This window comes from Artemia franciscana, chromosome 1 (assembly GCF_032884065.1).
Source record: "Artemia franciscana chromosome 1, ASM3288406v1, whole genome shotgun sequence".
NCBI classification, from domain to species: domain Eukaryota; kingdom Metazoa; phylum Arthropoda; class Branchiopoda; order Anostraca; family Artemiidae; genus Artemia; species Artemia franciscana.
The window spans coordinates 8,179,451-8,283,406 of NC_088863.1; the positions used below are offsets into that span (position 1 = coordinate 8,179,451).

The 103,956-nt window shown below is 35.4% G+C and overlaps 1 protein-coding gene and 1 long non-coding RNA gene across 5 annotated transcripts; one reads left to right on the forward strand and one right to left on the reverse strand.

Annotated features, from left to right (window-relative positions):
• Positions 1-16,870: 16,870 nt before the first annotated feature.
• LOC136025051 (uncharacterized) lies at positions 16,871-87,423 on the reverse strand. 3 transcript variants are annotated; one of them, XR_010617009.1, is made up of 4 exons: positions 87,342-87,420; positions 36,450-36,536; positions 31,636-31,882; positions 16,871-17,051 (listed from the first exon to the last, which is right to left on the reverse strand). It is a non-coding gene; the product is annotated as an uncharacterized LOC136025051 (long non-coding RNA). The 3 variants fall into 3 exon arrangements; XR_010617005.1 differs by lacking the exon at positions 87,342-87,420 and adding an exon at positions 85,357-85,499; XR_010617007.1 differs by lacking the exon at positions 36,450-36,536 and having other exon boundaries at positions 87,342-87,423.
• Positions 21,172-95,493, forward strand: LOC136025043 (forkhead box protein I3-like). Of its 2 annotated transcripts, none has more exons than XM_065700717.1 (7): positions 21,172-21,292; positions 51,049-51,228; positions 73,789-74,190; positions 79,511-79,661; positions 81,468-81,639; positions 89,293-89,380; positions 95,274-95,493. In XM_065700717.1, the coding sequence occupies exons 2-7, from the start codon at positions 51,144-51,146 to the stop codon at positions 95,372-95,374; spliced, it is 999 nt and encodes a 332-aa protein (XP_065556789.1). In that variant the 5' UTR covers positions 21,172-21,292; positions 51,049-51,143; the 3' UTR covers positions 95,375-95,493. The 2 variants fall into 2 exon arrangements, with proteins under 2 accessions (XP_065556789.1, XP_065556798.1); XM_065700726.1 differs by having other exon boundaries at positions 21,176-21,329.
• The last annotated feature ends 8,463 nt before the right edge of the window (positions 95,494-103,956 follow it).

A 103,956-nucleotide genomic window follows, 5' to 3' on the forward strand; every position in this document is an offset into this window, starting at 1 on the left:
ATGCTAAAGTATTTTTAGAACCATTACTAACCATTACCTAACCATTACTGTATGTAAACACTGGTCAAAGTTTATAACTTGCACCCCCTCCCCCAGGGACTGTGGGGGAGTAATTCATCCCCAAAGACATAGTTATTATTGTTTCCGACTATGTGGAACAAAATGGCGATCTCAAAATTTTGATCCGTTGACTTTGGGAAAAAATGAGCGTGGAAGGGGGCCTAGGTGCCCTTAAATTTTTTGGCCACTTAAAAAGGGCACTCTAAATTTTCATTTCCGTTAGAATAAGCCCTCTTGCGACATTCTAGGACCACTTGGTCGATACGATGACCCCTGGAAAAACAACAACAAAAAAACAAACAAACAAATAAACACGCACCCGTGATCTGTCTTCTGGCAAAAAATACGAAATTCCACATTTTTGTAGATATGAGCTTTAAATTTTTTCTACAGGGTTCTCTGATACGCTGAATGCGATGGTGTGATTTTTGTTAAGATTATATGACATTTAGGGGGTGTTTCCCTCTATTTTCCAAAATAAGGCAAATTTTCTCAGGCTCGTAACTCTTAGTGACAAAGACTAAATTTGATAAAACTTATATATTTAAAATCAGCTTGAAAATTCGATTCTTTTGATGTATCTTTTAGCATCAAAATTCCATTTTTTAGAGTTTCGTTTTCTATTGAGCCGGGTCGCTCCTCACTACAGTTCGTTACCACGAACTGTTTGATAATGATTTGTGGTTGTTTTACGCTTAGAAAATAAGAAAGACAAACTTGTAGAATTTGGCAACGCCTTCGTTCGTAAAAAGTTTAACAAAAAGAGTTTTTTGGTTTCATATGCCAACTATCCTTTCAAAGGAAAGCTAAATCTTCTTAAAATTTTTGGTACCCATATGCTCCTAACCTAGTTTTGATGATTTTTTGCCTATAATTGTTTTTTTTTTTTTATTATTATTTGGCATCCACCACTGCCAAAAATTGCTGCAGTTCCTATGGAAGTCTTTCCAACAAAAAACAGATTTGTGTTATTTTTTAAGTTTTTAAGATAGTTATGATGTGTAAGCTCCTTTTTTTCCTTTTCCTTAGCACTTCTCGACAAAACTAAAAATAAACTCACATAAAATTATCAAATTTGAAATGTCCCTATTTCCTGCGGGGGTATTTACTGGGGGGTATTTTTTCCAAGAGAATTTTCTAGGCGGTATTTTCAGCAGTAAATTTGGGGAGGGGGCTATATCCCGAAGGAGGGGGGATACGTCAAGAATCGTAGTAAAATTAGCAGTAACACTATTACTGCTACATTTGATGACAACCCCCTGCCTTTTCAAAAACCAGATCATAATTTGTACTTTACTGAAAAAATTCATTTTAAGTGTTTTCACTTACTAACTTTAATAAATATAAATTATTAGGACTGTAAGGAACAAATATCAGTACATCTATATTTAAATGACAGTGCAAGTTCATTTGTATTTTTTTGATTAAAATTCAAATTATATTCTGGTCCTGAGAAGGCACAGGGGTTGTCAGCCCTATTCATGTTAGTTCCTGCTTGTTTTGAGCTTGACTCGGCTATTTTCATTTATTGATTGTAATCTATTGGTGTTTTATGCGCTTCCATTTCTATGCGCTTCCATTTTCTTAGTTCTTTTGTGTTTTTATTTTTTTAGTTTCTTTAATTTAATATTTTTGGCTTAATGAAGTTATTTACTTTTCTTTGAAAAATTAATTTTGTGGAAACACTTTTTAGGCAAATATATTAGAAGTAACCAAGCCAAGCAAAGTCAAACTGTATCTAAAAACAGCTTACAGTTTTAAGAGTCATATTTAAATTGTTTTTTGACTTCAGACTATCACCAAAGTGTAAAATATCTAAGTGATGATTTCTCAACATTAAAGTTTTGAAATTTAACATTACTCTCAATATTCCTTGATAATAGTCACAAATAGATGTAGCAGAAGTCGAAAAGATTCGCAGTCGCAGCTTTAAGCAGTGACAAATACAGTAATAGTATCAAACAGTTCGTGGTAAGGAACTGTAGTAAGGAGCGACCTGGCTCAATAGTAACCAAAACTAAAGAAAAAAATAGAATTTCGATACCAATAGCTACATCAAAAGAACCGAATTTTTATGCTGATTTTAAATATATAAGTTTCATCAAGTTTAGTCTTACCCATCAAAAGTTACGAGCCTGAGAAAATTTGCGTTATTTTAGAAAATAGGGGGAAACACCCCCTAAAAGTCATAGAATCTGAACGAAATTCACACCATCAGATTCAGCGTATTAGAGTAGAAGCGTAACCTACTGTAGAAGTTTAAAGCTCCTATCTACAAAAATGTGGAATTTTGTATTTTTGCCAGAAGGCAGATCACGGATGCGTGTTTATTTGTTTGTTTTTTTTTTTTCCCAGGGGTGATCGTATCGACCCAGTTGTCATAGAATGTTGCAAGAGGGCTCATTCGAGCGGAAATGAAAAGTTCTAGTGCCCTTTTTAAATGACCAAAATAGTTGGAGGTCACCTCCCCCGCTAATTATTTTCCTAAAGTCAACGGATCAAAATTCTGAGATAGCCATTTTATTCAGCGTAGTCGAAAAACCTTATAACTATGTCTTTGGGGACGACTTACTCCCCCACAGTCCCATTGGGAGGGGCTACAAGTTACAAACTTTGACCAGTGCTTATATATATATATATATATATATATATATATATATATATATATATATATATATATATATATATATATATATATATATGCATATATATATATAAATATATATATATATATGTATATATATATATATATATATATATATATATATATATATATATATATATATATATATATATATATATATATATATATATATATATATATATATATATATATATATATATATATATATATATATAGTAATGGTTATTGGGAAGTGTACAGGCGTTTTCAGGATGATTTTTTGGTTGGGGGAGGGGTTGAGAAGAGGGGGATAGGCTGGGGGAATTTTCCATCGAGGAATTTGTCATGGTGGAAGAAAATCTCAATGAAGGGAGCGCAGGATTTACTAGCATTATTAAAAAAAAACAATGAAAAAATAAATATGATTTTTTTTTCAGCTGGAAGTAAGGAGCAGCATTAAAACTTAAAACGAACTTAAATTGTTGCCCATATGAGGGACTCGACTCCTCCTAATACCCTGCTCTTTACGCTAAAGTATTTTTAGTAACTTCAACTATTTATTCTACGGCTTTTGTGATTCAGGAGTCATTCTTAATGAATTGGGACAAAATTTAAGCTTTAGTGTAAAGAGCGAGGTACTGACGGGGGGGGGCGAATCTCCTCATATATGTAATAAAAACATGAGAATACAAAACTTCTTTACGTAAGCTAATTTATGAGTTGCGTAATCTTTTACTAATAAAAAGACTCGTAGAAAATTAAAAGTTCTATTGCCTTTTTAATTAACCAAAAAAAGGAGGGCAACTAGGCTTCCTCCCCCGCTCTTTTTTTCTCAAAATCATTCGATCAAAATTATGAGAAAGCCATTTAGCCAAAAAAAAAGAATAAATATGCAAATTCCGTTTTAATTATTCCTCTGCGGAGAGCCAAAATCAAAACATGCATTGATTCAAAAACGTTCAGAAATTAAATAAAAAAAACAGGTTTTTTAACTGAAAGTAAGGAGCGACATTAAAACTTAAAATGAACAGAAATTACTTCGTATATGAAAGGGGCTGCTTCCTCACCAGCGCCCCGCTCTTTACGCTAAAGTGTTTTACTGTTTTAAAAAGAAGAGTTGAGAGAAAGATTAAAACTTTAGCGTAAAGAGCGGGGCGTTGATGAGGAAGTAGCCCCTTTCATATACGAAGTAATTTCTGTTCGTTTAAGTTTTAATGTCGCTCCTTACTTTCAGTTAAAGAAACTTGTTTTTTTTTATTTAATTGTCTTACTAAATCCGACTGTCCTGACTATTTACCAAGTTTTTAGCACTACTACTGCTATCTATTGTTCTATAGTCTTAATGTTTGGCATGACCACCCCATACCTCAACAGATCGCACTAGACACATAGGCAAATTAGAAGCATCTCGAAACCGTCCTATGCTCATTTAAAATTCTTTCTCGTAGTCTTAAAAGCCTTTCAAATTCTCAATTAATACTACAAGGTACAATCCTATTATAAAAATTCTTTTTAATACTCTTAGAAGCCCCTCAAAGTCTCAATACGTCTGACAACCAACAAAGCTATTTCTCGTTCCTTTTTTACTAGTTTAATGGTGGGAGAATTTCCGTCAGATGTTCTAGTAGGCCATCAAAGTTCCCCTATTACTACCAGAGGAAAGATGGGAAGGATACACTCGAATTAGTTAATCTCGAATTATCTGCCAATGCCCTATTCATTCTACGTGCGATTTCACTATCTATTACTACATTATTTTTAAATTATTAGTTGGTAACGTCTTACTAGCAGCATTAGCAAGAAATTTGTCCTAGTCTTCGAGTATTAGTCTTAGGCTTGCACTATGGAATTTCACTACTAGCTTCTCTGGAAATTTTACACTTGAATTTCCACCATAGCGATGGTTCAATTTTGTCAGAACCCCGAAAGCATATAATCTCTCGCTTTTATGAAAACGCACGCATACCTTTCGTCACCATTAGTGCTTGTTTCTTATTTCTGGTATTCATCTTTATGAGGATCCTGTGCTACGATAACTCTGTCTTGTATACATTTTTTGTAACCTGGCCAATTAAGCAGAAACTGATTTAAAATAAAATAACAAATTTATAACGTCAAGTAAAACCATGGGTTTTGAAAATACCACTTCATTAACATAAGAGTTGAAATTTAACCATTAAAAGTACTGACGATCCTAAAAAACTATCCTTGAATGTTGATATTCAAGGACATTGAGAAATAGCCACTTTCTTACTTGTGTACCTATGTTGCCTGGAAAGGTGCTGTGGACCTAAGGTATAAAAGATACATTTCATGGTATCTCGCAACTTTTAATATTATTATTCTCGAGTGAACTCTGGTCCCTTTTTACTCAGGAGTACTTAGAAATCGTAAGTGTCCTTACCTATCCTATAGTTTTAGTAATATCTTTGTGTTCTTCATATTCTGGGGGACGAATATTCCCAGTAGCCTATATCGAGCTAGGAGAATGTATCGTTGTTGTTGTGTCAAATAAAATCTATCATATTTATATTCAGCCGCTATAATCAATACCCAGTAGGTATGTCTCGTGTAATTAGTCAGGTCAACCCTAATTAAACATTACCTGAGTTTTGATCACCCTTAGGACCGTACCCCGTAACCCCCTCAAAGATATAACATAACAACCAAATATCAACAGCTAGTCGCAAACCGTGAAACTCACTAGAGACGACTAAATAAAGTTTTAGATTAAAAAAAATGACTTTACCAGAAAGCAAAATGGAAATATTTGACGATAAGGTCAAAGAACAATGCGTTGTAGCCAGCCAGCTTAAGGTGAAGCGAGCTATAATAACTGATTCAGTTAGAGAAAAAGGGGCGAATAATAATAAAACTCTAATTAAATCTTTCAAAACCAGGTGCATAGAAATGAGTCTTCCCGAGGGGCTAACGCCTGAAGTTGTTATGATTAACCGCTCAATCAGCATCCAGGAATATGCCGACAAAATTGTTCCGTCTGTATGCTTACAATCAGATAAAAGCAGAAGCGATGAGACAATACAAAAAGTACAACTGTATACCTTTACACAACGGTTACCAAAAACTTCTATGGCTATTATTATCGCACAAGACTGAAAACCTTGAGCAGGCAGTAAAAACTGATGAAACTATGGAAAAATTGATCAAATATCAATGAATGGCATAGAAAGTCAAGGAAACGCAAACTATGGATGGGGGTGAAGACTTCTGAAATTTGAAGAGACAGATCCTGAGCCAAAAGGCCCAAAGAATTATCTTCTGTGGAATTAGTTGACTGGTTCCATGACCTTGAATTCTTTGCAGCCTGGAACTACGAGACTATGGGCATTCACCACCATCTAATATAAATAGTAGTAGAATCAACAACAATATGACAAAGAAATATTCTTGTGACCCCTGGAGGCCAGCAAACTGCAGAATAATATATACTTACTTACTTAAGTCCCGTCCATCCTCGCGGGACGTTTTGGGGCCACTTCTTTTGACAGGGCAGAAACTAGGGCCGGTACGTTGTTCTATCGTGTGCAGTTCGAGTCAACTCTACGATGCGCTTTCGGTCAAAGTTTTAAATCCACCTCTTGCGAAATCTTCCTCGTGGTCGAGATCCGTCTATGGTTCCTTCGAGGGAGATTTTTGGTAGACGGTCGTGATCCATTCTCTTGACATGCCCGAACCATCGCAGTTGTTGTCGTTTGATTTTATTTAGGATTGTGTCGGGGGACTTCAGCCGTCTTCGCACCTCCTCATTGGTCACATGTTCAGTGTAGGTGATTCTTGCGATGCGACGGAGACATCTCATCTCGAATGCAAGTAGGTTGCGATCATTTTCGATCTTCAGGGTCCAGGTCTCACACCCATATATAGCAATTGGCACAATCAGGCTGTTGAAAAGTTGAACTGGAGCTAGCAAGAGCTAGGTGGCGTTTGATGTCGGAGGTATGACAATTGTCCGCTATGAGGAGACTGCCCAGGTAGACGAATTGGTCGACCATTTCAACTGGCTGGCCGTCAATCATTATGGAAGGAGTAGCTGCTTGATTTTGGCGTGACGTGACCATAACTTTCGTTTTTATGGCGTTAATTTGCATGCCAAAAGGTTTTGTGGCTTCGTTGAGACAGTCTGCTTATCTTTGGAGATCAGCGGCCGTCGTAGAGAGCTGGTCAATGTCGTCAGCATAGGCGAGCTTGTTTACTAGGACTCCACCTATTTTGGCTCCATGTTCGTCTGGTATCAGTGACAGTATGGCGTGAAGAAACAGGTTGAACAGGTGGGGCGACAGAATAAATCCTTGTAAAACTCCCGAGGATGTTGAGAATTCATCAGAGAGTCCATCAATGGTGAGTATCCGGCTTCTGAATTGGCTGTATATATTCTCAATAATCGTGACGATTTGGTCGGGGATACCGTAATGTCTTAGGATGTGCCACAGACCTTTCCTCCAGATTAAATCGAAGGCTTGCCGAAAGTCAATAAAGAAATGATATACGTCTCTGTTGAACTCGACAAAGCGTTCCATGAGCAGACGAACGGTGAAGATTTGGTCAATGGTCGATCGTCCAGGTCGGAAGCCAGCTTGGTATTCACCCAGAACGGAGGCTATAATTGCTTGGATTCTACGTAGGAGAATTTTGGTCAGTATTCTAGTTTGATGACTGGTCAAGCTGATCGGGCGGTAGTTCTCACACTCTCTTCTTGAGCCTTCTTTGTGGATTGGGACCTTTGCTGCCTTACACCATAGCTGTGGGACGTGGCCCGTTGACCATGCGGCTGACACAACTTTGTTGTGCAATTCGACGACGTCCTCTGAGTCAATGTTAATTAGTTCAGCAGTGATACCGTCCGGTCCTGGGGCCTTCCCTCGTTTCAGGGATTTTATCGCTGCCTCAGTTTCTGATTTTAAGAGTGGTGGTGGAGGTTCTCGATCATTAATGGGGAAGGAGTTTAGGGTGCTGGGATCGGCAATGATTTGCGGATTTAATTTATCTTCAAAATATTCCTTCCATCGTTCGAGTTTCATTTTTGCGTCTTTGATGGGATTGTTTTGTTTATATGTTTATATTGTTTATATATAACAATATATGGAAAGATTTAATTGCTATTACTGTGGCAAACCGAATCACAATGTGGCAGATTGTTGGCGTAGAATACAAAAAAGAAAGGGCACCATACAAGACAAGAAAGCAGTTCCGACCACAAGGTGGCAAGGAATTTAGGAAGGCAAAGAACAAATAATGCTTTGCAAGTACCGAATAACACACCTGAATATATACCTAGAAATAAGACAGTAAACCATGCCCTAGGTCAAACCAATAGCACTGAAGAAACCTGGGAAAAGCTCCAAAACTTTTGACCAAATAATAGTGGGCATCTAAACGGAAACGGAGACACCAGCCTGTAAAAGTCACCAGTGCTATACCTTTTTCAAGACCCATATATATTTCAAAATGTTGCATATATAGTTTAAGATAAATAATGATTTGTCATTTATACCTTGCATTAAAATCGAGTGATTTCAAAATTTACAGTTTTTACTTGATACAGAGCGCTTCAAAATCCTTAATTTGAGACGAAGTTCCTTGGAAGTTTCCTCATGGTGTAAAAAATAATCTTAGCAGATATCAGAATGCCTTTTTCCTTTTAGAATGTCCTTGAAAATTTAGTACAGGAAATACAGAAAGAACGGTAATAGTGATAATACGTAAACTGATGCTATTTCCTTACATTATAGAAGTAGACACAATAAGAAAATGTGGGATCCTATGAGATTCAATAACAAATAATGATGTCATAACAAGACAAAAAACAACTAAAAATATGTGCAACGAAAGATAATAGCAGTGAAAACCCCAAATACAATTTAAAATCAGACAGAAAAATAACCATTGAGAGAAGAACCACGGCTCAAGTTTTAGCAACGTCAGATACAAATGAGGGTAAAAAAATCAACAGAAAAATAGGAAGATATGCCGTAAAAGATCATCCCTCAATTTTCGTGGAAAGTCAAACTGTAGCAATTGAGAAGGGTATCACATATTTAATATTATCCAATCTGAGAAAAGACAAGGTATAACTAAATTTCGACTCGTGCCTTTACGCTTTCCCTATTAAAGATAATTCAAAACGATAGGGAAGCTCTTAGTAAACAAACCATTTCTGGAACATGGAATTTTCCCCAAGATCCTCCTCAGTGACAATGGACTAAGTTTTGATCAAGATTGTTATACGAAATATCTGAGCACCAGGGAATAAAACAGCGGTTTACCTCTCCTTAAATGGCTTCTGCCAACGGGAAAATCGAACACAAACACACAGAACTAGCGTACATACTAAGTATACACCCGAAATAAGAACCAAAAACTGGGGTAACAATTTAACTTATATCTTTTTGGCCATAAACCCGGTATATTCACGAATTTTAAACAAAACGAGAGCACTATAAAAAGTAAATTCTTGTACGCTTCAATAAGTCTTGGATCACGTAAAGGAAAGTGCAAAGACAACTCAGAAAGACAAATACGACGAAAAAGTAGGTATACAATACAACACATTTTTGGAGACCTTGTATACATTCCAAAAAAATCTTGAGGGAACGAAAATGTTAAAACTGAAATGGGATGGTCCTTTTAGGATAATTACATAACAAAAGAAACTAGTTTTTTTTTAACTGAAAGTAAGGAGCGACATTAAAACTTAAAACGAACAGAAATTACTCCGTATATGAAATGGGTTGTCCCCTCCGCAATCCTTTGCTCTTTACGCTAAAGCTTTTAATTGTTTTAAAAAGCAGAATTGTGGCAAAGAGTCAAATTTTAGCGTAAAGAGCGAAGGATTGCTGAGGGGACAAGATTCTATGACTTTTAGGGGGTGTTTTTCCCTAGTTTCCAAAATAAGACAAATTTTCTCAGGCTCGTAACTTTTGATGACAAAGACTAAATTTGATGAAACTTATATATTTAAAATTGGCATGAAAATCCGATTCTTTTGATGTATATTTTAGCATCAAAATTCCGTTTTTTAGAGTTTCGTTTACTATTGAGCCGGGTCGCTCCTTACTTCAGTTCGTTACCACGAACTGTTTGATCAAGCATCTATCAAATAATCTAACATACGTATTAAAGCAAAAAGAAAAGCAGTCTGAAGAAATAGTAGAGGATAACCGAATGAAGAAAGAATTTTTCTTTAATCTGAGCCTCTTTCCTCAGAAGAAGAAGAAATAGAGGTGGTTGCCCCGATACACATAAGAAAATCATGTCAATCTATTGACATTATTATGATCAAAATACTAGGGACCCGTGGAAGGACTATTTGACCATTTCTTGGCTAAAATCTTTCTAGCCGTGACAAGAGGAAATAAATAAGGTCAAATCTCCATCTGGCACTGGCGATGAAAGTGACAGAGAAGAAACCTCCAAAAACAACCTAGCTATCCAAGAAAAGGATCTAAAAGTAACAAAGATGTTCATTTGTCCAAAATGTGGGAAAGAGAAACTACTTAATTGGGACAAGCATAGAAATAGATAAGAGGATAAACCAAAAGAAGCAAGGGACTTTTCAAAACTTCACACGTTAGAGTCACCAGTGGCTTTACCACAAAATTGTTAGCTAAACAAATGTCAAAAACAAGAAAATAGCCAGTTGCCAGCAAAACAGAGAGCTATTCTACAGAAACAGGCGTGTCTCATAACTCCATAAAAGTGAGTTTAAGAGACAAGATATGGAGAAAGGATAAAATCGAGAAACTCAAACACAAGTACCGAATTCGGCTGCTCAAGTAAATAAAGGGCTAAGGCAGAAAATAAAACGTCAAGAACTACAAAGAAACTACAAAGAACTACAAAGAGAATGCTACAGGAAAGAAAAAAAAATGAGAGTTCGTAGCCCTGAAGAGCTGCAAAGGACTGATATAGGAAGAGCAAGCAGTGTTCAAAGCCGTTTAATAATTGATTAGGTTAATCCAGAAAAATAAAAAATAAATCGAATAAATATACTTTGAAATTGGCCAACGTTTCTGCGCTAATGTCTTGAGAATTTTACGGTTTTCTTAATATTACGTGTTAATAAAATCAAAACTTTCTTCATATACAAGTAATGCATATACATTTCCTTATTAAAATTATATAGCGTAAATTTAATAGCCCTTCAAAAAGGCAGATAGCCTATTCATTTACAAACTTGTTTCCGAACCAAAACGAGTCTGGTATAATTGATGTCACAGTTTCAATTCAGTAATTAATATTTGTTTTGTAACTTTTGACATAAACTAAATAAATTTTTATACATCTCTAATAAGCATTAGAAGAACACGTTTTTGATGTGTATTGATAAAGAAAAAAGACACACCATCCCTAAAAAACATTACACAGATTGTGAAAATAGATATATAGTTCACAGTAAAAATTTGCGACGAAATAAGGAGGCAAGACACATACGTATGATTGGACAAATTTTTCGAAATAGTCAAACAAATCTTCAAGAAAAAACTGTTGGAAAGAAATGAAGAGAAAAAATTCTGGAAAAACACGAAGGAGGGTAGATTGCAAAAATAAGATCATTGGAAGCTAGCAAATTTGGAGTGAGCATAATCACTGCTGTTTTCTCTATATTAATTATATGCTATACACCCATTGACCTTTGACCTTACGGGTAGCACATCCATTATAATTATGAAAAAAATTGTACTGGAATTGAAATTAATATTAATAATAAATTCGGCGTGGGTTTACGTTACTAGCAATATTTTACAAAACTGCCTGAAATTTCATTATAACTAGTAGAAGCGAAAAATTAATTACAGGAGGTAAAATAAAGAAAAAAAATGCTACAATAAGCACTTTCCAAATAAGAAAAGTTGACATAGATAAATTCTTTAAGTAAAAATTGTTAGAAATTCACTGATACCATTTTACCTTGGACAATTTTCGACAATTTTCAGGTTTAGGAAACCAGGTCATCACAGGGGACATCTAGTTAAACATCTAGAGGTCACCTGTGCGATCCAAAGCTGAACCTCTCAACAGAAATTTTTTTTAACCCCCCTTAAAAATGCTCCATATTGTTAATATAATACTGTTTTACCATATCTGTTTACGAAACTATAGTCTAGTTATCAAGCCGTATTTGGGACTGGGCAAGCGTGACGGTGTTGGAGATGGATAAGGTAAATAAGAAGACATCTCTGATGCCATTTTGAACACTCAGTCCCTAAGCTATCTAGTTGTGAAGTAATAGTCAATATATCAAAACAGATGCCTTGGGTTGGGTCAGTGGTTTGGAAAAAACCCTTGTCCAGCGCGATGACATTAGTGGTGAAAATAATATTGGGATTAGCAAATAAATAGGATCTATGTAACTGCTCGTTTCGTTTACCCACTCGTCAGTACCTCGCTCTTTACACTAAAGCTTAAATTTTAACCCCTGAATCCCAAAACCCGTAGAATAAATAGTTGAAATTACTAAAAATACTTTAGCGTAAAGAGCGAAGTATTAGGAGGAGATGAGCCCCTCATATGCGTAATAATTTCTGTTCGTTTTAAGTTTTAATGCGGCTCCTTACTTCCAGTTGAAAACGAAATAATGCTAGAAAGTCCTGCGCTCCCTTTATGGAAATTTTCTTCCCATGTGAGGAATTCCTCGATGGAAAGTTCCCCAAGCATATCCCCCAACATATCCCCCTCTTCTCAACCCCTCCCCAACCAAAAATCCCCCTGAAAACGTGTGTACACTTCCCAATAACCATTGCTATATGTAAGCACTGGTCAAAGCTTGTAACTTGTAACCCCTCCCACGGGGACTTTGGAGGAGTAAGTGGTCCTCAAAGACATAATTATAAGGTTTTTCGACTAAGCTGAATAAAATGGCTATCTCAGAGTTTTGATCTGTTGACTTTGGGAAAACTAATTAGCGTGGGAGGGGGCCTAGGTGCCCTCCAATTTTTTGGTCACTTAAAAAGGGCACTAGAACTTTTCATTTCAGTTAGAATGAGCCCTCTCGCAACATTCTAGGACCACTGGATCGATACGACCACCCTTGGGAAAAAAAACAAATAAACACACATCCGTGATCTGCCTTCTGGCGAAAAATACAAAATTCCATATTTTTGGAGATAGAAGCTTGAAAGTTCTACAACAGGTTTCTCTGATACGCTGAATCTGATGGTGTGAATTTCGTTAAGATTCCATGACTTTTAGGTGGTGTTTCCCCCTATTTTCTAAAATAAGGCAAATTTTCTTAGGCTCATAACTTTTGACGAGTAAACTAAACTTGATGAAACTTGTATATTTAAAATCAGCATTAAAATGCGATTCTTTTGATGTAGCTATTGGTATCAAAATTCCATTTTTGAGAGTTTTGGTTACTATTGAGCCGGGTCGCTCCTTACTACAGTTCATTACCACGAACTGTTCGATAAAAATACCACTTTTCTCTCCAATATCATCATTTTGTGATCATCTCCATGTCAAATTCGAGATAGAACAGGGCCCAGATTGGCTGGATAAACTATTAGAGGACTTTTTGGAGAGGCAAGTGGTGAAACACTCCCAAATATTTCACCAGGGGTTTTTATCCCTTCTTTCAACAGGGCATTGTACAACAGGCTGAGTATCCTTGAAAACCAAAGTGTATTAGAAGGTGGTTTTGGTTTGGCTGACCACCTCATTCCTGATACTCTTGAGGATTTGTTAAGTGAGCTTGGGGATTTCACCCCACGAAACATCCGTATCATAAATAATGAAGGTGAAGCAGGAAAAAGTAGCTCAGGACATGAAAATCCTGGAATGCCCTCCGTATTGCCAGAATTTTTCCTTTCAAACTCTACCTTGCATAATAGATATGATAATAGGACTGAGTTTGGGGATCCATTCAATCTACTTATGGCGGCTAGCTTCATGACAGATCCAGTGGACATTGTGCACTCCTATGTGGGCAATGAAAGACAGAATGGGGGTGGGAGCGTAGGTATTAAGGCACACATCTTGCAAATTGTCACTTATTAAAAAGAAAAGTATAATGAATTTTAGTCGCACTATGAGCAAACTGACATGCAAACGCTTTGTAAGAACTTACACAATTTAAGGGTGTGTTTATGGATTGGGTGGACAGTATTGTAAAAAAAAAACTGTATAAGTATTAGGAGGGGTAGTGGGTTGGCAGTTAAAAATTTAGACGCTAATTAGGGTAAATTTAAAAAGGATTTTATTTTCAAAATTGGGAGGGGAAGGCAAACTTTTAAATATAATCCAGATTAAAAGGGGTGTCAAGGTATGCAACGATTTTGTTTCGACACAGGGTTTCAGTGCTTCAAGTATTGCTTCAAGTAGATTCAAGTGATTCAGTGAAGTGATTCAGTAGATTCAGTGATTCAAGTAGTGCTTCAAGTATTCAAGTATTGCACGGGAATGTACACTCAACGATTTTCGTATTAGGCGTTTATGGAGAAAAGAGCCAAGTAGCATATGCCACAAACATTTGCATTTCAAAAATGTACTTTGACGCATTCCATTCAAGAAGACCAGTGATATAGTAATTTCACATTTTGCCTCAGACAATGCTGTAAAAGGCCTTGAAGTAAGCCGACGTGATAATCTAGAATCTTTTATTTATGCTCTAATTTATTTCATCAAAGGCTCCTTACCATGACAAAGCTTGCAGACAAAAACTTAAAAAAAAGAGTAGGCCGACTTAAGAATATAGAAAAAAAAAACTGACAGCACAGAGCGACATCCCAAGTTAAGTTAAGCACTTCCTGAAGAACTTGCAAAAATATAAAAAAAAAAAAAATCTGCGATCTATAATTTGACGAAAATCCTAATTACAACTTTATTCGAGATCTTTTCAAAACATTATTCCAAAGAGAATGCAAAAATTCGGATAAAGTTTTCGATTGGAGCGAGCTGAGACCCATGCCAATTGTTTACTTGCCTACTTAACAATCCTCTATCTCTCATATAAAATATTATCAATCATTTGAAGTATCCATGTTTGAAAAGTTTAAAGACAATAGCAAAGACTGCTGTTGCCATGTATCCCTGCAGCAGCACATACTCCTTTCGAAAGATACTAATTGTTACCACAGAGTACCATTGAACTCGAATCCATCAGCGTCAAGGGACAATCCTTTCTTCACTGTACTCTGGCAACTTTAAATATGAATATACCATTCAGTTTGTGGTATTTATGATATTGACATGTAAAAAATTATCCCATACAATTGTGGAGCAATTAACGTTTTCACCTCCTTTATTATTTAAAAAAAAAATCATATTTTGGTATGTAAAAATTTATACACAAGACAGAACAATGGTACATTTAGAGATAGGACTGACCGCTGGTACATCAAACAGATCCTGGTGGTGAACTGTAAGTAAGCAGCGACCCGGCTCAAGTGTTACCAACACTCTAAAGAACCAAACTTAGATATGTTTAAAAAAGTGGCTTATTATACTAATTTCAAATGTATAAGTTATTTTTAAGCTTAGCCTTGTCCATCAAAGGCTACGAGCCTGAGAAAATTTGTCTCATTTTTGAAAAAGGGGGAAACACTCCCTAAAAGTCAAAGAATCTTAATGAAAATCCCATCTTCAGATTCAGCGTATCAGAGAATCCTACTATAGAGGTTTCAATTTCCTCTCTGCAAAAATGGTGGAATTTTGTGTTTTTTTGCCAGAAGAAAGATCATAGATGTATGTTTATTTGTTGTTTTTTTTTCCAGGGGTAATTGAATCGGCCCAGTAGTCCTAGAATATTGTAAGAGGGTTTTTTCAAATAGAAATTAAAATTTTAGCACCCAATTTAATCGACCAAAAAGATTGGAGGACATATAGGCCCCCTCTCACGTCTCTTTTTTCTCAAAATCATCAGATCAAAATTTTGATATAGCTACTATGTTCAGCATAGTCGAAAGGCTAAATAAATATACCTTTGGAGATATAATTACCCCCACAGCCCGGGGGAAAGATCTTTGAGTTACAAAATTTGCCCTTTTTACGCATAGTATTTGTTATTGGGAAGTATGCATACATTTTCCGGGTACAATATTCTGCATACTATGAAGTAAGAATTGTTTTTTGCCTTCAAACTGTTCACATACTTTACTCCCCTTATTCTGTGCAAATATATAGGCCAAACTATATATTTCCCATCTATTCTGTCACTTGTCTTTGTCTTGTTTCACGCTAAGCTGAAAGAAACTAACGAAGAAACCAGTTTGTTCTCGAGTTTTACACAGTAAGAACTTGAGTGAGTGGTATATAATACACAAGTACCAAATTTCCTTTCCCCTACAGAAAAAAACTCTAATAAAATTCTCGAATTTGGAAAGCCTTATTTTCCACGGGGGGAATTTTCCAGGGGTGAGAGGGGTATTTTTTGGAAGGAGTTATCTTAAAACGGGACGTATTTTCCAGGGGAAGGGAGGATGTTTTCCATTTTATTTCTGTGGGAGTATTTCCTATAGGGGGTATTTCCTGGGGGTATTCCGGGGAGGGCATTTTCTGCAGGAGCGTTTGTATTTTCTGGAGGCGAAAACGCTGGAAGGGAGGGGGTAAATGTCAGTCACCCTATAGAACTGAACTCTGGTACATATACACATGGAATTGAACACTGGTACACTGACATAAGGAAGGGAATGTACACGTATATTTACATATATAACTGAACACCGGTATTGGTTACTTGGCTATTGGTTAACTGGTTACTATGGGATATGGTTTGCCTTTTACTAGGTTACAGCCACCTGCAACCAATAGCTACTGCAATCAGGATACCTGTCATCCTTCGTGAGGTAGGGAAGTGCTATGGACTAGAGTTCGTTCTTTATTATAATGTCTGCTCAAAAAGATGACTTTATAACCCATAATGCTTCGCATTTAACCTAAATAAAAAAAAAACAACTATGTAGCTGATTTCAAGGCCGTGTCCCGGCAAAGCTAAACGGCAGACTTGTATATTTTGATTCTCATTGTCGTTCGCCTTCTAACATCAGGCAATATGAGCCTCATCTTGATATAGCAAGCCGGGCCCATGTGCGGCTAGACGGCAGCCTTGCGTGTATTGATTCTCATTGTTACTTGTCTTCTAGTCACAGACAATGGAAGCTGTATGATTTACTAGGTTTATAATCTTATTTCGTTTTAGAAATTCGATCTTCCTTTCTAGTCTTTGAACAATGAACACCAGATAAAATCATTTATTTGAAAAAAATCAAATAAATTTCACAAAAATGCTGACAAAATATATGCAACTTTCAGCTTCTTCGGCTCATGGCTGAAACCTTTACAATTTATTATTTAGTTTAAATAAATTTATTTACGTCAGGAAAGGCGTTTGAGTTCCATCCGGGAGGTGAACCTGAAAGAAGTTAAAATCAAATTAAGGCCGAAATAATATGGAAGACATTCGCTCTAAATCCATTTTCCTGCTGCATTATAAGACATTTTTCAACAATTATGATACAAATCCTGTCCTCCCTGGACACCTTTGACCTACTGATCTGATAGATAACTAAATAAAAAAAAACAACAACATATTTTCTGACTGAAAGTAAGGAGCAATATTAAAACTCGAACCAAACAGATATTATTCCGTATATGAATGGTTTCTCCCTCCTCAATACCTTGCTAAAGCTGTAAGCACTTTTAAAAAAGCTTCGTATTCTAATAAAATGACCCCTGTGCTTCAGTAGCCGTTCTTAAAAATAGGGACAAACATTCAAACTCTAGCGTAAAGACAAAGGAATTGAGCAGGGGGCAACCCTTCATATACGGATTAATTTCTGCCCGTTTTGAGGTTTCATGTAGCTCGTTACTTTCAGTTGGAAAAACATGTTTTTTAAATTTAATTTTTGTTCGTTTTTCAAATAATACAGGTAAATCTGGCTCAGCCTCCATGAAATATCCCCCACTTACTGAAAACTCCTCCGTGATAATTTCATCCAAAGTAAGGAACACCCTGACCGCTTCTGTTAATTCCCCTCCTGACAGTTCCATCCTCACTGAAAATCCCCCTCCCTGTAGAATATCTTGCAGACGATTCAGCCTGAAAAATTGTCCTTGCATATTTCCATTTGAAAAAGACTTGAATCTCTAATCGGTTCCTCAGTCACTCCAGAAATGCCCCCTTCCGTAGAAATTATTCCAGAAATCCCCCATAATTTCCCAATGAACGTCTGTACATCAAAAATCGAGTTGACAAAGATAATGTAAGACAATAATTTCGTATAAAAATTCTGCCTAATCCCCCCAGGGAAAATTTTCTCTGGAAATTTCACCTCATTCCTGGGAATTTCCCTCTTTGAGGAATATTATCCCAATAGAAATCCACCCCAATCATAAAATACCCCCAAAAGATGTCTGTATACTTCCCTACAACAGATACTTTACGTAAACGATAGGTAAATTTCATAACCAACAGGCCTCTCCCCACGAACTGTGGGGTGTCATTTTAACCCTTAAGACACAGTTATTAGGTCTTTCAACTATAATGAATCAAATGGCTATCTCAAAGTTTTGATCAGATAATCTTAGGAAATGAATGGGTGTGGCAGGAGGGCCATATGCCCTCCAATCTTTATTATAACTTAAAAAGAGTACTAGAACTTCCTATTTGCGTAAGAGCGCGCCCCACCCGATCTTCTAGGACCATTATTTCAATATGATTGACCTCGGGGAAAAAAAACAAACAAATAAACACGCATCCGTGATCTATCTTTTGGCATGACTTAACTTGACTTAAGTCTCCTGCCGGGCACTGCTCGGCGTAGAGAGTGACGTCTGCCTCCTCCACCCACTTCGGTCCATGGAGAGTATTTGCTCTTCGCCCTCTCTGATGTTTGCCATCGCCAAGAACTCGGACAGGCTGTCGGACCAACGTTTCTTCGGTCGGCCGCGAGGTCGCTTCCAACCAACTTTGATAGGGTCGAAGTCATAGATAACCTTTGCAGGTAGATGTGGTGGCATTCGAAGCAGATGCCCGAACCATCGTAAGGTTCGCTCGGCTGCTTGAGTCGAAAACCAAGACTGCTTTGTGAGCTGCAGAAGCTTTTCATTGCTGATGAAGTCGGACCATCGTAGGCCCTCAATCCTCCTCCTGGCATAAACAGCAAAATTCTAAATTTTTGATTATAGGAAACTGGAACTTATACAGTAAGGTTTTTCGGTACGCTGAATCTGACAGTGTGATTTTCATTGAGATTCTTGAATTTTAAGGGTTTTCCCCCTATTTTAAAAATCAGGTAAATTTTCTCAGGCTCGAAACTTTTGATGGGTAACACTAAACTTGGTGAATTCTACATCTTTGGAATCAGCATAATAAGCTGATTCTTTTGATGCATCTATTGATCGAAATTTCATTTTCTAGAGTTTTGAAAACTAATAAGTCGAGTCAAATAATGACGAAGACCACACTGCCTTTCCATATTACAACTACAGAAGAGAGAATAATGAGGACTTTTTATTCCCAAGACAGTGAACCAACAAAACCTATTTGAATATTTCGGCCCTATATCTAAGAGCCGTCTTCAGCAAAGAAAACAATAAAATACTTACAATAAAAGTTTTCGGTTAAAAATTCATTCTTTTTTTCAAATAGCCTTGGCATCAGTACTTCTTAACGAAAAGTTCAGCTAAGACCAGTGTGATAAAAGCCAACATTTTACAAGCTAAAAAAGTTCATTCATTGAACTAACCGTATCAAACACTTCTTGGTAACGAACTGTAGTAAGGAGCGACCCAGCTCAATAGTAAACGAAACTCTAAAAAACAGAATTTTGATGCTAAAAGATACATCAAAAGAATCAGGTTTTCATGCTAATTTTAAATATATAAGTTTTATCAAATTTAGTCTTTGTCATCAAAAGTTACGAGCCTTATATCGGAAAATAGGGGGAAACACCCCCTAAAGGTCATAGAATCTTAACGAAAATCACACCATCGCATTCAGCTTATCAGAGAACCTTATAGCACAAACTTCAAGCTCCTATCTACAAAAATGTGGAATTTCATATTTGTGCCAGAAGACAGATCACGGGTTGAACTATCTCCAAGGACATAGTTATAAGGTTTTCCGACTACATTGAATAAAATGGCTATCTCAGAATTTTGATCCGTTGACTTTGGGAAAATAATTAGCGTGGGAGGGGGCCTAGGTGCCCTCAAATTTTTTTGGTCACTTAAAAAGGGCACTAGAACTTTTCATTTCTGTTAGAATGAGCCCTCTCGCAACATTTAGGACAACTGGGTCAATACGATCACCCCTGGGGGAAAAAAAAAAATAAAAAATAAAAAATAAAAATAAAGACGCATCCGTGATCTGCCTTCTGGCAAAAAATACAAAATTCCACATTTTTGTAGATAGGAGCTTGAAACTTCTACAGTAGGGTTCTCTGATACGCTGAATCTGATGGTGTAATTTTCTTTAAGATTCTATGACTTTTAGAGGGTGTTTCCCCCTATTTTCTAAAATGACGCAAATTTTCTCAGGCTCGTAACTTTTGAAATTTATATATTTAAAATCAGCATTAAAATGCGATTCTTTTGATGTAGCTATTGGTATCAAAATTTCATTTTTTAGAGTTTTGGTTTCTATTGAGCCGGGTCGCTCCTTACTACAGTTCGTTACCACGAACTGTTTGAAAATGGATGATTCGTAGCACAAACTGGCTAGAAAGTGTCACTTCGCTGTGGCAATACGTTTGTTGATGGTTGGCCCCTTAGGGGTAGGCTAGGAAAGAAAGAACCCATTCCCTTATTCATATAAAATATACCATAATACATCATATTTCCTTTATATTTGGAAGAGGTGCCACAGTAGCTGGGACAAATTAGATATCTGAATAGTTGAATTTCGGCTTTTATTCAATTTGTATTAACTTTTTGGTTTTTATTCCGAAAAGCATGGATATATCCAAGTAAGATGGCAAAACATGTCACTTAATTAAATGTGTTGGGTTTTGATCAAGGCCCGATTAACATCAAAATGAATAAATTAAGTGACTCTAAGCGTACATGTAACTTTTCAGGGTAAATTTGATATTAATGGATTTTCGTATTTTAAATAAAAAAAAACATACAGATTCTTTAGATGTAGGCTAGGTTATGGTGAAAATAATTTTTTGTTTCTTATGGATCCCATCTACCAAATCTTTTTATACTTTTTTTTTAAGAAAACAAGAAAAAGAACCCCAAATAAAAATAAGTGTTTACTATTTGGTATTCAAATCTATTGCCGTTGCTTCTACTGTTTACAATTGCTCTTAGAAATGCCTTTTTCTTTTCCCTTTTCCATTCTACCATTGTTAATAAATTCACCGTTTTTTCCTATTTTGAATCTTTAGAGGGTTATAAAGCACAGATAAATATTGTAAGTTATCAACTCTCTTTTCCAGCAATTACCAATTTCTCCAGGAGCGAGCTCCGCCTCTTCCAGAAGATCAGCCAATAGGAGGCCAAGATTATGTTTTTAGAACTGTACAACTAATAGCTGTGTTAGTTTAGAATTCTTGGTGTTTCAAATGGAAATGTTTACCAAACAGTTGGTCTGGTTTACACCAAGTGATTAGCTTGTTTTGAGTTCTTTGAAATCACTGCTAAGGAGTAAGTTTTGGCAAGAATTTAGTAACAACATTTTTAAGTAATGCTGCTTTTATTTTGAAATTGATTCCCAATATGGGACTAAGTTATTTGTAATTCAGAAAAGTAATTACTGACCAATTAAAATCGAAGACAATACCCTATTTACATTCATCTTAAATTAAAATTAAGGTTCTTCATGAGTTGAATTCTTCTCAATCAATGAAATTCTCAATGAATTGAATTTAATTTGAATTTAGTAAAGAAAAATAAATTAAAACAGGCTCTCAATCAAATTGTCCATGTTAAGGATCAGATGATGATTGAAGCATAGTAAGAGGTATAACAAGATCAAGATTTTATTCAAACGTCTCATGGAAGAGAATTATAGGTATATAGCGACCTTTGTCAACAATAACTGAGCCTCCAAGATCCGACATTTTGAAACCAATACATCCCAAAATAACATAATTTCTTTCCTAATTCAAAACACATAAAATTTATTAAGTGTACAGCTGTCTATCAAAGTTTATTATTGTCAAATTCATATAATCTTTGAAAAAAATAAAACCATAAAATCCAAATGTCGGAAAGCCCTAGAAATAAACTTCCTGCAAAATATTCAATTTTACTATTTTTCCTGCAAAATATAAAATTTTACTATTTTTCCTGCAAAATATAAAATTTTACCATTTTTTTTAAATTGACGGTCATGAATGCTTGTTTTTGTTATTCGGGTTAACTACATCAAACCATGCTGCTTTACTTTGAATAAAAGTAAGTCATTATATCAATCCGTCTGGGGAAAATTATTGGGGGGGTACTTGCTCAAAAGAAGTTAGTATTTGTGTCCCTTTTTATCAGAAAAAGAGAGACTTTGTTTACAAGCCATTTTGACCCGAAACATATAAATTTGTGGTCAGTCCTAAATTTGAAAGTCCAAAAGCAAAGACATAATAAGATTTCCGCATTCTCCTAGCGTATACTTCTATGTGACGGTGCTGTTTGCTCAAAAGCTTCTCTACAATCTATACTATACTATATTTCCAATCTATACTATCACCAATCTATACAATCTATACTATATTTCCGCATTGTCCTAGCGTATACTTCTATGCGACGGTGCTGTTTTCTCAAAAGCTTCTCTACAATCTATACTATAGATAGTGTGTAGTTTTATTTTAGATAAACTAGAAATAGACAGCAATTATTCTGCTGGTATCAATCGCCACTGTTTAATGTTAGATAGACACCTGCTCTACGAATCCCATGCCAATCACCTTTTTATATATGTTATAATTCTATACCCTTGCCATACTTGAGGTACTTACTGGAGTTAAAAACCTGAGAAAATTTCTATTAATAGCATACACGCCAAAACGCAAATATTTTGGACCAAGTTTGCATGCCGTGTAAAATTTATTCCAACCGAAGAAAAAAAAAATAACTAAAGAACGATGTTCAAAATTTAGCTCCTTCTATCTGTTGTCCGTGTTCAATACCCTTGTCATATTTTGACGTCATTCACGCGTCTGAGACACAAGTCGAATTACACATTGTACGGCTTACGTATGTATTTATAAAAGAAGGGTTTTCTTTTTTTTCCATTGAAATAATCATATTCCTCAGCCAAAGTCGTATTCAGTGGAGGGGGATCTAGGGGTTTCGACACCCCTACCCCCAAAATGGTTGTTTGATTCGTAGAAAACGTAACAAAAATAAATATAAACAAATTTTTCATGTCTTTTTTAAGTTTTTTGTAGGACCCCCAATTCTTTTGTAACCCCCCCAAAAAATACTTTATCTTCAGTGATTGAATTAATATTTTATGTTGATCCTTTTAAGTTTCCAAGTTATTTTTGTCGCAAAAAAACACCTTGTAATTCGACGATTTTTAATTTTGCTCATTGGGATCAAACAGTTCGTGGTAACGAACTGTAAGTAAGGAGCGACCCGGCTCAATAGTAACCAATAGTCAAAAAAATGGAATTTTGGTACCAATAGCTACATCAAATGAATTACATGTTAATGCTGATTTTAAATATATAAGTTTCATCAAGTTTAGTCTTACCCATCAAAAGTTACGAGCCTGAGAAAATTTGCGTTATTTTAGAAAATAGGGGGAAACGCCCCCTAAAAGTCATAGAATCTTAACAAAAATCACACCATCAGATTCAGCGTATCAGAGAGCCCTACTGTAGAAATTTCAAGCTCCTATCTACAAAAATGTGGAATTATATATTTTTTGCCAGAAGGCAGATCACGGATGCGTGTTTATTTGTTTGTTTTTTGTTTTTTTTTCCAGGGGCGATCGTATCAACCCAGTTGTCCTAGAATGTTGCGAGAGGGCTCATTCTAACGGAAATGAAAAGTTCTAGTGCCCTTTTTAAGTGACCAAAAAAATTGGAGGGCACCTAGGCCCCCTCCCACGCTAATTATTTTCCTAAGGTCAACGGATCAAAATTCTGAGATAGCCATGTTATTCAGCATAGTCAAAAAACCTCATAACTATGTCTTTGGGGACGACGTACTCCCCCACAGTCCCTGTGGGAGGGGTTACAAGTTCAAAACTTTGACCAGTGCTTACATATAGTAATGGTTATTGGGAAGTGCACAGGCGTTTTCAGGAGGATTTTTTGGTTGGAGGCAGGGGTTGAGAAGAGGGGGATATGCTGGGGGAACTTTACATCGAGGAATTTGTCATGGGGGAAGAAATTTTCCATGAAGAGAGCGCAGGATTTAGTAGCATTACTTAAAAAAAAACAATGAAAAAGTTTTTTTCATCTGGAAGTAAGCAGCATTAAAACTTAAAACGAACAGAAATTATAACCCATATGAGGGGCTCACCTCCTCCTAATACCTCGCTCTTTACGCTAAAGTATTTTTAGTAATGTCAACTATTTATTCTGCGGCTTTTGTTATTCAGGGGTCATTCTTAATGAATTGGGACAAAATTTAAGCTTTAGTGTAAAGAGCGCAGTACTGACTAGGGGGTGAACACCCTCATATATGTAATAAAATCATAAGAATACAAAAATTCTTTACGTAAGCTAATCTATAAGTTACGTATGTCTTTTACTTATAAGAAGATTCGTAAAAAATTAAAAGTTCTAGTTGCCTTTTTAATTAACCGAAAATCGGAGGGCAACTATTCTTCCTCCCCCGCTCTTTTTTCTCAAAATCATTCGATCCAAATTATGAGAAAGCCATTTAGCCAAAAAAAATAAATATAAAAATTTCGTTTTAATTATTCCTCTGCGGAGAGCCAAAATCAAAACATGCATTGATTCAAAAACGTTCGGAAATTAAATAAAAAAAAAACAAGTTTTTTAAATGAAAGTAAGGATCGACATTAAAACTTAAAACGAACAGAAATTACTCCGTATATGAAAGGGGCTTTTCCTTCTCAACGCCCCGCTCTTTACGCTAAAGTTTTTTTACTGTTTTAAAATGTAGAGTTAAGAGAAAGAGTCAAACTTTAGCGTAAAGAGCGGGGCGTTGAGAAGGAAAAGCCCCTTTCATATACGGAGTAATTTCTGCTCGTTTTAAGTTTTAATGTCGCTCCTTACTTTCATTTAAAAAACTTGTTTTTTTATTTAATTATAAAAAAAAAATGCGTTTGTAAAACTGTGCTGAACCTTTTGATGACTAAATACATGGATGCTCTTTTTTTTAATGTGAGCGAACTTTGAGTTTCAAAAATTATCTGTTTTAGCAGAGGGTTTGTATTTTGTGCGGTGTTTTCTCCTTTCATTTTATCACAGCATCTCCTTTTATTTTATTTTGTCACAGCATTAACAATAACACAATCCATAAATAATATTACTAGGCAAATCAACGTTTAAAAGTAAGAATAAATAGATTTATTGTCTGTAAATATTAGGAATAATTGCTTGTCCTTTACCCTAAAAAGTGAAATTGTACTTTAAAAATTGGACATGATTAGAATATACAATCAGTCAAAGTTTCTGATGAGCACTTAGTATTAGTTTTACAAATAGAATTTCTGAATTTTAGCGGGGGGGGGCATTTTTGTTCATACGAATTGAAAATCTCTTCTGGGGCTGGGGTGGCATTTACTCATCTTGGGATCCACAATCATATAAAGTCGGGATGGAGGATTTTTTTTTTTTTTAAGTAAGCAAGTCCGTTGATTTTGAATTAAAAACGAATAGTTGTGGGCATCAAGTCATGGCTAATTGTAGAAACAACTAAGACAGATAGTCTGATTGAGTGAGAGGCAAATGTGGCATTAACCCCCCTTATTAAGATTGTATAAAAATGATAATAATTCCGATATATCCCTCTTTACGAGCCATTCATTGCCATGATTGATTTTAAGGGTATATCTTAAATATAAGAAGTTTTTTTATTACCTTTTTATTGTATCAGTCTTGGTTTTTCTAAAAATAGCCATGGCTTGATGCTCACAACTATTAGAATTTAATTCAAAATTTTCAAGTTAACATTATTAATTACGGTGGGTCTCTTTTAATTTTCAGGACAGAACCGGTCCCAAACACAGTGGAATTGGGGTTGTGTTTACTCATCTCGGGACCCACAACCATACAAAATATCAAATCGTATCAAATATAAAAAAAAATCGGGATAAAAGCTTGCTTGTGACGGTATCTTACGGAACCCAAGAAATTGGATACAGTTCTGACAATTCTCTTAACTGGGCTTCTTAGAGTAGGGTAAAATATTTTCTTAGACTTTTCCTCGGTTAGTCCAATTACAGACACTTTGTAGCACACAGGTTTTTTTCTTATAAACGAATATACATCCCTTTTTTTCTTTGACATAAATTATTGACTTGTGTTTTCCTATCAAAACTGTTTCTGCAGGCATCCATTTAAGGTACCCTTATCTGTATCTGGCACTGAAATTAGCGATCAGTACACTTGATAGTAGATACCTTTGAATTTTTTGGGCATTCAAATTTGCAAGTTGTCGCTCTGACTTAAAATACTTAGAGGCCTAGCCAAGGCTCCAAAGTACCGAAAGATAATCAAAATTTTCTTCCAAAATGTATTACTCTCGTTAAGGTTCCCTTGATCCAGTCCATTTATCCTGAAAGATTAACACGCGGAAAAATAATGTTCGGTATAATTTGGGATCTTATGAATAGGTTACCGTGAATGTCCGAAATCTAGTTAATGTCGACGTTCACCGGTGATTGTTAGAAATTACTTTTTCTCTGCTTCGATTCAATTAGCTTCGCAAGTCAGCTTTTTCAGTCTTATGCAACTTATGATGGTAAAAGTTGATTTTAAGGTAGATTATCAAACAGTTCGTGGTAACGAAATGAAGTAAGGAGCGACCCGGCTCAATAGAAACTAAAACTCTAAAAAATGGAATTTTGATGCCAATAGTTACATCAAAAGAATCGTGTTTTAATGCTGACTAATCATCAAGATTAGTCTTACCCGTCAAAAGTTACGAGCCTGAGAAAATTTGCCTCATTTTAGTAAATAGGGGGAAATACCCCCTAAAAGTCATACGATCTTAACGAAAATCAAACCATCAGATTCAGCGTATCAGAGAACCTTATTGTAGAAGTTTCAAGCCCTTATCAACAAAAATGTGGAATTTTGCATTTTTTGCCAGAAGACAAATCACGGATGCGTGTTTATTTGTTTGTTTTTTCCCCAGGGGTGATCGTATCGACTCAGTGGTCCTAGAATTTCGCGAAAGGGCTCATTCTAACGGAAATTGAAAGTTATAGTGCCCTTTTTAAGTGACCAAAAAATTGAAGGGCACCTAGGCCCCCTCCCACGCCCATTTTTTCCCAAAAGTCACCGGATCAGAATTCTGAGATAGCCATTTTATTCACCATAGTCGAAAAACCTAATAACTATGTCTTTGGGGACGACATACTCCCCCGCAGTCCCCGTGGGAGGGGCTGCAAGTTACAAACTGTGACCAGTGTTTACATATAGTAATGATTACTGGGAAGTGTACAGACGTTTTCAGGGGATTTTTTGGTTGGGGTGAGAGTTGAAAGGGGGGTTACGTGGAAGGATCTTTCCATGGAGGAACTTCTCATGGGGGAAGAGACTTTCAATGGAGGGGGCGCAGGATTTTCTAGCATTATTTAAAAAACAATGAAAAAATAAATATGAAAAGTTTTTTTCTACTGAAAGTGAGGAGCAGCATTAATAATTAAAACGAACAGAAATTATTACGCATATGAGGGGTTTACCTCCTCGTAATACCTCGCTCTTTACGCTAAATTACTTTTAGTAATTTCAACTATTTATTCTACGGCCTTTCTGATTCAGGGGTCATTCTTAAGGAATTGGGACAAAATTTAAGCTTTAGTGTAAAGAGCAAGGTATCGACGAGGGGTGAGTCCCTTCATATGCGCAATAAAACATACGAATATAGAAGTTCGCTACGTAAGTTAATTCGTAAGTTACGTATATTTTTTACTTATTGAAACGTTAGTAAAAAATTAAAAGTTATAGTTGCCTTTTTATGTAATCAAAAAATTGGAGGGCAACAAGGCCTCCTCTCTCGCTCCTTTTTTCTCAAAATCTTCCAATTATAACTATGAAAAATCCATTTAGCCCAAAAAAATTAATATGCAAATTTCGTTTTAATTATTTATGCGCGGAGAGCCAAGATAAAGAAATGCAGAAATTAAACAAAAAAAAAAACAAGTTTTTTTAAATTAAAGTAAGAAGCGACATTAAAACTTAAAACGAACAGAAATTACTCCGTATATGAAAGGGGCTTTTCGTTCTCAACGCCTCGCTCTTTACGCTAAAGTTTTTTAAATTTTTAAGAAGTCGAGTTAAGAGAAAGATTCAAACTTTGGCGTAAAGAGCGAGGCGTTGAGGATGAAAAGCCCCTTTCATATACGGAGTAATTTCTGTTCGTTTTAAGTTTTAATGTCGCTCCTTACTTTCATTTAAAAAAACTTATTTTTTTGTTTAATGTTTGTTTAGATTAGATTAGGGTAAGTTAGATCAGGTTAAATTTAGTTCTAAAATATCAGAAATGGGTTAAAACCTAACTTAAGCTAACCTAAACCAACCTAACCTCATCTAACTAAGCCTAATCTAATCTAACCTAATGTGTTATCATCAAATTTGAGTGTTAACGCATTTAATGTGTTATTTTCTAAATAGAAAAAAATGACTGGGAACGGTGACTAAATCCAAGGAAAAAAAAGTGTTTCGGACATTTACTGGTGAATGTTGATATTAACCAATTTGCTGACATTCAGGGTAATGAATAGATGCAATCTACTCTTTCGAAAATATTTGTTTTCTCTTAGATTTGTATTATTCCGTATAGAAGTTTGTACCTATTCTAATGGTCAAAAATCAATAGTACGATATTTTCAAATAGCTTTTGTCTTAAATGTCCTTGAGGAACACTTTTATTGTCTTTGAAGTCATATTCTGTTTCTATACATGTCACCTTAGTTTAAATTTTGAATTGAAAATGGAATAGTTGTGGGAAAAGTCAAGTCATGGCCAATTGTAGAATTGTAGAATTGTCAAATTAAGTGGGCATCAAGTCAAGGTTAATTTTACCCCTTTTCATTGCCGTTGTTACTGTCTCCCATATGATACACCTCTCATGCATGTCACTACACAATGCCGAACTAGAGTCAACCTTGTTGGAGGTCTCCCTGGGGAACACACGCTGGTTGACAGTAGTTTACCTTAATTAATCCTTGAGGAACACTATTATTGTCTTTGAAGTCGTATTCTGTTTCTATACATGTCACCTTAATTTAAATTAAATTTCAAAAAACAAGTTTTTTTTTTAACTGAAAGTAAGAAGCGACACTAAAATTTAAAACGAACAGAAATTATTCCGTATATGAAAGGGGCTGTCCCCTCTTGGACACCCCGCTATTTTTACTAAAATTTTTATCGCTTTAGACAGTAGAGTTGTGACAAAGAGTCAAATCTCAGCGAAAAGAGCGAGGCATTGAGGAGGGGACGGTCCTCCGCTGATGAGATTTCCCTTAAAAAATATATATATATACTTCCCAAAAACCAATAAAATATGTAAGCAATAGATATTGCTCAAAGCTTTTCGCCATTTCCCAGTGGATGTTGAGGGGTTAAAAGTAGCGTTGAGTGAGAGGCTTCAAAAAGTAGTTGCTAAATCTTTTGAAAATTTTGAGCCAAAATTGGTTATCTGAATTGAATTTACAGAAAGACTTTGGTGAAAGAATGGGCGTGGAAGGGAGTAACCACTCAGCAAATTTCCCCCCGGAAAAGTCCCCTTAACATCACCACGTATAAAATTGAGTCAACAAAGAGGGAATAAGACTAATAAAAAGAAATTCGTATGTGAATTCTGGGAAATTCCCTCAGTGTAAATTTCCACTGGAAAGGTTACCCGCCGGAAATTTTGCTTCCCATAGAAAACTAACCCCGTTGAAAATTCTACCAGTAGAAAATACACCCCTCCCCCACCAACAAAATGTATGCATACTTCCCAATAACAAATACTATACGAAAAAAATGGGCAAATTTTGTACTTAAAGACCTTTCCAGAGGGGCTGTGGAGGTCGTGTTATCTCCAAAGGTCATTCTTAAGGAATTGAGACACAATCTAAGCTTTAGTGTAAAGAGCGAGGCATCGACGAGGGTTGAATCCCCTCATATACGCAATAAAAACATGCGAATATAGAAGTTCGTTACGTAAGTTACGTATATTTTCTACCAATGAAAACGTTTTTAAAAAAATAATAAGTTTTAGTTGCTTTTTTAAGTAATCAAAAACTCGGAGGGCAACTAGGCCTCCTCCTTCCACTCTTTTTTCTTAAAATCTTCCGATTAATTGCAATTAATTAATATGCAAATTTCGTTTTAATTATTTATGTGCGAAGAGCCAAGATCAAAACATGCATTAATTAAAAAACGTCCAGAAATTGAACAAAAAAAACAACAAGTTTTTGTAATGGAAAGTAAGGAGCGACAATAAAACTTAAAACGAACAGAAATTTCTCCGTTAATGAAAGGAGCTTTTCCTCCTGAATGCCTCGCTCTTTACGCTAAAGTTTGACCCTTTCTCTTAACTCTACTTTTTAAAACAGTAAGAAACTTTAGCGTAAAGAGCGGGGCGTTGAGGAGGAAAAGCCCCTTTCATATACGGAGTAATTTCTGTTCGTTAAAGTTTTAATGTCGCTCCTTACTTTCCGTTACAAAAACATTGGATGAATTGGCCTCGTTTTTTGCGCATCACAATTTTTTTTTTTTTGCATTTTGGTCTAGAATGACCCAAAGGTCCTAAATCAAGTAACCGGATCGAAAAAAGATGTGACGAGTCTTAGGTAGCCTAAGAAAGAAAAAAAAGGTCTGACGAAACAGTTTTTTTCAAGTTCTTTTTTTGTGTATAAAGGTTCACTTGTCCCAATAGCTTACACACTTAAGACTTAGAACAATTCTATAAGTTCTTCTAGGCTGAATCAATAGGAGACAAAGTGTTTTGACAGCCTAGCCCTTTCCCCGAACATCATCTTTTGGGAATCCTTGTCCTCCTGAAATACGGACTAAATTTTTTAAATCGATCTCCTTAGTCACTTAGAGATATTTACGCTATTTTAATAGCTCGGGTGAATACTGTGTCTTTCAGTTTACTTCATTGCTTCACTGCGAATAAATTCCAAGTTCCACTTCAAATAAAATTTCAAAAATTTATTGGTGAATCAGACACGCATTTTTTATCCCCCATATCTCCCAAAACTCTTAAGAAGTTTGAACTCATTCCTTTCCTGCTATTCCAGTGATGGTATAGATATTTAAAATAACCTCCTGCCTCTTCTTTAGAACTGATTCTGTATTTACATGAAGGTTTAACTGAGAGGTGGGATGTTTTGCCATTCAAATACATCTTTTGAGACACATGCCTCCTCCCTAACAATAAAATAATCAGAGAACCTTACTGCACAGGTTTAAAGCTCTCATTTACAAATGTTTGGAATCACATTATTTTATTTTTTTTACCAACGAAAGATCATGGATAAATGATCACTTTCGAGCTCTATAAAATGACTGATATTAAAAAAGGTTCTGGGACAGGGTCTGGCTGGTCTCCAATACTTTTGATTTTAACAAAAGGGCTTGATCTCTCAATTTACGACTGAATGAACATTCTCTGAAGCTTCTATGACCATGAGGGGGAGGCTGAGGATAAGAAAGGGCCAGTCCCTCTTGTATGGAATAAATTCTACTTATTTTGGGAATGAATGTTAGTCTTTGCTTTCATTAAAATAGGGTAGATCAGAAAAATTCCCAGAAATCAAGATACTAAGCTTTTTGGAGATCCAGGATAAAACATGCCCTTTTTTCTTAATAAAAAAAACCTTATTTGTTAACAATAAGTAGCTTGCATACCTTACAGCCTTTGTGTCGGGACTACAGGACAGGAGATTAATCCTGGAGGCATGGCTGTTTCAACTTTGGACTATTTTGAACAGGATCCCAAAATCTCAAAAGTTTGATCGGATATGTTTTGGAAACGAAGGTAGAAGACGGTTGCCCTCCAATTGATTTTGACTCTCAAAAAGGGCACTGGAACTTGTAATTTTAATTGAATGACGATCTCCGAAGTTGAAACGACGAGCTCTTTCATTTGAATTACCTATTGGAAAAAATTAATAAATAACAGAAAATTGAAGAATTGTGGCTGTTTACTACATTCAACGCTATAGCATTGTCTCTGACTTAAACCTGCGAGTAGATTTTTCAATTAGCCTTCTAATGAGCATCCAAAACTATCCATGGAGAATACGGAGAAATTGTTCGGTTGGGATTCTCTGTTGGGAGTACCCCTTAAATTACCCCTTGCAAAAATCTTCTTCTGAAAATGCCCCCCCCCCCCCTGAAAAAAACACCCCCATGGAAATACCACACGCAGAACATACCCCTGGAAAATACCTACCCACCCCCCTGATGGAAATATCCCTCCTCGTGGAAAATAGATTCCTGCTGAAAGTAAATTATCGCCAAAATTTTATTCCCACTGAAAATTCCCCTAGACAATCCCCTCTCCCCTGGAGAAAACTCCCCCACGAAAATTGTCCGTATATTTCTATACCGGGTGATCTGATCACCCGTTCGTATGTTAAAAATACCCCATTTTTTCTAATTTTTCAGAATTAACCCCCCCCCAACTGCCCCAAAGAGAGTGGATCCGTTCTGGTTATGTCAATCATGTATCTAGGACTTGTGATTATTTTTCCCACCAAGCTTCATCCCGATCCCTCCACTATAAGTGTTTTCCAAGATTTTAGGTTTCCCCCTACCAACGCCCCCCCCCCCAATGTCACCAGATCCGGTTGGGATTTAAAATAACAGCTCTGAGACACGATATCTTTCAAAAAATCAAATTTCATTAAGATCTGATCAACCGTTCGTAAGTTAAAAATACTACAATTTTTCTATTTTTTTCCTATTTAACGGGCCAACTACCACCCCCCCCCCAAATAGTCAAATCGGGTAAATGACTATTTCTAATTTAATTTGGTCTAGTCCCTGATACGCCTGCCAGATTTAATCGTCCTAGCTTGCCTGGAAGTGCGTAAAGTAGCAAAACCGGGACTGACAGACCGACAGAATTTGCGATTGCTATATGGCACTTGGTTAATACCAAGTGCCATAAAAATGTAAAAAAAAAGTAAGAAACTGGACCTCCTCCCGATGAACTAATGAGCTCTATCCAGACCAATATGCCGTCTTTAATCCACACATACGTCTAAATCTGAAGTTATATAATAACCGTGTGGTAGTACCTTCACACCGTCTGCGCATATGTGCACCTTGACTGATATGACCGACATGGTATTTTTTGAATCGAACTGTGTAGTTTTTAAACTTTGAAGAGTGAATGGTGATGCTATTTGCTCTTGGAACTAAACTATTCTCTACACAGTTTCAATAAACACTCACATCGAAATTTTCCTTCATATTGTGCGTAGGCACTCCCTTGTAGACTTTTTGATATCCTGGCTCTGCGATGCACACAGTACACCTTCGGATCTGCATGCACACCTTTGTATATCTAGTCGCTCCCCGTCTCAAATCTTAAGACCACGGCTTATTCGGGTCATGGCGCTTCACTTGCTCCGGGTAAATGGACACGTCCCAGTTGATAAAGTTCATTCGAGTGCTAATTTACATACCATTTCCTAAATCAACTAATAAATTTTCAGTTTCAACTTTTAACAATAGTTAATCAGCATCCCCATAATAAACTTGAACTTTTCACATCTCCGACCATTGGAGCTTACACACATTATAATAAAATATAAACATGAATTTCTTTGAAATTTTTAAGATTTGTTTCTCATTGGATCTCTCATTCTACGTTTCCCATTTCTATGTAAAAGGACCAAATTGGAGTCTATGATTTGGAGCCATATGAAATTCAGATCTGCAATGATTCTGCACATTCTTTTGGGTCGATCACAAAGTCACGGTCGGTCACAATGTATATTCTTTCGCACATTTAAAATTTAAAGCGATTTTAAAGATTTCTTTTTCAACCTTTTGCCTCAGGTGTCTTACTGACAAAGGTGTCAATGAAAACCTCCGTATATGGGTTTTGATCAATTGGAGGGCTCAAAGAATCTTTGTAACATTGGAACATTGGCCAGCATCCATTACAAAAGGACATGATGTAAAACAATATTTTCTTTCGATTGAAGGTCTGCATTAAGCATTTTTTGAAGGTATCCAGTGCATACCACATTCTCTACTAAAGATAATTATAGGGACGCATTGAAGTCCTAGGTACCGACCTTACGCACGGGAAAACAACATCCTTAACCAAATCATGAAGTTCCAAAGGTATTTCACCATTAGGTATGAATGTTTAGGTATTCATGTCCATTCTTCTCAAAAGAGGAAATGTCAGGGACATTTGCAACAGAAGGATTGTCCAGCCATTTGTAGTTAGCCCATGGCAAAGAGAAGTAAGACAATGCCGATGGACAAAGGGAGTTCATATCCAAGAGAACCGCATTCGACTTTTCACTGGTGCGTTGTCCAGTCGGGTGGGCTTCCAAGACACACTCCCCGTGAAAAACCTACCCTCCTCTCATTGACCTCTCTACAAATAAGTGCTGAACAACATCGATGGACAGACCTATTTTTCACTACTTATTTTTATAATTAAATCCATCATCGCGTGAGGAGTTTAAAAATAATGCCCCAAATCTAAACCAAATTCCTTGTAAACTTTGCCATGTTTTTGGAGACAATCTCCAACAACATCAATACATTACTTGACAGGAATATTTTACAATATTTCCCCCATTCGTGCAAACTCCATTAGCTAAAAATTTTTATCAGAATCATAGTGATTTGGGGACAAAACTATATAAATCTAAAAAACAAATTTTATTCAGGTACATATTATCATTTTCAATAATTTTCCATTTGAATTCTAAGAGCAGCAACTTCTCAAATGATTTGAGTATGATATTATACAAAAAAAGAACCATTTACCCATGCGCCACCTATGAATTCCCCTTATGGGAATTATGTAAGTTCTGAAAATTCTTGAACCGCAAGACGACATGGTCACCTGAACCGTTTACAAGGACGTTTACAGTGCCTCAATTGATTTTTTATTTTAATTCTGTATAGAATCTTGAAAGATACGTTAGACAAAAATAGCTTGCCTTCCCTTTATTATAATTTTTGCCTTCATTTAAAACTCCACTAATATTAATAATAGGAAAGAAATATCTAAATGAATCAGGATCACTTGCAGGCTTGTAGAGAAGCCATGCCCAGTGTTACTTGGGTTCAAAGGAAGGAGCCTTTACTGAATATAAGACTCCATTTTTATCTTGTAGTTCATCCTCTTCATACTAATTTGCTCATTTGCCTTTTCAAAAATATCTATCCCCATAAGTGTTACAGAATATTTTCACTTTCAAAAATAAAATCTACCTCGCCCTCTCACCCTAGTGGATTAATGTAAACGAGACTTATGTCCTGCCATATGAACCGCGTGCTTAAAGTACTCTAAGCCCGCATCAAAAGAAAAATCCTCGTACAACTCCACTTGCCCTCAAATCTGCCTTATATGTTATTAGCTTATTTCTCTCACCTCTTAATACAAATTCTTTTTAAAATTTCGTCATATTAACGTCGAAATTTTCTATAAATATTAATAATGACCTGCTCCTATTTTCAAATTAATTTTCCACTCTAGTAAAAATATTACCCACCCAAACCGAAAAATAACCGTTAAAATTGTGTAATTCTGGGTGAGGTGTCCTTATTTCCGTTTGCAGATAACGCGAGTACGCATGACCCATCTTTCCATTTAAAAATATATATTTTGAGCGATAAATAGTTTTAATTCGGTTTCACACTCTCTCTTCCCGAATGTGCTTTTCAAGAAGAGCCCACATCTTACTCACATAGGAGTGTACCATGTCCACTGGATTTGTATGGATACCACCACTTGCAAGAGTGTTGAAAGGGTCTCCAAACTCAGCTCCAAAAATATTAATTGCCCAAAGTGATTTCAATTCAGGCAATATAGGGGGTGAACAGGATCCACTTTGTACTGGTTCCCCCGTATCAATGAGGGGAGGATCTTGTTCGTCTAAGCCCCTCTCGACCTTGCTTGTTGGCACTTAGTTTAACAAATTGTCCAAAAATTCAGCGTCGGGGCCAAGATCCATCACGAAACTATCTAAATCAAAATGGGGTGAAAGTATATTAATAGGGATAACCCCCACACTATAATCCTCGTCATATTCACTTTTCCGATTTTGCGTATATGTATTGTCACGAAATTGTGGTCGCAATTCCGAAATATGAAAATAATAAGGGCTTTTTAGCTCATTGTAGCACGTTTGATTTCGTCTGAAAGAATTTATATTACACTGATAAAAGATTGCATCATACTTAAGAGTCACCCTTCAGTTGTATTAAGACCATACTACTACCTATAGGTGTAATGACTAAAAAGTATTAAATAAGCGGAATCTTTGGATTTATTAAGACAACGCTACGACATATAGGGGTATTGATCAGAAAATATTCCATATATGGATCCTTTGGGTCCATAGCCTCCGCACTACCAGTTATAAATTTAAGACCAGAAATTATCACATAAATGCGGGGTAGAAAGCACCCTCTCTACGTTTCAGCTATTATATTGTTCTAGAGACACTTAAAAAGGTTACGGAGGGGCCGTTGGTGTTCATTGTCCGGGGTCCTAATGAATCCATCAAGGAATCACTGATCAATCCTGACCCTTCATCAATGAATACCTGAAAAAGTATAAAAGTTTTTACTCACAATTATGTTATTACTCTCATTATATTATTACTCTCAATTTATTCTCAATTATAAACAATTATGGTCTTAAGCTGAGAAAAGAATATTAATCTAATCTCCAGCAACATCGGCCTGGGACCCATTATTTACCTGGAAAGAATGCTTTATTTTACTTATCTCTCTTATGACTACCAAGAGCCTAGTAATTTTCCCTTTTATTAGTATTTTCCCTTTTTTTGATTTAAAATCCCCCTTCTTCAGAACGTTATGTTGTCAACACTAGAATGTATTATTTTTAGAACCAGCTAGATCCTAGGTATTCGTTCTTTTATTGAGGAGAAAAGGTGATGTTTTAGCTATTTGTATTAAGATCGAGGGGCTCCTAAAAGCTCCTCAAAACTATTGGTCTGGGGGTCCTTTTAATAATTAAAAGGAATTCGCTACTTTTTAAAGATGAATATTGTAATAGCCCCTAGAAAAATTTAGTTTTTAGCGTTAAAAAGCCATTCAAAGCCTATAATAGGCTCAAAAGAAACCCGTTTTTAGAATAGGGCAGTACCCCCTCCAGGGGTAGCGAACAAGCCCGCTCTGACATCCCATTTTTTTCCCATGTCGTAAAAATAGTTTTTACCGCTAATAAATAAGCTTTATGCGATATTTCACAGAATTTGCACTTACATTAAGATAGAAAGCTCAATCTTGGTTGGGAGTAGAGGACCCAGCAAGTTTACTTCCAAGGGGGAGATCACAAAGCCTCATATATTCATTGCATTGTAGTGAAGGGGCGGTGACTTCACCTTCTTTTAAGGGGAGCGCTGGTCTGGATTGGCCGACATATACAATGACCGAAGGTCTTTAGGGAGCCACAAAGGGATTGCCAATCTCGCCGTGTATAGGGACTGTCACCAGACTTTGCAGTGTGGTGGTTGTTGCAGCTGCTGCTCTTGCCCTTTTTGGAGGAGGGGGACATTTGTCCAAATTAAAAAGAAATTAAAAAGCAATACAAAAATTTAATTTTAGCTTTTAACTAAGTAAAAAAATACATCTTATTTTCAACATGTAACCAACTAGCGTTAACTCACTTCTATTGCACCCCTTCCACCTAACTTGACGGTGGGACCCCCTCAAAGAAATGTCATAATGATATTGGACTATAGATGGTAAATGATGTGTAAACCTCTTTTCTCTGTGAGGAATTTAAACTTTTTAACCTTAGTAAGGGAACAGAAAAATTTGAATTACGAAATATCACAGTCAGCGAACTTGTGTTTTCACTCTCTCTATAATATAGTACATGAAAAATCATTCTTCACATGTATTTCGTTCTTGAGCTTCTAGTGGTGCTCAGACATAGCTGCTCATGTCCTTAAACATATCATTACAATTCTTGTAATAAGAAAATTACTAAGAAAATCAGAAAATGACTTGAGCCTAATTTCAACAAGACCTTATTTAAATATAACAAACTCATATTACACCGCCACATCTACTATATCAATGGTACAAACTATAGTTTTTCGGGACGTGAGGACAAAAGGAGCTTTTTTAAGGAAAATTAAAGAATTAAACTAGTTAAAAATATAATCAAATAATGTACCTAAGTATTGTTTTATTCCTGAAATAAATTTTTTGCTTTTAAACTCTATAATATAGTAAAAGGAAAGCATTTGAGTTATAAAAATTTTATACAACGTCATTTTAATGTAACAGGAAAATATTCTGAAAAAAATGCCCTCGTGCTTACCTACTTTTCCCTCTTCTTTATAATTGCCAGAGACCCTCCCTCTCCAACTTCAATTGTCAACTTTATATGCACGTATTTAAGTTTAGAATAAGTTGTCAGGCGAAACCTTTTCAAAGAGAAACTTTAAAAACTTAAATTCTGAGAATTTAAGTGCTTCAATTCCAGTTTAAGGGGGGAGGGGATCTCTAAAAATAACTCAATATTATTGTCAAAAAGACAAATTGTTTGCTTTTTTGTTATTACTATAATGAATAAATATTATCAACATCTTTCATTAAATGCCTAGATAAGTTACATTTTTCCGAGAATTTTACAATAGAATCAAGGATTGTGTTTCACCATAGCACTCCCATTTGCTACTCGCATGTTATAACATAATGTTCAAACTCACCGACTGATAAGAAATCTTTCATGCAATTATCAGAAGAGCAGTTGTTCGGTAGAAACTAAGTCTTTTACGTGATGTAAGCCATCATTAATGGTTAACATGCTTATACCTTTTTTATAAACCTGCTTTGATTAGCGGAAAATTGAATCGAAATTCCAGAAGGGGAGTAAAAGTGTGAATTTGGCGACAAAATAAGATTATTCTATCACTATGAGAACCATGCAATAACAGAATGGTGGAGAATTTTAGGTACTTGTCCATTATAAGTAATTATATTAGGCTAAATTTGGGTATGCACAACATCTGGCGGGGGAGGAGGGGTATAGAAAGAGAGGATTACCTGTTCATTTCTTAAGGATGAAGTGTGTTATGTTCAAAAGTGGATAACGATTCTGTTTACTTGGACATTTTCGGACACTAGGAAGCCTTTGTTCATAAGTAAAATCAATCCTCTCACTAACGGTTCTCCGAATAGGATATTTGCTGACACGAAATGGCGCAAAAGTATGAAAATATTGCGGTGATGTAAGGAACACGTCGTTACGGGAGGGAGGACCTAGAAGGTTTTTTAGAGGAAATCGTGATTTGGCGGGGTGTCGCGTAGGTTTAAAAAAAAAACTATTAGGTAACTTTTCATCTTGACTAGTTTACTATAATATTCCCTATTAAGTAACACCCCGAGCTCTATGCCGTAACATCCAAATAAAAACATGATATAATAGGGGCCCCTGAAGGCTTTCCCCTACACCTTTAGGCTCTTTTAACGTGGTTTGTTTAGAAAACATTTCCCTATGATGTAACAGACATCCAAGAACATTCCCTATGACGTAAGTGTACTATACAGGTGCGCTTTTGTGTCAGACCCAGGTGTGCGTAATAACGTCTTGAGGGACTAGTAGCTCAAATAGTTTACCCCTTACGTGTCGTGCGGAAAGCAGAGGGGGATACTACTAGAGAGGAAATATCTGGAAGGGCACTTTCTGTGGAAGGGAGATTTTCGTAGGGAGTTTTCTAGAGGGAATTTATGGGGGGGGGCATCAATCATCTTTGATTTAGTTTGCTTTAACCGTTGAAATTAAAATGAAAACCAAAGTTAGACTTGAAACGGACAGAATTTAATATAAACATGATCTTGACTATCGCGATCCTTCCCACCTGAAAACCCCTTAAAGAGTATTGCGCCATTTTTACTTTACTAAAAATCGAGCACATTTTTTCTAAAATTATAAAATAGAAATATATATATAAAAAAAAATAAATCCGTCAAATAAAATTCTTAATCTTAAACTACTGAGATTACAAGCAACTAATACTTCAACATGCAGGGTCGTATCCAGGATTTTGTTGAAGGGGGAGGGGCTAGACAAAACTTTCAAAACTCATAAAAAGTAACTATGCTCATTTTTGTTATGTTTTTACGAGTTTGAAAAACAGTTCGGGGGGGGGGGGGAAGGAGGTTCAAACCCCCTAACCCTTTATGTTCAGTTAATTTTTGATAGCTAGTACCAATTATCTTGATTATTATAGTGATTTTATTCAATTTTTATATCTTCTTCGACGTTTTCAAAAGTTAAATCACTGTTCAAAAAACTTAACATAGTTTTGAATGAAACACAAATGACGCAAAAGGCTTTAAAAGTTATACGACTGGGGGGGGGGGAGTATTCAAACTTCTCTTTGTAATGATTAATAATTAATTATTTAAAAATTCTTTTAGGGTCCATACATTCCAACTGTTGCCTAGAAAATGCGTTTTTCTGCCAATATCGTTTGCAAACAGAGACTTTTAAAAGACCGGAAAATATCTGCCCAGGCCCTTAGAGTGGAAATTAAATGTGGTATGGATGCTTTAAAAATTGGTGTCTTAAAAGTTGGTTGTCTAGTCTCTTAATGCGGAGAATGTGCCACTTAAACAGAGAAACACTTAAACATGACACGCAGTTAATTAGATCACACTTGAGATCATGATCAAAAACTGTCTTATTTTCTTAAGTAATGAAATTAATTAAATGAGGGGTCAATTTTAGGTATAACTTGAATAGCCTTGGCGTCAATTTTCTACAATAGTTATAATTAATTAACAAAAATCAAAATTATTAAAAGTACTTTTTTTCAAAACGAATCATCTTAACCCTACAGTCAGATAGGGGATAAAAGTCAAAAACTTCTTAGTGGGATTCAACTGGAGTGGATCGTAATTCATAGAAACTCCATAAAAATGAATCTTTTGAACATTTCTAATTGAAATTTTTATATGAGGGATAAGAAAAAAAGAGGTCCTCCAGAAATTGCTGGCACAGAGGGTTTCGAATTGACATTTCATTCACCCTTATTGAGGGCTAGAGTTTCTACCTATGGTAATAAAACTAAATATCTATTTTCATTTGCGGAAATTGAAACTAGATGCGAACAAAATTATTGTTTTACATGAGATTATTTCAAGTAACGTAAAACTCATCTAAAAAAAATATCTTAAAAACTGACTCGGGATATTTACCAGTATTCTAATAACTAGCTCCTAACTTACAATAAAAACCGAAAAAAAAAGAAAAAATATATTCTCTGAGGAGTTGAAAATTCAAGAAGTGTTCAACAGAAATTAAAAATTCAAATTATGAAGGCTCTTAATAGAGCTTCGCCAGTTGTGATCTTGATAAATTCTGGTAGATAACTAAATTTCTTTAGAAACTTTCAACTAAGCTCTGTATCAAGTAAAGGGCTACTCTTTGGAATTAAGCAGATATTAATAAATATAACAAGTCAGTTTCTATCAGCCAGCTATGAAGATATATCTTTTGGAATGTAATATATCTTGCGGAATATGTGAAGCAAGAGTCATTGTTCGTTAAGTTTTAATTTTACTCTTTACTTTCGTAAAAAAACTTTGATGTATCAAACAATTTTAGTATACGAGGCCACCGATGTCACCAGCAGTTTATTCATTTTAGTTGATTTAATCATTTTGTATAGCTTTTTGTCTCTTTAAGATAACTTTAACTGGTCGCTTTTTTTTGGAAACACAGAAAACTTTAACACGACATGAAGTCGATGCAATATCATACATTCGAACGAATGTTATGCCCTGTTTAACTATGACGACACCATGCTGTTAAGCCCTCCAGTGCTCATCTCTTCATTTAGTTAATCAGTAGAATGTCTTTCAGGCTGTGAGATGTGGGTTGTGGGATGAAAACAATGGGCAAATTTCATAGCTTGCTGCCCTTCCCCTGGGGGCTGTGGGATGAAGTCGTCCTCTAAGACACAGCTATTAGATCTTTTGACTATGCTGAACAAAAAGGCTATTTCATAATTTTTATCAGATTAGTTTGGAAAAAGGGGCGTGGGAAGGGGCGTGGGATTAGCTTTCGTAAGAAAACTTTGATGTATCAAATAATTTTTGCTCTTTTTTTGTAAGATACACGATAAACCTTATAATTTTTTCCATTTTGATTTAGACGATGAAACTAGAGAAGTCAATAAGATTTATCATTTAAGTACCACAATAAATATAAGGTTTTACGTCCTACCTTTTAAAGCTTTCCCAAAAGATCTGGTGCAATGTTGCCAAATAGCTAAAGAGTCCTAAATATATTTTATCACGTATGTCCTAGAGAATTTCCACATAAAAACAAAAGTGTTTTCATGAAAATGAATGAAAAACATTTTTTTTCATGAGGCATTTGTTTTTTTTAAACTCATTTTTTAGTTTTCACTTACTAAGGAGCTGAAAGGGGGAGTCTTCAAGAGGGATGATTGTGTTCCCTCGACAAATGATACTTGACCCTGCATATTGTATTGGTACACTTGTTGTGCTTCTCAGCTTTTCCATTCTGAGTGGTTACCATCTGGCACTTCTGGCGCTATTAAGACGAGATCATAAGAGACGGAAAGAGAGGGAGCTAGTCATTTTCCTCGGAAAATTCCTCTTCGTATTCCGTCCCTGGAAAATTCCCTCAGAAAATCCCGCGACCCACAAATCTGCCTGGTAAATTCTACTGACGGACCCCCCTGCATAAAATTACTCTCTGAAAAATTGCCCTCGCAGAAAAATTAACCAGGAAAATTCCGTCCCGCTGAAAATCTCCTTCACCCCGGCAATTCTCTTGAAACATTCTCTACTAGTAAAATTGTGCGTCCAAAGAGGAAGAAAGGTAAATTCAATTCGATTCAATTTAATTTATTAACATATTACGTATAACAAATAAAATACACTGGGTCACCACAGAGAGACAGAGCTCGTGATTGTGGTGACATATTCTATTTTTATAGAATGAAAATAATTCTATAATTTGATCCAGCAAAATTCTTCCCAGAATATTTCCTCCCGACTGAAAATTCTCCCTATGGAAATTTCCCCCCTCCTCCCCCGTAACCAATAATTTTTGTAAACAATAGAATACTTAATAATGTGTAAACCCCTAGGGGCTATGAGGGGTCACGTCATCCTCAGAGGCTGGGTCACGTCATCCTCAACCAAATGATTATCTCAAAATTTCAATCAGATGTGTTAGGGTAGAATGGGTATTGGAAGATGGCTAGAGGTCCTCCAATCTGTTTGGTCACTTAGAACGTCCCTAAAACTTTCAATGTTTGTTTGAAGGAGTCCTTTTTTGGGCTTCTGGGACTCTTAGCTTGATCAGAAATGAGGGGGGGGGGAACAACACACATCCGTGATCCTTTTTAGCATGAATTACAAAATTCCAAATTTTTGTAGATAAAGGAGGGGGATTAAGGTAGAAATTGGTATATGATCCCTCTTGGTTTCCGGGAATATGTCTGTATGAATATAGAATATGAATATGTTTTCGCATAGATTGAAAGATTCAAAGTTTTTGCAGATGAAGGGAGATAAAGGTTGAAATTGGTATATGATCCCTCTTGATCTCTGGGAATATGTCTATATGAATGTGTTTTTAGTATGAATTACAAAATTTCAAATTTTTGCAGATGAAGGGGGGATAAAAGTAGAAAGTGGTGTATGATCCCTCTTGATTTATTGGACTATATCTATATGAATATTGAGTATGAATATGTTTCAAGCATGAATTACAAAATCCCAAATTTTGTAGATGAAGAGGTGATGAAGGGTATGTGACTCTTCTTGATTTATGGGAATATGTCTATATGAATGTGGAATATGAATATGTTTTTTAGCATGAATTACAAAATTCCAAATTTTTTTATGAAGGGGGATAAAGGTAGAAATTGGTATATAATCCCTCTTGATTTCAGGGAAAATGCCAAGCGTATCCCGTTATAATGAAAGTAAAGAATAACATTAAGCCCCAAAAAGAGCAGAATATATTTCGCAAAGAAGAGCTGTTCCCTTCGCGTGCCCAGCTCCTTCGTGATAGTAAAAAGCTTGAAATATGGTCATTGAATTGGAAATTTAGAGAAAATTTATACTTCTTATGTTACCCGTTAGGATGACACATCTTGTGTTACCCGTTAGTTGATCTACACTTTGCGTTATTTATTTTGTACTTTCTCTGTCACTGCTCGATTTTGCAAGTGGGGAATTTTCCATGTGGGGGTTATCTGGGGGAGATATATTTTCCTTGGGGAATTTTTGGCAGGGAAATATATCCAGGGGGAACCCTGGCACTCAGTAGAGATAGGTTCTTGGCTTTAAATGAGTCATTGAACATATCTCTTTGATCTTGCGGTAACCAGTAGGCCTAAGCCCAGTAGACTGTATCTTGGTAACCTGACAGTAGGAAGAATCAGAAATAAACAATAGGGTGTTTGATCCCCATACAAAAAGGGATTTACCTCTTCTTCGAGGCGATGGGCTCGAAGCTTTTAGTTAAGGGTTTTAAACAATAAAAAAGTAAATTGATTTTCTTACAACTTATATTCTCGGCAATTTGAACTGCTTTGGAAAAAGTTGATGTTTTATGGCAAACAAAGGCGGAAAAGTCACTATGTTGTGTCACAATCGTTCTTTTCTTACTGATTAAAAAAAACGTGTTTTTTCAACTTAAAGTAAGGAGCAACACTAAAACTCAAAACAAACAAAATTACCATGACTATGAAGGAGTGGTCCCTTCCTAAATACCTTGCTCTTTATTCTGAAGTTTTCTTAGAACTTCTAAAAAATCTTATTATTCTGATTAAACGGTGCTTGTGTTTCAGGAGTTATTCTTAAGCAATTAGAACAAAAGGTCAGATTTTAGCGTGAAGAGCGAGGCATTGAGGAGGGGGCAGCTCCTACCATATTCATAATAATTTTTGTTCCTTTTAAGTTAAGGCTGTTCCTTATTTTCCGCTGAAAAACTTATTTTTTTTAAGTTAAGTTTCTAATAATCTTTAAAATAATGCCGGGAAACCCAGCTCCTCCACCATATCTCTTTCTCCGAGAAAAATCCCTCCTTGGAGATATTTCCCCATGTAATTGCCCCTGCCACCCCCCCCCCCAAAAAAAAAATGTATATACTTCCCCATAGCCAATACTAAATGAAAACAATGGGCAAATTTCATAGCTTGCTGCCCTTCCCTTGGGGGCAGTGGGATGAATTCATCCTTTAAGACATAGATATTAGATCTTTTGACTATGCTGAACAAAAACGCTATTTCATAACTTTTATCAGATTAGTTCGGGAAAAAGGGGTGTAGGATGGGGGCTAGCTACCCTCCAATATTTTTGGTAACTTAAAAGGGGCACTAGAAGTTTTAGTTTCAGATCAAATGAGGCCCCTGCTAACCTTCTAGAATCGCTGGTTTGATACGACCAGCCCTGGGAAAAAAAAAACAAAATAAAAAATAGACATGTATCCCTGATCTTGCTTCTAGCGAAAAAAACAAAATTCCACGTTTTGTATAAAGGAGCTTGAAATCTCTAGAACAGAGTTCGCTAACAATCTGAATCTGAATGGTATGCTGAATCAGAAGCAAGATCCCTGATCTTGCTTCTGGCGAAAAAAACAAAATTCCACGTTTTGTATAAAGGAGCTTGAAATCTCTAGAACAGAGTTCGCTAACAATCTGAATCTGATGGTGTGCTTTTCATTAAGATCGATTAATGTTTTGGGGACAAATCCCCACTTTTTCAAAAATTGCACAAATTCCCTCAGGCTCGTAGCTTTTGACAGGTAACATTATACTTGATGAATTTTATATGCTAAATAAAAAACAAGTTGTTTAACTGCAAGTAAGGAGCGACATAAAAACTTAAAACGAACATAAATTATTCCGTATATGAAAGGGGTTGTCCCCTCCTCATTGCCCCACTCTTTACGGTAAAGTTTGACTTTTTGTCACAACTCTACTTTTTAAAACAATAAAAACCATTGAGCATGAAGAGCGATGTATTGAAGAGTGGACCCCCGCTTTCAATATACGGAATAATTTCTGTTCGTTTTAAGTTTTAGTGTCGCTCCTTACTTGCAGTTAAAAAACTTGTTTTTTTTGTTTAATTTCTGAACGTTTTTGAATTGATGCATGGTTTTGATTTTCGTTCACCACACATGAATAAATAAAACGAAATTTAAATTTCTTCAATGCCTCACTCTTTACACTAAAGCTTGAATTTTGTCCCAAATCTTTAAGAATGACCCGCGAATCACAAAGGCCGTAGAATAAATAGTTGAAATTACTAAAAATACTTTAGCTTAAAGAGCAAGATATTGTGGAGGAGGCGAGCCCCCTTATGTACGTAATATATTTTGTTCGTTTTAAGTTTTAATGCTGCTCATTACTTCCAGTTGAAAAAAATATTTGTTTTCTCATTTTTTTTAATAATGTTAGAAAATCCTGCGCCCCCTTCATGGAAAATCTCTTCCCTAATGACAAATTACTCCATGGAGAGATCCTCCAACGCAACCCCCTCTTCGACCCACCCCACCCCAACGTGAAAAAGTCCCCCTGAAAACGTCTGTACATTTCATAATAACCATTACTATATGTAAACAATAGTCAAAGTTTGTATCTTGCAGCCCCTCCCCTAAAGACTCTGGGGGGTTAAGTCGTCCCCAAAGACATAGGTATTAGGTTTTCGACTAAGCTGAACAGAATGACTATCTCAAATTTTGGGGGAATCCTCCCCTAAAAATGGACAGAACTCATTGTGGCAATTATGCCATTTATGGTATTTAATCTGGACAAGGTGGAGTCTTTTGCAGGATGAGAAGGGGGGCCTGAAAACGACCTGCTTCATTTCTTAGATAATTGAAAATCCATTTGCTCTCTTAGAATTTGCACTTCCTGGTATTTTGACCGTCTTTGGACAAAAATGGATCTTTGGTGGCACAAACTGGCAAAAATCTCGCTATGCTTTGATGTGATCTCTCTTTTCCACTAAACAAGCTTCAGTTCATTATCTAATGACGACGCATCAAAAACCTTAGCTATCACAACGGCATTCATGTCATTTCAGCTGCCAGTTTATGAATGAATAAAGAGCTCTGTGCAGCATTTACATCATACTTTAGAGCTATTTTAGAAGCTCGGGGAGGGTGCTAAAAACTCTTGTTTACGGTTTTAGATGATGAATAGTCTATTGACTCTATTACATTTTGGACTTTTCGTGTGTGTTTGTGTTCAACTTGTTAGAATAGTAAGCCAGGCCAGGAAAAATTTGAAATCCAAAAATAATTATAATAACAATAATTAATAATTGCCTTTCAAACCATCACTTTTTGAGAAAAGAGCAAACGAAAATAAATAAAATTTATTATTGACTTTTTGCAATTTTTGCAAAACAGCATTTTTTGCAATTGTGTGTGTGTGTGTGTGTGTGTGTGTGTGTGTGTGTGTGTGTGTGTGTGTGTGTGTGTGTGTGTGTGTGTGTGTGTGTGTGTGTGTGTGTGTGTGTGTGTGTGTGTGTGTGTGTGTGTGTGTGTGTGTGTGTGTGTGTGTGTGTGTGTGTGTGTGTGTGTGTGTGTGTGTGTGTGTGTGTGTGTGTGTGTGTGTGTGTGTGTGTGTGTGTGTGTGTGTGTGTGTGTGTGTGTGTGTGTGTGTGTGTGTGTGTGTGTGTGTGTGTGTGTGTGTGTGTGTGTGTGTGTGTGTGTGTGTGTGTGTGTGTGTGTGTGTGTGTGTGTGTGTGTGTGTGTGTGTGTGTGTGTGTGTGTGTGTGTGTGTGTGTGTGTGTGTGTGTGTGTGTGTGTGTGTGTGTGTGTGTGTGTGTGTGTGTGTGTGTGTGTGTGTGTGTGTGTGTGTGTGTGTGTGTGTGTGTGTGTGTGTGTGTGTGTGTGTGTGTGTGTGTGTGTGTGTGTGTGTGTGTGTGTGTGTGTGTGTGTGTGTGTGTGTGTGTGTGTGTGTGTGTGTGTGTGTGTGTGTGTGTGTGTGTGTGTGTGTGTGTGTGTGTGTGTGTGTGTGTGTGTGTGTGTGTGTGTGTGTGTGTGTGTGTGTGTGTGTGTGTGTGTGTGTGTGTGTGTGTGTGTGTGTGTGTGTGTGTGTGTGTGTGTGTGTGTGTGTGTGTGTGTGTGTGTGTGTGTGTGTGTGTGTGTGTGTGTGTGTGTGTGTGTGTGTGTGTGTGTGTGTGTGTGTGTGTGTGTGTGTGTGTGTGTGTGTGTGTGTGTGTGTGTGTGTGTGTGTGTGTGTGTGTGTGTGTGTGTGTGTGTGTGTGTGTGTGTGTGTGTGTGTGTGTGTGTGTGTGTGTGTGTGTGTGTGTGTGTGTGTGTGTGTGTGTGTGTGTGTGTGTGTGTGTGTGTGTGTGTGTGTGTGTGTGTGTGTGTGTGTGTGTGTGTGTGTGTGTGTGTGTGTGTGTGTGTGTGTGTGTGTGTGTGTGTGTGTGTGTGTGTGTGTGTGTGTGTGTGTGTGTGTGTGTGTGTGTGTGTGTGTGTGTGTGTGTGTGTGTGTGTGTGTGTGTGTGTGTGTGTGTGTGTGTGTGTGTGTGTGTGTGTGTGTGTGTGTGTGTGTGTGTGTGTGTGTGTGTGTGTGTGTGTGTGTGTGTGTGTGTGTGTGTGTGTGTGTGTGTGTGTGTGTGTGTGTGTGTGTGTGTGTGTGTGTGTGTGTGTGTGTGTGTGTGTGTGTGTGTGTGTGTGTGTGTGTGTGTGTGTGTGTGTGTGTGTGTGTGTGTGTGTGTGTGTGTGTGTGTGTGTGTGTGTGTGTGTGTGTGTGTGTGTGTGTGTGTGTGTGTGTGTGTGTGTGTGTGTGTGTGTGTGTGTGTGTGTGTGTGTGTGTGTGTGTGTGTGTGTGTGTGTGTGTGTGTGTGTGTGTGTGTGTGTGTGTGTGTGTGTGTGTGTGTGTGTGTGTGTGTGTGTGTGTGTGTGTGTGTGTGTGTGTGTGTGTGTGTGTGTGTGTGTGTGTGTGTGTGTGTGTGTGTGTGTGTGTGTGTGTGTGTGTGTGTGTGTGTGTGTGTGTGTGTGTGTGTGTGTGTGTGTGTGTGTGTGTGTGTGTGTGTGTTGTGTGTGTGTGTGTGTGTGTGTGTGTGTGTGTGTGTGTGTGTGTGTGTGTGTGTGTGTGTGTGTGTGTGTGTGTGTGTGTGTGTGTGTGTGTGTGTGTGTGTGTGTGTGTGTGTGTGTGTGTGTGTGTGTGTGTGTGTGTGTGTGTGTGTGTGTGTGTGTGTGTGTGTGTGTGTGTGTGTGTGTGTGTGTGTGTGTGTGTGTGTGTGTGTGTGTGTGTGTGTGTGTGTGTGTGTGTGTGTGTGTGTGTGTGTGTGTGTGTGTGTGTGTGTGTGTGTGTGTGTGTGTGTGTGTGTGTGTGTGTATGTGCGTGTGTGTGTGTGTGTGTGTGTGTGTGTGTGTGTGTGTGTGTATGTGCGTGTTTTTACGTGTGTGTGTGTATGTGCGTGTTTTTACGTGTGTGTGTGTATGTGCGTGTTTTTACGTGTGTGTGTGTATGTGCGTGTTTTTACGTGTGTATGTGTGTATGTGCGTGTTTTTACGTGTGTATGTGTGTGTTTTTACGTGCGTGTGTTTTTTTACATGTGTGTGTGTTTTTTTACATGTGTGTGTGTTTTTACGTGTGTGTGTGTTTTTACGTGTGTGTGTGTTTTTACGTGTGTGTGTGTTTTTACGTGTGTGTGTGTGTTTTCGTGTGTGTGTTTTCGTGTTTGTCTGTGTTTTCGTGTGTGCAGGAAAGTCTGTGTGTTCGTTGGGGGGGGATTGTGTGTGTGTGTGTGTGTATGTGTGTATGTGCGTGTTTTTACGTGTGTATGTGCGTGTTTTTACGTGTGTATGTGTGTGTTTTTACGTGTGTGTGTTTTTACGTGTGTGTGTGTTTTTACGTGTGTGTGTGTTTTTACGTGTGTGTGTGTTTGCGTGTGTGTGTGTGTTTTCGTGTGTGTGTGTGTTCGTGTTCGTCTGTGTTTTCGTGTGTGCAGGAAAGTCTGTGTGTTCGTTGGGGGGGGGAGGTCCATGTGACTCATAATGTATGATTGTGTGTGTGTGTATGGGAGGGGAGTGGGGTCCGCGTGTCTTCATGTGTTTGTCTGTTTTTGTGTCGGTGTGCGTCTTTGCGTGTGTAAATGAACATGCAGTTTTACATTTGTACGAAAAATAAACGTAAAAATTGATTCAGAATGTTTGTGTGGCTAATAGCAGGGGCATATTACCATTATTATTATTATTTTTTTGTAAGCCCTACCGTTTAGCAGAGTATATAAGTCTAATATGCACCATGGAAGGACAACAAATTGTTTGTTTTTTTTTCCTATAGATAGGGTTCAAAAGCTGTAAATCTACAAGAGAAACTTGTAGATAAAACTACACTTGTAGAGAAACTACAAGAGAAACTACAAGTGGAAGCCTTACTCCTTGCCCTAGCCCATAGTCCTACGACTATTTTCTGTTCTTGGCTATAACTAAACTCTAAGACTGAAAACCCAGGATTAAAAAGGATCTGAAATAATGATGACTGTGGATTGTTAGTTTAAAATTTTTATGCTGAAAATTTTTCTTTAAAGTTCGATAATTTTCTATTTGTTGAAGTAAAAATTTAAAAACGTTTTTAAGTATTTGTTTTTAGTAAAGTGCTAATTATGTTCTAGTCTGTGGAAGGCATGGAATTTTTAGCAATATTCCTGTGAATTTTGTCTGTTTGGATTGGAATTGCTTATTTATAGTAATATCTGTTCGTTTTAGGTTTTATTTATTTATTTGTGGTGGTATCTGGTAGTTTTACAATTGGAAGAAAATTTTTCTCTATTTTTCTCATTTTTTGTTTAATGGAGCTCTTCACTTTTCTTTGAAAATATTTTCTTGTGTGAAAAGTTCTTAAAATTCAATTCGTTCAATTAGTTTTTAAATTCATCTACTATACCCTTCAATTATGAAAAAAGCTGCTATCCACATTAATTTGTGTGTCTGTCTGTACTTGCCTTGTTCTGATTTTCAAATGTTCAACATTGAAGTTATTATTAATTGCAAGACGTTATACTGCTTCAATTGACTCACTTGATGACATATTTCAAATTAATCAACTTTTTTCTTAGATTGTACACAAGAACTCGATGCTTTAAATAAATTGACATCGAGTATTTTTGGACAGATTGACACACAAGTAGATTGACACCGGGTGCCTGTATCGATGTCGGCTTTGGAAAATTGGCAGAATTACCCCTCGCAAGCGTTTGGAAGAACAGCTGCTGTAGAATATTCAACTTTTTATAATAGTAAGTAATATAATTTTGAAGGCCGATAAAAATCGTGAAATAAAAAAAATACATTTTTATATAATTTAATGGAATACTTTTTAAAATTATTTATTAATATTTTAAGTAAAAAAGGGACAACTAAAATAAAAGAATGTATTTAACTTGTTAGAATAGTACGCAATATGCTCTTAATGATCAGGGAAAGCCTTTAAGTCCAAAAATAATTAATAATTTCCTCATTTAGTCATCACTTTTTGAGAAAAAATAGGAAAATACAAAAATAATTCACATCTTGGTTATCAATAAGTTGTTTCCTAGCTTTATTGATATTATACGATAAAAAAAGCCAAAAAGATAAAAATCTAAAAAAAGGCAAATAAAACATTGTCTTTATTAAGCCTTTGTTCGATTTTTTTTTATTTCTTTTAAACAGAAAGTTAGTTGGTCGAAAGAAATATTCGATTAAAATGCAATAAGCTGTCCAAGATTGTTAACGATTCCAGAAGCACAAGGAGCATTTAATTGGAATGAGAAGCTTTCTTAAAGCACTGAAAAACTTTCGTACACCGAGCAAGGGATTGAGGAAGGTGCGACCCCCTTAAATACGGAATTATTTTTGTTTGTTTTAAGTTTTAATGTTGCCCTTTACCTTCAATTGAAAAATATTGTTATTTTTGTATTTAATTTCTCATCATCCCGGAAATCATTAATGGTGCAAGACGATGTTTGAAAACTAATGTTCAGAAAGGCGACGAGTAAGAAATAATACTAGGTAAAAAAAAAAGTAAGAGAAAGTATGCAAAGAAAGTAAGGACAGTAAAGTAAAGAAAGAAAGAAAGTAAATAAGAGAAAGAGCTCAGAATAAAATAAAGGGGGGCGTAAGAGCTCATAATAAAAATAAAGGGGGGCGTGGAAAGATGATGTTGGCTAACGTCAAGATCTGCAAAGTGGATAGCTATTAGTTGAGATGGTGGATGCAGTGAAAGTGTAAAAAGTAGGATAGCCAAAGCCCTGGGCGCTTTTTCACAGTTGGTAAATGTTTGGAAAAATAGGAATATAAGTGCATAAAGAAAAGAATAGAATATTGGAAGCTATGGCAATGATCATGATCTGCCATGATCGTGATCGTGGAAGTACTGGTGTGAAACGTTGACGCTTTGAAAGGCAGAAGAAGATTTGCTAAATGTTTTTCAGATGAATTGTCTACGGATAGTATTAATATTCCTATGACTGGCCGTCGAAGCGCAAGCTGTTCAGAGTAAGATATGCATGAAGGGGGTTAAGAGTAAAGCTTTGAATATATTGGGGTGGATGAGGAGCATTTACAACTATGTTCGCATCATGTAGCTTGGTGGTTGCAATTACTAGGCCGGTAGTACCATGGAAAGATAAATTTTGATTCAGATACATACTTGTTACAGCATCGATAAGGAAAGTGATATGAGAAAAAGATGTAAAAGAAAGCTATACGATGTAGAATAGAAAAGACACATGTAGAAAAGAATAAAAGGATAAGTCTACAAGCTATGATTATGATATTGAAATCATTCATGACAGTGGTTAAGGGCAATAATGTAAGAAATGTTAAACTGTCTACATCAGGCTTTACTAAGCTGATGGACAATGGTGGTTCTACCATTCGTCTGGGCTCAAATGAAGGTCACAAGAAAAATTGGGTCGTCCCAAAAGGAATGGGTAGAGGTCACAAGAAAAATTGTAGAGGAATTCACAGGAAATTAAAACTTCACAGTAACGGGCGACGAGTTAAACTTTGGATAGATAGTGTGATTTAGTAAGAACTTTCACAGCTATGTTGGCCTCAGGTGGCTTAGTGCTGAAGTGAGTGGTTAATAGTAGAAGCAGTAATAGTACAGCAAGAAGCCCTTTTCTTCAAAATTCCTACTAAGAACTTGCATATTTTCTTGCTTTTAGTGTGAATTGGGAGCATAATTAGCCAGGGACTAAAGAGGAGACACTTCCACTCATATAGGAAATAATTTCTGTATGTTTCAAGTTCAAATGCTGCTCCTTACTTTCAGCTGAAAAATCTTTTGTTTTTACTTCAAAACTTTTTGTTTTACTAATAAGAACCTTTTTATGAGTAAAACATACAAGCACATAAGTAAAAAGACATTTTCTTGTTATCAGGAAATCTTACCCAATTTATCTCAAGAAGACCAAGATTTCGGGGAAGGGGATAAAAAAAAAATCCGAGAAAACCTTTGAATTACATAAAATGTCAAAAGATATTTTTTTTTTTTACAAATTTTTACCGTCGAGATATAGCTTGTTTATTAGAACAGAAACATTTAAAAGTTTTCCTTGAAAATTTTGCCTCGAGATAATTCCTCGAACATTTTTGTCTTAGCCTTAATTTAGTGTTTTGAAATAGATTATGTTTTGATTTTATGGATTTATTGTCAGCAGAACAGAATAACCTGCTGACAAGAGAGACCACCAACAGACTCGTGGGATTTGATTTGTCTTCGAGCATCTGCAATTACAAACCTACTTCCAGCAAAAAATATGTTTTCACCTATTTCTGCAAACAGTTTTCCATCAGTATTAATTAAAAAATAATTTTTACAAAATAAGTTTTAAAGGAAAAGTAAAAAACTATAGTAAGCCTGACATGAGCAGAAATAAAGACAAATAATAATTCAAGCAAAAAATCGACATAAGAACTTAAAAAGCTCTGAAATTACCACAAAAAGGAGTAGCGCTAACGCCCCTAAGCCTTTTATCTGTAATGATAACAACGGAAAAAGGAAGAAAATCACCAAGAAGAAAAGGAAGAAAAGGAAGATAACCAAGATTACTGAAAAGAACTAAAGAAATGCGGATCGTCAGTTCAATATATATATATATATTGATATTTATTCCTGAAAGTCTCAGAAACTTTCAGTTTCTTACCGTTAAAATACAAAACGTTTAAAATTTATTTTGTATTTCATAAAGGTCAGATGGTTTATAGAATGCATAGGGGAAGTTGGGCCTACTCCTGTCTGCGATAGTTTCTTTTTGTTTTAGTTTTTACATGATTATTTATGTTTTATCTTATTATTGACAGCAGTTTATGTTTCTTTTGCATTGGAAATACCGTTTGACTTTATTTTTGCACGTCTTATGCTTAATTTAGTTCTGTACTTTCCTTTAAAAAACTTAATTTGTGAAGAAAGTATCTTTATTCAATTTTTGTTCTTTTTTAATTGATATTTTTTTGTATTGGTTAATTGTGTATTTTTTTTACTGGCAGTAGAAGTCGTAGTGTTTGTAGTGGTTGTGATATTACTATGATATTTAGTAGTATTAGTAGTAGTACAAGTTTGGAGTCACAGTAAAAGCCCAAGTAACTGGGCTTCATGCTTTTTTTTTTTTTTTTTTTGTGAACAAGTTATTTCTCCAATGAAAAAAAAGTGTTCATGCTAGTTGTAACAATAGACATAGTAGTAGGAGTCACAATAGATTTAGTCATGTTAGTAATAGTCGCAGTCGTTGTTATAATAGTAGTAGCCGAACTAGTCATAGTTGTAATAATCGAGTAGTACTAGTAGTGACAGTAGCAGTATTAATATTAATAATAACAGTTGTAATAGTAGTATTAGTAGTAGTAGCAGTCTTAGTAGTATTAGTTGTAGTAGTAGCAGTAATAAAAGTAGTAGTTGTAGCACTAATAGTCTTAGCAATAACAACCTTAATAATGGCAGTAGTAGCAGTGCTAGTCGTGGCAACACTAGTCATAGTTGTAGTAGTGATCGTAACAAAAGCGACCACAGTAGTAGCTGTAGTTGTCGCGGTAGAAATATTCATAGTGGCTGTCATAGTAGTCGTGTTTGTAATAGTTGTAGCAGTCGTAGTACCAGCGGTCGAAACACTAGTAGATGTAGTAGTATTATTCTTGGTAGTACTAGTCATAGTAGTAGTGATTGTAGCAGAACCAGTTAAAGTGGTAGTGGTAGTGGTTATAGAAGCAGTAGTTACAGCGTTAATGGTCACAATAGTAGAAGTAAGGGTAGTCGTTATTGAAGCAGTCATAGGAGTAGTATTGGCAGTAGTAATAGTCTTAGGAGTAGTCGCACCGTAGCAGTATTAGTAGTAGTAGTAGCAGTCGAAGCACTACCAGTCTTAGTAGTAGTATTCATATTGGTAGCAGTTGTAGCAGTCGTAAATGTACTAGTAGTAGTAGTCGTGGCAGAAGAAGCCGTTTTAATAGTAGTAGTAGTAGAAATACCAGTTATAGCAGTATCAGTAGTATTTGTAGTAGTTGTAGTAAAAGTGATCTTAGTAGTAGAGGTTGTGGCAGTAACCGAAGTAGTCTTAGTAGTAGCATTCACAGTAATGGTCATTGTAGTCTTATTTGTTATAGCTATAGCAGTAAAAATTGTACCATTCGTAGCAGTAACTGCCGTAGCAGTAGTTGCAGTAGTAGTAGTAATCTTATTAGTCGTATTTGTAGAAGTCTTAGTAACAGAAGTCGTACCATAGAAGTCGTAGCAAACGTGTTCGTCGTAGTACTAGTTAAAGCAGTAGTAATTGCAGCAGCATCGGTTGAACTAGTAGTAGTAGTGGTCGTAGAAGTAGTAGTCATAGCATTGGTGGTCACAGTAGCAGTCGTGGTAGTTGTAGCTGTAACAAACACAGTAGTAGCCTTAGTGGTCGTAGCCATAGCAGTAGTAGTTGCAGTAACAGTCATAGCAGTAGTAGTAGTCATTGCCTCACTAACGTAGTAGTAGTAGTTGTCGTTGTCCTAGTTACAGTAATTGTAGAAGTTTTACTTGTGAAGTAGTCAGTAGTAGTCGTAGTATCAGTAACAGAAGCCGTGGTAATTGTAACTGTGGAAATTGTAGTGGAAGTATCCGTAGCAATAGTGGTCACAGTAGCTGTAGCAAAAGTAGTAGTATACGTAGTAAAAGTAGTCGTAGTTGTCGTAGTCGCAGCAGTAGTCACAGGCGTGATAGTAATGGTGGTAAGAGTATTAGTTGTCATAGTAGTAGTATTGCACGTAGTTGATTTTATAGTTGCAGCAATAGCTGCATATAATAACTTACCCAATGGGGTTTTCATGGTTTTTAATCTCCATGGAAGATATTTTGGACACCCTTCTCACATTTTGACACACCACGTTAGTGTGGCATTTTGTGCCATTCTATACCAAGATAAACTGATTTTTACCCAAAAAGTCAAAACACCAAGTTACAGAGACTGCGATAGATCTGACCAATTGTTCATGTTCTAAAATTTATAACAGGAGGGGTTGGATTATGATAGATCTGATCGATTGTTCATGATCTAAAACTCAAAGAGACGTTGAGCCTCTTTTCTTAAAAAATCACTCTAAAATATATATATATATATATATATATATATATATATATATATATATATATATATATATATATATATATATATATATATATAAATATATATATATTTATATATATATATATATATATATATATATATATATATATATATATATATATATATATATATATATATATATATATATATATATATATATATATATATATGTTTTTAACTACGTAAAACTTGCGAATATACAACATTCTTTGCTGTCCCATTGTCTCTGCATATAAATAGATTGTCAGGTTTACCGACTCTTGAACTTGCAACATATAATGGTCCATGGGAAAACAATCCGTATTCAGATCTACACCTCATGATTCTAATGATTGCCCTTGAGCTTTGTTGATGGTGATTGCTAATCGACCATTCCCTGTGTCGCCGTCGTCATTTATATATCCCCCTGTTCCCCCGGCGTCCCCGTTGTAGTTGTGTCCCTGTGTCCCGGTCGTCATTTATATTCCCTGTGTCCCGGTCGTCATTTGTGTCCCGGTGTCCCAGTCTGTGATTTCTCTTTGAGTGTCCCGGGCGTCATTTGTATTCCTTGTGTCCCGGTTTCCCGGTCGTCATTTGTGTCCCGGTGTCCCGGTCTGTATATACATTCGTTTTTGAATTGGTTTTTTTTTTTAGTTTTTAGTTTTTTACCTTTTTTTTAGTTTTTTTAGTTATACCTCATTATTCTAATGATTGCCCTTGAGCTTTGTTGATGGTGATTGCTAATCGACCATTCCCTGTGTCGCCGTCGTCATTTATATATCCCCCTGTTCCCCCGGCGTCCCCGTTGTAGTTGTGTCCCTGTGTCCCGGTCGTCATTTATATTCCCTGTGTCCCGGTCGTCATTTGTATCCCGGTGTCCCGGTCTGTATATACATTCGTTTTTGAAATGGTATATGATGAAATAAATTTTTGTATTTTTCCCCTTTTTTTCTTTTTAGTTTTTTTTTTATTTTTATTTTTTTAGTTTTGTTTTACTCCTTTATTTTTCCTTTTTTTTTTCCTTTTTTTCCTTTTTTTCTTTTTTTTTCTTTTTTAGTTTTTTAGCTTTTTTAGTTTTTTTATTAGTTTTTAGTTTTTTTTTCTTTTTAGTTTTTTTGTAGTTTTTACCTTTTTTTTAGTTTTTTTAGTTTTTTTTACTTATGTCCTGGTCGTCATTTATACTCCCTGTGTCCCGGTCGTCATTTGTGTCCCGGTGCTTTGTTGATAATGATTGCTAATCGAACATTCCTTGTGTCCCGGTCGCTTTCTCTTTGAGTGTCCCGGTCGTCATTTATATTCCCTATGTGCTGGTGTCCCAGTCGTCATTTGTGTCCCGATGTCCCGGTCTGTAATTTCGTCAGTCGAAAACATGACGTCAGTCGACACACAAACATGACGTCACTCGACAGACAGACCCACACATCCACAGACAACTTATTTTTATATATATATATAAATATATATATATATATATATATATATATATATATATATATATATATATATATATATATATATATATATATATATATATATATATATATATATATATATATATATTTGCAACTGTGACTATTTTACGGAAATCAAAATTCAGAGTTTTGTGATGGTATCAGTGTATTTACCATCCAATTACCGTAGTGCCATATCAGAAGTACAATTTAATGAAGCTTGCCGTCTAGTCAGTTCCCTCGTGTCGGATTGTGAAGCGCAAAACCTAGCTGTAATACCTGCTGGTGGTATGAACTATAATCTTCTTGGTGACGGTAGCAGTCGTGCACATATTCTGAGTAGTAGGTGCTCTCAGCTCTTGGCGGTCGAGAATGCCTAAGGTTTCACACATATCCATCACTCTGGCCATAATTCTTCTCAGGACTTTTTCATGTGTTCTTCAAACGTAGAACCAGACTCAGGATCCTCATTTATCTCCACTTTCAGAACCTCAGACCATATGCCTATCAGTAATATATTCCCTTTTCAACTTATTGCGCCAAATGGTCCAAGTCCGGACAATGATAGTAAATGGCATAAAACCACTGACTGGGCTTGTGTAGAAGTGTTTACGTTCCGAACTGTTAGTGATTATATTTTGAAAAAGATCAAAGTGCCGTTTTATCTACTTTCCAAAAAAAACCTATTAACCTTTGCAAAAAAGCAAACCTTGCTAAATATTTACTATGCTGAGATCTTTCACGTTCCTCACGCTGGACTTAGAAGCATGGTTGATCGGGTAACTCTGACCTCGTTGATTCTTGTACTAAATTGAAATTCTGGTTTCATCAAACAGTTCGTGGTAACGAACTGTAGTAAGGAGCGACCCGGCTCAATAGTAACCAAAACTCTAAAAAATGGAATTTTGGTACCAATAGCTACATCAAAAGAATCGCATTTTAATGCTGATTTTAAATATATAAGTTTCATCAAGTTTAGTCTTACCCATCAAAAGTTAAGAGCCTGAGAAAATTTGCATTATTTTAGAAAATAGGGGAAAACACCCCCTAAAAGTCATAGAATCTTAACGAAAATCACACCATCAGATTTAGCGTATCAGAGAACCCTTCTATAGAAGTTTCAAGCTCCTAGCTACAAAAATGTGGAATTTTATATTTTTTGCCAGAAGGCAGATCACGGATGCATGTTTATTTGTTTGTTTGTTTGTTTGTTTTTTTTTGTTTTTTTTTCCCCAGGGGTGATCGTATCGACCCAGTGGTCCTAGAATGTTGCGAGAGGGCTCATTCTAACGGAAATGAAAAGTTCTAGTGCCCTTTTTAAGTGACCAAAAAAATTGTAGGGCACCTAGGCCCCCTCCCACGCTGATTATTTTCCCAAAGTCAACGGATTAAAATTCTGAGATAGCCATTTTATTGAACGTAGTCAAAAAACCTTATAACTATGTCTTTGGGGAAGACTTACTCCCCCACAGTCCCCATGGGAGGGGTTACAAGTTCAAAACTTTGACCAGTGCTTACATATAGTAATGGTTATTGGGAAGTGTACAGGCGTTTTTAGGAGGATTTTTTGCTTGGAGGCAGGGGTTGATAAGAGGGGGATATGCTGCGGGAACTTTCCATCGAGGAATTTTTCACGGGGGAAGAAAATTTCCATGAAGGGAGCACAGGATTTACTAGCATTACTTAAAAAAAAAAACAATGAAAAAATAGATATGAAAAAGTTTTTTTTTTCAGCTGGAAGTAAGCAGCAGCATTAAAAATTAAAACGAACATAAATTATTACCCATATGAGGGGCTCACCTCCTCCTAATACCTCGCTCTTTACGCTAAATATTTTTAGTAATTTCAACTATTTATTCTGCGGCTTTTGTGATTCAGGGGTCATTCTTAATGAATTGGGACAAAATTTAAGCTTTAGTGTAAAGACAGAGGTACTGACGAGGGGACGAACCCCCTCATATATGTAATAAAAACATGAGAATACAAAATTTCTTTACGTAAGCTAATTTATGAGTTAAGAATATCTTTTACTTATAAAAAGATTCGTAAAAAATTAAAAGTTCTAGTTGCCTTTTTAATTAACCGAAAATCGGAGGGCAACTAGGCTTCCTCCCCCACTCTGTTTTTCTTAAAATCATTCGATCAAAATTATGAGAAAGCAATTTAGCCAAAAATAAATAAATATACACATTTCGTTTTAATTATTCTTCTGCGGAGAGCCAAAATCAAAACATGCATTGATTCAAAAACGTTCAGAAATTAAATTAAAAAAACAAGTTTTTTTAAATGAAAGTAAGGAGCAACATTAAAACTTAAAACGAACAGAAATTTCTCCGTATATGAAATAGACTTTTCCTTCTCAACGCCCCGCTCTTTACGCTAAAGTTTTTTACTGTTTTAAAATGTAGAGTTAAGAGAAAGAGTCAAACTTTAGCGTAAAGAGCGGGGCGTTGAGAAGGAAAAGCTTCTTTCATATACGGAGTAATTTCTGTTCGTTTTAAGTTTTAATGTCGCTACTTACTTTCATTTTAAAAAACTTGTTTTTTCTTATTTAATCAAACAGTTCGTGGTAACGAACTGTAGTAAGGAGCGACCCGGCTCAATAGTAAACAAAACTCTAAAAAACGGAATTTTTACGCTATCAAAAGAATTGAATTTTCATGCTGATTCTAAATATATAAGTTTCATTAAATTTAGTCTTTGTCATCAAAAGTTACGAGCCTGAAAAAAATTTGCCCTATTTTGGAAAATAGGGGGAAACATCTCCTAAAAGCCATAGAATCTTAACGAAAATCACACCATCTTATTCGGCGTATCAGAGAACCCTTTAGCGAAAATTTCAAGCTATAGCGAAAAGTAGCTTAAGGATTATGAAATGGAGAGAAAAGTGAAAAATATAAAGATACACATAATAGGAACCAGTGAACAAGATTCAAAGGACGGTATTAAATATAAAGCAAGAATAAATGAAAAAAGAATAGCAAAAAAAAGACATAATAGAAGCTGGTGAAACAGTTCGTGGTAAAAAACTGCAGCAAGGAGGGACCCTGCTCAATAGTAACCAAAAATCTAAAAAATGGAATTTTGATACCAATAGTTACATCAAAAGGATCAAATTTTAATGCTGAATTTAAACATATACGTTTTATCAAGTTTAGTCTTACCCAGCAAAAATGACAAGCCTGAGAAAATTTGCCTTATTTTAGAAAATAGGAGGAAATACCCCTTGAAAGTAATAGAATCCTTAAAAAAATCACACCATCAAATTCAGTGTATCAGAGAACCATAAAGTAGAAGTTTCAAGCTCCTATCTTCAAAAATGTGGAATTTTGTATTTTTTGACACAAGACAGATCACGGATGCGTGTTTATTGGCTTGTTTTTTGCTTTTTAGTTTTTTTTTCTCCCAGGGTTGATCGTATCAACCCAGTGGTCCTAGAATGTTGCAAGACGGCTCATTCTAGTGGAAATTAAAGTTCTAGTGCCCTTTTTAAGTCACCAAAAATTTTGAGGGTACCTAGGCCCCCTCCCACGCTCATTTTTTCCAAAAGTCACCACATCAAAATTCTAAGATGGCCATTTTATTCAGCATAGTCGAAAAACCTAATGACTATGTCTTTAGGGACAACTTACTCCCCCAAAGTCCCCGTGGCAGGGGCTACAAATTACAAACTTTGACCAGTATCAAACAGTTAGTGGTAACGAACTGTAGTAAGGAGCGACCCAGATCAATAGTAAACGAAACTCTAAAAACCGGAATTTTGATGCTAAAAGATACATCAAAAGAATTGGATTTTTATGCTGATTCTAAATATATGAGTTTCATCAAATTTAGTCTTTGTCATCAAAAGTTACAAGCCTGAGAAAATTTGCCTTATTTTGGAAAATAGGGGAAATCACCCCCTAAAAGTCATAGAATCTTAACGAAAATCACATCATCAAATTCAGCGTATCAGAGAGTCCTATAGATAGAATTTCAAGCTTCTATCTACAAAACTGTGGAATTTCGTGTTTTTTGCCAGAAGACAAATAACGAGTGCGTGTTTATTGTTTTTTTTTTCTTCTTTTCCCCAGGCCGTCATCGTAATGACCAAGTAGTCCTAGAATGCTGCGAGAGGGCTCATTCTAACGGAAATGAAAAGTTCTAGTGCCCTATTTAAGTGACCGAAATTTTTTTAAGTGACCCCTCCCACGCTCATTTTTTCCCAAAGTCAACGGATAAAAATTTTGAAATAGCCAATTTGTTCCGCATAGTCGAAAACCATAATAACTATGTCTTTGGGAATGCTTACTCCCCCACAATCCCTGGAGGAGGGGCTGCAATTTACAAACTTTGACCAGTGTTTACATACAGTGATGGTTATTGGGAAGTGTACAGACGTTTTCAGGCAGATTTTTTTGGTTTGGGGGGTGGGGTTGACGGGAGGAGCAAATGGGGAGGATCTTTTCTTGGAGGAATATGTCATGGGGGAAGAAAAATTCAATGAAAAGGGTGCAGGATTTTCTGGCATTACTAAAAAAAAAACAAGGAATAAAATAAACATGAAAACTTTTTTTCAATTGAAAATAAGGAATAGCACTGAAACTTAAAACGAGCAGAGATTATTACGCGTATGAGGGGTTCTAAAAAATACTTTAGAATAAAGAACGAGGTATTTACCTCCTCCTAAATTCAACTATGTCAATTATTTGTTATAGTGTTTTTATTTCTACTCAATTATACTATTTATATACTCAACTCAATTATTCAATTTATGCTGTTTCAACTATTATATAGTAATTTCAACTATTTATTCTACGGCCTTTCTGATTCAGGGGTCATTTTTAAAGAATTGGGACAAAACTTACGATTTAGTTTAAAGAGCGAGGTATTAACGAGGGTAAAAACCCCCTCGTATACATAATAAAAATATAAGAATATAAAAGTTTGTTACGTAAGCCAATTCTTAAGTAACGGATATCTTTTATTAATAAAAACATTCGTTAAAAATTAAAAGTTCTAGTTTCCTTTTTAAGTAACCGAAAAATTGGAGGGCAACTAGGCCTCCTTTCCCACCCTCATTTCTCAAAATCGTCTGATCAAAACTAAGAGAAAGCCATTTAGCCAAAAAAAGAATTAATATACAAGTTTCATTTTAATAATTTATGTGTTGAACGCCAAAATCAAACATGCATTAATTCAAAAACATTCAGAAATTAAAAAAAAAATAGTTTTTTTAACTGAAAGTAAGGAGCGACATTAAAACTTAAAACGAACAGAAATTACTCCGTATATGAAATGGGTTGTCCCCTCCGCAATCCCTCGCTCTTTACGCTAAAGTTTGACTCTTTGCCACAATTCTACTATTTAAAACAATTAAAAGCTTAATTAAACAATTAACTCGCTCTTTACGTTAAAGTAATTTTATTAATTTCAACTATTTATTTTACGGATTTTGTGATTCAGAGGTCATTCTTAAGGAATTGGGACACAGTTTAAGCTTTATTGTAAAGAGCGAGATATTGACGAGGGGGCGAACCCTCTCATATACGTAATAAAAACATACGGACATAGAAGTTCGTTACGTAAGTTAATTCGTAAGTTACGAATATTTTTACTAATAAAGACGTTCGTAAAAAAAATAAAAGATCTAGTTGCCTTTTTAAGTAACCGAAAAATTGGAGGGTAACTAAGCCTACTCCCCTGCTCCTTTTTTTTCTCAAAATCGTCCGATCAAAAGTATGAGAAAGCCTATTGGCCAAACAAATAAATTAATATGCAAACTTTGCTTTAATTATTCATGTGCGGAGAGCCAAAATCTAAACATGCATTAATTCAAAAACGTGCTGAAATTAAATAAAAAACAAGTGTTTTGAACTGAAAGTAAGGAGCGACATTAAAACTTAAAACGAACAGAAATTACTCCGTATATGAAAGTGACTGTTCCCCCGGTCTTTACGCTAAAGTTTTTTACTGTTTTAAAAAGTAGAATTGAGAGAAAGAGTCAAAGTTTAGCGTAAAGAGCAGGGCGCTTAGGAGGGAACAGCCCCTTTCATACACGGAGTAATTTCTGTTCGTTTTAAGTTTTAATGTCGCTCTTTACTATCAGTTAAAACACTTGTTTTTTATTTAATTATATTTAAAAGATGGTGTTAGAATTGTTTATACCTATATAGCAAGCATATATAGCAAACTTTCAGAAACACTGCAAATTGACAGCGGTTAGAAGGCCAGCGACAATGAGAATCCTTCTTAGTTTTGGTTCTGTTTATTTCAAAAGGTTAGTTTCTTATCCATGCATTTTTCTCTCTTCCCATTTTTGATCCATGAGGACGGCTTCGCCGTGTTCCTTAACAAAATATCTGATTTCTTTTTTTTATTGTTTCTATTCTACTGGCTGAAGATAACACTCCTTTGGTTTTGTAATCGATTTAGTTTATTTTTTATTTCATTTTTTTTTCGAACGTATTAATTCCTAGGTAGCATCTTTGGTTCGATATATCTCTTTACTCTTTTTTCGAAACCTGCCTTTTCAAACAGTTCGTGGTAAAGAACTGTAGTAAAGAGCGATCCGGCTCAATAATAACCGAAACTCTAAAAAAAATGGATCAAACAGTTCGTGGTAACGAACTGTTGTAAGGAGCGACCCGGCTCAATAGCAAACGAAACTCTAAAAAATTGAATTTTGATACCGTTAGTTACATAAAGAAAATCGTATTTTAATGCTGATTATAAATATATATAACTTTCATCAAGATTAGTCAACGATTTTCATCAAGAAAAGTTACGAGCCTGAGAAAATTTGCCTCATTTTAGAAAATAGGGGGACACACCCTCTAAAAGTCACATAATCTTAACGAAAATCACACCATCAGATTCAGCGTATCAGAGAACCTAATTGTAGAAGTTTCAAGCTCTAAACTAGAAAAATGTGGAATTTCGCATTTTTTGCCCGAAGTCAAATCACGGATGCGTGTTTATTTGTTTTTTTGTTTGTTTTTTTTTGTTTGTTTTTTTTCCCAGGAGTGATCGTATCGACCCAGTGGTCCTAGAATGTCGCACAAGGGCTCATTCTAGCGGAAATTAAAAGTTCTAGGGCCATTTTTAAGTGACCAAAAAATTAGAGGGCACCTAGGCCCCCTCCCACGCTAATTTTTCCCAAAGTCACCAGATCAAAATTCTGAGATAGCCATTTTATCCACCATAGTCGAAAAACCTAGTAACTATGTCTTTGGGGACGAATTACTCCCCCGCAGTCCCCGTAGGAGGGGTTGCAAGTTACAAACTTTGACCTGTGTTTACATATAGTAATGGTTACTGGGAAGTGTACGGACGTTTTCACGGGGATTTTTTTGATTTGGGAGGGAGAGTTGGGGGGGGGGGGTTACGTGGGAAGATCTTTCTATGGAAAAACTTTTCAATTGAAAAGAGACTTTTAATGAAAGGGGCGCAGGATTTTTAAGCATTATTTAAAGAACAATGCAAAAATAAACATGAAAAGTTTTTTTCTACTGAAAGTGAGGAGCAGCATTAAAACTTAAAAGCAAGCAGATATTATTACGCATATGAGGGGTTTACCTCCTCGTAATACCTCGCTCTTTACGCTAAGGTATTTTTAGTAATTTCAACTATTTATTCTACGGCCTTTGTGATTCAAGGGTCATTCCTAAGGAATTGGGACAGAATTTAAGCTTTCGTGTAAAGAGCGAGGTATCGACGAGGGGTGGACCCCCTCATATACGCAATAAAAACATACGAATATAGAAGTTCGTTTAATTACGTATATTTTTTACTAATGAAAATGTTCGTAAGAAATTTAAAGTTCTAGTTGCCTTTTTAAGTAATCAAAAAATTGGAGGGCAACTAGGCTTCCTCCCTTGCTCTTTTTTTTCTCAGAATCTTCCGATTAAAACTATTAGAAAGCCATTTAGCCAAAAAAAATTAATATGCAAATTTCGTTTTAATTATTTATATGCGGAGAGTCAAGATCAAAACATGCATTAATTAAAAAATGTCCAGAAATTAAATAAAAAAAGTTTTTTAAATGAAAGTAAGGACCGACATAAGAGCTTAAAACGAACAGAAATTACTCCGCGCATGAAAGGGGCTTTTCCTCCTCAACGCCCCACTCTTTACGCCAAAGTTTTTTACTGTTTTAAGAAGTAGAGTTAAGAGGAAGAGTCAAACTTTAGCGTAAAGAGCGGGGCGTTTAGGAGGAAAAGCCCCTTTCATATACGGAGTAATTTCTGTTCGTTTTAATTTTCAATGTCGCTCCTTACTTTCATTTAAAAAAAACGTTGTTTTTTTTATTTAATTGGAAAAAAGGTCTTTCTTATTTAACTTAGAAGTAGCAATAAGCATACAGGAGAACAAAGTTAACGAGTATGTATTGTACCGATACCTGGTAGATAAATACTTGTTAAATACATAACCAGCATTCGCCTGCAATTGAAGCCGTTAATCAAATTTAGTTGAATTTTCACATTCAGCTATTTAAGCAATTAAATTTAATTTTCTGATTTCTTATACAGGCGACCTTAATTTTCCAACAGCGGTAACTATAAAAGATACCACAATTAACGAGTCTTGTGTCGCCATTTTGGTTGTAAATCAAATCAAACTTTCAAGAATCTAAGAAGAGTATTGACTATCCAACAAAATTTACTGTCTGGTCGGTCACCTCCCCAAAGACAGAAACCTGATACAAAGGAAAAAGCTTACACAAGTAGACTTTTTAAGTGTTGACAAGCTCCCTTTCTGCCACGCAGTACGTGACGCTTGGCTATAAATCTGATGCCTCTTAGGACGATTGCTAACCAATATGTGGAATTGTTGACGACACCAATTAGAAAGATCACCCGGATGTGTCTTTACGACAGCTAGGGTGAAAGTTCGACAAGTGATAAATACAATACTACGTTTTATGATCTCAGCGTTCTAACTAGCTCTTTAGCAATATTAAATAAAAAAAAATAAGTTTTTCAACTGAAAGTAAAGATCATTATTAAAACTTAAAATGAACAGAAATTATTACGTGTGTGGGGGGTGTTACCCCTCAACACTTGGCTCTTCACGCTAAAGTTTTTAAGTACTTTTAAAAAGCTTCTTATTCTGCTAATTAAACGATACTTGTGTCTTAGGATTCGTTCTCAAAAAATTGAGACGGAATTCGTACTTTAGCGTAAAGAGCGAGTTATTAAAGAGACGATACCCCCCTCATACATGTAATAATTTGTGCTTGTTTTATGTTTTAATGTTGTTCCTAAATTGAAACAACTTCCTTTTTTTAATTTCTGATCGTTTTTTAAATAATTACAGGAAATATGGCTTCACCTTCACGAAAAAATGCCCCTCCCCAGGAAAAGTTTCTCTAGACAATTCAATCCCAGTGAAAGTTTGCCCCGGACAATTACCCTTAACATCTCCAGGCTCAAGATTGAGTCAAAAAGAGAAAGTTAGACAAACAAAAAGAAATTATGTGTAGGAATTCTGGCAAATCTCCCCAGTGAAAAATTTCTCCTGAAAATTTCAACCCCTGGAAACTTTCCTCCCCATGGGTAACTCTTTCCTTGGAAAATTCCCACGACAGAGAATGCACTAACTGAAACATAACACTGAACGTACTGAGGCTTATATATTTGGAATCGGCATAATAAACCAATACGTTTGATATATCTATTGGTGTCATAATTCTCTTTTTCAGAGTTTTGGTTACTATTGTGCCGCATCGCTCTTTACTTCCAGCTCCACACTACAAACTGTTTGATTTTCAATAGCACCACATTGATCATGGCGTTTCATTAATATTTTATAATCTTAGCATTTTAATTCTTATAGAGTATAGCTCTTGATATACTCTATAAGACGGTCTTTTTATGGAGACGGTTCCAAGATGGTCAATTTACTTCTCCTTCCCTCTGTTGAATCGCAAGCAGCATAGATTTTATATAGGTCATCCAGTTCAAAAAGACACAACGCAAAAACTTCAAGCTATTTTTAGTTATAATTTAAATTTACTATTTTAATTATAAAACGAAAGGCTAGGTTTTAGATTTAGGATTTTAATCATATTTGAGGACATCCAAAAATCTAGACAAGGCATAAATTAAAACGAAGACAGGGACATCAGTTTGGTGGGATCGATCTCCCCCTCCCTGATTGAAAAAAACACCTTTGCTAGAATTTTCACTTAGAAATACTTATTTTTTGTTTTCATTTGAACAACTTGTTTTGCTCTAACCTTGCCCTCCCCTACCCATTACATTTTCATGAATTGACGCCCATGGACAAAGAATATCAAAAACTTATCGAATACTTTACTTGGTTAAAAAATAATATATATATTTTTTTTTTTAACAGTAAAGCATCAAACCAGGTACCAAGGATTTTCAAACAGTTCGTGGTGACAAACGGTTAGTAACGAGCGACAGGGGGTAATAGTAACCGAAACTAAAAAAGGGGAATTTTGATATCAATAAATATATCAAAAGAATCAGCTTATTATACAGATTCTAGATATATAAGATTCATTAGGCTTAGTGTTACCCAAAAAAGGCTAGGATCCTTAGACAATTTGCCTGATTTTTGAAAAAGTAGGGAAACCCTCCCGAAGAAACAAAGAAATGTAATGAAAATCACGCCATTATAGTCAGCGTATCAGGTTCTATCTGAACAAATCTGGAATTTCGCATTTTTGTCAGAAAATCACGGATGTGTGGTTATTTGTTTCTTTTTTTTCCCACAAGTGAACGTAACAAACTAATGGTCTTGAGGGCTTGGGTGAACATTGGGTGAAGGATCGTTTGGACAGACATTAACAGTTCTAGTGTCTAGCCCCCCTCCCAAGCCAATTTTTTCCAAAATAGTCCAACCAAATTATTGAGATATTCATTTTATTCAACATAGCCGAAAAGTTCCAAAGCTATGCCGTTGGAGATAAAATAACCCCCAGTCCATGGGAATACGTCTTTAAGTTATAAAACTTGTCCATTGTTTACGCATAGTATTTGCTATTGAGAAGCATACAGAAATGTTTCGAGGGTGGGGGATTTCTTGCATGGGGTAGGTTTCCATGGGGATCGTGAAGAGGAAAATTTCTTGGGACGAGCTTTCAAGGTAAAACTTTACACTGGGGAGAATTGACAGAATTTTTTCACAAAATATTTTTTATTGGTCTTAATTTCTCTTTGCCTACTCAATTGTGCATGTGGATATGTTCTTGGGAAATTTTCAGCGTATTTGGATTTCCGGGAAATAATTACTACGGAAGTAGGATTTCCGGAGTGATGAGAAAAACAATTAGAACTTAAACACTTTTTCAAATGAAAGTATTCTAAGGAAAATTTTTAGGTCGCATCTTCTGCGAGAATATCTACGGGGGGGGGGAATTTACAGCGAGGATTGAAATATCCATAAGAAATTATGCGAGGGGTGTGTTTTACATGGGAAGAACTTTCCACATAAGAATTTCTCCCATAAGGGGGGAGGAATCTTTCGTGGAGGGTGAGCCATACCAGCATTATTTGAAAAACGATCTAGAATTAAATTAAAAAACAAGTTTTTTCAATTGTAAGTAAGGAGCAACATTAACACTAAAAATGAACAGAAATTATTTCGTATATGAAGGAGTTGCCTCCCTTTCCAATACCTTGGTCTTTACGCTAGGGTTTGACTGTTTATCCGATATTCTTATGAACGACTCCTGAAACAAAAGGGTCGTTTAATTAAAATAGGAAGCTTTTTTAAAAGGGCAAAAACTTCACCATGAAGAGCAAGGTATTGAGGCTGAGGGCAACATCTTTATAAACGGAATAATTTCTGTTCCTTTTTAGTTTTAATGTTTATTCTCACTTTCAGTTGAAAAAACTTGTTTCTTTATTTAATTCAACAACTGATTCGTCGACTTTAACCTATAATCAGGGCCGTAAAATGCTAAGGGTTAGGGGAGGAGAAACTGCCCCCCCCCCTACCATCTGAAATCTAGCATCTTCAAAAATCTTGTTAAAACTATACATTATTCAAACTTCCATTGAAACAGATCAGTTTTTTTTAGTATACCTTTTCCTTTATGATAGACTGCTATGTGACTCATTTTAAATTTTTCACCATCATTTTCAATTGAATTGAGCAAATTGCCTCCAACTTCCATTCTGTATTTTTACGCAATTACGCTACTATCTATTAGCTAAAAATATTAAAGAAGTCCAAGTTCAACATTATTTGTCTGACGCCTTTGTATTTTCAAGCAGGTTTATGTGAAAATTCCGATTCTCAATTATAGCTTTTGAAATAAATACTGGTATATCTGGAACGTACTTTATTTATAGGAAAAAAAGGATGGCAGAATAATAAATATTTTTATTATAAAAATAAAGTATTTTCTTTTTCAAACACTATTCAAGAAAGATTTAGGCTTTAAGCAGCAGCCCATAGTTGAAACACCAAAGAACAAAAACTAAGGGGTCTTCTCCACGAATCCAGGGGCAAGTGTATTAAATTATGCCCCAAGGGTGGTATTTTGGGTAGTAAAGGCGGTAAATGAAAGGTATTTTTAACAAGTTGTTATCTGTCACGCTGAAAGCGTCTGTTTGAAACATTCACTATTTCAGCAGTTTCCGGACTGAAAACAAAAGTATGGCAAGTGCAATGACTTCCATACGACTCTCTCCGAAATTAAATTAAATTGCATCATTCAGACCGACGTTCTAGTGCTCAACATGTGGTTTCATGTCTAATTTAAGGGGACGAGGAATCTCTTTTCCTCAAAAAACTTTTTAAAGATCCTTTAATGAAAGCAAACTTTCTGGCAAAAAAATGCTGTTTTGTTAATTTTAGGTTCTCTAGTTAAATTGAACTGATGTGCTTTTCATGCATTTTTGGCAGTTTTGCACGTTTGTCAGTACTACAAATACTACTACTACTACTACTAATACCTCACCGCAACACCAAGCCACCTGAGGCCAACACAGCTACGCATGCTACTCCTCCTAACCAATTTATTCAAGGCCTCCCTCTTAACAACCTCCCAGGAAGTTCTTGTTTCCTTTAAATCTTTATTTATGACATACTCCCACCCAAGACGAGGACGACCTGCCTTCCGTTTAGCCCCAGACGGATGGCCAAAAAGGACAATCTTCGGCAATCTGTCATCCTTCGTCCGCAGAACGTGGCCTAGCCATCTCAACCTTGCTTTTATTATAGCCTTAGAAAGCGGGATTGAACCACACTTTTCGTACAATCTACTGTTTGAAATACGGTCAGTCAGCCGGGTACCCAGAACAATCCGCAGGTAATTTCTCTGGAAAACTTCTAATAAATTTTCATCCCCTTTTCGGAGCGCCCATGCTTCAGACCCAAATTTGACCACTGTCATCACTGTAGCTTCCACTATTCTAATCTTGGTTTGCAGACCTATCTTCCTATTCTTCCAAACTTTTTTTTTAACTGTCAAAAAACACCCTGAGCCTTGATTATTCTAATTTTAATATCTTCACTGCTCCACCGTCTTTACTAATAATACTGCCAAGGTAAGTGATATTGCCCACCTGAACAATCTTTTCGTTACCCAACGTCACCTTTTCATCTTCACTTATTCCTACAAATACAATTACTGAAATCCCTACAGACTAAACAAAATACTTGAACTGTCCCCCTCACCCCAAAAACAGATTCTTTCGGTTTTGCTTATAATTTCTTATGTTCTCAATGAGAGCTGTAGATTTTCAAAGTTCTGCTCCCTCTACAGATCTAACTCCACTATGGCCAGTTTTACGGGAAGAAGGAATCGATTTGATACCACCGACATCACCACACAAGTACCACAATGATCGTTGTTTTTCCCGGGCAGCTGAAACAGAGGCTTAATTTGCTATTGAGCAGGGGAGGGTGTTGAGCTGCCCCTCCAAGATCTCAGTTTGCCCCCCCCCCCTAAGAACCCAATTCCCTTCCTACCCCTGCTGAAATTTATTTTCTTCAAATCTTGTCGAAACTAATATAAGCCTGCATAATTCAAGCATCCACAGAAACGGGTCAGTTTTCTTTAGTGTTTTTTTTTTTTTTTTTTTTGGCCTTTATGGTGCTCGTTTTTCTGACTCATTTTTCTGTTTTCACTATCATTTTCACCTGCTTTGGAAAATTGGCTCTGACCTTGCCCCCAACCTCAGGACTTTGACAAAATCATGCCATTGCTTGACAGGTAATATTACCATCGTAAGATCATCATCCTTTTTGAAATGTCCATCAAAAACCTTAAAAACGAAAGCCATACAGTGCTCACGTAAATCTAATTACCGAGCAAGTCCAGCCACCAGCTTTCTCACTTTTAACAGTAACAACTCCAAGGACATCAAGATATATCTCGCAACTCACTAACTATGGTTTGAAGCTCTGTTGCCCACCTTGATGACAAAAACATATTAACAACGCTGAAAGTGGAACCATCTAAGCCGATTATCATCCCTATCGTCATTTATGCGTGTGAAGAGTGGACTCTTAAAACACGTGATCAGTGCCACCTCGCCGCCATTGAAACAAGATGACAAAGACATATTTCTGGTATTTCTTACCAATATAGGTTTTCCAATACCCAGCTTCTCCAAAGTTTGACCATCAAACATACCATTCCCGAAAGAATAAACTGCAACAATTTAGATGGCCAGGACACATAAAACGTATGGAAAGCAGTCTGGTCGTGAAAATAGGATTTAAAACCGTGAACATGGCTTTCTCCTTAGAAGGTGCCCTCTAAAGAGATGGAAAGACAATTTCGCGTCGCACAACAAGTGAAAACTTGTTCCGCCTGACAGAAGGCAAAAAGCATATAGGAGTTAAAAACAGAATAGCGACAGAAAGGACCCCAAAGCGACACTTGAGGACGGACGGAGCTTCAGTCAAGGTAAAATTTCTCTCATATTTTTCATAAAATTACACATACGAACGCATTTACAGTATCAAAATAGAATTAATGAAGTCTTCCCCTCTGCAGACAGGCTGACACAGGCATTTTAAAACAAGCGCTTAAATACTCAAACAGTACTGTGTAGAAAATAAACCTCGTCTTCCTTTTACTTCTCGTCAAAGATTCTTCAAGGAGAAATTTAGATATATTTTCTCATTTACGACAAAGTATATTTTCCTGCTTGTTTTTTATTCTTTTAATTTAGACTACATTTACTTCTTTAAGTATATACAGCCAGGACCCATATAAGGGGGTCACTAAGCTTCAGAAAAGTATTTTGAGTAGCAAATATCGGGATACTAATTAAATTCTCTAGACATTTTTGCCATGGCAGGGTCATTTAGACCTGTATTGCGAGAAACATCCCCTCTCGTTTTCGTGCAGGTTTATTTATTTTATTATTTTCTTTCTTTATTATGTATACAGTGAAAAATGAATTTCAACTTCAAATTCTGAAGCCGGTCTGGGGGGTCTTCCTCTCTTGCTATATGAATGCCTTCCTATTACCTTACGTGAGTACTATCATTCTTTCCTATACCCCCCCCCCGTGCTTCCTATTAATGTTTCTGGTTTCTCTGCTGTTTTGGTTCATCATAGCATATTTTATATAGAAGAATGTCATCAGCAATTAAAAAAAAATAAGAATGTAAAAGAATTGCTTAGACTGTGTAGTATACATAATGGAATTTGATTTTGAGCGGCCATACAGGTGGTAAAATCTAAATCTGGTTGTAGGGTTTTAGCTATATGAAGCTGGGTATTGTGGGTATAGCTCCATTTTCTCACCTGTTCAGACTCACCTGTCCCCAGACTCAAAAATCTGTGGAAAATGATTTTTTTTTCTTTATCAAGGACCTCCACAAAACGACTATGAAGACGAAAGCAGGGCCTATAATCAATCATCAGTAAAACCACCGGTGTCACCCTGTAGCTCTTCATCAAGTTGTTCGAGTATTTCAGAACTTAAGCCCGAGCCAGAACGAAAACCTTTAATAGCCAAGGCAAAGCCAGATTCAAATGTCAAGCCACCATACTCCTATGTTGCCTTGATTGCGATGGCTATCAGAGAAAGTCCAGAAAAACGATTAACGCTGTCGGAGATATACAACTATATTATGGGGCAATTTCCATATTTTGAAAGGAACAAAAAAGGTTGGCAAAACAGCATTAGACACAACCTGAGCTTAAATGAATGTTTTCAAAAAATTCCTAGAGAAGGTGGTGGAGACAGAAAAGGAAACTATTGGATAGTTTGTAAGCTTCTAATTTCTTCTCTTTTTTCTTGTGTTGACTGTATTTATTTTATCCTTTTTTATTCTTTTTAAGGTATACTCTGACTTACATACATTAGGCTCTGAAGGAGATTAAAATGTTATTTCGAAATATGTTTATTAAGCAAGCTTTTGAGAGTGGCTCCAAGATTTTATAGCTTAAGTCCTTAAAAAGGATAGACATTCAAAGCAGGTAGTAAATTGCCCAAATCAAACCAAATCATGCCCAAATTGCCCATATAATAATAAGGTAATATTATATATACCCCAGGTAATATTATATATTACCAAAGGACCAAGCTTTTTTCACCACCCTCCTCTCACTTGAGACTTTAATCCTTGTCAGAGGGGGGCTTCATTCTTTGAACCTTGCAAATTTAGCCTTGTACCTCCTACTTCTGCTTGCTTTATTTGCTTGCTTGACTCTGTGGCTCTTGTAGGCATGTTATCATGACACCACTTTTCTGTGTGTTTTTTTTTTTTTTTGGTTAGCTAATGTCCATTTGTTTGACTCCAAACGTTATCCTGCGTGAAAAGTTAATTTTTCTAGTTTTATTGATTTAGCTTAACTTTCAAAAGGATGCATATATGATTTATCTACATGATAAAAAAAAGAGCTGACTTTATCGGTTCTTTAGCTAGCATAGAGTTACTTTTAGCAGTTTTTTGTCGCCTCACTGTGCTAGCTAGAGGCTCTATCCTCTAAATATAGCCTCCCTCCACTTGCCTTAGTTGACAGCTCGGTCCTCACAAATATAGCTTGAAGTTGTCACCGTCCGCTGACCACAGTGTGCAGTTTAGGCCTCCCGTTCTCATTCACTCGTTTTTGTGAAGTTACGCTTCTGTTTTTGTTGTGTTTTTTTTCTGACTTTTCAGGTTTGTAGCTTAAATTAAGTACACAATTGAAAGTATTTATAGTATAGATCGTAATCATAGAATACAGGATATCTAGGTCAAAAATTAAACGAAAAAAAAGAGCCACGACCATTTAATTTTAAAAAGTCAAAGTGCTAGCGCCCGAAGTAAAATAAAAACAGAACTATTAAACTAATAATTTTCAAAACAATTTAACAACGCTTTAAGCTCAACTTGAGCATTATGACTACTATCTTAGGGACTAAGCGTTTCCCCCCTTCTACCCTAAAAAATAACCCCTGTGGAAAATACCCCCTTTAAATACCCTTGGATACAAAACTGCAAAAAATCCTCCCGAAAAACACCCCTTGGAAAATATATAGCTGAAAATTCCCCCTGGAAAATATCCCTCGTGTACAGCTAGCCTCCAACCACTTTCGACTAATAAAATAAAAGACTAGATCTCTCAAGGTCTGATATAAGGGGTTGCCTCCGTGGAAAATACCCTCCACCTGCAGAAAATACACCCCACCGGCTGGTTGAACTTCAATTACTTTCGCTAAATCTCTCAATCTCTCCCTAAATTACTAAAACTCTCAGTTTTTCAAACTTTCTGCGACCATAAGGGGGAGGTGTGGATGAAGAAGGGGAATCGTCCTTCCTATACGGAATAAATTCTGCTCACTTTACGGTTTAATGTTACTATTTACTTTCATAATAACATTATAGACCAGAAATATTCCCAGAAATCATAATAGATTAGATATCGGTTTCACATTTTTAATGCGTTTTTTAAAGTTACTTTTGTACCATTCCGTCGAAAATATAACCCCTCCCCCATCCCCCATAAGAAATCCTAGTTACAGCTCTGGGGATTATAGATCAATATCTAACTCGACCCTCCCTTCGTCTGTCCCTTAGAACTAATTTTATATTTATCTAATGGCTCAATGAGAGCTCGGATTTTATAACATTAAAACACACATTTTGGGGTACATCCCTCCTTTCCTCATTACGAAACAATCAGAGACCCCCATTGTAGAAATTTGAAGGCCTCTTTAAGTTTTATAATTTGTCAATTGCTTACAGATAGTATCTTTTATTGAGAAATATACGGACATTTTTCGTTGGGGAGTTTTCTGCAGGGGGGAGGGCATTGTCTAGGGGAATTTTCAGTGGGAAGAAAATTTTTGGCGATAATTTCCTTTCAGAAGGAATATATTTTCGATGGGGGGTGAATATTTGCATCCGGGGGGGATAGGTATTTTCCAGGAGAATGTTTTGCGTGGGGTATTTTTATGGGGTGCTTTTTTTCAGGGGGTATTTCCAGGGGAAGATTTTTGAAAGGGGTATTTTCTGGGGAAGAGCGGGGGGGAGTAAATAAATGGAACCAATTCTGTATTTTTCTGAAGGCTAAATGAAAACTACGATTTCTTCATTTTAATGCAACCTTTGAGGTATCTCCCTTCCTCCCTAACTTCCAACCAGTCAGAGAACTCTATTGTATAAGTTTAAGTGTATAGGAGGGAAACTGCCCCTTCTTCATCCACACCTCCACCTGATGGTTGCAGAAAATTCGGAGGGTGCTCATTAGATCAGAAATTGAGGATTTTTAGTCCCTTTTTTATGAGCCGAAAGTTATTAGATTTTTTAAGTCGAAATATATAAGTCGGAAGTATTTTTAAGGAAATATTTTCGGGAATGATTTTCCATGGGGGGGGGGGGTATTTTCCGGGATTATTTTCGAGGGGGGGCCACTTTCTTAAGCCGGAACTAGGGTTGTGGTGCAATACTTGGTTATGAACGTAGTTAAAAAGCAAGGGTAAATAGTCCTTCCCCATAGACTGCGGGTTGGTCCCTTCAAAATTCCTCAAAAGCAAGTCCAAAGCTATATTCTAATCAAGCAGGCTAAATAAGCCCCTTCATTAGCTGGATCTTTGCCCCCTATGAACAATCTCTCGTAAAATTCACGCCCATCAAACATTTTATTTGATCACTTAAAAATTTAGAATTGTTTAAAGTGCATTGGTCTTTTACTAAAACCAAGATATTAAAATAAGTTATTCACCTTGCTTGAATTTCCCAATGATGAACAATCTAAGACAGTTCAGCGGTACGTTGTACTTTTTTGTAGGTGTCTTGATGAGTCTACACTATATGACAAGAACAGCTGAACAGTTTACGTTTTAACAGTTTGCAGTTGAAAAATCCTCCTTTTTCATTTTTTTTTGTGAATAAAAATTCCTATTCTTTTTTTCTTTTTGTCGCATAAATTTTTGTCTATTCCTCACCAAATGGAGACGGATGAGGCAAAGCACCCAGTTTCCAGGTCTTAAGTGACATATGTTTTCCTAGGCCTTGGACTTATTTCCCCCCCCCCAAAAAAAAGTAAGCAAAAAAAGCAAGGTTCAACCAATTTCGTCCTGTCCTTAAATATATGTTCTCCCTTACAAAAATAATTACGTGTTCGCCTTACAAAAAAATAATACTTGGAATTCTCAAAAGAAAAATATTATTTTTAAATCTTCCCCTGTCCTACAAAATGTATTTTGCATAAAATATCATCTCTTTTCAAACCGTTAAGTGTTATTTTTCTTACAGTCACTTGGAGCATTTATCATGTCATACCTTATAAAGAAATTAAATTTAAACAAACAAGTTTTTTCATCTGAAAGTAAGGAGCAACACTAAAAATTAAAAAGAAAAAAAATTACTATGTATATGAGGGGGGTTACCCCCTCCTCAATACCTCGCTCTTTATGCTAAAGTTCAAATTTTGTTCCAGTTGCTTAAGAATGACTCCTGAATCACAAATTAGTCAATGGAAAGATCATCCCACAACCCCCCCCCCCTCCACCGGAAAAAATACCTTTGAAAGCTATGTATACTAGGAAGTATGTATACTTCCCAATAACCAATACTATGTATAAACATTGGACAGTTCTTAACTTGTAATCTTCCCCCCCGGGGACTGTAGGGGATTAAGTCATCTTCAAAGACATAGTTAATAGATTTTTCAACTACGCTGAAGAAATAGCTATTTCAAAATTTTGATCGGGTGACTTTGGGAAAAAATGAGCATGGGAAGGATCATTCCAATATTTTTGGTCACTTAAAAACGGCATTAGAACTTTCAATTTCCAATCAAATGAGCCCTCTCCTGATTTTCTACGATCATTAGTTCGATATGGTCACCTTTGGGGAGAACAAACAAACAAAACAAAATAAAATAAACACGCATCCATGATCTTTCGTCTACGAAAGCAAAACAGTTCAAAATAGGGATGAAACCTTTTTATTGACAGTGAATAGATATAAAATTATTTAACTGGATATTTCGAACACATATACAGTGTTCCTCATCAGCAGTAAAACTCTGTTGTTGTTTACTGCTTTTACTGGTAAGCAGTTGTTTTACTGCTGATGATGAACACTGTATATGTGTTCGAAATATCCAGTTAAATAAATTTTATATCTATTCACTGTCAATAAAAAGGTTTCATCCCTATTTTGAACTGTTTTACTTTCGTCATGGAAAGGCAGTGTGGTCTTCTAAGTTATCTTTCGTCTGTCTAAAAACACAAAATTCCACATTTTGACAGACATGATCTTGGCTCTATAGTAGGGTACTCTGGTTTTCTGAATCTGATAGTGTAATTTTCATTATGACCATTTGAATTTTTGGAGGTGTTTCCCTCTTTTTCAAAAATTGACAAATTTCTTCAGGCTCGTGACTGTGATGGATACCATTAAATTTGATGAATTTTACGTATTTTTAATAAAAATAAAATTCCATTCTTTTGATGTATCTATTGCCATTAAGACTCTATTTTTTAGAGTTTTGGTTACTATTGAGCCACATTGCTCCTTACTTACAGTCCATTACCACGAACTGTTTGATTTATAATCTTTTCAGTAACCACTAGAATTTTCCCTAACCTTGTCTATATTAAAGGTAAAGCTTATGCTGAAAAGAGTACAAAAACGAAGGACTTTAGGCATATTTCAAATAAAAATTCAAACTTAGAATCAAATTCTGCAATATACGTCATTAAATTCCGAGTGCTTTTTAGTACAGCGTTATGTGACCTCCTCAAATTGACCCTGTGTTTGATCTGCAACCTAGATCTACATCCGGTTTCTTGTTCTTTGCTCTTTACACATAAAAGAAAAGTTCTGAGAATAATCTTTGATTTGAGAAAGAAACAAAACAAATTAAAATGTTGTTCAAACGCTAATGGCATTGACCAAACACATACCTAAGGTGGGGGATTTGGCCCTGACCCCTCCATCTGAAACCTTATCTGTCATTATTTTCTATATAATTAGAATATTTTGTTTTGTTTTGCTTCGATCTATTTCAGTCCCTCTCTCCAGCCATAAAATATCATCTGTGTAGCCTTGGCCTTGTTTGAGCCTAAAACAGCCTTATTAAACTTTTATTCCAGCTCCTGACTTCGAAGATATGTTTGAAAATGGTAACTACAGACGAAGGCGACGGATGAAACGACCATATAGGACTACGGGACTTTCGATGTCATTTTTGAGCAATCTTTCGAAGGGGTTCCCGTCATTCTTCAGCACGAATCCTTATAGCAGGTGAGATTCATTGTCTTTTCCCTTGTCTTGTGCCCACTACTCTGGCATTTTTAGATAGTATACACCCATTAGATGGCGTTCTAATAAAACGAAGCAACATTATTTTTACTAAAAAAAATAACCATTCAGATGCCAATTAAATTTAATCTGCTTTCAATATATTTGGATTCTCTAGTTTCAAAGTACTCGATTGGCAGTTAACTGTGAACGTTCATCAGGACTGTACCCAAATATAAGGATTAACACTAAAAATTTAATGGATTTTTTTCTCACAAAACATTGATTTTTTTTTAGATTCAATAACGCTCAAATTTGCTGAAATGTTTTCTCTATGCTTAAACATTAGTGGTTTGGGCGTGTCCTGATAGAGGTGGAAAGCGCTTTTGTTTGATAAGCCTCTAAATGTTTTCCCCTCGATCGGAATAAAAGAAAAAGCAAGGGGGCAGAAGAAAACGTGAATGCCTGTTAACACAACTGGTTCTGAGCTGTTCCGTGGATTCAGAAAGTATAGGAGGATTTGAGACAATTTTAGATTTTAGCTAGTCGAGCCACTCACGAAGGATAGAGATTTGCCTTGACGAAACCGTTCGACACCAAGAAGAACTCACGCTTATGCTCAGCCTCAAGTACAGAATGAGTAGGAAATTATCCCCGTAGCCGAAGGGCAATAGCCCTAAGCTATATAAATTAACCATTGTTCCCAGGTAGGTTCTAGTAAAGAATTTTGTCATATTTGGTTTCAGTCGTCTGATCAGTTAGGAGCTCCAAGAGATAATTTGCTAGGTCAAAAATCCTGGCGATTCCTATGAGTATATTATAGGGTTTGAAACACTGACGTGTGTATATCAAATGACATGATGTAAATCTGAGTTTTAAATTATCTCCAATGCCTCTGTAACGTCTTGTGGGATCAAGGACTACTGAGAATGGCATTCAGGGAAGGGTTTGGGAGACGTGTGATCCATTGGATATTGAGTTTTGACTTGGGTGAAGATGCAGGGGTAAATCAAAAGATAGTGTTTCCACGTCTTCGAAATAACACATCTGCAATTTCCTCGAAAAGTCACAAGGGATGAAGATGAAACTGTGAGCTACTGCTTGAGAAATACAGGAGAGAGCAGGTAAAGAGAACCTCAGATTTAATTTTGGGAGAGAGGGAGATGCTAAACTGTTTTGTTTCAAATCACCAGAATATATTTGCACCATGTGCTCCTATGGCAATAAAATTGGGACTCACCATTATGTAGCAACTTAAATCATAAGATTTTTTGTGTTACCAAGTGATCAACACAATTTACCAACAATATCCTGGGATTGAATGTGGGAACTGTGCTAAAATTCTCATCAACCTCTGGGGAGGGGCAAGTGATCCTACAGCATCAACTTAGGGATAGGATCAGAGGAGAAGGGTATTGAAGTTTAGGTTTCTAGTCTCAATACCATGCTCTACAGATAGCATCCAAACTAATTTCGTTGTTTCGATACTATAGGTTCTACTTTCGGATCTTTTTTCTGTATCTTAATACTGGTATTCTCAGAGGTACATTCCTTAGGGGCCGAGGGGAAGGGTCTCAAGGTTTTGGTCTCTAGCTTTAACCCTATGTTCTACAGATAACATGTGGTTAATTCCCTTGATTCTGTTATGAATATGTTCTTTTTTTTTGTGTATCCTGTAAATAAATCGTCGACCAGATACACTGTGATTGCTAGCCAACTGCAACAATGTACAACTAGTTTCTGCAAAACCCCTAGTAACTCATTGCTTTATTCTAGCAAATGATTCACAATCTGTTTTCTTTATCTTAGTCCTGGTGTTCTCAGAGGTACATCCTTTAGTCCTTCAGCCCCCACCGGTTTTCCGTCTCATTATCCAAGTTCCGTAGCTGAAGTACTAAGTAGTCCTGCATCCTTCATCCAAAATGCTAGTCGATCTGCCCAAACCAGTGCAACCTCCTTTGGATCGTTGCATGGTTCACAGGTAGCGTTTCTTTTCTTGCTTTTAAGTTATTGATTTTAATTAATTAATCTTATAGTAATTAATTATATTAATTAATTATATATAATTTATTAATTATTATGTATTATTTAATATCAAATTTATCTAATATTATATATTAATTAATATGATAATTATATAATTATATTAATTTTTGTTATTAATTAGTTATTAATTTTAAGTGTTTCCTGATAAAAGAATCCATTTCGACTCTTTAATCAGAGTAAAAGGGGTTTGAACACTGTTTCCCAGAGCTCCTTTTGTGAAAAGAAAAATATATAAAAATGCAACCTCTCAGCTACTATGACTTACATTGTCACAGTAGTCCAATATTTAAAAAATCTCTAATTGAAAGAGGTTAGTTCAAGATCGGGGAGACCAAAAATTAAATCATAATTAGAAAATTCCATTACTTACTACCCCATTTCCACCATAAGTGAGGTCAGAGGGGAATGAAAAATCAGAATCTTAAGGTTATAATTTAGGCGTCTTTTTCAGTCTCCTCAGACTTGAAGCAATGCTTAAATTAAATACGATGCTTAAATCATATATATTTTCAATTGTGTATTATTTTATTATGTTAGACTAATGTTATTTTTATCTTTTCAGACCACACCTAGGGTTTAAATGGAGTACTAAGTGATGTAAATTTTCAATTCTGATGCCATTTTCTCTAGATTTGAATTAATAGGGAACAACCTTCCAATCAAAAATATATTACAGAAATTTAAATTCAGTATTTCCCTCCTTTTCCCCTATTCTCCCGGAAAAAAAATGGTATTTCTGCACGGCAGATTTCGGCCGATTTTGGATTTGTTATTAAGCAAATTATTTTTAAACGTTATAATGTCAAAAATATTTCAGTCACTGTACCACTTGGTGTCAAATTTCAAGGTTTTGCCTTCGTTCTTGTTGTTTCACTGAACTAATTTACATTTTCCTTCATGGGCCACTGTAATTTGTTCAATGTCTTTTCATGAACAATTTACATTGTCCGTGATACCCCTTTTTACTGACGAATGTAAACAACATGCTAGTGCCTGTTATTTATCATGTATTACAGAGAAGAGGCTGGAGAGGGTAAGTGCCCGGGATGGTACGTCTGAGGTAAACAAAACGAGCTAAGGAGCAAATTACAAAGAAAAATTCTGAGTGTATTTCTCTGAAACTTAAAAATTATCCCCCAAGGCTTACAAGTTTTCCAGCTCCCCCCCTCAAAGAATCTTTTTCTAATCTGTTAAATAGCAAAGAAAGATGTTCTACTTCCTGAACGTCGAATCTTGTGTAATTGAATTAATCAATTCTGAAAAATTAGAAAAAATTAGGTATTTTTAACTTACGAACGGGTGATCGGATCTCAATGAAATTTGATGTTTAGAAGGATATCGTGTCTTAGAGCTCTTATTTTAAATCCCGACCGGGTCTGGTGACATTGGGGGGGGAGTTGGGAGGGGGAAACCTAAAACTTGGAAAACACTTAAAGTGGAGGGATCGGGATGAAACTTGGTAGTAAAGTTTATTGGCAAACTGCTATCAAACAATTTGTTATTTGAACTGTGGTCGAAACTACAAGTCAGCGGTGACTTGAGTCAAAAGTAACCGAACTTAAAAATAAATGAATTAGGTTCTCAACCTTAAAAGGTTTTCAATAGAATACCACCAAAGGAAAAAAAGATTCACTAAATTTCTGTTTGAAGAATTTCCGGTAACGAACTGTAAACACGGAGGACTCGGCTCAATTGTAATCGAAACTGCAAAAAACGGAATTTTAAATAACAATTGATGCATCAACAAAATAAAATTTTTATTTTTATTGCAAATAGGCAAAATTTATTAAGTTTAATGCTGCTTATCAGAAGCTACGATCCTGAGAGAATTTGCCCTTTTTTCTAAAACGGGGTGAAATACCGTTCAATAGTCAAGCGATCACACAGAAAATTCCACCATCAGATTTGGAATATCAGAGAACCATGTTGTAGAGATTTCAATTTCTTACCTACCAAAAATGTGGAATTTTGTAATTTTAGCCAGAAGAACGCGCGTTTTTTACTGTTTTTTTTTTTTTTTTTTTTTTTTTACAGGGGTGGTAATAACGAACCAATGGTCTTAGAAGATCGCGAGACGGCTCATTGAAACGGAAATAAAAAGGAATTATTCCATATGTAAGAGGGACTACCCCTTCTTCAACCTTTGCTCTTTAAACTGAAGTTAGCCTTTTTGTCACAATCCTTTGAGAATAACTGCTCAAACACAAGGGCCCTGGATTTAAATGAGACGTATTTTAAAAAACTTTAAGACTTTAGCGTAAAGAGCTATGGTTGAAGAAGGGGTATCCTCCCCTCATATACGGAACAATTTCTGTTTGTTTTAAGTTTATGTTGCTCCTAACTTACAATAGAAAAATTAGTTTCATTTAATTTAATTCAAAGAAAGAGCTATTTAAGGTAGTAAAAGTAGCCTTTATTTCAAAGAACTATTCATCATTTTCATTTAAAGAAGTATTTTTCAATGTTTTCTCTTTTATGTAAACTTTCAACTATATTTTGTGGTGCCTTGTACATTACCCAATGTATTCTACGCTTCCAGACTTAGTAGGCTTCCAAACCTTCCGATATAATGTTGCAAAAACCAATTTGTTGGTGACACAAGCTGAACTTAAATATAATCTTGTAAAAATTTCGAGGTTATACCGAAGAGAAATTACTATCAACGAATAAATGAGACCCAAACAGACAGAAATTGAGATAAATAGTCACATAAGCTTTAAGCAAACATTAACATGAGCTTTAAGCAAACACTAAATACCGAAAACAGAAGTAGGGCTACAACTGCCTAAATTTTCTAGAGGCTATAGTGGTCATTTATAGTTTATTAAAAAAGATTGGAAATCGCATTTAAATATAAATTTTTATTTTTAACTAGTTTATCTATCACCTGTTACTGCCATCTTAAAAGAAACAAAATCCATGAAAAAACGCCCATGTTGATAACTCCCACTCCACAAAAAATTCCTCGCCAGGAAACTCTGACAAATCTCTCCCATGGAAAATTATCCCCCACGTGTTAATAATGATCCTATTTTAAACTAAAAAGTGTCTTAAAGATTCCATCCTCCCTGAAATTTCTTCCTTCCGTGGAAAACTCCCCTCGTAATCCTCTCCCCTAATAATTCCCCCAGAGAATTTTCCCCATGTCCAAAATAAAATCATAGTTTTTAATCTAAAAGTATTTTGAAAATTAGGTAGGATTATTAACTGACTTGTAGGGCATTGGTGGAAAATTAATTTCCAGAAAATGCGAATAGTGTGTGAACAAAATCGACGGTCAATTTTCTGACCCGTCATGCGTTGTTGCGATCTTACACTTTTACAACCCCCACCCCCGTGGTAAATTCCTCCTCGTATTAGTAACGACCGTCTTTTTACTTATCCTTCACGAAATCTCCCCCCCTGGACAGTGCTTACCCTGGAAACTCCCCCCACAGAAAATTCTTCCTCACAAGTCCCTCCCCCCTGCACGGAAAATTTATCCCACGAAAATTCTTTCCAGGAAAACGTTTGCCATGTATTAGTTATGATCGTAATTTTAGACATAAAAATATTTGAAAAATCTCCCTGCAACTTCTCTCTCCTGCGTAAAAATATGATTGTATTGAAATTTAAAAGTATTTCAAAAATTAGGCTAGGATTGTTGACTTACCTGTCGGGCGTTGTAGGATAAATATATTCAGAAAGCAACATTCAAGCTGCTAACCAGTCGCGCGATGATGCACCTCTAGAGACTTTCCCAATCAAAACTGACCCTCCATAGAAATTTCCTCTCATGGAAAACTCTTCGGCGAGTAATTCCCCCAGTGTACTAGTTAGATGTTTTGAGGTCCTGTCTATAAAAGTGCGGAGCTTTGTGTTTTTGCCAGAAGAAAGATTCCGTATGCATGTTTATTTATTTTTTGCTGTTTTTTTCTTCAGAGGTGATCATATCAAGCCAGTAGTCCTAGAAGACTGGGAAAGGGTTCATTCGAATGGAAATCAAAAGTACTAGTTCACTTTTCGAGTGACCAAAAATTTTGGTGGGCAACATTTGGCACTCAGAAACATATACTACTTTTTTAGGGGGATTTCGGCGTTGAAGGGATTTTCTAACGGAAAAATTTCGCATGGCGAGAGAAGTTCACTCTGGAAGTATTTTAGGTAAATACACTCACTCTGGAAGTATGTAAATTTTACACGGTGGGAGGGGTTATTCTTGCGTGAATTAAAAAAATGTGACAAAATGTTACAAGTGGACCTGCTAGTTCGATGCTGCATTGTTCGAGGGTAACCTTTAGAGTGTATCCAGGACATGATGATGGTAGAGAGATTCGGTAGAGAGTCACTTTTGTTAGAGAGTAAGACGGTCAAGGAAAGTATTTGTAAGATGAGGAAATTAGAGATTTCTATCTTATCGTCGTCAAGGCTTCAAAACTCGGTAAAAGCCTTCTCAGTCTTTGCCCAGATATTTTGTAGATCAATCTATTCATCTCCTTAAAAAGTGGGTGTTCTTTTTGTTGAGGGAGTCACCTCTTTAAAAATTAAACAAAAAAACAAATTTTTCAACTGAAATTAAGGAGCAACATCAAATCTTAAAAGGAACAGAAATTATTACTTAAATGAGGGAGGTCGTCCTCTCCTCAATACCTGCTCTTCACGCTTTTCAAGTTTTTTAGTATTTATATATGAATCGACGGGGGGAGTAAACGCCTAGAACCCCAAAGAACATGGCTGCCAACTTGCACACCTTTTCATTTGAAATGCCCTCTTTTATGCTTCAGAGGTGATGTGCAAGCTTTGGCAACCTTGCTCGAGCAAATTATTTGACTTGCGCTGTTTTCGAGCAAAAATCACTCTTTTTTTACCTTGATTTGCACTCTTTTTGGATGTCAGTATTTAGCAACTATGATGTGGGGTAGGGTTGGAAATAATCTTTCTCTTCCCTCTATTTAGACTAAGCCTCAAGATGAGTGCTATGGTGTAATGACTCCTTTTTTAATGAAGAAAAACGTTTGATAATTATTCCTTAGTGTTTCATAAAATTATGTGCTTGGTTGTATAAGTGCACATCAGCTATTTTAGTTTTTCAACTAAAGTTTTATATTGCTTCTTATTTCCATTCTACAACCATTGCATTTGAGCATTCAAAAGAATTGGGAGAAAGAGTCAATTGGGACATGAACCTAAATACCGAGTGCCTAAAGACTAAGGGAGTGACCCCCTCATATACAGAATAGTTTTTGTTCATTTTTAGTTTTAATGTCACTCTTAACTTTCATTTGAGAAAACTTGTTTTGTATTTAATATATCAAACAACTATTTTTGTAAAATGTTTTATTAAGGAATCAAACATTGTGCAAATTGAACCACAATTTTTTGTATTGTGGTTCTATTGTGGTTCAGTAAATGATTGTGAAGAACCACAATCGCATGAAAAAATTATAATTTTTTTTATATTGTGCAGAGTGTAAACTAGCGACGAAGACCACACTGCCTTTCCATAACAAACAAATACAAAGTTGACACAATAGGGAAAATCTTTTCAAGACAGTGGAAATCAGTTCTGTGAATATTTCGGCCCTATGTCCAAGGGCCGTTTTCAGCACAATACGAGAAAGAGAGAGAAAAAAAATATGTATATATAAATAAACTTACATTAAAATGCGAAAATTAAAACTAATAATGTTAAACACTTTTTTTAAAACAGCCCTAGCATCCGTACTTCAACGAATTTCAACCAGGACTGGCAAAAAGATTGAAGTGAGACGATAAATTCACTCAAACAAAACATAACAAAGTGATTAAATGTAATTTCTCATAGCCAACCTTGCATTTTTAGCAGCCTGTCTTAAAGGCCTTTTCGAAACTGGCTCAATACTATTGTAAATTGGTTTAGTAAAATATTTTTTCAGATCATTTTTGATTAAATTTGAGCATAAAGAATTTAGTGAGTACTCCCCTAAGTCCCTGTTCAGAGAAATATTATTATTTATTTTGAGATTAATTTTGATTGATTTCCGAACCACTGATGAGTGAAGATTTTTCAAAAAGTATCGTGTGAGAGGGATTATTAAATATATGCAAACCTAAAGCAGAATCGAAGGAGTTGTTGGAACTATTTAAAATTAATGCCTTGTCTATGTCTTTTTTATGCTGTTGTAGCCGTGTTTCTAGATTATGATGGGTTATGCCAACATAGTAATTTCCACAGTCACAATGTATTTGATAGACCCCTCTTTGGCGAGTAACTGGGGTCTCATCTTTACCGGAATTTAAGAAATTAGTGATTTTAAAATTATTAATAAAAACTTCATACAGATTATTTTTTGTTTAAACATTTTTTATTTTTGTTGTGATTTTTGGGATTTACGGAAGATAGACAATATTTGAGGGCTTATCAGTACCCTCACATTGTCCACTCATTCAAGCAAAAATAAATAACTATAAAAAATATAATGTAGCATATAATATGATATAAAGTATAATATAATATGTATCATATAATGCAATATATAATATAATATATAAAATATGTATTTTTTGTGAAAGTTAAATCCAATCGCATGTTTTATAACACACACTACACGAAAGCAAAAACAAAAATACGAATCGGGGCAGACTTTTTGTTTGCTACCGTTTGTCTTTATTGACAAGAAAAGCTCAACATCATAAACCGTAGTATATTTCTTATTAATTGGCTACCCTGCAATGATAATTATCTTATATTGTCCACAAGCCTCTTGCTACGCCAGTGACAAAACCCCTAGATTGAAAATTCTAATGTGGAAGTCAGCTTAGCCTACCCTTTGAGAAGGCTATGTTGACCTTTCTTTATACGTGACACAAGTATGATCAGTAGTAAATATAGGTATAAGAAAGGTTTCATTTTGTTTATTGTTCAACTGACGAACATTGTATTTGTAGAGACCATATTGTCAGTAGTTGTTTAGTTTGGAGTAATTACAAGGGTCGGAATTGTACTATGAGCTTTAAACTAAAAGTTTTATAATTACTTAAAACTAAGAGCCTAGCAGTGAGATTTTTTGTAGTTTAAAACCCGCAAAATCATAAGGAATGCGGCTGCTTTAAGTACGACCCCACTGCTTACTTTATCACTAGCTCTGTGGCTAATAAAATCTCGAAACGTTTCACTTTTGCTACATAGGTCTGCGACCATATAACAGACGCAAAGTAGTATCTGGCTTAGCACATGTTTCATACAAAAATATACAAATATATCTAAAAAGAAATGATTAAACGTAAATATCCCAAATCAAATAGACAACAAGCTCTTGAAATTTGCACAAATATTTTTAAGCGCCAAGCATAGCTAAATATTGAACTAAGAAAATGAAAACAAATTTACATGGATTACCAGCCTCGTTGATTTCATCCAACAATTTTTTGGAGGAAATCCGGAACCTTGACAGCGATATATCCTCTTTTAATTTAATATTTTATCGCGTGGCAAGAATGTCAACCAGTTGTTACCCCTAAATCGAGGTTCCACGTCAAGTGTCTTCTCATGTCCATGGATTTATATGACTTAGGTTTGAAAGCAATTTGCGGCACGAAAAATTTTAAATCTCTGATTTGTATTTGGCAGATGGCAACTTCCCATCAATTGGAAGGCATCCATGGAATGCACCAGCTGACGACAATCAACGCCTACGGACAGATGTCCCCACACTACGGTAATCTCTATCTATCTTAAGTATGAATTAATAAAGTGTTTTATAACCTCTCCTTGTCAGAGCTCAACCTCTGCAAGAGCTTTACCCCACAGACAAGCGTAATATCAAAACTCAGGTGACAAAAATACGACACTACAAACAGTTCATTTATTTCAATACAATTGGTATCATAGCATCGTGTCAAGCTTGCAGCCTCTGAACATTCCCTGGGAGAAAACTGGGATTCTCTACTGTCTGTACATAGACAAGGTGGTCATCAAATTAATTGCATTTTAATTAATTAATTGCAATTACCCATGTTTTCTCTTCTCTTTTTTTTCTCTTCTTCATTTTCAATTTTTTGTTGTTTATTATTATTATTAAACAACAGGATCTTTATTATTATTGGCGTTATGTTTTTTTTATAGGAATAAATTGAATTGAAATTGAATTGAAATTGTTCTGGCTTTAAAAATCATATCTACAAACTTTTTCATTGAATAGCAATAGATTCAGCATTCTGGAGACAGGCTGGTAACCTAATTAATTACATTATGAATAAGTAGATGAATAGGTTTTATTTTCTACTTTAAATACACAAAATCAAAAGGGGAGTAACACAAAGAAAAATTCAATAAATTACTTTTCAGAGAGAAACAATAGCAAAGAAAAATATTTGATGGCGTTATTTTTACCGGATTATGCCAAAACTTATAAAATTCTTTTCTGCATATATGTAAATGGATCTAGAGTAAGATACTCCTCACTTATAACGCAACTACTGCTCAAAGGGGTCAAACAAAAATAAGCTTTAAAAGCGTCAAAATCTAATTGAATTTTTTCATTGGATATCTAAAGAACCATCATTTATAATTGCCTTTCCAGAATAATGGCAGTAATCTAATTGATCAATTTTTCTAGGTTATAAATTCTAAAAGGTATATAGCTTATTCTATTGAATTGCTCAAGGGCCCTTTAGAGTTTCTGGAGTTCCAAAGGTACTGGTTCTGAAACTATAATTGAAAGGTCTTCGTGGCCTGAAATTTTAATCATATCAACATAAAAATAGGACATTGTACACGAAGAATAAATACTATGACACTTTTCTTAAAATGTAAATTGTGATTGAAGAGCTCCCCTCGCTCTTCCCAAATTAAAATTAAAATTTTATTTGGTCTACTAGTCCAATGCCCCCTCAAAGATTCAGGTGGGTCCCTTAAGGGGTTAATTTATACCCTTAAGTGTACCGCAGACACCCCAACTTTTGACAATTTGGATAGACATTGTGTGTTTAATCTAAGCTAGCATTCCCTTCCACATTTTCTAAAAATTTTCAACTCAAAACCTTTAGTCGTTCCTGAGATTTTACAGATATCCTCTTTTAACAACCTTAATACACGCAGCATTCCTCTCAACAATTCCTGAAGTTTCAACTTAATACCTGACTTGGTATGATGACATTGCATACAAACGTTTTTGACATCTTAGCTACAAATACAGTCTTTTGATTTAATTCAGTATGCCCCTCAACATTCCCCGTAAGTTTTAAGTTAATACTCTAGGCTGTTCCTGAGATATTGTAGACATCCACTTTTGACAACCTAGATGCAGATGGTGTCTTCTGATTAAGTCCATAATCCCCTACATATTCCCTGGAAGTTTCAACTTAATGCCCTTTGTTGTCCCCGAGATATAACAGATATGGCCTTTGACATTGTGGACGCATATAATATTTTTTATTTAGTTCAATGTCACTCTCAGTATCTCATGAAAGCTTCAACTTAATACCTTAGCCATCCTTTAAATACTGGAGATACGTTCTTTTGACAACATATATGCAGGTAGACTCTTTTAACTTAGCTAAATATCACCTGCAGCACCCCCTGAAACTTTCAACTTGGTACCCTTAGCTGTTCTTGAAACATCGGAGATAAACTCTTTTGCAAACCTGAATGCACATAGTGTCTTTTGACTAAGCTCACCATTCCCTGAAATCTCCAGCTTGACAAACTCAGAGGCTCGTTAGATTTTTTAGATGGACCATTTTGATAACCCTGGATACGCATAGTGTCTTTTGATTTAGTTCAACGTCCTCTCAATGTCCCCTCAAATCTTTGACTTAACACTTTAGTCATTATTGAGATTTAACAAAAATGTGCTATTTTAACAACTTGAATGTACATAATGTCGTGTGATATAGTTCAACCCCCCCCCCCCCCCTCTTCCCTAAGGATTCTCTATAAATTTCAGCTTAGTATCCTTAGCCATTCTTCATATGGCAGATACAAATTGTTTGTGTGTCTAGCATCAACTCAAATCTAGCGGTTTTTTGTATTTTTTGTCAACTGCCTTTTCACTTTTGTAAATAAAGCTTCTAAACTTTTTATAACCTGTATGTAGGCTACAATCTGTCTTTTTATTAAATAAAAAAACAAGTTTTTCAATTGAAAGTAAGGAGCGATATTAAAACTTAAAACGAACAGAAATTACTCCATATATAAATATTTTTTTTTAAAGTAGATTTATGAGAAAGGGTCAAACTTTAGTGTAAAGTGCAGGGCGTTGAGGAGGTAACAGCACCTTTCATATGCAGAGTAATTTCTGTTCATTTTAAGTTTAAATATGGCTCCTTACTTTCAGTTGAAAAAGCTTGTTTTTTTATTTAATATACATTAAGCTTGTTGATTTTCAAACTGCTATTTCATTATGCCAGAACATTTGTAACCACAAGGAAGCCTTTTAACTAGGTATAGTTATGAAAAAGTGACAAGATCCACAGTGCAGGATACTGTGTTACAATGTTGCACTTCTGATAGCCTTAGAACTCTTGCCCCTCGTCAGTGTTTATGGTGATCAACTGTTTTCAGTTATCAGTTGATCACTGAAAACCAGCTGAAATCAGTTGATTTATGGTGATCAGTTGATCAACTGATCAAATTGGCTTCCTCCATGACTCTGATAATGTACAGATTTATTATCAATAAAAGACTTCGTAAATTTAAGAGATCCTCAAACCTCCTAGTAAAATCCTCGCGTAATGCTTCGAAGTGAGTTACATCGTCTTGAAGTATTTCTGGTAATTTTGACAAATGCCGAAACTCTGAACATCCTTTTCTGCTTGAGTTTTGTTTATAAAGCATAAGTTTTACTATATAGGCCAATATTATTTATTTTATTTCAATCACAAAACCATCATCTTCCTGCAGGTACAAATTAACTATTAAACAACAAAATATCTCTTTTACATTTGGCCGAATTTTCTTTCAATTTCGGATCTCTTTTTGCGAAATCTCTAAAGCAGATTCAGAAATAGCTAAAAAAACAACGCTGCGAAGTAAGAGCCCTATCGACAGCCAACGGACTTCAGTGTACAGATGTAACAAAGTAAAAAGACTTTTCTGCTTTCCCCCCTTTTCTGAGCAAATAACTGAGAGTTCGAAGAACTGCTTCAAATATTGTTGACATATTTGACAAATATATTTACCAATAATATATTCATATACGACCAATATTTGACAAATAATATAATATAATATAATTTGTATAATACAATTAATCTATAATATAATTATAATATAACCAATAATTTAAACAATATAACAATAATATAATTAATATTATTTAATATAATATAATATAATTTCAAAAATAAAATATATCAAATATGACGAACATATTTGACAAATAATATATTCAAATATTGTTCACATATATATGATATATATTGTAAAGACTGGTTTAACCTAGGACTCAGATTTTTGCTGCTAAATACTATCTGTTAATCCCCCAATGAATGGGCAGTACCTCAGGCATTTATTACTTTAATTAAGCAGTAAAACCATGATGACGACCAGCCATTGATGGTACACTATCAGTTGCAACAAAAATTATAATCTTCCATGGAATATTTTACTCAGTAAAAAAAGAAGAAGTTCCTTGGCCTGGATAATCAATTCTCCTCTGGTATCATCTTCTAAATATGTAGCAAAAAGCAGTTCTTGGCTCATATCTTTATCTTTAATGTATCGAAAATTCAAAACTTGCATGGAAGACTTATACGTCCGAACTCTTTACTCACGAACTTGTTGAGGCTAATTAATTCGACCAGTTTTTCAAATTCTGCACACTCTTTGGCTTGTTAGTCAATGTTATAACAAGTTGTGTCGAGGGGTGGTCGACTTCTCACCTCTTGGTGTACATCTTGGAACGACACGTGTGCCGCAAAGTTCCACCATGCTTGACACAGTTCCGCTACACTTGCTACAGCTACATCGCGCTTAGTCCCGCTTGACACGCTAAGCCATGCCTGGCACTCCTGGTACGCGCCACCTAACAAATGTGATTTCTGAGAGTCGGCCACCCCTCGGTTGGGATACACATTGAAAACATCGAATATGATTTTGTGCCGAAGAAAAGGGGATGATTTTCAAACCGTGTCGACCCTTAAATATCAGTTCTCATTCATATCAACCCCTGGGAAAGGAATATCAACCCCAAGGAATCGGTATCGACTACATTGGGAATTTTTTTTTTTAAATAAATGATGTATATTTCTGAAATGAGCCTCAACTTAATATTATTCTATAAAATAAACAGGTGGAATTATGAGTGAATAATGGTGAATAACATTTAATTTAACTAGAAGTTACTTTAATACCCCACAAGCAAGCATAATGTAATAAACAAAATAATGTAAATGCAAGGGGGAAAACAAGGGCATATTAAATTCTTGGAGATGTCAGTAGATAATGAAATAAGAAGGGCTCGTGATTGGGATGCGTTTAGAATTCATGTTTAGATTCAATGAATACTACAGAACTTAAAGGGATCAAAGGATAAAATAGGCATTGTTCCAACCCATTCTTCACGATGTTTTCGTTTTTCTCGAAGGTGACGATAAATTCACTAAATCAGTGCCACTTTGATTTTTTAGTCTTTATTGCGGTGTCTACTGTATTATTCACCGTACTGCTTCTGCGTGCCTTATTTTCTTTTGCTTGGCATTTTTAAACAATAATCATAAAGTTATTTTTGTCCAACAATGATCCAGCAAAGATCCAACAACGTAAGCAAACTGGAAAATCGAAAATATTTTAGATTATTTGAATATTTTTATTATTTCACTACCATGTCAAAAGCCGTATCTGCTTCATTTATCTTAAAACAACTGTTCTTACCATAATTTTTAGAATCAATCTGGTTTCTCTTATTACATCTACTGTTACCACTGTCACTGCTACTACCAGGCACACAACTAGCAATGTCATTCGGCGAGATGGGGCAATAGATTTTTCCGACTCTTTTCCTATTTACAAACTGCTTTTACTTTATCAATATTATAGTTGTGTCCATTCCTTTCATACGATAGGCTGAGGAGAATCTACTCCAGTATGCTACCTCTAAAATGAGCTCTGCAGCATATTGGGCTTTCACCGGAAACAGCTTTGATAAATTCATAAAATTAATTGCTACTTTGATTTTTTAGTCTTAATTGTGGTTTCAGTTCAGTTCAGTTTATTTATAATACAAATACATTTAACTAATATCCCAGTACCCGCCCGAAGAAAGATGCAAAAAAAGCACTTGCGACGGGGCGGGTACATAAATGTCATATTCTAATTAATAATTCACTACAAACATAACACAACAAAAAACAACAAAAAAAGAAAAAAAAGATAACCAATAACGACCAATCTCTCGTCAACTCATCAATAATACTAACCAATCTCATAGTAATGAAAAAAAAGAAAGAAAGAACTAAAACGAAAGAACTATGAACCTTGGCCTAATGAAAACTTTCTCAATAAATACTGTTTCAACTGTTTTATTCACCTTACTGTGTTTGCGTGCTTTATTTTCTTTGCTTGGCATTTTTAAGCAATAGTCAGAAAGTTATTCTGTGAAATATTTTCAGGTTCAAGTTCTGCTTGCTCGTTTGGTGCATCTTATCATTGTAGAAGAAGCGATGAGTGCCAGGGAATAATACCTTACTATCATCAAGGCAGTGCTAACTAAGTAACCAACTTACTCAGAACCAAGGGAAAGTGCAAAAAATTGCGTTTTTATTCAATTTCATTCTTTTAATGTTCGATTTTAAACGAAAGTATCAATTAATAAACATTTCATAGCTGCAACGTATTATATCAAGAGTATACAACTAGATAAAAACGTCGTATCTACACTTTCAGAGATAGACAGGTTAATTGGGAAAATAATCCTCAGTGAACTAGCCATGGAGCAGACAAACTTCATCATAGAATAATACCCAAGCCACGCCATAGTCACCCCTGTTGGTAAGAGAGAAAAGTCAAGACCTATGGATTATATAAGGTTTTCTTTAACTTCATCAAATGGTTTGAAATTCCAGATGAAGATTAATTTGCTGCTAATTACTGTACACTCCTTCTATATCGTTATAGTTTTTGGCAGACTCATTGGTTAGGAAAACTCATGTTTTCTGTTATCAAAGAGATTCAATACTGGTGATGTACTAACGTCCAATTCCGATTTTATCTGTAATTATGCAGCCTGGGGAAGAATAAAGTTACAATTAGTGATAAAAAAAAAAGTTAAAGAGAGATGGGTAGAATATTTTGAGAATTTGCTAAACCGAGATACAGTTGCAGGAAAAGATATAGAGGAAAATGAAAAAGTTTGTGATACCTTGGATGCAAAGGAAGATTTGTTTTGTGAGTAAGAAATAGCGACAGCATTAAAATGATTAAAAAATAATAAGGCTCCAGGTGCTGATAGTGTGGTAAATGAGTTTCCTAAGTATGGTGGCTCTGAGGTTAGAAATAAGTTACTGAAGATTATGAATATTATTTTTGAAAAAGAGGAAGTACCTAACAATTTTAGGAAAACCTTAATTAAACCACTGCATAAGAAAGGAACAGAGGAAAGGCAATGGGAGACCACGAAATCAAATGGGGAGAAAATAATTCTTGACTTAAATTATACTGATGATTTAAGCATCCTAGATGAAGGTGTGAGCAAAATGAATGAACTTCTAGAGGTTTTGCGAGTTCAGGGTGTTAGAATAGGTTTGAATTAATATTTAGAAGACTAAGACAGTAAGGCTAGGAATAAGTGAAGATCAAAATGTAACGTTGGGTAACAAAAAGGTTGATCAGGTGGGCAGCTTCACTTGCCATGGTAGTATTATTAGTAAAGACGGTGGGAGCAGTGAAGATGTTAAAAGTAGAATAGCCAAGGCTCAGGTTGTTTTTTAACAGTCAAAAAAGTTTGGAAGAATAAGAAGATAAGTCTGCAAACCAAGATTAGAATATTGGAAGGTACAGTGATGGCAGTGGTCAAATTTGGCTCTGAAGCATGGGCGCTCCGAAAAGCGGATGAAGGTTTACTAGACATTTTCCAGAGAAATTGGCTAGGGATTGTTCTGGGTACTCGGCTGACTGACAGTATTTCAAACAGTAGACTGTACGAAAAATGTGGTTCAATCACGCTTTCTAGGGCTACAATGAAAGAGAGGTTGAGATGGCTAGGGCTATAATGAAAGAAAGGTTGAGATTCTGCGGATGAAGGATGACAGATTGTCATTTTCGGCCAACCACCGCAAAAATTTTTCACGCAAAATTTTTTTGGAATCCAAATTGGATTCAATTGGAATCCAAAATGCACCCCTTGTTTCTACCACCTTAAGGAAAACTTCTTCGATTCTTAAACTGGATTCCATTGGTATTCAAAATGCACCCCTTGTTGTTACCACCCTTGAAACACTTCAATTCTTAAACTGGATTCCATTAGAATCCAAAATGCACCCCTTGTTGCTACCACCCTCGAAACACTTATTTGATTCTTAAACTGGATTCCATTAGAATCCAAAATGCACCCCTTGTTGCTACCACCCTCGAAACACTTATTTGATTCTTAAACTGGATTCCATTAGAATCCAAAATGCACCCCTTGTTGCTACCACCCTCGAAACACTTATTTGATTCTTAAACTGGATTCCGTTGGACCACATCCTTGAAATGACACTGATTTAGACCCTTGTTGGCTATTTTTCTATTTTCCCTGTTTCAAAATAGTGCTCTTAAATGTTTAACATTAATTGCTGGTGTTTCATCCTAGATTTTACCAACGTCATAACTTCCCAGAAGGTAGTTAACCTTCCTAAATTTCTAGTTTAACTTAACCCTAAGACTAGTAGATGGTCATTAACAAGCCCTGCCGAAACGATGTTTTAAAGGAACTGAAGACTCAAATATATAAATTTGACAGGAATAGTGTCTAGACAGCAGTACGGCTTGAATCATCATTACATCAAATAACCCATTTACCATTTACCTGATACCCGTTTACCCATTAACCCATTCACCTGAGTATAGACTAAGAAGAAACAAAGATAGATATATTTTATTTACAATACGTGTAATAAAACTTTTTAAATATATATAACTAATTTAAACAAAATAAAAATACTAAAATCCTAAACTATATTTACGACAAAACATTAGACCAGGAAATAAGCATTTGAGCAGTCACGGCTTCATTTAAAAACAATAACACGAAAAAAACACAACAAAAATTAAAATATTTAACGCGCAAATTAATCTTTAAATTGTAATGCTCATCTGTTACCATAATGATTTATACTGTTAAAACCTTAATAAAAGATATAGGACAAATTCTGTTATTTTTCTTTTGTTGTTTATTATTGTTTTTATTTTGTTATTGTTTATTTTTGTGTTACATTGTTATTTTTCTCAGCTTTTGTTAAAATCACAGCCTGAGTCGTAATTATCAACTCACAGGATTCAACTACTATTTCAGATAATTGTAGGACAAAGCAGCCAATGAGAGTGACACAATAGACGCTTCTCTTCTGCCCTAGCCTGTTCAAATCTTTAGTATGTACTACCTCCCGTGGAAGCCCAGTTTCCCTAAAATCCTTTTTGCATGGGCTCTTCCCTTGCCATTTGGGGACGACTTACTTTCCGTTTCGCCCTGTAAGGATGTCTAAAACAAAGAGGTTACCAAGAATCTCTTTGGCCCTATAGCTGGGGCTAAACGAAAAGCAGTATGTCCTCAAATGAGGTGGAAATGTCTTAGAAAAAAAATTCAAACGAAACAGGAACTTTATGCAAGAGGGTGGGGTGAAGACTGAATTCCTGGCAAAGCAAAGGAACCGTGAGCGGCTGTGTTGGCCTCAGACAAATACTGAAATAAGTTCAGCAGTAGGATCCAAACCAGACCAATAATTGGCAGAAACATCACTCTATTTCAACAGAAAATTCATATATCATAAAACCCAATTTTATCTTGAACGGGCCTCTCAGTTGCAGTGGCCTGACTGAAATCAGTTGCAGTGGCCTGCAACTGACATTGGTCAGTCCTAACATGATTAAAGCTTTCTTTTTTTTAATAAATAATATACGAACAGTATATTTTTATAAATAATATACGAGTAGGATAATAACACTATGAATACTATAACATTGTCTTTATTTCCTTTTATTATCATTGCTGATGATGATGTTTGATGACTGAGTGATTTTATTTACTCTTAGTTCTGGTTTTTCTCTAACCTCTGCTTTCAGCAGAGAGAAAATATATTCTCCTGTGTATTTAAACATATGTAGAAATTTTTTTTCATATTTTAACTATGTGTCGGCTTTTTTCATTGCAATTGACATGTTTTCTAATGCATACATTCTACGCTATATGTCCAGCTAGATTTTTATTCGACTTATAAATATTTTATGTTATTATTCATGAAAATTTTTTAATTCCATTTGAGCTTCAGAACAATGCCTCATGCCTATAAATAAACCCAACTGAACTTAAAGCCGAAAAAGCCTGTTAAACAGAGCTGAAAAAGTAGTCAAACAAGGAAGGTGATCTCCACAATATGTATTTGTTGTCCAAAAATTTCAAGTCATTTAATACTAAGATTTTCAAAACAAATTTGACAGAAAAATGAAGAGTCAGTTTCTCAAGCCTTACAATAATTAAGCAGTTTGGTCAATACCCATGATCTAGATGAATCATTTAACTTTAATTTGGTTTAAGAGTTCATTATACAAAACCTTTTCAAACTGAATGCGAATTATTTATGTAGAGCCTATATAATTATTCATATAGAGCCTTAAAAAACATACCACAGGGTTACCTTGACTGGGCTCGTTTAAATTTTAAACTTGAAAGTTGAAAAATAAAAAATAGGAATAGTATTACTACTTTTAGAACCACTTTAAAATGAGCAGAAATAAAGTCCAAGAACCTTCAACTTTATCAGTTAGAGAAATTATATCTCTACAAGAAATTACATCTATACAAAAAAAAAGAATCTTTTTTTAAGATATTTAGACAATAATTAAGCCCTGCTTAAAACACTATTTCCTGGCCAAGATAAATCACTACGAGCTATCAGGTCAAAATTCCCAGAGGCACTAAAGGGTATTCACGCACAAAATGGTAAGGGGAGTGAGGCTAATATACAAAAGAACACTCAGAGGTTTTAGTGGTATCATTTAAACAATGTTAAAGCTAAAACAGTTACTTCGAAAACATTTCAAATATTTACTTCATTACTTCCACTAGAAAAATATGGCTCTAAACAAGGTTGTAAAAAAGAAAAATTACAGAAAAAAAAATGAGGAAGCTGTGACGAAAAAGTAGAAATAAATATGGAAAATGAAAAAAAAATATGAAAAAAGAAGAAAGAAATATGCTCTCTAAACAAGGTTGTAAAAAAGAAAATTACAAAAAAATGAGGAAGCTGTGACGAAAAAGTAGAAATACATATGGAAAATGAAAAAAGAAATATAAAAAAAGAAGAAAGAAATATGCTCTCTAAACAAGGCTGTAAAAAAGAAAATTGCAAAAAAAAATGAGGAAGTTGTGACAAAAAAGTAGAAATACATATGGAAAATGGAAAAAGAAATATGAAAAAAGAAGAAAGTAATATGCTCTCTAAACAAGGCTGTAAAAAAAGAAAAACTACAAAACAAAATGAGGAAGCTGTGACGAAAAAGTAGAAATAAATATGGAAAATGGAAAAAGAAGTATGAAAAAAGAAATATGCTCACTAAGCAAGGCTGTAAAAAAAAAAATTACAAAAAATGAGGAAGCTGTGACGAAAAAGTAGAAATAAATATAGAATGGAAACAAAAATATGAAAAAAGAAGAAAGAAATATGGAAGAAGTAGAAAGGAATATGGAATCGAGCCCCCACGAAGAGAGAACTGTTAATGATTATGATCACCAGAAAAAGACAACACAAAACAAAAATAAAACTCACGAATTTCTGCACTGAAAGAATAAAAGTACAAGACTCTTATTTTACAGTTTTCTATTCTATTTTTATGCTATTTTAAAGTCTGCAATACTTTTCTGAAAACAAAGCTTACCGCTTAACCACCCAGCAAATAAGTTTTCGCAGATTGTTTATGGGAAACCATTGTTAGACTACAATTCTGTTTCTGCGAGGTGCCATAATATTGTTTGCAACAATCAGCACTGACTTACTAGCCAGTTTTTTGTAGTTTTTTTTTTCCTTTTCTTAAACAGACTTTTTTCAAATCGAGACTATATTAAAGAAAATTCAATAAGAAAAAAATAGTAGTATGATTCGTTCATGCTCAAAACACGGTAAGATACAACAGTAATGTTTTAAAACGAATCAAATGTAATCTGACAAGGGTCATTTTAACTTACAAATTATTCAAACAATGTTCAAGTTAATGAGTATCCTAATTAGACTGAAAAAAAGAAAATTGGAATGATGCTAAATTTAAAGTCGATACTAAAACCTACTTGGAGAACATTTAATACCTTATGGAAACTATTTATACAATTAAGCATATTTTTATGATTTAATCACTAATAATAGCCATTTCTTGTTTAAATATATTTCATAATTACAAAACAAAAAGAACAATATTTAAAGACTTGCAACCCAATTACATAAACAAAAACGAAATTACATACGTTTTGTTACAATGTTTAAATTACATAAACATGAACAAAAAAAAAAAAAAAAATAAGTGTATAAACGCTTTGCCCTCCCCAAAATATTGCGTTTTATAGGTGCGATTTTCGATATGTTTGCTACATTTCTTTAGTGTTTTATACCAATTCTAACTGAAGGATGTATGTAACTAGATTAAAAATCGAAATTATGGTAATCAGCCATTGGATTGTCTTACCCACTTTCCCATGGAAGACTGAAAGCGCAATTTGTACATTTATCTCCCGATTCGCATAGCGGAAATTTATAAGATGTTCTCTTATCTGCAAGACCGTATCTAGGGTGGTGTACTGGATATGAGCCCCCCCATCTCGAATTTTTGATGCGTTTTGTAAGTTTTTTTGTGCCACCCTCCCTAGCACAAAACCTGGATATATACAAAACCTTGCTTGTCTGATTTATTTTTTTTAGAAACATGGCCATTAAAATGCTGCAAAATTATACTTCAAATGCTAAAAACTTTAATGTTAATATAATTAAAAATTAGATTTTTTTTTTTACTTTTTTATACACTAAAATTCCAATTAAATTTTAACTTTTACAAAATTTTCTCACATTAGATTTAAACTAAAAATTTTGATAGAAATGCTTTTGTTTGAAAACCTCTCGGGGCATAAATGAATTTGATAGAGATACCAAACAACTACTATTGATTGATCTGATTTTTATCTGATTTATATTGATTATTGATTTTTCTTTGTACCTAATGCTTTTAAGGATGAAATTGAAATATCTCGTATCTTAAATTAGCAGAAAACTTAAGAAGTAGCAAACAGAACAAGATTTCCTGTAATATACACTTCAATAAATAAATTTTTTTTTAACTCTTCTTAATCCAATGTAACTTATAAATACGTCCTTCTATATTTTTCTCGGTACGAATAATAAGTCAACACTAGTTGGATATGGATATGGTATTTTCTGATTTCCCAGATGAATATAGCGAAAGAACATAGCCTCTTCGATTCAAGGGGGAAATATTTACATGGGATTGATTTGCTGCTTCCTGGTATTTTATAAAGTAGTAACTCAACCACAATTTTTCGAGAAGTTGGATATGGTAGCTAACTGAGAGGGTATCTAGCTTCCACCCTCCATTCCTAAAGATTTGCGGCTTGGCCATTATTATGAAATTCACTATAATCTTCATTTGCCCTTCCCGTTCATCTACCCGTTGCCCTCTTTGTCCTTCACAGAAAAGACTACAAATATGTCTGATTTTAGCCTATGGTGGATAAAACTCAATCCCATGGATTTTATGGTGATTCAATTCCCCTGAATTATGGTGGTTCAATATCAGTTGTGACCAGTTATTTAGTTTGTGACGGGGCTCAGTGGCATGACTCTGTAAGCTCAGCCAGAGTCGACCCAGCTCTAAATGGGTACCAGGAGAAATCTAGGGAAGGTAAGCAGGAAGGGTGTGTGAAAGCACAGGATGGTTGGCCCCCAACCCCCCATTGCATTTCCTGGCTGAAGGGCCATGAAAGGGAGATCAGCACCGCCGGTTTGGACCTTAGGGGTCTAGTACCGTCTTACTTTTTTTTTACTTTTCTTTTCTACGGAGAAGTTTTATTCTCTAATTTGAATACGAAATTCAATATTTTATAATAACCCATATTTTGCATTTGCTTCTATTTTCATTATTTGTTTTTCTTTTAATATTATACAATAAAAGTTATGGTTTAAGATGTATTCCTTTCTGTCCCGTGTTGACATTAGTTGTTTTTTTTCATTTAGTCTTAAATTATCAGAATATAAAAGAATTAGTAATTAAAACAAAGCATTAAGACACAAGGCACTTTAATAAAAAAAAATAATAAAATAAATCAACTAGTCTAATTTCGAACAATACAAAACAGTCGTAATATAACTTAACTCATTATATTCTAAAAACACACAGAAAATTGTAATTAAAAATTATTACTTAGAATCATTATTAAAATTTCTTCGTTTAACTCGATAAACTTTGCATATATAACAAGCGGATATAATTCAAACCGAACTAATTTTTTTTTTTATTAAATGCTTTACGATTTTGAGTCGTAATTTGACAGCATAGTCAGTAGTGAATGCTACGAAACATTAGAGTTCTTATATATTATTGGTCCCAAGGATTCTTAATTGATAATGAGAAAAAAAATATATTTTTTATTAAACTTCGAATGAGGCATATTCTTCTCACCCATTTGCCATGCTGTTCAAAGTTACGATGGTACTAAGCTCTATTTTATTAAATCTGATATTGGATGCGTTTTGTTCAACGTCAAAGGATAAAAAAGTTTTTATTTAGTCTAGCTTCTTGAAATATTTAAAGCTCAAATATCAGACTTCTTTTCAAAGTTAAGTATCTGTATATCGTTCGCACTAAAAAAATTAACAGTTAAAACTATGGTTACATGGTTTTGCTTAATGTTAAAAAATAACAACTTTTCTACTTTGCCTAATTGTTGTTTTTTTGAAATGGTTAAAGCTCAAATTTCAGACTTCTTTCAAAGTTAAGCATCTACACTTCGCTTGCACAAAAAAAAAAACAACAACAAAAAAAAAACCGTTGAAACTCAGTCTATATGGTTTTGTTTAACGCCAAAAATGACAACTTTTC

What these genes read in the sequence shown, in the direction of transcription:
- LOC136025043 (XM_065700717.1), top strand. Translation starts at nt 51,144, where the DNA reads ATGTCGGCTTTGGAAAATTGGCAGAATTACCCCTCGCAAGCGTTTGGA. An exon ending in AGGAAACTATTGGATAGTTT is followed by an intron (nt 74,191 to 79,510) that starts GTAAGCTTCTAA and finishes CTTTTATTCCAG; the next exon opens with CTCCTGACTTCGAAGATATG. An exon ending in AGCACGAATCCTTATAGCAG is followed by an intron (nt 79,662 to 81,467) that starts GTGAGATTCATT and finishes TCTTTATCTTAG; the next exon opens with TCCTGGTGTTCTCAGAGGTA.